The sequence below is a fragment of the Symsagittifera roscoffensis genome, chromosome 3 (genome assembly GCF_963678635.1).
Source record: "Symsagittifera roscoffensis chromosome 3, txSymRosc1.1, whole genome shotgun sequence".
NCBI classification, from domain to species: Eukaryota; Metazoa; Xenacoelomorpha; order Acoela; family Convolutidae; genus Symsagittifera; species Symsagittifera roscoffensis.
In genome coordinates, this window is record NC_087064.1 from 29,887,511 (window position 1) to 30,030,114 (window position 142,604).

At 34.7% G+C, this 142,604-nt stretch overlaps 7 protein-coding genes across 14 annotated transcripts; 6 read left to right on the forward strand and 1 right to left on the reverse strand.

Moving 5' to 3' along the window:
- Positions 1-7,849: 7,849 nt before the first annotated feature.
- LOC134841978 (Fanconi anemia group D2 protein-like) lies at positions 7,850-21,682 on the forward strand. Of its 2 annotated transcripts, none has more exons than XM_063858104.1 (8): positions 7,850-8,157; positions 8,437-8,934; positions 13,372-13,595; positions 15,408-15,564; positions 16,326-16,563; positions 16,830-18,112; positions 18,278-18,709; positions 19,833-21,682. In XM_063858104.1, the coding sequence occupies exons 1-8, from the start codon at positions 7,863-7,865 to the stop codon at positions 21,488-21,490; spliced, it is 4,785 nt and encodes a 1,594-aa protein (XP_063714174.1). In that variant the 5' UTR covers positions 7,850-7,862; the 3' UTR covers positions 21,491-21,682. The 2 variants fall into 2 exon arrangements, with proteins under 2 accessions (XP_063714174.1, XP_063714175.1); XM_063858105.1 differs by having other exon boundaries at positions 18,278-18,402; positions 19,833-20,029.
- Positions 21,683-26,240: 4,558 nt separating this feature from the next.
- LOC134841660 (uncharacterized) lies at positions 26,241-31,443 on the forward strand. Its single transcript, XM_063857695.1, has 3 exons — positions 26,241-28,211; positions 28,435-28,632; positions 31,262-31,443. Exons 1-3 carry the CDS (start codon positions 27,857-27,859, stop codon positions 31,441-31,443), a joined length of 735 nt encoding a protein of 244 aa, XP_063713765.1. The 5' UTR covers positions 26,241-27,856.
- A 7,690-nt stretch (positions 31,444-39,133) lies between these two features.
- Positions 39,134-58,466, forward strand: LOC134842018 (uncharacterized). Its single transcript, XM_063858157.1, has 10 exons — positions 39,134-40,170; positions 44,997-46,004; positions 46,356-46,562; positions 46,744-46,851; positions 47,481-47,729; positions 48,021-48,164; positions 48,388-49,266; positions 49,577-50,059; positions 50,190-50,645; positions 57,643-58,466. Exons 1-10 carry the CDS (start codon positions 39,279-39,281, stop codon positions 58,245-58,247), a joined length of 5,031 nt encoding a protein of 1,676 aa, XP_063714227.1. The 5' UTR covers positions 39,134-39,278; the 3' UTR covers positions 58,248-58,466.
- A 454-nt stretch (positions 58,467-58,920) lies between these two features.
- Positions 58,921-68,838, forward strand: LOC134842612 (uncharacterized). Its single transcript, XM_063859030.1, has 9 exons — positions 58,921-59,773; positions 64,208-64,276; positions 64,425-64,964; positions 65,156-65,245; positions 65,403-65,582; positions 65,859-66,053; positions 67,379-67,465; positions 67,841-68,002; positions 68,543-68,838. The coding sequence occupies exons 1-9, from the start codon at positions 59,050-59,052 to the stop codon at positions 68,638-68,640; spliced, it is 2,145 nt and encodes a 714-aa protein (XP_063715100.1). The 5' UTR covers positions 58,921-59,049; the 3' UTR covers positions 68,641-68,838.
- Positions 68,839-72,872: 4,034 nt separating this feature from the next.
- On the forward strand, positions 72,873-80,457 carry LOC134842502 (uncharacterized). Of its 3 annotated transcripts, none has more exons than XM_063858874.1 (5): positions 72,873-73,327; positions 75,336-75,563; positions 75,935-76,066; positions 76,537-76,635; positions 79,974-80,457. In XM_063858874.1, the coding sequence occupies exons 2-5, from the start codon at positions 75,473-75,475 to the stop codon at positions 80,063-80,065; spliced, it is 414 nt and encodes a 137-aa protein (XP_063714944.1). In that variant the 5' UTR covers positions 72,873-73,327; positions 75,336-75,472; the 3' UTR covers positions 80,066-80,457. The 3 variants fall into 3 exon arrangements, with proteins under 3 accessions (XP_063714944.1, XP_063714946.1, XP_063714945.1); XM_063858876.1 differs by having other exon boundaries at positions 75,340-75,563; XM_063858875.1 differs by lacking the exon at positions 72,873-73,327 and having other exon boundaries at positions 75,139-75,563.
- Positions 80,458-80,974: 517 nt separating this feature from the next.
- LOC134842239 (uncharacterized) lies at positions 80,975-102,147 on the forward strand. 3 transcript variants are annotated; one of them, XM_063858495.1, is made up of 12 exons: positions 80,975-81,753; positions 89,522-89,680; positions 91,916-92,149; positions 94,601-94,726; positions 96,610-96,711; positions 97,617-97,718; positions 98,022-98,081; positions 98,837-98,923; positions 99,357-99,452; positions 99,634-99,747; positions 100,217-100,320; positions 101,988-102,147. In XM_063858495.1, the coding sequence occupies exons 1-11, from the start codon at positions 81,009-81,011 to the stop codon at positions 100,249-100,251; spliced, it is 1,860 nt and encodes a 619-aa protein (XP_063714565.1). In that variant the 5' UTR covers positions 80,975-81,008; the 3' UTR covers positions 100,252-100,320; positions 101,988-102,147. The 3 variants fall into 3 exon arrangements, with proteins under 3 accessions (XP_063714565.1, XP_063714566.1, XP_063714567.1); XM_063858497.1 differs by lacking the exon at positions 80,975-81,753 and adding an exon at positions 84,156-84,225; XM_063858496.1 differs by lacking the exon at positions 91,916-92,149.
- A 10,472-nt stretch (positions 102,148-112,619) lies between these two features.
- LOC134841396 (retinol dehydrogenase 16-like) lies at positions 112,620-120,902 on the reverse strand. Of its 3 annotated transcripts, none has more exons than XM_063857360.1 (7): positions 120,787-120,902; positions 116,761-116,936; positions 116,352-116,494; positions 115,255-115,432; positions 113,672-113,825; positions 113,243-113,421; positions 112,620-113,036 (listed from the first exon to the last, which is right to left on the reverse strand). In XM_063857360.1, the coding sequence occupies exons 2-7, from the start codon at positions 116,912-116,914 to the stop codon at positions 112,795-112,797; spliced, it is 1,050 nt and encodes a 349-aa protein (XP_063713430.1). In that variant the 5' UTR covers positions 116,915-116,936; positions 120,787-120,902; the 3' UTR covers positions 112,620-112,794. The 3 variants fall into 3 exon arrangements, with proteins under 3 accessions (XP_063713430.1, XP_063713428.1, XP_063713427.1); XM_063857358.1 differs by lacking the exon at positions 120,787-120,902 and adding an exon at positions 117,924-118,542; XM_063857357.1 differs by lacking the exon at positions 120,787-120,902 and adding an exon at positions 117,419-117,911.
- Positions 120,903-142,604: the final 21,702 nt, after the last annotated feature.

A 142,604-nucleotide genomic window follows, 5' to 3' on the forward strand; every position in this document is an offset into this window, starting at 1 on the left:
TGCGACTGCGATTGACCAAAATCTTTGACCTATTCGAAGTTCAACTCCCTATCCTATTCAACTCCCTATCCTGAAACCCCTAATCCTTCTACTGGTCAATCTAGTAGTTATGGCCACCGCCGCCTACCTAGCCGCAGTATAAGTCCTAACACTAATCGCTCAAATGACTTTGGCCGCCGCCACCCCAATATAATAACAATATAATACTCCCCCTCCTCCTGATTTCCCTCGTTTATCTGAATCATCAGAAAGCTTTACTGATAGAAATCATATCCCTCATAGCTCTCAAGAAAGCTTCTATGAGAACACTCGATCCGCACCTGGATCACTTTCCGAATCTAAAAGACCTAAACGGACAAATCGTCCTACAAACTTTTATGGAACTACAATTCCATCTAGTTTAATTGGCAAATTTAAAAAGAAATAATAACCACTAACTATTTATTTGGCCAAACTCAATATTTTTTAATTATTTCTATTGGCTTTTTCTTTTTTTCTTTTTCTCTTTTATAAATGTTTTGTCTGTAATAAAACCACAAAAACACCAAAAATAAAAATATTTACAAATAGATTTTAAAATAGATTTTATAAAGGTTAGACTTTATATCCGTGTAGGATTTGATTAGTTTAACAGCCGCCATATTTTCCAGAGAATTTTCAGCGGCACTACTCAGGCTCCTCACTGCAAACTGCAGCGCTGAATAAGGCCGCCACCAAGCTTGATAGATTTTTCTAACATGATGTCCAGCTCTATCTTTTTCCTAAATTCTTCTTCTGTTGCTGGCTTTCTGAAGAATTCTTCTTGGAACTAAAACAAATTTATATACTATTTCTATGTTGCCATGCCACTTGAATAAATAAAATTTTTTATTTTTTTTTTAAATTGGGTGTATTGTAAAACAAACTTAATCCTCTCCAAAGAATAAGGACAAAAATCCATTGTTTCTTTTGAAACCACATTGTCTCCACTCCATGGGCTCCATAGTTTCTTGGCAAGGAGCTTACTCTGAATTGAGCCGAGCTCGAATAATTCCTCGGCATTCAGTACCGGATACTTAAAGACATAGCTCCGGTCCATAAAAATCATAAACTCCATAGGCGTTAAGTTTGCCCCTTTCTCTACTAGCCCATCTCAAATTGCCACCCTTCTCTCGACTTCCTTGTCCTCCAGCAAGGCTTCATGTTTAAAATTTAGCTCGTCCCGTTAGTTCAAAAACTTCTCCGGGAAGTCCACCAGATTATCTTCAGGATCAATAAATTTATTTTGGACGAAGAAAAATTTTTTGAGAATAAAATGAAGATAGTTAAAACTGAACGGAAAGCAAACAAATGATGTTGCTTTTAGTCCTCTTTAATGAAGAGAAGTTTTTTCATTTTTCTCCTCCAATAGGGAAGGGGAATGCAGTTGTTAAAAATTAACATCAGCATAAACGAATAAAAATCATTTCACTGCTACATCTCAACAAATCAAAACTAAGTGGAAAAACCACGACATTAAACCAGAGTGAAAAAAACCACATTATCACAAAACGAATGGCGAAGGAATTACGACTTAAAAAGAGTCACTTCCGAAAGACGCCGAATAACAACGGCCAATCAGAGCTTAGATTTGCAAAAAAGCAAAAACAGCCTTTAAAAACTAACTGATATACAGTTGTTTTCATTCTTGCTCAATTCCACATCTTGCATTCAAAACCTCCTCTCTCCAAAAAAATAAATCTGCTGAATTCCTCAAACAAAAATAAAAATCTAACTCAGATTTCCCATCAAAATGACAAATCCAAACAGTGAACTAGAGAAAGGTGAACTAATGGACCAAGATCCTGTTCTAACCACTCTCGAGGAAATGCTTAAAGTGAGTACTTTTAAAAATTCTTTTGCTATCATTCACCACCAAAAAATAAATTTGCAAAAAATTTATTTGGTTGGTCTTTTAACTCTAATAATACTTTCGAATCAAACCTTAGCATTTGATCCGAAAGAACAATTGTATGCAAATATTGCAAATAATCTTCGGGTTGCTCATTATGATTGTCAACTAGTGACTTCTAACAAAATGTTTTCTCTAAATAAAGTAGCACCTTGCAAAGTTCAACCAGAAAAAATTAAAGTAACCCATGCTTATGTTACTCTATATCAGAGACATTATCGCACAAAAGTAAATGCGACAATGTGTCGAATCGAACACCAATCAATGCGTTGGTTCTGCGGTTCTTTTGATTCGAGTGGTATCGACGCTCGACAAAATATGATCACTACTGATCTCCATTTATCTGCCGATCAATGTAAATTGGCCGCCGACAGAGGCTATCTTAAACTAGGCTATGCTAGTATTGGAAATATTCCTTTCAAATTTAATGTTAAAACAGTAAATAAAGCCCATGCTGGCAAAGTTGACGGCAAACATCATAATGAATGTGATGGCCGTTCTTGGAACCAAATTGGACTATATTCTTTTTTATAGCTTCTACATGCTCAGAACGGCCGAGTTAGCCCTTCTGCAAAATCAATGTGAGCTAGAACGCTCCTCAATATTAAATACTTGAATGCTTTCACTTGAAAGCCCACGTTTGGCCGGCTATATTTTAACTCAGAACCGCTCTATGTTCTTGGAGACCAATGGCAATGTTGCCTGGCTCTACCATTGTCCGAAATTTTATTCACCTTTGCAATTAATGGATGAATGCTATAATCGCATTCCCATTATGTATAAGGAAAATGTTCGATTTGTCGATCCAATTACGCGACAAACTTTTCAGTCGGCAGATCTACAAGACTGCTCCGACAAACATTCAAATCTCTTTCAACTAGATTTGATGATGATAAGTCCTGGATTGAATTAACCCCTCAAATTACAAGGGTTACAGGACCATATCTCTTTAAACCAGAAGAGATAGTTCAAAAGATTAAGCATTCTTTAGCCTCTAGCCAAGGCGCTTCAATCTACACTTATGCTCAAATGCAAAAATTCTGGAATATGATTTCCGATAATTCAGAGATGACAGGAATACTACAAAAAGTATCCAGGTCCTTTCTAAATACTAAAAAATTCCTTTTCACGGACTCATATAGCCCACTAGGCTCTTCCCAAACAATATATTTGGACTATCTCATCTCTCCAAACTTTTGGAAAAACGAATACACCCGTATGTTCGGAAAAGTACAATACTATTTAGAAAAATGCGGAATAGTTTTCGCCTCTTTTCTGTTTGTAAAATTCATACTAGATTGCCTAGTATTCATAATAAAGGCTATGCATATTCACAAAATCACCGGCAGCTCACTACACTTTGGCAAAGTATTGCTTGCCGCTTCATATAATATACTTTTCACTTCTATAGTGACCTCAATTTTCACTCAAGATGAGCAAACCTGAAAAAATTGAACAAGAATGTGATCAAAAAATGCAAGCCCCTCTTTTAGAGGAAATTGATAAAATAAACCAGTATCGCGTGTATCCTCACATCCAATTAACAAGCTTCGAGAGAAGAACTCAAAACTTGGATCACCACACAAACCCAGTCTAATAAAAAATTCTACTGTTCTAGGATATACCAACAGATTCAACTATGGACGCAACACTTGATGACGACTTGAGAGATTTTGAGGATCTTCTCTCACTCCTGCCACCAACCGATCCGCTGGATTCACAGATTTCAGCACTCACTCAACAACCAACTGTTTCTACTACTACAACCCCCACTGCAACGTCGACCTCAACACGATCCTTCGTTGAGCCACTACTTCAAACCAATTCAGCTGTCCCAATAGCTACAGCATCAAAGCCACCACCCCTAAAAGTCTCACCCCCTGATTTCAAAATACCCCTGGCTCCTTCGAATTCTCGAATTATAAAGCGAACCCAGATTGTGAGACCATATAAGATACTAACGGCAAATACGCCGATATCAACTTCTCAATATCCAATGACCATTAGGCGACAGCCCTTATACCCCACTGACTTAAACACTAAATTACATATTCAGTTAGAAAGGGAACGATACATTAATTCTAACAGTAATCCCGGCTTCGATATGGATCTCAATAATGCATTGAATCTATTAATCAACCGTTTTAAATTAGAAGCCGATCACCCGATAAAAAAAATGTACTCCATAACTAATTCCCTTCTTGAATATCAAAACATCTATGTCCCAGCAAAATATCTGACAGCAAAATTACAAACCCCCCCAATTAGATGAATATACTGAGCAAATTCAGCGCAGTCATATACATGAAACGCATCAAATCCGGGAGCTGAAAAAGCAAATCCACAATTTGAAAAAAAAAATCACCAACTTATAGCCCGGTTGGAAGGAAAATTGTAAAAATTTATCCTTTCATTTAAACATTTAATCTTTCGTTTTGTATAGCTATGTAGTATAGCTATTATTTTTGCCTTTCTCAACAATTTTGACTTTTATACAAAAAAAAATACACCCTTTGTATGAACCAGTCCTCCCCTTATTACGCATATGGACACCCACATCACATACTTCAGGACGGAAAAAAGACTTCGAAAAAAGAATGTTCAAGGAATGATAATATTAAACTGACCTGCAAACTTTTGAGAAACAAATAATTTTGATGTATTTAATTTTATAGTTAAATCTCTTGGTTGTGTAAACTCTATTTAGATTTATAAATGTAACTGTATTTATATTCATTCAAGCCTGACTCAAAGTATCAGTTGTTCAATAACATCTGCTACCTGTAATACCAACAAACTATTGAACCAACTTTATGAGATTGAAAGAAAAAGCTTCGATCGATCAACAATTACCCCACTATTCAAGTGAAAGTAAAAAGAAATGAAAGTTTTTGTTTTTTTCCTCTCCAAATAGGAGGATGGATATGTTCTGATTTCAAATAGAAACGGAAACATGAATTATTTTTTTTGCGTTCACAAAATGTGACGCCGCCGCCACCACAAAAGAAATAATGTTTTTATTCCCTTGCAAAAGGAAGGGAAATGCTATTGGAATAATTCGTATAACGTTTTAAGCATTGAGCATTGAAACGACTAATCTCGTTCAATGCGAATAATAACGATTCCTCTCGTAAAGTACGAGCATACGAAACTTTCTTCTCGTAAAATACGAATGTACGAATAGAGAATACGAAGTTAAGAAGTAACTTCTCATTTGATACGAAAAGTGGTACGATTTCCCATCTGTGTATAAATAGAAGCTCAAATACGGGAATTCATTCCCAACAATATCTCTTCTAACACCAACACCACTCTCTTCAACCGCCCCAACCATTCTCTAAAATAATATCCAATCTCAGAAAAATATCTCTAATCTCACCGTAAAAAATATATGTTGAGTCAAAAGGCAACTTGCTCTAAATTCATACTAACTTCTTTTCTAATAAAATATTTCTCAGCGAATTTTACATTTACTTTCTAAGATAGAAAGTAGAAAGGACCCTTTATTCCTAGCAAGCGTTTTGTCCGGCGCACATAGTGTTGCTAGCTCAGAATACTATATATATAGTTTACCTTTGCTGTTGCATTTCAAGCCTATTGTTTATATATAGGAAAAGCTTTCTAGCTTTGGTTAACCCGTCATCTCTGGATAGTTTCTCCTCATGTTTGTTGATCGACTCCCAGTCTTCTTTAGAGTTTTTGTTTCTCCAGTTAGTGATTGGCTGGTAATCGTTAATTTCTACACATGATAGAATTTTCGTTATGTTCACCATTGTCAAAGGTTTATCTATTTGGTTTTTCTTACACAATCAAAGATGTCTCATTCTTCTTTGATGGATTTGGCTAGTGGGAATCCCGAAGTTTATTCGGATACTAAGGTTAGAGAATAACGTAAATTATCAGAGCACGAGAAGAAAGTGAGATCTTTTGACGGGAAATGTTTTACGTCTTTGAGCAGATGAGTCAGACAAGTTTTCGACAAAACCAGAAAAAAATTTCAATATGGAGAATCGTGGAAAATTCATTTTTCCGTCTTACCAACTTACAATAATCAACTTATACTATTAGTTTTGGTGATAATGACCCGTTGAAGGCGTAGAATGATTTTTCTATCAAGTCTATAAAAACGGCGATTGTTTTGGTTATTTAACACGAGTTGTTTTTATTATAATTTAAACTCGGCAAATTTAAACTCGGCAATTAATATTAACTGCGGCTGAATTTTTATTCTTCTTGGCGTATTAAATATATTTGTACTCATGATTCGATAATTTTACGATATTTTCTTATTTTCGATTATGGTGGTTATCGTTGATGATTAGTCCAAAATCGTCATCTATTCCTACAGTTGGTAATTTAGCAGCCGCCACTCGGGAATTAAACTTTTTTTGTAAATTGGGAGAAAATCATAAAAAGAAAGAAAAGTTGTTTTAGTGTGTCAATGAACATTTACGTTTTCCAAAATATCTTTTGAAGTCTTTTGAACTGAGCATAGTTTTCTTTTTCAAAAACAGTCTAATAAAATGTAAAAAAGTATACTCAGAAGTTAATTCCCTTAACTGTTTCATTTCTGCCCATCAATTTCCTTCAAGTAGAGAACAATTATAATTTAATTTAAGGTTGGAAAAATCAATTTTGATTTCCTGAATAATTTCTCGGGATAACTTTTTATCATGAGACAAATGTAATCGTTGGGTTTGTTTTTGTTTATCTTGCTGATGCTTTAATCGCAGTTACTTCTTTGCATAACCTGGAAGTTGGATTAGTGAACGAGTATCTCGATCCGAAGTTTCTACCAACCTTTAATATTTGGTATTTTAGAAAAGTATGGATAACGTGGTATCTTAGTATACAAAAATGGTCTCCTTCTGTTTCTATTTTTATTTTAGCAGATTCGTTACTTTCGATGAAAGAAATAATATGTCTGTAGTTTCTTCTAGACGATTCTTTGACAGCTTCATGTTTCACTCCTCCTGGATAAACATTTATGAGAAGACGTATATAATTATAAGTTCCTGTTTGAGGTAACTCAACAGCTGCTATTCGTGCAAATACTTTGTAAGTGCAGGAAACTGGATTATTAAAAGCACGATCTAAAAGAACGAAGTATCGTCTAGCATTTAGTCTATAGAGATCCCCTATTTTTTTGAAGTTTTCTGCAAATAAAGGATCTTCATTGGTCTATTGTTCCTTACAAGAAAAAGTATCAATCATAAATTTTGCTTGAAATTTAAAGAGCTCTAGACATATTTTTTAAAGTTCGAAATCTGAAATTTGTTCAAAAACAAGTGCTTGTATTTAGTTTCCTTACATTCATTACTCTTTTCCAACAGTCAGTTGGCTATGTTTTTATCATGCGAAGAGCGGATATAAAATTTTGGAGGAAATAAATTCTATCAAATGTATAGGAAATTTAGTTATCAGCACTTTATTTAGTGGCTTGGACTGTTATAATTGTTAGTTAGAAATACAAATAAAAATTATTGACTGATTGTTGTTTTACATGTTACGAAAGTTTGTGATCAGCCAGTACTGTTGATCGTGACGTGCGCGGGGAATTTTTGAAGAGCGCCTACATAGTTTTGTCGATCTTTTTTTTAATGCAGTCATTTATCGTTCAGGGCAAAAAAAAAATGTTTTTGAACCCTTCTTTGCTGTGGTGTAGACTAAAAGCGCGCGACCGACCCCCCCCCCCCCCCCCCTCTCCGAAAGTAAGTGTCAAAATAGAGCCGAGAGTGAAAAAGAAATATGGATAGTTGGCCAGAATTGATTGTCGTTAAGTTTGGAAATCGGTTAAAAAAAATTGGCTGTCAGAATTGAGAAGTTGCGGTGGCTGCCTATCTTTTTGGCGCGCTACTGGTTGTAGATCACAATAAATTTGAACCTGCAACTGAGAGTGAGCAGTTTTTTTTCAGATGTTGATGATTCTTCTATGGACGAACTTTTTGAGTCATGTGGGCTGGAGATATCCTCAGAGCCCAATTTACTAGTTGATAGTTGCTATTTGTTCTTGAAGAACTTGGAAGACAAACTAACTTTGAATGACCAGTTGAGCGAAGTAGTTGAGAATGAGTTCAAACGAATATGCAGAGATGAAGAAGAGAAATTGGTTCTGCTGTTGAGTCCCGTTGAGTCAAATGATGCGAGCAACGATAGTGTGGTCCAGTTGATGCTTGGAAGCAGACATCTGCAGTATCCAGCTATGGTGACGTTATTAGAACTACTTGGTAAGTCTTTGGGAAAGCAAATTCTTGTTTTTATCAATTTTGTTGAATCGTCAATTGGAGTAAATGTTTAAAGGAAAATATGTACCGAGCCCTAAAATAGTATAAAATAAAATATTGCGTGGAACTGTAGAATTGAGCCTGAGACGCCAATATTAGCTGTAGCAACAAACATTTTAATAACAAAGGTCAACCGCTCAAAAATGATGAAAGTTTTCTCATTTTTAGTTTTGCGATTGTTCAATCACAATGACAAACAGATTGATATTTCTATTGTTTTAGCTGAAAAGTATCCAGACTGGAACCGAAACCATGTTCAACTTCATAGGCTGTCGCAGACAGCTACGTCACGTGATTCACTGGCGTATAGTCGGTTCACAAACACACAATCTGTAAATATTCAAAATGCAGTCAAAAACAAAACTTTTTCGATCCCGCAGTTGATAATAAACCATTTCATGTGGGTTACGCAAATACATCCAAGTATGGTAAACGATGAGCCGATTGCAGTTCGCATATCTCAAATCTGCAATGGGTTCAGTCAAGATTTGAAAAGAGCGATGTTGCATTGTATTTCGGTTCTGGCGACTGACAAAGCATACCATGACGTCATTGCAAGTCGGCTATTGGAATTGGCGCAAGATGACGAGAGATTGTATTCGGAAGTTGTTCAGGTAGTCAGCAGTTTGAGTGGAATTTCGATCGAGACTTCGCTGCAGATGAGAACTGATGTGTGCAAGAAGCTGATGGAATGCGAGGCTGCACATGTTCCTCAGTTAGGTAGAAAATTCATCTATTTTTTGTGAAATTCGATTGATTTATATTGACTGTTGCTTTGAAATAAATTCAATTACTTTAATGATCGTCGAGGAATCATTTTGTCTATAACAAAATGATATACAAAGGTCTCATTACGAGCCCGAGCAAATCAAACAATTATACCAAACATTTTTTACGCAAGCAAAGCTTGTGTGATAGTATGAACTCTTTTTTTTCCAACCTAAGTCGCAAATATTAGTGTTCAGTTTGAACCTGTTCTTTAATTGTTGCTGTATGTGCATAAGATCAATGACCAGCTATTAAGTACAGCCAATGCTAAGGATATGAACACATTATTATATAACAAATAGCACTTCAGCTTCAAGGTATCATGGATCTGTAGCGTAGAGGTAGAGAAGGAGACCTGGAACAAAATAAGAGAGTTCGAACCTTGGGAGACCCGTAACAAAATAAGAGATTTCGAACCTTTAATGAAATTTCCGATTTTTCAAATTGTCAGGTTTTGCTAATGCGTCATAATTGGCTTGCGTCACTTAGCAATTATGTAGACTCATAATTGGCGTGCGTTTTGCATGAAATTTTGTAGACTCAAAGTTTTACCCATTCAGTTTTTCCCAGTAGCGTTATCGGTCATATTTTTGATTGTGTATGCGAAGTGCAACCTCGCCTCTGTGTTTATTAAGATTTTAAAAATCTTATCCCAGTGGCTAAATGCTATGGATGTCCCCCTGGGGGTTAGGATTTTTCTGGGAAAGTATGAACCTCCAGAACCTAGCACTTTTCGTGATATCCCGATTCTTAGATAATTTTTTTTCGGTATTTTTGACAAAAAAAACTTAGAAACGAAAATCTCTGTTTCTGAAACTTGTTCTGGTAATGTGAAAACGCAAGCCAGTAACATGGAGGATTTTCTATTAAGTTGTCCTTTAGAAGCCTCAGAGTTTTATGCTATAGGATCTAAGTAAAGTTGCTGCAAAACAAAATCGTTTTCTTTCTCTACAAAAACTTATTTCCAATTGGCCTATTTGACTATGACTGTCGCATTTGTCTATGTTCTATTTTTTCGTTCAGACTTTTTTTTATCACACCTCACAGAAAAAAACGACACTAATTAGTTTAAAAAATTGTATTTTCTTGACACTCTGGTCGGAACATTCTGTGTAACATGTACAGAATCCGGCTATCCTTATTTATTTTTGCGCAAGTTTGCTTTTCTACGTCCATTTTGATTGGTCACTAATTGGATTTGTCTACTTTTTGACTAGAATGAAATAAAGTTTGTTTACTTTTGGACTGCACTCCGTAGAAGTATAAGTTCTTAAAAGTTGATAAACAAGCTCTGTATTCGATACTACATATGTACTTATCTGGTCTAGGACAACAGCAGACGGGACTTCAAGCAGAAATTAAATTTTTACAAGGACTTCAAAACGCTAAATTTTCAATAATCGTTTTTCCTCAAAATTTAGGCAAGTTTAGTTCACAATAAGCGTTCTTCATAACAATTCACCGCTTAAGAGAGTGGCACCAGATAGTTAGATCAGCCGGATTTTGAAATGCATATTAGAGGTGGTTAACATCAATTAGAGGCTCAAAAATTATGAAAAAACCAATAAGTTGTAAAGAAATTGAGTTCTTCAAAAACAGTTTTCAAATAAATCTTATTTTGTGACTTTATGACAAAATGTTTGGCTTGAAGTCCCTTAAGCTTAGGATTCGACTTGAAGTCCCGCGGCTTGATGTCCGGCACCCGTAGTTATGTTATAAGCACAAAATTTCATTTTTGCATTCATGCTCACCAGATTTTCAGGCACTAAATAGTTTTTGCTCATGGCGAAAGTAAATAGTTGTTGCTCATGGTTTTTCCTGCTCATGGCGCAAGTTTTATTTTTCAAGGCGTTTCCGCATTTTCTGTCCTTATTGTTCCGACTTTCGATACGAAAGTAACGGAATATTTGTGCTCGGGGTGGGTTTTTTTTTCTTCAGACAAATTTCGACTTTTTAACTAGCCATTTTTGACGGAATTTAATTATATCATTCGAAAGGTATTGTTGTCCTGAGCTTAAATTTGAAAAAATATATATTTCACCTGTGATGATTTTTCGTAAAGTTACGGGGGTTTAAAGATTGCCATTTTTGCCAATTTGGGACAAATAACGCGCGATATATTTGGCGCTATGAACGCGTAAGCGGAGAGTTAATCCGTCTTAGAAATCGTTCCAAATTGGTTGAAAGAAGCTTATTTGCCATAATTGATTTGTTACAAGGAGCGAAATCTATCCTTTTGTACTTAATATGGCGTGTGGGGGGATGATTTTCATTAAAAAAAGTTCAAATTTTAGAAAAAAAATTCCATTTTGTTTTATTTCATTCAATTTCTTAAATGTTATTACTGCTCCATAATTATTAAAAGGCGGTCGGAACTTTCAGGGCTTCGCCCTGGTACGAGCAGTCTTGTTTTATTTTTTAAATCCAATTGTTTGTCGCTTGTTTGTGGAGTGCAGCCTCGTCTCTTTGTTCATTTTTAGTCTTCTTTTTTCAGTTGCTATTTTCGACTTGTTTAACAGTACAGCGCTCACACATGTTAAGAAAACTTAACAGCATAATCAAGAAGTCAAGGTTTAGGGCAAGCTCAATACTTTAGTCATTGTCTTATGAAGCTAAGCTTCGTTTTGATGCCCTGTTTCCTACCTTTGGAAAAGCATTTTTTCTATCGTCAAGGTTTCATGCTGCTGCGATAGATGATTTCGCTGAATCACTACCCCACTAACAGAATGCGAATGAAATGAAAGGGTCACGAAAAGAGAAAAAATAAAGACAGCAAAGAAAATAAGCTCTACGAACACCAGCTTATGCGAATTGATAAAGCACTAATGCTTTTAGGATTGCCCTATTCCTTGTTATTCAAGCCAACCATTTGGGATCTTGTAAGCGTAAAGTTTATCTGTTTTGGTTTCTGACATTGCGTGTTGGTGTAAAAAAAATTCGAAAGTTTTGTAAAAACTACTTAAAATTTTTGTAAAAACTACTTTAGAAACTTTAAGGAGGATTTGAGAAAGCCAGGTGTTTAGCTTGATATCAAAATTTTGACCCTACCAGTATGGCTGGAAACGTTTGTTATTCAAGCAGCAGTGGGTTAAGCGTTGATGCATCAAAAAGATTAAGGTATGAAGAAAATTTTTACTATGACGAAATTTTTCTTGCGGGTTCATAATCGTAAAAGAGTTTGAGTAAGGAAGTTACTATCTACCTAGCTGAAAATCAATTGAATTGGTCAAAAGGCAAACTTTAAGTGTTAACAAAGCGTCAAAGGTGTATAATGCAAAGTACATCTCAAAATACTGAAAGTGGCATCTTTAATCAAATAGACATCATCTTATTGTAATTTATAGCTATTATATAGCGAGCTTTGTGTTATGTTATGGGTCAAATTTTTCGTCAATCTCACTTACATAAAATGGTAGTTTTTTTGGTAGGAAGACATTTTGCTCTCCTTGCTCTTTGTTCATTTTGTCCACTTTTACTGGATAGCATTAGCAATTCAAATGCATTCGTTCAATGTAATTCTTTCTCGGCTAGTGTTTGTCCATTTCAAGCGCATATGGCGGAATGGGAGGAAGTTACACTCTGAATCTCCAGGTCGGCGGTTCCACTCCGGCAAATTGCAAGGTTTCGCGAAGTGCAGCTCCGCCTCGGTGTATATTTAATCGTTATGAGTCGCTAATTTAATCGTTACTAAATCTAATGTATTTTTTTTTGAAATCCAAACTGTTTTCCTTCAAAATTTTAAGCTTTTCTTTATAATTATACTGTCTCCGATGCATAGCTTCATAGGAAATCCGCTGCAGCTATTTATAGTTTGTCCTGTGGTGGAAGTTGTAAAATAAAAAATGAATAGTTTGTCTGCAGATATGTTCGAGCTGATGCCAGCTTGCTACTAAGCGATTCAAAACTGTATAGGATACAGAAACTGTTTAGAACCCAAATAGGTAAATACCCCAACACCAGGTAACTGTAATATGGAAATTTTAACAGTTCAGATTCTGTTCGTTTTTTCTGCATTAAGCGTTCAGCGATTAGGAACGCTTAACGATTTTCGGGGATTCAGATTGACCGATGACCGAAAGTTTTTCAGCATTCGGTCTCTGCATTTGAGTTTCACGTGGACGGTCGTTCAAGCGTATGACTCTCATGTTTATTGTTAAAAAATGATTTAACATAAGGATAGCCGGCTGCTGTGCAACCAGCGCATAATGTTCCGATCAAAGTAAAGTAATAAATTAAATTCAAATATAAACACAAATTTTAATACAAGCTGTAAAACTGACTGAGTCGTCGGAACAAATACTCATTGCTTGTGCAATGGAGAATTCGAAGCATAATGAAGACACCACTAGATATGCATTAATTATTATAATCTGTTAATTTATCTTTTAGTGAAGTTCATTCTGGAACATCAGTATAAAGATTTCAATGCGCAGGAAGTGTGTGACGCTTTGCAAAGTCTTCGTGTGTCGTTGGACATGTCTAGGTTACTGGTTAGTGAAGATTCGACCAGGAGAACTCAAGGGTCTCACCAGTCAAACTCCAGTCAGCAGAAGAAAGTCTCACATGTTAGGAGTCTCATTAATGTGCTTCATGTGCAACTGGTTCAGAGCAAGGTAGGCATATGATTTGACGGAATTTTGGGTCTCTCTAACCCATCTTTTGCTAAAGAGGGTGAGATTCCTTACTGATTACAAGTTCACATATTCTTAATTGATGTATTAGTTCTTAGACATTTTTATTTTGCTTTATTACTGAACCTGAGCAACTTGCAGATTCATTCGTACTTAGCCTAGAGGTGTCGCCGACTTCTTTGCACCTTAAGATCCGGTGTTCGAATCCGGCCCGTACCTTGTTTTTTTTGCAATTGAAGTTCTTTCCGTTAAAAATTGATTTGTCGGACTTTCGTTTAGCTGCTCAAGTTTTGTCTGCATAACGTGTTTTTCTTGTGCTGTAAACAAGTATCTTGGTAGGTGAAAGTGTTGTTCATTGATGATTCTGGGAAGACTTGAACTTTTTATAAAATCAATTTTTTCCTGCTCAGCTGGTGCCTGCTCAAAGTTGGTCGGATTTGTTCCGTTGCTAATTTAAAATTCAATTGTCTTGCTTGGCATGTTTGCCTAGAGTTCAGGTTTGATTTAAAAAAGGTATTACGGAAGTATATGTTATTTGTTTTTTTTGAGACGCTTTGGAATTTTTTTTTTCACTTGCAAAATTTTATTTTTCTCAAATTTTTGTTCCAATTTTCAAAAACAGGGGTATCAAAAGAAATACCGCCTACCTCCTTGTATGCCTGTAGACTCTTCTAGTCTTTTTTCACTTTCCTACTTGTCTGCATATTTCTTCAAATGTTAGCGCTGCAGGCGAATTTTTGCGCTGAAGGCGAATTTTTGAAAACAGGACAATAGACACTTTTTGGACAATTTTGACAAAAAAAATTGTGTTTTTTTGGCACGCACTCCTTCCTCTAAATTACTATATATTGGTTCTTTTGTTGACCTTTTTTTGGGTTTTTCTCGAGAACTATCCTGCCACATTTGACAGGATAGTTTTCTGTTGTTGAGCTTTTTTTCGGGTTTTTCTCGATAACTATCCTTCCGCATCTGATACCATAGGTTTGATCGAAATAACAGATCGTTTAAAGCCTAGCTGCATGAACAGTCACTCCCAGGTTTTGTAGACAAGTGTTATGGCCTTACAACAAGTCAAAGTTTTGACAGTTTGACCGTTTTTTAGAAACTTCTTGACTTATACTCTAAAACTAGCGTGCCAATTCTCAGGTAAAGTCTTCAATCGAGAAACCGAAACCCGGTTTTAGGATTTTTTTTCTAGTTTAGCGGCCACGCTTTGTTTTTTTTGCAGAAAAAAACGTTATTGATTTCGGTAAGTCACTTTTTTGAACTTAAGACCGTTTTTCAGAAACTTTTTGAATTTTCTTAAAAGCTACCCTATCTGAGATGAAAAATTCAATGAAAAAATGGTTGCGAACATTTTTTTTGCAGAAGCGGTGATTTTAATTTTTTGTAAGAGAAATGTGTTCTTAGGAAAATTATAATAGAGAAACAACTAAGGTTTTGGGCAAAGTCCAATTTTTGAAATAGCGCTTTTCTCCCCCCATCGCTATAACAAAGTCAAAATATCAAACACGTACCTCCGAGCTTTTTTTATCAAGACATTCAAAATTTTGCTTTACCTAGTTTTTTACCAATTTTTTGTTTGTTTGTTGTATCGCAAGCGGTGAAAGCTCCACTGCGCGTCTGTGTGTAAATATTACTCCAAACTCCAAACTGAATAAGCTAAATGTTCGTTCTGAAAACTGAATAAGCTACTCCAAACTGAATAAGCTAAATGTTCGTTCTGAAAAATATTCGATGCTTTAGTAGCACAAATATTTCCAAACTGAAATTCAAAATGGAATCTCAGTTTAGGCGCTTGCCAAGACGTGGTACGAGCTCCTGGAAGATAAGAAATGCAAGTTGATGGAGGTGGACGTGATAGTCCTCGTGATCATGAGCGAACTGGAAATCAGTCCCAAGAAGCTGGATATATTTGTCAAGCAGCATGTCAAAAGTGGACAGCTTAGTGGTAAAACTCATTTTAATTGCAAAACATAACGTATAACTTTTTATTACACTAGCAAACTTTAGGGAGCGTTTGTGTTGTTATACTACGACAATTCTTTTTTTTCTAAATTAAGTCGCAAATATTGGTGCAAATTTTGGGGCATTTTTACAGCTTTTTGATAGCATGTGCTTTGACATTCGAACATTAATAAGTTGGCTCAGTTGATGCATTTTTAATTCATCAAATGAACCGAAAAAAGTGACAACAAAACAACAATGAAAACTCGATTTCAGAAATTTAAGTCAATATATCGCGCAATTTTTTGAAATTCGTAATTTTTACTATTTGGTTTTATGCTTTCCAATTTATTACTTGCAGAGTTAGTGTGAATGCCTTTAGTTTGTTTGTTTGCTTCTGTCTGTTTGTGTTTGGTGCCACTTTTGCCGCATTGCTTTGGCAATTCATAAGCATATGTAGCTGCTTTATTTGTGACCAGTGTTTGCCTATTATTTAGTGTTCATGGCCTTATTTCTACTTTTTTCAATTGCACTTTGTAGAGCTATTTTTTGCCGTGTTCTCACTAATGTTTGCGAAGCACAGCTTCGCCTATGTATAAATTAGTCTAAGGCCTCCTGGTATTTAGTGAATTTTTTTGGTGATCTGCTTTTGAATAATAACCAACTGGAAAATCTGAAGCTAAAAATGTAGATCAAGCCAAGTCGAACTGTTTGCCCAGAGAAAGTTACGTGAATTTTCAAAAACTTAAATGATTGAAATTATAGGCGAATTGATGAGAGATACGTTGACAAAATACAAGGATCTCTGCAAAATATATCATCAATCCCTTCTGGACTTACTAGCCGCACTGGTAGCCCAAAACGACCCTAACATGAACGAATTCGTGATAGCATATGCATCTGCATTGTTCACGTGTGCGGATGTGTTCACGAGACAAGAGATAATTGTGCTACTGGTGACTAATATTTGTACCAGTCACGAGGCTACCAACACAATTTTTGGGTAATGAGTTTGAAGTTTTTTAATTTTTCAATACATTCAACTCTTTAAAAGATGCGAAAATACAAGCTTAGTATCTTTCTACGGCGCACCTTAGAATTCGAAAACCCGTAATCATTCAGTTTACATTAGATATCTACTCGCAGATTTTTTTTATTCAAAAGGATTTTTCTGTTTGGACTCAATTGTCCAAACAGATTTTTTTATTCAAAAGGATTTTTTTGATTGGACTCAATTGTCCGCACTGCTGATGAGAAATAGTGTTTCAGCATCTTGGATTCCGTGATCAGTACCCATATCTCATCTCTGCGGAAATACTCTGAATTCTTCACTGGTCTGTTCGATCAAATAGAGCACTTAGACTTGAAGCAAATCCGGAAACTTTTTTCGCTTCTAACGGCACTGCAGCTCAAAAAATCTTCAAAAGACTCGATTGTCAAGTACGAATTATACGTGGTGATCAAGAAACAACTAAATGTGAAGTCTGAACGAAGTGGAAAAATTGGTGTCACCGCCTCTTTCGCAACCATGTCTCAAATTTGTAAAATTATATCAGTACACGATGATGAAATTTACAACGAACAAATGTCTAATGAAATACTGGAAATTTTGGACTCGGTTACGAAATGTGTCTCATCGAAAAACAAGTTGATGTGTCTGTATTTTGAAGAAGTTTACGAATTGCTCGATTTGTATATGCGGAATAAATGTTTGAAAGTTTTTGTCGAGAGGATCATCCAATCGGTAATGTCATTTGCAAAATTTTTCATCACAAAAAACGTTCAAAACCATCTTGAGAATCACAGTTTTGAATCGATTGCTTGTAACTTTCGGTTCAACTTGATTGATAAGTATCAATTCGCTTTTAATTTACCCAGTATAGTTCAATCTCAGAGAAATAAAGAGGCCTTATCTTTGGCGTTGCCTTCTTTTGTCAAATGCTTGTGGGTTGTGAACTCGAGTCCCGAAGGCCTGAAGAGCGCAAAATCTTTCTCGAAATTAATCGGTGCTCCTTTCATCTTTCCAGATGACAAGTTTGATTCTGATTGCAACAATATGAATTTATCAACCAAGGAATTGAATTTTCTTTGTGATTGTAATTTACTTTTGGTTAATGCGATACGAGAAATGTTAAATTTGACGATGAAGACTAAAAATGTATCAATTTTAGAAGATAAATCTAGTTTCCTCAATGTTTCGTTGCGATTGAAACTACTAGAAGCCACGCAAATTCGCTTCTTAGAATTGCTTAAACTGGCATCAACGTTCAGATTACCGGGGATATGTAATCCGTATTTCTTACCAGAAAAAGCAACCGCTCAAAATATGAAATCTGTGTGTTTGCCTCACCAGGTTTCGCTTGTTCCTAGTAAACAATCCAAAACTGTGAAAACAATTAAGAAAACCCGGAAGCGAAAACTAGTAAACAATGATGCTGATGAAGATGACGAAGGTGATTTTGAAAATGACGCGATGACATTTGCGTCGCGGTCAGAGGTTGGAACACAAGGCCCTAGTGGTGTAAATATTCTGACAGCTCCTTGTTCATCAGGTGCTTGTTTTTTCCAATATCTTTTGTTGTTCATTAGGTTCCACATTCAATATTCTAGGACTAGCTTCAAAAACTAAGAGTTAATGGTTATATCAAAAGTTAAGCTTGGTTAATCATGTCATATTTGGTTCCTATAAACTATCTATGACAGATGTTATTTTTTAGATCAGCTCTCACTAAATGCTGTGTCTCTGTCTGGCACGCCACAGGCACAAACAATCACAAAATCAGCATATGCGGCCTACTTGAGAGAACTGGATTTGAGAGTGTTCCAGCTCCTCAACCCAAAGGTGAACAAATTAACACCAGATGATTATGTCGATCAAGATAGCTTGTTGCCACCAAGGATACTACTTGTCTTGTTAGAGGAGTTCTACTCTAAAATGAAGTTTGCTCTGCTTGGAAGAAATGAAATATCTGCGACGAACAAGGAAAAGTTGATGGGTCTAAATATCAATGGATATTTCAATTTGGTACAAATGAGCAGTGCTGAAATTGGAACTGAGATTCGTGATTTGTTTTCAGTTTTGTTTGATGTCGTGCAAGCAATTAGTGATCATCTGGGTTCGGTTATTCAGGATAACAATGGAATATTAGGTGAATGATACGTCGATCGCGATAACAATCGGCGCTTGCGTTTTGGCACAACAGGGTTTTCCAGCTATATCAGGATTCAAAAAATAATGCGACTCCCCTCAGTCATCAAAAATCTTTGCTCTTCTTTATTGTATATAAACATATCCCCAATCGGAGAACAGGGACTTATCGTAAACATGGTCGTCCCCATTTTTTCTAAAGTTTTTAAAACGATTTTTTTTTGTTCCGGGTGTGAAACTTTGTCTTCGGGTGTATTTGTTTTGTCCATTGAAAAATGGGGAGGAACTTTGTATTGGGGTGTATTTTATTTTTTTTTCTTTTCCATGCAAAATCAAGTACCTTAAATACTCATTGGAATGGATCGATTAATATATTTTTTCTAAGACACCCGAATATACATTTTTAAGACTATGGTCGAAACATTCTGTACTTTTTGCACAGTAACCGGCTGTCCTTGTTACTTTTTTCTTTTTTTTTTCTCCTCAAAAAAGCAGGTAACGCAAAAAACCATAGCAATGCTTTGAGTGAAATATCATATTAAAGCCCTTTAAGCCGTGAATTGAGCGACATTGAAAAATTTCCAAAAAGTTATCCCAAAGTCGAAAAAAAGCGATGTGGATATTTTGAGTTTTAGTCTAAGTTCAAGCAAATAAAGCAATCGAGTAACGTTCGATATATAAAAATTGATCATTTAGGCTAATAAAAACAGAGTTAACTAGAAGGAGCTTCGTTTAGAGCTTCCTTGGCAGAAAAATTAAAAGACTTGAAAACTATTGTGCAAAATTTTTTAAAAGAACTTGTTTATGGTTCGTTTTCTGATGACAGCTATAGTCAAATATGCCTCATTCACTAAATTTATGCGCGTTTGCGTAATTTTCTCATGACAGCTCGCACGAAAGAACGACCCTAATTTGAAGAAAAAAAATTCAAAGATTAAAAAAGTATTGCAAAAAAATCACAGAAAAAATTGTTAATGATTCAATTTCTGAAATTAACTGTTGGTTATGCCTATAGTTGGTTATGCCTAATTCACTAGATTAATACGCGTCCTAGACCTCAAAATATTACTCATACCTCTCATGCCCAAATGTACCACTTGTGAGTTTATCGAATTAATGTTTAGACTGTGATGACATGTCATCGGCTGAAAACATGCAGCTCACTCAATCTTTCTCTGTCATATTTCGAATCATCTATTCAGTCATGAACTGGAAACTTTTCAAAGAGCATGTCAAAACATCAAGAAGCAATGAAGAGATACCACTGACACTGGAAAGCTTCCTTGAAGGAATTTCAAATAGCCATTTGAATGTGCCAGAACTTGTAAAACCAAGCCTTCTGGACTTATTAGATGCAGTAAAACAGTTTTTCATTAACCTAAATGAGTCCGTGACAAATATCACAACAGCTTACGAGTTATGTTTACTTTGTAATTTGATAGCCAAAATAGCGGATGAGTCAGTATCAATGAACAACTCAAGAACAGCTTTGATTTCAGTTGATCAGTTTGAACCTGTGGCTGATCTTGCATGTCTGTTTTTAAAACGAAAATGGACCGATTGTTTTGGAGACGCCTCTGATTCGCAAAATGAACAAATTGGACAAATTTCAGCGTCCTCCTACAACACAGCGATCTCTCAGCTGTCAAATTTCTACTTCTTTGGAAGTCAGAACCCGTTTCGATGTATTGAACGAACTATAAAAATGATCGCAAAAGGAGTGATTTCAGACCTGAATGAAAGTAGTCTGGCTTCAACTTGTGCCGTTGCTCCTTTTCCAGCTGTTACAACTGAAAGTTTTCCTGCTTTCTACAGGTCAGGCTGGAGCATGCTGATATATTTCTCGAAGAAAATCCCTCTCATAAATAAAAAGGATTGTCTGAAAAAAGACCCGCAATCGGTAAACTGGAGAAATTTTTGCATGCAAGAATGGTTCAAATGTGTGAAATGCCTTTATACATGTCTCAAAGTAGCAAAATTGATGAAATCAAGGTTAATTTTTAACCCAATTATTCGGGGTTCAATTGCTCTAATGGAGCAGTTCGTCAAAAAGGCAATACCGTTGTTGGAAATAACATTCAAGCTTTATGTTACTGATGTCAAAGCGATGTTAAGAAACATACGAGAGTGTTCACAAGACTTGCAAATCGTTTGTACGCATTCGAAAGTAACAAATGATTTGTCTCTGATGCGAAATGTACCAAAGTTGCGGAAAAACTTGGAAAGTTTGCTGTATAATATAAAATCAGTTTTCGCATACCATGGTTGTCTAGATCAGTTTTCAATGGTACCACTGAGAAATAGAGCTTTGAATGGGGAGGAAATTTTTTCCCAGCGAGATTTACCAAATGAAAGCGTGACGTCAATTGATGAAAATGAACTCAGTGACGATGATGGAAACGCAAGTGACAGTAATGATGTCACAAATTCAAGAAACGAAATGCTGTCATCGCAAGTTTTACGAGAAAGAAACAATCACTCGGATGCGTCGTCGGATGCGGATTCGTTTACCTCTTCGAACAATCAAAATAGAGCAGGAACTCGACAACTGGTTTTGTCGGAAGCGGAATCTGAAGTTGAAGATGCCGACCGAGTGTCAGTCACTGCTGGTAATGCATCAGTTTCAGATGATTCAAACCAGAATGTTTCGGAGAATAGAAGCTCTAACCGAAAAAGAAAGTCAACTAAAGTCGAAACTAGCCAAAGTGACGACGATGATGAAGGTTCTGAAGACAGCAGTGATTGTGAAGCTAGCAATGCCTGTGCTAGTCCATCTTACTAGCTTTGAGTTTTGAGTGACATGTTTCCAAATTGAAAATTCACGTGCTAATAATTTTTTGTTGCTAAATTAATAAATGGCTGAGCTCTGAAACTAATAAATTTTAAATTAATTTAATAATTTGTTATTTGTGTTGCTGTGTAACTTTGAAAATTTGATTATTGATTTTTTTTTGTCATAAATGTTTCCTTTTAAGATTTTTTTTGCCTGAAGGCGTTGAAAGAAGCTTCAAAAATTAATAATCCAGGAAGAAAATTAAGTATTTATGCCTTATTTCTGTATTATAAGCATGCTCGCTCGCATTATTCGCTCGAATTTAGATAAAAAAATATACGATTTTACGATTTTTTTCGTATAACCGTTTTTCTCTTCACACCGGAAAATTTTGAATAATGTTGGAATTGCGACTAAAAGGGCTTAATTATGATATACCACTGGAATCCTTCCGACGAATATTTGTGCTTCCTGAGTTTGCGCGGTTAAACTAAAGATAGAAAACAAAGTTTTGAAAAATCTTTTGTTTCAGAACTTTTTTTTAATTGCTTGCGCGTTTGTGGTAAGTAAAAACACAAGCAAACGCTTGTTATAATTAGTTCTGATTTATTCCAACCGAAGATTGTTTCCTGTGATATCTTTATCCAGTTTCAGTATCAGTTTATTGATCATATTTACACCAGCGATCTTGCGAGTATAATGTATTTAAAGTATGTTAGTATGAAACTTTGTTTTTTTTTAAACCTAACTCGCTCATTTGGTGGCACTTTTGCTGTAATAACGAGCTGTAGCATTCGAAATTTCACAGCATCTGTTCTCTGCTTTGTTTGTGGCTACTGTTTGCGAATTGTTAAGCGTCCGTGGCTAAGTGGTTAGTATGCGAGGCTGAAAATCTCTTGGTCGCTGGATCGAACCCGACACGTAGATGCATTTTTGCTAATTCGAGGTTTAGTTCTACTTTTTCTTCTTTCTTTTGATAGAGCAGATTTTTTTCGTGTTCTCGCTAGTGTTTGCCAAGCGCAACTTTGCATCTGTGTCTATGGTCTTTGCCTCTGTTTCCTTAGGATTCGAAAATGTGTTTGATTCGCTTTATTAAAACACAATCATTGCTGCCTGTTTTTTGTCCGACTCTTTGAAAAACAGGGAGGAACTTTGTATTCGGATATTTTAGCTTTTTTCCCAGCAAAATCAGCTACCACAACTAAACATCTGAATTGGTTGAGTGATAGATCATACTCTAAAGCTTTTTGATTAGTGATTCGAGCGGCATTAAAATAATTTAAAAAATCTCCTTCGAGAAAAACAAGTTTGAATAAAGCGAGCAAGCAGCAGGCTTACAATAGGTTATTTTGATTGCTCAAAAGCTTACAATATTTTAATTTAAGCCGTAAAAACTTAATATTGAATATTAATCGAGTTATTAATCTTACTTTTTTTGTTTTCTAGTAATTTTTCTACAAAAATTGGTTTTCAATTTGCTTATTTTATTATGACTGTCGAATATACCTTAGCTTGAGTTTTTCGTTCACATTTTTTATCACACCAGGCTGAAAAAACGACATTAGTTTGAAAAAGATTTTTAGTTGTATTGTTTAAGACTGTGGTAGGAACATTCTGTGCTACTTGCACAGTAACCGGCTATACTTGTTTTCAATCGTGTTTGAATTTTAGTGATAGTCAAGCTATTCGGCGCAGTTGCCAAGATACAATACTCCTACAATAGAGGTCCGAGGTTTGAATCTCGTTTATGTATATTGATTTTTTTTGTAACACGTGGTGTTATATTATCAAATCAATTGTTTCAAAGCTTGTTTCCTTCCAGGTCCTTTTTGCATTTTCTTACATCTTTCGAGCTTTTTGGTTGGGTTGTTTTCTGTTTTTCTCTTGAATCTGTTACCACAGAGAATAGTTGCTGAATATTGAGTGTGGTATCATATAAAAACCGTTTTAGACGTGTTTCACATTTCAGTATATATTGGCATCTGAGTTAGGACTTAGGCGGCCTTATATAATACTTATCTCGTTATATTTATCAAATCAAAATGAAGACTTATAGGTTTTAGCTTAACAATTAGTTTTTACACAAGCAAAGCTTGTGTTATAGTATGAACTATCTGTTTTTCCAACCTAAGTCGCAAATATTGTTGCGGTAAAATTTGTTCATTTTGAAAGTGTTCTCTTTGATCAATAACCGGCTATTAAGTACAGCAAATGATAAAGATATTAACACATACGACTATATTTTCGTATACCAATTGAAATGGTTCCGCTCTATAAATTGAGGCATGTTAGTTGGTAATTTTTTTTTTCAAAATGACTGGTACTGCTAATGCGTCATAATTGGCTTGCGGCACTTAGCAATTATGTAGGCTCATAATTGGCGTCCGTCACTTGAGAAATTTTGTAGGCTCAAAGCTTAACTCATTCAGTTTTCAAGTTATCCCAGTTGCGTTATCGGTCTTTTTTTGTGTATGCGAAGTGAGTGCAACTTCGCCTCTGTGTACAAATCTATCTATACGTTTTTTAACTGACGTTTCACTTGACACATGTTTACACTTTTTTGTACACTTCTACACTATGTCAAATAAACACTGAAACGAATGCGAAATAAGAAATAAAGTGTACAAGTGTACAAAAAGTGTAAACATGCGTCAAGTGAAACGCCAATTAAAAAACGTATAGATAGATTTGTAAAACTTATTGTACCTAATTACAATTAATGAAATAGTGTACATCGATGCATGGGCCCAAATTAAATTTACTGTTGCAATAATTATGGTTGTTTTTTGGTAATTTTTTGGAAGTTTTTAGTTATTTTCACGTTCAACTATCCATTTGAAGCACGTAGGTGTAGCCATGTGCAGGCTCTTTTGATTCCTTCAGTCTACTCTGTGATTTTTCTGCTTTTGATGTTTTTTATCATTCTTCGTCTTTTCTTATCGAGTAATTTTTAGCTGCTCGATAAGCAAGGCTGTTGCAAAGGGGTACCAAGTTTTTTCCATCAAATACATTGTTCCCAGGATTACTAGAATTAGTGGCCATCTCAAGTCTGCACTTCCGTTAACTGAAAAATTAAATTTTGAACATATCTGCTTGTTAAATGCACGTTTTGTTTGAAATATATTTTTTATGACGGTTGTAATTTGCCGACTCCGATTTCAGTATATCAATTTTTTTAAGTTTTTTTCTTTATCTGGATTGAAAGGTTTCGGTTTTTATCATATCGGTTTAGAGGCCTCATGATATTTGTGTTTTATGTTGGTTGTAAATTGTTACTTGATTTGTTCTATTTCTTGTTACCTCATTTTTTGTTTTGTTCGATGTTTTGTATTGGCTTAGTCGACTCATATTTCCTCGTTTGATATTCAATCGAGTTTTCTTTGCGCTTCTGTTTGAGTAACTTATAATTCCGAGCTTCAAATTGTGTGATAGCTGAAAGGTTTTTTGACAAAAATTTTTTCGGCCCAGCTGGTGTCAGCTTAAGTTTTGTCGGCTTAGTTATCTTGGTTAATTTTGATGCTAATTATCTTCAATTTGCTTATTTTATTATGACTGTCGAATATACCTTAGCTTGAGTTTTTCGTTCACATTTTTTATCACACCAGGCTGAAAAAACGACATTAGTTTGAAAAAGATTTTTAGTTGTATTGTTTAAGACTGTGGTAGGAACATTCTGTGCTACTTGCACAGTAACCGGCTATACTTGTTTTCAATCGTGTTTGAATTTTAGTGATAGTCAAGCTATTCGGCGCAGTTGCCAAGATACAATACTCCTACAATAGAGGTCCGAGGTTTGAATCTCGTTTATGTATATTGATTTTTTTTGTAACACGTGGTGTTATATTATCAAATCAATTGTTTCAAAGCTTGTTTCCTTCCAGGTCCTTTTTGCATTTTCTTACATCTTTCGAGCTTTTTGGTTGGGTTGTTTTCTGTTTTTCTCTTGAATCTGTTACCACAGAGAATAGTTGCTGAATATTGAGTGTGGTATCATATAAAAACCGTTTTAGACGTGTTTCACATTTCAGTATATATTGGCATCTGAGTTAGGACTTAGGCGGCCTTATATAATACTTATCTCGTTATATTTATCAAATCAAAATGAAGACTTATAGGTTTTAGCTTAACAATTAGTTTTTACACAAGCAAAGCTTGTGTTATAGTATGAACTATCTGTTTTTCCAACCTAAGTCGCAAATATTGTTGCGGTAAAATTTGTTCATTTTGAAAGTGTTCTCTTTGATCAATAACCGGCTATTAAGTACAGCAAATGATAAAGATATTAACACATACGACTATATTTTCGTATACCAATTGAAATGGTTCCGCTCTATAAATTGAGGCATGTTAGTTGGTAATTTTTTTTTTCAAAATGACTGGTACTGCTAATGCGTCATAATTGGCTTGCGGCACTTAGCAATTATGTAGGCTCATAATTGGCGTCCGTCACTTGAGAAATTTTGTAGGCTCAAAGCTTAACTCATTCAGTTTTCAAGTTATCCCAGTTGCGTTATCGGTCTTTTTTTGTGTATGCGAAGTGAGTGCAACTTCGCCTCTGTGTACAAATCTATCTATACGTTTTTTAACTGACGTTTCACTTGACACATGTTTACACTTTTTTGTACACTTCTACACTATGTCAAATAAACACTGAAACGAATGCGAAATAAGAAATAAAGTGTACAAGTGTACAAAAAGTGTAAACATGCGTCAAGTGAAACGCCAATTAAAAACGTATAGATAGATTTGTAAAACTTATTGTACCTAATTACAATTAATGAAATAGTGTACATCGATGCATGGGCCCAAATTAAATTTACTGTTGCAATAATTATGGTTGTTTTTTGGTAATTTTTTGGAAGTTTTTAGTTATTTTCACGTTCAACTATCCATTTGAAGCACGTAGGTGTAGCCATGTGCAGGCTCTTTTGATTCCTTCAGTCTACTCTGTGATTTTTCTGCTTTTGATGTTTTTTATCATTCTTCGTCTTTTCTTATCGAGTAATTTTTAGCTGCTCGATAAGCAAGGCTGTTGCAAAGGGGTACCAAGTTTTTTCCATCAAATACATTGTTCCCAGGATTACTAGAATTAGTGGCCATCTCAAGTCTGCACTTCCGTTAACTGAAAAATTAAATTTTGAACATATCTGCTTGTTAAATGCACGTTTTGTTTGAAATATATTTTTTATGACGGTTGTAATTTGCCGACTCCGATTTCAGTATATCAATTTTTTTAAGTTTTTTTCTTTATCTGGATTGAAAGGTTTCGGTTTTTATCATATCGGTTTAGAGGCCTCATGATATTTGTGTTTTATGTTGGTTGTAAATTGTTACTTGATTTGTTCTATTTCTTGTTACCTCATTTTTTGTTTTGTTCGATGTTTTGTATTGGCTTAGTCGACTCATATTTCCTCGTTTGATATTCAATCGAGTTTTCTTTGCGCTTCTGTTTGAGTAACTTATAATTCCGAGCTTCAAATTGTGTGATAGCTGAAAGGTTTTTTTGGCAAAATTTTTTTCGGCCCAGCTGGTGTCAGCTTAAGTTTTGTCGGCTTAGTTATCTTGGTTAATTTTGATGCTAATTATCTTTGTTTATTACTTTTGGTGGTTTGTTAATTTAGTTTCGAAACTATTTCTACATGGCAGTTGTCTGAATTTGCGTGTTTTTTAAAAATCTTGATGAACATATGCAACTCGAGACAAGTGGTTCTCTTTTTACACTATCGAGCTATGACGAGCTTTTTGATATCTGTCCTGTTCGAAATTTTTTTCTTCAATCCTTCACCTGACCAATATGCTCCAGCTGTGATGACCATGCGATCGCTGCAGTCTTTTAGTCCTACCTATTCTACTGCTAGTTATCGACTGGTTCCCTTAACAGCAACAGATCAAGGTACTTAACTGTAGCTATAACATCGGCACGCGGAACTCGATTTATTAAAATTTCACTTTTTCATAACGGTTAATATAACGGGCGCAATATAAACTAGTTTTTTTCTACTTGCTCATCAACCGGCGATCCTTGCTACAAGAAAACAAAAGTATTCGGTTTCAATTTAGAGAGCCTTTTAATGTTTTTGCTTCATTTTCTACATATCTTGGAAAAACATATTTGAAATCAGATTTAAATAACAGGCTTGACGTGGTAGTTAATGACCAGTTGAAGCTAATTAAATATTTCTGATGTGAAGAAAAGTGTCAACCAAATAAAGATTAGAAATGACTGTTATCATTTTCCCTCGTTTAATCCACTTGAACACTTTCTCTTAAACATATCAGAAGTTACTTCTTAAACATAAATTTATTCTCCATTTTATCAACGCATATACAACTCCTCGATTATAGCCTCTCGAAACTTGTCTACTTTTCACTCGCATGATGGACTACGAACTAGGAAACAATGCCAATTTCGAATCGTCTGGACTGGATCTCGATCAAGCATTTGGAACAACTCCAGAACCCGAAAGCAAAAAATTGACACTTGAAAGAACGTTTAAGGATCTGGACTCTTCTGTTTTAAACGCCAAAGACCCCGGTGATTGGCAGTTTGATATTTTAAGTCCTCTCGAGCAGGGAGTTCTAGAACTTGACCTTGAACACGAACAGGAAAGCGCCCAATCTGAGCTTATGGTGGTTCCCGAAGAACAACAAAACTTCAGAAAAACTGGAAATTGCAGTGAATGGCTGTTGGAATCCTTTTCGCGAATGGAAACATGGCATCCATTTTCAGGTAAACTTTTCGGCTCTTTCCTAATACATTTTTTTTTTCATTTCGTGTGATTGGATGAAAATGATAATCTAAAATTATATTCCGAATGTGCACTTTTTGTTCACCCATAATAATGTCTCGTTTTGAAAATTGAACCTGAGGGAAGTGCGAGAAAGATACGATCCATTTGTGTCGTAGATAGTTGCTATGAGCAACTTTCAATATCACGAGTAAGTTGTTTCAGGGATAACGTCATACGAACACAACTCAACTTTTCCTGACATCAATTCGGTCCTATGTAGTGAGAGCTATATTGCCAGTCATGCATCTGAACATCACAATTCACTTGACTGGGATACTTGGTCGACGTTTACAGATAAAGACTTCCAGTCTGTAAATAGTGGTGGCAATTCCGCAATCAGCGAAAGCACAGAAGGGGCAGGTAGGAGTAGTTTTTCTTTTAGAAATAACTCAATTCTTTAAAAATGGTTAAAACTTTTAAATAGCGCTGGCGTAAAATAAGCTGAAGAAACTTGCCGTTCAAATGGTTATTATAGACTTCCGATGAGCCACGCTTGTTGCATCCGCTGTCAGTAGCGGATTTAGGGGGTTTGGACTCCCAATTTCAGAGATTTGACCCCATTACCCTTAAACGGACATTTGGATCAAATTTACATCCATTTTTGTTCAACCCTGAAAAGTCTGGGCGTCACAATATACTATTTCTAAGGCCAGCGAATGCCAAAAGAAGCTAATGTTTGAGAAAACGACCGAAGCGTCTTTTTGGCCTGTTTTCAGAAAGAAAGAAAAAAAGAAATTTATTTCTCATTGTTAATGGTAAATATGCCTATAACGAGAATTTCAACATGAAGCACCAGAAACAGTGAGGGAACAGTTAACCAACCCAATTGGGTTACAGAGCACTGCCCGTTTTATCAAATGAAATACGAAATTGAGATCTTCAAAGAAAAGGAAAAATATATAAATCTGAAAACATAAAAGAAAATATTGGAAAAAAATACTAAAGTTTGAGTAAACATAAAGCAGCAGATTTATGACAATGGCTTGACAGGTTAATGACATAAGGTACAAGCTCTGCATCAATGTTTAAAATGATTGTTCAATCTTTGTCGGTATAAAACCAAATTAAATAAGAAAATAGTTCAAATTCATCAATCATAATTTCTGAAACGCGCTAGTCCTAGGCGCCACTATTCAGTTTCAAAAACAAAACTTGAACTTGTTCACTCTACAGTTACTGCTTCTACTAACTGTGTCCCATCATTTGAAGCTTCTCTATCATGAGAACTGATGGGGGGCTAAACGGTCAGTAAACACGTAACTGAGCCCATGCGGCAGTAACCAGCGAACAAGCTAAGTGTGGTTTTCAAAACGCCGAAGACGCATTGAAAAAGCATATACAATTATATTTGGAACAAACTTGAAACATGCAGCCACTCAACACATGTCATTCTCCGGCATTATCCTTGCATACAAAAAATGTCAACAAAAAACCAATTTGGTTAGCTCTTCATTGCTTAATATAAACAAATCACGAATTTCTTGGGCAATGCGTTGAATATCTGAATTGAAAACTTGATCAAAAATTTTTGGAATTAAAGAATTTCGTCTAAGTATATTTAAAAAAGCTCAGCACCAATGTAACTAATTGAAGCTCTTTGAACTTTGCCTTTGGAATTAGGAGTTTTTATTAGATTAAAAGTTGACCTTCTGGTCATATACGACGGTTTATCAAATACAAAAAGCTCATTTAAAAAAGTTTCAGAGTGTAGTCCTGCAATTGATTGCAAAACAAATTTGAGGGGTTGATACTTATGCATTTTGTGAACTGTTAAAAACTTTTCATCATTAAAAACTTGTCGAATGCTTTCATATTTTCTTTTGAAAATAATCAATCGATTTTGTTTATTTTGGATCAAAAAGGGGTAAAAGGTTTGTGTAGGATGTGCAACCATACACCAATATTCCATATTGCAAATGCAAATTGGGCTTGATATTAGAGCCATAATAATCTATCATTACAGTTTTAAGGAACATAATTACGCATTTTCGAAACAATGCCACATTGTTTTCTAAGCTTAGGTCGTATGAAATTATTGTGAATTAAATGACAATTAAGCATCTACATAAATACCAAGATATTTGCATGACCCTTCAATTTTCAAAGGTATGCGATTAATAAACAATTGCTGGTTGGAAGCACTATAAGGAGATACACTAACTTGTACCATTTTGTCCATATTTAGAGATAATTTATTCAAAATGAACCATTGATTTATAGCTTCTAAGTCTTGATTGAAGCTCTCAACCGAGCAGTTTTGTCCAGTGATGTTTGTGTCTTGAGCAAATAGAAAAACTTCGCTAAATTTGCAGACTTTTGGAACGTCGATATATATAAGAAACAAAAGAAGCCCCAAAATGGATCCCGTTGGGACACCACATTCCAGATTTTGCCGTTGATCGCGTTTCATCAATTTGGACACCTGTTTGCGGTGCTTCAAGTAAATTTTAAATCAAAATAAACTGTTTCCACTGACACCATAAATTTCTAACTTATGAAAAAAGTCTCGTGATCCAGTGTGTCAAAAGCTTTTTTTAAATCAAGAAAAACTGTTCTCTTGGGTGATTTAGTTTAATCTAAGCGACCTTTCTCTCTTACTTCGGCAATAGTACTGTGTTTTTTTCGGAAACCAAATTGTTTGATATAAATTAGTGAGTTTCTTTCAAACATTGCTTTGCTGATTAAACAATTTTAGCTACTTTTGCAAAAAAAAAGGTAGAAAAACTGATGTTGTTCAAACAAACAAAAATGACTGCTTTGTCAAAGCCCAATCTGCAATTATCGAAAAATTTAGAAGCTTTGTGTTATTTTCGCTCTGCAAGATAGATGGGTCGCTAGAGAATTAATCATAATCATTGTGTTCATCTCCCGCTATAAGCTATAGCGCTAAATCTAAAAAAAGTTAACTGTTCTGTTTTGCTCTTGACGTTTTCTATGCACGGTTTTGCTGATAATTAAATGGTCTGATTGAACGATGTCTTCATTTCAGGTCCAGATCCGAACGTTTTCATACTGATGCCCAACTTGCCGTTCTTCAATCCAGAACTCGTGCGCTTTGTCAGGGGTCCATTGCCACCTGGAATGCAATTAGTCACCAAAGAGTGGAAACTTCTCCCAGCCTCACTCAAATTTCTTCCTGATTCAAACTGCTGCAATAATAATGAATTTTAAAATTTCATACAAAATTTTGATTCATTGTTGCCCAAAAGTGAATTGTAATCCAAAGCTATAGTAACGGAAAACCTTACTCGTATGATAGAAAAAGTTGCTCCACCCCCCAAGAAAATTAAACCGTATTGTGATCAGAGCAATTCTCGGTAGCTAATAGTTGATTTAACTCCTCATTTATACCTAAATCCAGTTTTTATTTTTCTGATAACTACAAATTAAGACGAGGTTGCAAGTTTGTCGCGAATTATCTTATACTTTGATATTTGCTTATGGTATTTTTTAAGCAATTGCGAACACATTTATAGCTTATTTTCAACTCGTTCCTATTGCAGCAAAAATTTAAGTTTGATTTGACCCCGACAAAGGTGTATAATCAGTCTGCTCAATTTTTCAACAATGCAAATGTGAATTCAAATTTAAATGAAATTTGAAGCTAAGCGTGAAATTCGAAATGGTGTGACGTTCAGCATCATAAGTATATTTGTAGAACCATATTGATAGGGTAAACAATCAGGGGCGGATTTAGGGGGGACGCCTTCCCTTCATGGATTCGACCCCCTGCCGACCCGGGGGGTCCGCCCATTGTATTATTTTGAGATATCCATTTTTGGCTGACAGACCCTTAATTTTTAACGGCGCTTTCGGCGCCAATATATACTAGTTTTAAGAAAGGGGGAGCGCGCGCCGAAAAAAAGCGATTTTTTGGTCAAAGTTTTCCAAAAAATGCCCAAACCCGCCTTTTTTGGCCTGTTTTTTCAAAATTTTGCCTGCTGCGCAGAAAATTTGACCAATACAAGGTTTTTTAGTGCTTTGGGAGAGCTCGAAAAACCAATTTGGACGACTTAAAACAAAGTTCGACAAAATGTTTGAAGATTTGAGGTCTATGAAGCAGTCGATCTGTTTTGCGGGGGTTCCCGACGTAAGTAGTGAAGACAGTAAAAAAGTCAATTTTATTTTCTTTGAACTTGTGGTTATGACATTCTGAACTAGTTCCAAAGATCGTGGTTAGTCCTAGTACGCTTGCGATTGCAAGTATGTTGCAATTGGCTACTAGAATTTTCCCCAGTAAATAACCTGTAGTCTTCTCTGTTGTAAATACTGCTACAAGCAAATTTTAGCATGTTAATGTTGTACATATTCGTCCTATTTTCCCTTATGAAGAGCAAGAAGAAGCAACCGATTACAAGAGTTTTCCCCGTAAACAATCTTGTTCGTGCACGTGAAAATGCTACTCGTGTTTCAACTTCGAATTCAATCAATCGTCAAGTGTGTCTGGTGTAGAGTAAACACACTTGCTTGAGACGACAAAGGCTTGAGGTTCGAATCCGGCCAGGACCTGTTTTTTTTGCAACCTAGATTTTTCGTTTTCGGACTATGGTCCGTCTGTTTATTTTGGTCGTTTGATTTATTGTAGCTCGACTCTTTTTGTTGTTTCATTTTTCTTCTAAATTTCTGGATGCTTTTTGTAAAGCCTCATTGTTCGAGGTAGTTGAGTTGCAAGATTTTGATTCCAACAGTTTTTAAATTTGATTCCAATTGAAAGTTCTGCAATTTGTGATTTTTTTTCCGAATAAGTGGTTTAGGCTTTTGTTATTTCAGCTAAGTCAAATTAAATTGCTTAGTTTCGAGGGTAAATATTATTGTTATGTTTTCATGTGGTTCTTTCAAACTGTAGAGCTCGTTTGTTTCATGACAGCAGCAGTTTTGATTTCGGCTCAAATTCTTCTCTGATTCATTCTGTTCTCCTTTCACATCCTATCTTTATGATCGAACCTTAACATCTTCCAGGTTCCTCCCCACTTGACCTAGGGTAATGCTGTTGCCTTTGCAGCACCCTATGGTCTCGATTACGATCAAATTTTGACTGCTCAAATATTTTAGGCTTTCTTTCCTTGTAAGTTTTTTTCCGTTGCCAATTTACTATGAATTTCTATCAAAAGTATTGAGAAATTTTGGAAGACCTAGTTTTTGCCATAAATTTTTGAATTTTTCTAATGTTTGTGCTGCATCGAATCGCCAATAGTTGAAGCTACGATTCGTATGTGCAAAGTTGACAGCTCGGAGACCTTCCACTAGGCTGAAAATTTTCGGTTTATAAAGTAGTGGCATTATTTTGCGCCGTTGGATGAGCGTTATGTAAGTTTTTGAGATTAACAAATTTTGTTTTTTAAAATTTCAAAGTTCAGTTTAAAGTTGAAGTTCTTGAAGGCCGCCCCTCCCCAAAAACCACCAGAATTCTGTTTTAAAAGTCGATGAACGCAGTTCAGACTCTTATATAGGTCGTGGTGATTTTTTCAGGAAAAGACGTAAACTTTGTTCAGTATCAAATTTACTTTTTCGCTGTTTGACTTTTGATTTTTTTTTCAAGTTCATTTCATTTCCTTTGTTAGGAGCCAAAATTTGATCCAATTTTCTAAAAGTTTGTTAATTTTAGAAAAAAAATTGTAGTATGAAATCAAATGCTTCAAAATTCTTTACTTTTTCTTCGGATTTTGAAAGTTGAGATTGTTTTGGGCAGTGTTTTTTTTTGTTTACTTTGTTGGCTATGTTTTTTAAATGGAATCGTTTTTTTAAATAGAAACGTTTTTTTTGCGCAAATTGGGACCAGCTCTGATAAACATAATGGTAAAACTGAGCCGAAAATTTTCTTGAACTACGCATAGAACTTGGCATAGAATTTTTGATATTCAATCCAGGCGACCTTTTGTTGCTTGTAAAAAACAGTTTTTTGATTTGAGGTCTATGAAGCAGTCGATCTGTTTTGCGGGGGTTCCCGACGTAAGTAGTGAAGACAGTAAAAAAGTCAATTTTATTGTCTTTGAACTTGTGGTTATGACATTCTGAACTAGTTCCAAAGATCGTGGTTAGTCCTAGTACGCTTGCGATTGCAAGTATGTTGCAATTGGCTACTAGAATTTTCCCCAGTAAATAACCTGTAGTCTTCTCTGTTGTAAATACTGCTACAAGCAAATTTTAGCATGTTAATGTTTTACATATTCGTCCTATTTTCCCTTATGAAGAGCAAGAAGAAGCAACCGATTACAAGAGTTTTCCCCGTAAACAATCTTGTTCGTGCACGTGAAAATGCTACTCGTGTTTCAACTTCGAATTCAATCAATCGTCAAGTGTGTCTGGTGTAGAGTAAACACACTTGCTTGAGACGACAAAGGCTTGAGGTTCGAATCCGGCCAGGACCTGTTTTTTTTGCAACCTAGATTTTTCGTTTTCGGACTATGGTCCGTCTGTTTATTTTGGTCGTTTGATTTATTGTAGCTCGACTCTTTTTGTTGTTTCATTTTTCTTCTAAATTTCTGGATGCTTTTTGTAAAGCCTCATTGTTCGAGGTAGTTGAGTTGCAAGATTTTGATTCCAACAGTTTTTAAATTTGATTCCAATTGAAAGTTCTGCAATTTATGATTTTTTTCCGAATAAGTGGTTTAGGCTTTTGTTATTTCAGCTAAGTCAATTTAAATTGCTTAGTTTCGAGGGTAAATATTATTGTTATGTTTTCATGTGGTTCTTTGAAACTTTATAGCTCACTTATTTCATGACAACAGCAGTTTCGTTTTCGGCTCGAATTCTTTTCTTCATACTACTCTCTTTTCACATCAAATCTTTATGATCGAAACTTGACTTCTTCCAGGTTCCTCCCCGCTTTACCTAGTATAACGCAGTTGCCTTTGCAGCACCCTAAGGTCTCGATTACGATCAAGCTTTGACTGCTCAAAAATTGTAGACTTTGTTTCCTCGTATGTTTTTTCCGTTGCCAATTTAATATTCAAGTTTCTGACATTTTCGTTTTTAATGAATTTTTATCTAAAATATCGAGAAATTTTAAATTTTGGTAGACCTAGTTTTTGCCATAATTTTTCGAAGTTTTCTAATGTTTGTGTTGCATCGAATCGCAAGTAGTTGAAACTACGATTCGTCTATGTGTAAAATTTACAGTTCGTAGAGTTTCCACTCGGCTGAAATTTAGTTCCGTTTGAAGTTGGAAGTTCTTGAAAGCGGCCCCTCCCCAAAAACCACACGAACTTTTTTAAGAGTGGATGCACGTAGCTCAGACTCTTATATAGGTCGTGATGATTTTTTTCAAGAAAAACCGTAAAATTTGTTCAGTATCAAATTTACTTTTTCGCTGTTGGACTTTTGATTTCTTTTAAGTTCATTTCCTTTGTTAGGAAGAAAAATTTGATCCAATTTTGAACAGTTTTGTTGATTTTTTTTCCAAAATTTCAATCGTTAATTGTTGTATCAATTGAAATAGCTCTAAACTCATTTTTTTTTCTTAGAAATTTGAAAATTGAGATTGTTTTGGTCAGTATTTTTTTTTCTGTTTACTCTGTCTGTTGGCTGTTTTTTTTTTTAATGAAAACGTTTTTCTTGCGCAAAGTTGGACCAGCTCTGATAAATATAATGGTAAAATTGAACCAAAAGTGTTTTTGAACTACGCGCAGAACTTGGCATAGAATTTTAGTTATTTAATCTAGGCGACTTTTTGATGCTAAAAAAAACAGTTTTTGATTTGAGGTATATGAAGAAGTCGATTGGTTTTGCGGGGGTTCCCGTCGTTTAAGTAGTGCAGAAGCTGTAAAAGTCAGTTGTCTTGTCTTTAAACTTGTGGTTATGACTTCCTGGACTAGTTCCAAAGTTACTTGTTAGTCTTGTTACGTTTGCGATAGAGAAGCGTTATCAAACTAGAATATAGACTTTTTCGGGTTAACAACTTGTTTAACAGACTTTTTTGTGTCTTGGTTTATAAATATTTCAAATTTTGTAGTGTCTTCTGTACAATTAGCCGGAGGGTAACGAATAAACAGGGGACAGCAAAGGTCGTGGGTTCGAATCTGACCAGGAACTGTTTTTTTTTTCAAACTGGAAATCCAGCTTTCCAAAAAAGTGTCGGCCTATAGTTCGTCTGCTTATGTTTTGTCGGCTTAGTTGCCACATCGCATAAATGTTTTTAACGCAATTTTCAATGTAGTTGCTTCAGTGTTTTGAGTTACTCCTGCAATTTTTAATTTTACTGGCCGTTTCTTCGTACGTTTTGATTTTTTTCCCGCTTTTTCGCTCAAAAACTCTGTTCGGCTTAAACTGGTTCGTCTTATGTTTAATCGGCGTAGTGGCCTAATTTGGGTTTTTTTTTTCAAAGGAAGCATAAGTTTTATGTTTCATCCCGGATCGCACGAAATGCTTGAATTCTTGGATTAGTTCAAAGTTTTTCATATTCGTTCTATTTTCCCTTATGAAGAGCAAGAAGAAGCAACCGATTACAAGAGTTTTCCCCGTAAACAATCTTGTTCGTGCACGTGAAAATGCTACTCGTGTTTCAACTTCGAATTCAATCAATCGTCAAGTGTGTCTGGTGTAGAGTAAACACACTTGCTTGAGACGACAAAGGCTTGAGGTTCGAATCCGGCCAGGACCTGTTTTTTTTGCAACCTAGATTTTTCGTTTTCGGACTATGGTCCGTCTGTTTATTTTGGTCGTTTGATTTTTTGTAGCTCGACTCTTTTTGTTGTTTCATTTTTCTTCTAAATTTCTGGATGCTTTTTGTAAAGCCTCATTGTTCGAGGTAGTTGAGTTGCAAGATTTTGATTCCAACAGTTTTTAAATTTGATTCCAATTGAAAGTTCTGCAATTTGTGATTTTTTTCCGAATAAGTGGTTTAGGCTTTTGTTATTTCAGCTAAGTCAAATTAAATTGCTTAGTTTCGAGGGTAAATATTATTGTTATGTTTTCATGTGGTTCTTTGAAACTTTATAGCTCACTTATTTCATGACAACAGCAGTTTCGTTTTCGGCTCGAATTCTTTTCTTCATACTACTCTCTTTTCACATCAAATCTTTATGATCGAAACTTGACTTCTTCCAGGTTCCTCCCCGCTTTACCTAGTATAACGCCGTTGCCTTTGCAGCACCCTAAGGTCTCAATTACGATCAAGCTTTGACTGCTCAAAAATTGTAGACTTTGTTTCCTCGTATGTTTTTTCCGTTGCCAATTTAATATTCAAGTTTCTGACATTTTCGTTTTTAATGAATTTTTATCTAAAATATAGAGAAATTTTAAATTTTGGTAGACCTAGTTTTTGCCATAATTTTTCGAAGTTTTCTTATGTTTGTGTTGCATCGAATCGCAAGTAGTTGAAACTACGATTCGTCTATGTGTAAAATTTACAGTTCGTAGAGTTTCCACTCGGCTGAAATTTAGTTCCGTTTGAAGTTGGAAGTTCTTGAAAGCGGCCCCTCCCCAAAAACCACACGAACTTTTTTAAGAGTGGATGCACGTAGCTCAGACTCTTATATAGGTCGTGATGATTTTTTTCAAGAAAAACCGTAAAATTTGTTCAGTATCAAATTTACTTTTTCGCTGTTGGACTTTTGATTTCTTTTAAGTTCATTTCCTTTGTTAGGAAGAAAAATTTGATCCAATTTTGAACAGTTTTGTTGATTTTTTTTCCAAAATTTCAATCGTTAATTGTTGTATCAATTGAAATAGCTCTAAACTCATTTTTTTTTCTTAGAAATTTGAAAATTGAGATTGTTTTGGTCAGTATTTTTTTTTCTGTTTACTCTGTCTGTTGGCTGTTTTTTTTTTAATGAAAACGTTTTTCTTGCGCAAAGTTGGACCAGCTCTGATAAATATAATGGTAAAATTGAACCAAAAGTGTTTTTGAACTACGCGCAGAACTTGGCATAGAATTTTAGTTATTTAATCTAGGCGACTTTTTGATGCTAAAAAAAAACAGTTTTTGATTTGAGGTATATGAAGAAGTCGATTGGTTTTGCGCGGGTTCCCGTCGTTTAAGTAGTGCAGAAGGTGTAAAAGTCAGTTGTCTTGTCTTTAAACTTGTGGTTATGACTTCCTGGACTAGTTCCAAAGTTACTTGTTAGTCTTGTTACGTTTGCGATAGAGAAGCGTTATCAAACTAGAATATAGACTTTTTCGGGTTAACAACTTGTTTAACAGACTTTTTTGTGTCTTGGTTTATAAATATTTCAAATTTTGTAGTGTCTTCTGTACAATTAGCCGGAGGGTAACGAATACGCAGGGGACAGCAAAGGTCGTGGGTTCGAATCTGACCAGGAACTGTTTTTTTTTCAAACTGGAAATCCAGCTTTCCAAAAAAGTGTCGGCCTATAGTTCGTCTGCTTATGTTTTGTCGGCTTAGTTGCCACATCGCATAAATGTTTTTAACGCAATTTTCAATGTAGTTGCTTCAGTGTTTTGAGTTACTCCTGCAATTTTTTTCCCGCTTTTTCGCTCAAAAACTCTGTTCGGCTTAAACTGGTTCGTCTTATGTTTAATCGGCGTAGTGGCCTAATTTGGGTTTTTTTTTCAAAGGAAGCATAAGTTTTATGTTTCATCCCGGATCGCACGAAATGCTTGAATTCTTGGATTAGTTCAAAGTTTTTCATGACAACAGTTTTATTTTCGGTTCTACGGGACATTATTCAAATTTCGTCGGCTCAGTTTCCGCCAGTTTTTTGAATTTTTATTAATTGCATTTGAATGTTTCTGGACGTGTTTTCTGCAAATAGACAAAATATTGAGTTTTTTGGAATTAAGGGCTTTCTTTTCCTGTCTGCTAACTGGCACTGCTAATTTTATGTTGTATCGCAAATGGTGTGAAGCTCCGCTCGCCTCTGTAATAAATTTAAGTTTAATTATCAAAAAAAAATTCAGATTGAAAATGTGCAGTCGCAATTCTTAAACTGGCAAGATAGTCCGGCGGATTTCGAACTCCCACTAAGGGATAATAAGCACGAGGCAAAGTCTCCAAATGAAACCGTAAAGCAAATTAGCTTCATGAGTAGGCAGCATATTTGGGCAATATGATAAATCAAGAGTTCAATATGAGTCAGATGGTTGAGACAGGGAATGATTCGCAACAGGGTGCAATGAGGTGCCAATTTCATTTCATACCACGTTCGTCGAAACGGGGAACTAATTTAGTCATTGATGGTTACATCTACTACAAAAACTCGAAAAGCAAACAAAGTGTTCACTATATGTGCTCATACACAGGATGCAAGGCTCGCATAAATACAGATGCATTGAAGTCATTTCTACAGTTCAACGAAGAAAAACACAACCATGAGCCGAATAATAACTTCGTGAAAGATCAAACATTTCGACAGTTCATTAAAGCATTAATTAGATCAAACCCAAATTGTGGACCGAAGATGATATACGATCATACTAAACGTCATTTATGGCCCAATTTCGAGATGCCGAAGTTTGATAAAATAAGAGGCAGCTTAACTCGATGTCGCACGGGGCAACGAAATCGCGGAATGCAACCAGCTGTAGATTGCAAAATTCCAAACAAAAACAGTGCAATTACAACCTCCGCTAAAATTACAAAAAGTAGCGAAAACGTAGAATCTGGTGCAGAGTCGGACGAGTGTTTGTCGAACGAAAATTCGAGTGATTGCGAGCTGGACTCGTTTCAACCTTCAGAATCGAATAAATCTTTCGTGGAGTCTGCTACTGGCCAAGAGATCACTCCCGAAGTGAAGTGTGATCTATGTGCGAATGGAATCACTTTGATTCCCGAACCTCCTTCTCATTTCGCAGATATTAGACTTCCGGGTAAAGTTCCAGTCAAGAAAGAACCACATGTGTATTCTAGAGGACCTACGATAGTGAACTTCGATCTTGATGCTCTAACTGAGTCGAGCTTATCTGAAAATGGTTTTGAAAAAGATCGCCGAACCACTGAAGGTAATTTTTTTTTTTCGGTAATTTTGCATCCAATGATTTTACATGAAGTATATTTTGAAGACATATATTGGTGACAGATTGAGACGATGCGTGTACTTTTTGAAAAAGCTTCATATCAGAGGGACTATGGAGTAATGTTCGCTTTAAAAAATATATTTTATAGGATTTTTTGTGAAAATCATCATCTCACACCAGGAGCAGATTAAGGGAGGGGGCGTAAGGCAGACGCCCCCCTTCATAGATTCGATCCCATAATCGACCAAAGGTTCCCCTTGTGGTATTATTTTATTAGATTAAGACCATTTGTCCACGAGGGAAATGACCAACATACTAGCTGTACAGCTTATCACGGCGAACCGCTGTTGAGCCCCTGCTTAAGAACTGCATACAATTTTTTTTTTGGGCTGGGTAATGTTGCCTCACCCTCAAGCAACGAGTCCAGATCATCGTGGGCCGCGAACATCTGACCTTTCGATTGAGAGGCGGAGACGTAGCCACGTCACCACCGCTCCCCATTTTATGACATCCATCATCGCCCGACCAACCCTAAAATTTGTCTAAAGCCAATTTATACTAATTTCGAAGGGAGGCGCGCGCCGAAAAAACGCAATTGTTTTGGTCAAAGTTTTCCAAAAAAATTGCCCGAAAACAGCATTTCTGACGTTGATTACGCAAGCAAATCTTGTGTTATAGTATGAAATCTCTTTCTTTTCCAATCTAAGTCGCAAATATAGTTGCGATAAAATAGGTTCATTTTGATCAATAACCAGCTATTAAGTACAGCCAAAGCTAAGGATATTAACACAGACTATTATATTACAAATAGCACTTTAGCTTCAAGGTAGCATGGATCTGTATCGTAGAGGTAGGGAAGGAGACCAGCTACAAAATAAGGGTTTGAACTTGGGCAGGGTCGGATGTTTTTAATGAAATTTTTTGTATACTAGCTATAATGCGTCCGTTCCATAAATTGAGGCATGTTATTTGGTAATTTTTGTTTTCAAATTGACTGGTACTGCTAATGCGTCCTAATTGGCTTGCATCACTTAGCAATTATGTAGACTCATAATTGACATGCGTCACTTGAAAATTTTAACTCTTTCAGTTTTTCCCAGTAGCTTTATTGGTCATGTTTTTGTTATGTATGCAAAGTTCAACTCTTTTACGAGTTCAAATTTTCCGATCATTGGTGCACATCCCCCCATTCGAGAAACTACTAAATCCGCCCCTGCCCCCACGCACCATGTTAAGTACAAAGTGATATAATTAGCATATAGCAAATTATTATATAGATCCTAAAGCATGCCTCACTTCTTTTTAGAGCAATTTCTCGGAAGGATCAAATCTGCGCATACGCGTTAATAGCCCGAAATATATCGCGTTAATTATCCCAAGTTGGCCATCTTTAAACCCTCATAACTTTACGATAAATGATCTTAGGTGAAATATCTTGAGCTCAGGACAGCAATATTTTTCGGTTGATATAGAAAATTCCGTCAAAAATGGCTAGTTAAAAAGTCGAAATTTGTCCGAAGAAAAAAAATACTCCGAGCACAAAAAGTACCCCGAGCTTAATATTCTGTCACTTTCTTCGAAAGACCAAACAATAAATGGAATGTGTGGCGGACGTCACAGGCACATTTTCTCAAATTTTAAGAATATAGGGGCTCCTTGTTGTTTTAAGAAAACGAGAAAATCGTTCTTCACAAACTTACACTCAACTTTTAATAAAATTTTGTCAGCTCACGCTTATACGAGTTCAATTTTCCCGATCATCGGTACACATATTAGTTCAATTTATGTATTCCGTTTTTTGACAGTTTTGCACATAAACCAGCTTTCAAGTACAAGCGAGGTGGCTGGGGATAATGTCAAGGCTTCTTCAAGTATTGTTTTCATTTTCGAAAGGAGTAAAATAAAATTTATACTCTGTCGTGTTTCTTCAGAACAATTTCGGAGATTAAAATAATAGTTATCAGCAGAAAAATTTAACACTGCAGTGAAGATATTGACTCCCTTAAAAGATCCAAGAACTTGAATTTAAGCAAACAAGACTGCTCGTATCAGGGCAATGCTCACGATGTTCCGACTGCCCTTTAATTGGTCTCGAATAGTTTGTTAAGTTAAAGATTTGCAAAACTGTGAATTTTAGGCTGATAATATCAAAAAGAATAATGTATAAGGCTGATAATATAAAAGTCTCACAGTTTGAGTCGTCTATGGAGTTAATAAAACCAATTAGCTGCCTTAGTTCACTTTCGACCGATTTTGTAGTGCGGGATAGTAAATGTAGTGCGGGATAGTTTTAGACATACTCGTGGTAGGCCGCTATAGTGGTGTGCTTACTCGGCTGGCCTCATGCAGATCAAGAGAGTTTTGTGAAAGTAGTCTGAATAAAAAAACAACCCCGAGCAGATATATTCCTCTTTTTCGTCGAAAGTAGGATCAAAAAATATTTTGGCAATTGGAAAAGGAACATACTACAGAGCACCAAATTTCCTGTATTTGTTCCGTCTACTGAAGAAAGTGACGCAATTGAAGAAAGTGTTCAATTTTTATCTTTTTGAAATTGACATTTTCTATGATATTTAACTGAGAAAAAAAAGAGTCTGATACTTTTAAAATAATTACGCTGGATTAAACGATTGATGAGAGTAAATGATATACATGCGGGCTTATCAAATTGAAAATGAAACTAAGTTAAACAAGATCATCATTTTTGGACTGAGTGATTTTGCAACTGAAAAACTAAGTTAAAGAAGAATCTCATTTATTCATTCATAGTTTCAGAAGTTTTTTTTGTTCAAATATGGAAAGTGCAGTTGTATGCTGTTGGACATATTAAGAATTTGTTTCTGAGTTAAAAATACGAAGATCTGAAACACAATAATTTTGGATATTTGAACATTTTGTTTTAAAACGGACCTTAAGTTGAAATTTTCTTCATCTTTCAATTTTAAAAGTAAAAAGCGTTATTGTTACGGTTGCATTCATTTTGCTATCTGATGTATTTTATAAATTAGCAATTTTCATGTTCATTAATATGTTTGAAGCACCGGATACTCGCAAGTCAGATTTAATGCCCCAGCATTGATTTTAGTAGCGTCTTCTCTTTCTGCTTATGCTGTTTTGTCTTTACAATCTTCTTGACTTGTTTTTTTTTCTAAATCTTCATTTTTCGTACCTCGCGTGGCAAGCGGGTAATTTTTCCGAGTACGTCACATCGGTGTCTTTTCAGATCAGGGAGTCCATAGTATCTTGGAGAAGCTATAGGTTTCTCCAATCCATTGATAGAGTAAAACATCGTTATTAGAACCTACAAATATGTTTTTGAACAAATATTACAGTTACTACTTCTGAGGACATTTTGATTAAAATTTTTATTCAAAACCAGCTTAACTGCAGACAAAAATTTCGAACCAAATATCTAGATCAAAGTTCAAAGACGGTTCGATCAATTCGATGATTTGAATTGATAAGTTCCCTTGTATTTACTAGTCTGGCTTCCTTTTGAACCAAAAACATAACAAAACGACTGGTGTTTAAATGACCTTGATTTGCTTCGCTCTTCTGGGTTTTTTTAAATTAACTTTTATGACCTTACATTCCTCTGCCCTTGCATTCCTCTCATGGCAGTATCAAGGGACAGACATTTCGAGGTCCAATACTTCGAGGCCAAAGAAATTAGAGTTCGAAGCTAAGCTATTTTTGATAGGCAGCTGAAGAAATAATTAAACACGCAGTAAATAACGCAGCAAACATGGATTATTTTTGAGAATTACCATAACTCCTTGTTCCTTACCCGAAAATTTTTTGTTAACGGGACCAAAATAAATGAATCACTTTTTGAATTAAGGTATCTGCTTTCGATAAAAACTGTCTTGGTGAAAACAACAAGCAAAAAACTTTTTTTTTCAAATAACAGTAAGGCAAGTTTTGGGCCGTATAACAGAAATGAAAATTCGCAGACTTATCGAAAGCTCCCCCCCCCCCCCCATTAACAGTAGAACATAAGAGACACCATTCATAGAAGCACCGAACAACTAGTGGAATACAGCATGAAACATTGGAAAGCGCTTAAGTAAATTCTAACATACCCCTCCCCCATCAAACAATAAAACAGACGCAGAAACACCGAGTAAAGTAGCCCAGTACTTTGAACCCCTTCAATATACCGATTCAACAACACATTGGTATCACGTAATTGTTAAACCTCACACCTCACCTCGCGTTTAAACTGGACACCATTTAGCCTAGGCTTAAATTGGTTCGCTATTCGTAAAATGGAGAATCGAAAGATTTTCTTAAGCGTTGCAATATATGATATAGCTCAAAAATGCAAAATTTCGTTCGTTTAACCTGCTTAAATAATAGGTTGAAAAGCGTTAACATGGCAAGATAGTGAAGTCCGCATTTAGATACAAGTTTTTTACCTGTGATGATTTTTGGTGAAGTTCTGGAGGATTAAAAAACCAATGTAGCAAAGTTGTTGGACAAAACAAATTTTTAATCTTAAGGGGTAAAATTTTGGGTCCGAATTTTACAAAATAAATTTCGCCATTTTAATTCAGTTTATAACCAACGCCACTTTTGGTTTCGTCTGTTTTTGTCTTTTGTCGACCCTGAGAAAAACGGGTTTTAAGTTTCCAATTCTGTTCGTTTTGTCCGGGTAATTTAAATCAGCACAGTTTTTTGGTGGTTTATGCGAAAGTTCAACATTGCTACAAAACTTTTCGCGCGTCTACTGGAAAACAATCTTAAATTCGCCCCTGCATCATTTTGACATGATGCAGTGTAGAGGATGTTAGACGAATAAAACTTTTCAGGCGAGATTTCCCTGGACCCAAAGTCAAATCATGTGTCACCCTGCATTACCTTTCTGGACCAGTTCGATCGAATTAATGGACAGCAGAAACTGATGACGTCACCTCCGAATGTTGCACGCTCTGCGGATCCCGATTGGGAGAAAGACTCGAAGATGCTCATGGAATGCGGTGCAGTTATGCAAACATACCAATGTGTTCCCTCTAGAAGAAGTCAAGGAACCAATTTGGTCATAAACGGCTACTGCTTCAAATCAAACTCTAAAAGTGTGAACCAACACTACTTTAGATGTTGCAAGGGGAACTGCAAAAGCCGATTGATAACAGACAAGGACCGTAAGTACATCAAATACGTCGAGGATAAGCATAACCATGAACCGGAGCATGACTATGTTCGAGAGCAATACTATCGCGAGTACTTGGCTTGTTTGGTCAAATTGAACCCAGACTTGCACTTGAGAAGTATATACAATCATGGGTTGCAACACGCACAACCTGGAATGAAAATGGCACCTTACAGGCGAATGCAGCGGTTTTTGAAAGCGTGTGTTCAAAGATGGAAATGCGTAAATGGTCTTGGCAATACTAAAGTAAAAAGTAAAGAAGCTGACAGTTCAAATGGTATAATGGCTGATGGGCAAAATTTCAATGGTAATGAATCAGATGCAAGTTTAAGTGACGATGAAACAAATGGCGCCAACAGTGACGAAGATCAAATTGATGAAGCAACTCTGGCCGACGATACTGAACAAAAGTTGAAACCTAAGATACATTGTGATTTATGTCAAAAGGGCGTGCAGATTTTGCCAGACCCACCGAGGTATAAAATAATGAACCTTATGCTAACGAAGCCAAAGCGTGTACAGCCCGTCGGCGACAAAGACGAAGAAGTGTTTTCAAACTTGATACAACGGGCATTACAAAATGTTGATGGGCAAAGTTGTTCTTTTCCAGAAATCATAGATGGTATTAAGGGTCAGAGTAAGGTCACCGATGCTGTCCAAATACAAGGTAAGGATTGAAACATTACTTTTCTGTTGTAATACTTTTAATAGTTGAAAAGTTGTTAGCTTCTTCAAAACATTGTGGCTTATGATCTATAATATACAATCTTGTAAAAAAACATGAGGTGATTTTTGTACTTGTCTTGGTTTGAGATATACTTTTTGTTGATGCATGTTGGTTTTTTGGTAAATTGTGGTTAATGATCTAAAAAGTAATATTGAAAAACAAACAGGTTAGTTTTGTATCGATGTTGGTTTGACTTACAGTTTCTGATAAAATTAGTGAAAATAGATAAAGTGTTAATTTTTAATTCTCCCTGGCGTTATTGCTCAGCTTTGTTCATACTTGACGTTTTAGATAAGCCAGAATCAAATGAGGACTTGGCAGTTCCTTCTGTGACATTCCTGGATCCACTCCAACAACCGAAAGTACATGACTCTAATCACAAGACTACAGAAGGGTTCTGGAACGGTAAAACAGAACCCATAACAATAAAGGAAGAACCTATGGACTGTAGTGATATGCTAGCTGAGAATCACCCGTTCAGTTTTGATGGCAATAAGGGTAAAGAACAGTAAATGATTTAAAAGTTGATAATTTTTATCAACGAAGAGAAAATTATTTGAATGGCCGTGTATTGTAGAAGTTTGGCACTGAAATTGATCCTGTATTTCGAAAATTATTACTTTCGAAACTAGTATGTACCTTTAATTGGTCCTTTAATTTGATCAATGGTGCTTTTTAGAAGACGAGGCCGAAAGTGAGGGCCCGATAGCTTCCACGGAGGAGAAACAAAAACGCATTCTCAAGTACATGCGAGAATGCTCCAAGAAGCGTCGAAACGTGCAGCCAGGTATTTTTTGACAAGAACCTAACAAAGAAAAGTTGTAAGATGCAGCAGGGTTGGATCAAGGGGTTTTGGAGGGGAGTGGCGCATTTTAATTTTTTTTGTCAATTTTGTCAATTTGTCCAGTTTTGAGTGAATTGATTTAGCGAGTGTGAATAATCCAGCCGAAATACAAACGAGCAGAAAATGAGCAAGGCTAATAAACCAGACAAAAGTTGCCTCATTGGTATTCAAATTTGCATTTTTTTGTAACATCTACATGGTAACTGATTTATTCTTCGGCAGTTTGATGTATCATCATTTTTTCGCGGTAAGACTGAACCTAAAAAGTCTTTTGTTTCTGCCTCAACAAATGTTGGTATTTTTTACATGTGTTTTTCACATAGTGACTTCAGAAATAATTTAATTTAATCGTGAGAAAATATGTGTCGTATCATATTTCCAAAGGAATATGATTCTTCATTCAAATTCATGTTCATTGAGAGTCAATATAAGATACTTTGATTGTAAAAGTTAAGAAAAATCACGAGTAAGTAAAAGGGAGAAATCAAAACTAAAAGTTAGCATTCTAATTTCTTAAACGGTATTCAAGCGGTATGTTGGCTGGATTGAGGTATAACTAAGATTTTTTTCAGTAACTACGAGAACAGTTCCCGTTCCGGTTGCTCCAGCTCCAGCATATCCACATCAAACGACAGCATACACTGCGTCAAATGTACCGAGGTTCCTCCCGCCTCAATCTCAAACTGTGCAAATCCAGGTCGGTCAGCAGACGCAACCGAGAATTGTTCAGCCAGCTATGACTCAGCCTAGGAAAAGAGGGAGACCGCGTAATGATTGCAGCACTACACGAGGGGATGGGATAACAAGGAAGCCATATCCAGGTAACATAAGCGTGTACAGGAATTTAAAGAGGCCGCTTTTCGAGAAAAAAATGTCATGGACCTTTTTTTAACTCGACCAATTTGATCTTCCGACCCGCCGCTCCTAAAACCCTAAAAAGACACTGATTTTCCACAATCAGTTCCCCCCATCGGCACGCTACTGTCAAGTAAGCAAAGGAAGTTAGTTTTCAGTCGTAACTAGCATAGGCAGCTTAAGCAGCATCTGTGATTTAAGCGCCCAATTGCTTAAATTACATGTTAACTTGACGCAGTCATATTTTTCTGTTTAAGCGTTGTGTCCCTCTAACGTCATTCGACCGCCGACTGTCCCTAAACCGGCGCCTTTGTTTGTGAATATTCTACCAGATGGCACAATTTGCGACGCAAACATCAAGCTTATTTCTCTTGCCGCTCCTAGAGCTCAAGCGAACTCAAGTTAGTAGCTCTTGTTGGATGCAATGATGCATTTTTTAATGATAGTTTTTTATTGCATGGAAAACGGAACCTCTCCTCTTCTGTCGAAATGTCAAAAAAAAACACTCATACTGCAATATCATCATTGTCATCATGATTTACAATATCATCCAATGTCAACATATTTTTTTTGATGCTCGACTCGAATGAAAAACCCACTGCTTCTAAGTCATACATGTTTCAGATCAGTTTACCCCTACACACGCAGTGATCCCCTTATCCCAGGTAGCTACCACGCTCCCTGGATTGCTGCCGAAAGCACAACAAGATCTTAACATACCTCAGCCGAGGCCGGTGAAAGTTCTTCGACCTTCCCCTCCGACCACATTCAATATTTCTCAAAATATGAACCGGAACATTTATTCCATTCCGCGAAGCAATTCCCAGTCGGATACTAATCGCAATTCAGTGCAGAACTTAAATGGACAGAATTTGAGCTACTCATCTTTTCCGAACCTCGTCAATCCAAATTTTTTTCTCAATCCAAGTAGTGTTTCAACTTCTACTGTGGCTCGCACAGTTATTCCAAAACCAAACGAGTTTCATGTAGCTTTTTCTCAGAAAAATTTAGCTGCAAATGGCAATAGTTTTCAAACGGTTGGTGGTTCCAACCAGTTTTATGTCCGCAACATTAATGATGCCCGGGCTGTCCAAACTATAATTCCCAATGTGAATTTTGCAGTCAAAGAAAACATAATTCAGGCTAACAGTGGAAATTTCATTGAGATTTCCAGTCGAAATTTGCGTCCAAATTTGAATTACAATATTGCGTGTCGCTCATCGCCTGAAGGTTTTGTTCCGAAGATGAGTTCAAGTTTCAGTCTTAAATCAAATAATTGCTTTTCTACCAATTTTGAGTCGCTGTCGTCGCCCGAAGAATTTATTCCCAATACTAGTGGTTATTTGATTCCCAAACCTCCCAGCAGATTTTCGAACGATGTTCAGAGGATGTTGAATGGAGGAGACAAAAGTAGTTTGTCTCGACCGCCAACTTCTGGTTTGGTTCCCTTGAAACCAATGAGCTCGTATGAATCACTTCGCAGAAAAGTCATGGCTCAAATGGGTAAATATAGTTGCTGTCATTTCTCCTGTGCTGTGCCGGTAAACGCAAAAGTAAATAGATGAAGTATAAGTTTCTACAAGAGTATATATGGTAGAAATCAATAAGTAAAAAATAATAATAATCATAATAAAGCATTTTTGAAGAAGGGAGGTAACTAGAGCAGCTGATTTGTTCGTGATCTGCCCAAAAAAATTGAAAAGTAACTTGCCCATACTAATCAAAAATTGCCTGTTCTTTGGTTTACTTCAATTTTAGGGCACTTTTTACCAATCATGTTTAAAAATTGATTGTTTTGGCGCTTCTGTTTCAGCTGCATCGTCTTTTCGAAGGAAAACTATGCCAGCCTTCCGTTTAACCGAATCTCAAAGAACGGGCTACTCCAATCTCGAAATTGAGGGATATCGGTTCAAGAGGTCACGCAAAACACCCACCAAAGTGTACATGTTGTGTGTCGAGAAAATGTGCAACTCAACAGTAACTATGGACGCAGGCTTAACTAGGATTATAAATCCCCCTAAATTACACAACCATCCACCAGTTGAAGATAAAATCAAGTCGGCCCAAATAAAGCAGAAAATTTTTGCAGCTATCGAAAAAGAGCCGAAGCGTAAATGGACAGATGTGTACAAGGATGTTAAAGAGATGATTCCAAAAGAAGATCACGAGTATGTACCGAAGTTAGTCGACCTCAGAAGGATGATTTTCTACCGTCACAGAAAACTAAAACGACCGCCTGTGAGAAAATTGACAATTGTAGACAAAATTGCAATGAAATTGCACAAGAGGTCAAAAGGTAAACAGAGTTGATTTCATTGCTTCATTTAGTCATTTTTGAAAAAAAAAACTTTTATTTAGCTCTTCTAACTGAAATTGTTTGTTTTTCCTTGCTTATACTTTTTCAAATTGTTCATTGATTTTTTCAGAAGCCGATAAGAAAAGGAGAATCGAAGCTACGACATTCCGTTTCGTACAGTCAGAGAGATCTGCGGCTCTCACTCTAGAGGCAGACGGCTACTCATTTAAACGCAGTAAACTCAGACTCAATAGAGTATTCTACACTTGCTCTAAGAGAGGCTGCAACTCTACCATCACTCTCGATGGCACTTTGACCGAAGTCATTAACCCACCTAAAGAGCACAACCACCCGTCCGTTAAAAGAGAGATTAGAAGATTTGAAATAAAGCAGAAAATGCTGCAAGCATTCGCAGCAGAACCATCAAGAACATATGAGAGTATTTATGATGAGATTGTGAAGGGTTTGCATCTGGAGGAAGTAGGACATTTTGTACCCGAGTTGAAGAAAATAAAACGAGTGTATAAGTCTTTATATCGTAGACATCAAAGACCTGCTACACCGAAAATGTTGGAAGCTGAGAAAGGTAATTGTAATAAGAATTTTTTAATAAATAAAAGTCGCAGAGCAACTGATATACAAAAAATATTTATTTCAAAGCGCCCTAACAAGTTATATTTTTTATAATCTGCGAGGTAATTACGTTTATTTAATTTCATCTGTGTGCATGGTTGCTCAAACTCAATCAATTGGCGAAAGTAAGAAATGTTTGAAAAATCTCTTTTTTGGATTACTTTTTACTTTTTTGTTAAGAGTAATGAACGTAGTGAAGACTTTTATATAGGTCTTGCCGATTTTTTTTGTTTTTTCTTCGAAAAAATCGAAAGCGGAAAGATTGCAAAATAACGTGGTCGATTTCTAGTTATGAAAGTAGAATTCAGTTTTTAGAGTTCTGAGTGGAATAAAATAATTTACTCATAATAATAATTTCTTGCATCAATTGAATTTTTTCTATCTATCTTCTATCTATCTATTATTTAATTGGCGTTTCACGTGACACATGTTTAAGAAGTCCCTATGTTGACGTGTTTAAGTAGTCCCTATTTTTGCATGTTTAAGTTTTGTTCAACGTATTATTTTTTGCATATTTAACGAAAATGTTTTTGCACGGTTAAGCTATACCGTAGGTTAACATGCTTAAGAAATTTCATTTGGCTCATGTTTAAGTCTGTTGGTCTGTTAAAAGGCCAAAAAATTGCAAGATTTGAAAATTTTATATATACATACGTTCTATACATTCCTATATAGTGGTGCTGTGAAGTCCATTTAACGGGTTGGAAATCTGGCGTTCAAGTATGACTGCTCAAATTCTTTTGGTTTTCGAGAAATTGCGTTTTTTGTGATTTTTTCATTTTTTTTAAAAATCTCATATAAAAAAAATTAACTGAACATCAATTTCTCAACCCTATAGTGGGATGCTATCAGGGTAAAATCAGGGGTGGCAAATCTGGAGTCCCGGTATGACTGCTCAAATCCTTTTGGTTTTCGAGAAATTGCGTTTTCTATGATTTTTCTCATTTTTTTGATCGAAAAACAGATGTAAAAAAATAACCGAACTTCAATTTCTACACTCTATCGTGGGATGCTATCAGGGTAAAATCAGGGGTGGCAAATCTGGAGTCCCGGTATGACTGCTCAAATCCTTTGGTTTTCGAGAAATTGCGTTTTCTATGATTTTTTTCATTTTTTTGATCAAAAAACAGATATAGAAAAAATTAACCGAACATCAATTTCACAACTCTATCGTGGGGTGCTGTCAGAGTACATTCAGGGTTTGCAAATCTGGAGTCTAAGTATGGCTGCTCAAATCCTTTTGGTTCTCGAGAAATGTTTTTTTATGATTTTTTTTTATTATGATTTTTTTTCAAAAATCTTAGGTATTAAAAAAATTAATCGAACTTCAATTTCTCAACCTTATAGTGGGGTGCTGTCAGGGTACAATCAGGGGTTGCAAATCTGTCGTCCAAGTGTGACTGCTCAAATTCTTTTGGTTTTCGAGAAATTGCGTTTTTTGTGATTTTTTCATTTTTTTGTTCAAATAACTTGGATATAAAAAAAATTAAACGAACTTCAATTTCTCAACATTATATTGGAATGCTGTCAGGGTAGCAAATCCGGAGTCTGCAAATCTGGAGTCCAAGTATGACTGCTCAAATCCTTTTGGTTTTTGAGATATGGCGTTTTTTATGATTTTTTCATAACTTTTGTCAAAAAAATTTAGATAAAAATTAGATACAAAAAAGCTAACCGAACTTGAATTTCTCAACTCTATAGGGGGTTGCTGTCAGGCTTTTTTCAGGAGTTGCAAATCTGACGTTCAATTTTGACTGCTCAAATTTTTTGGTTTTCGAGAAATTGCGTTTTTTTGTGATTTTTTAGTTTTTTTTCCAAAAAACTTAGATATTAAAAAACTAGCCGAACTTGAATTTCCCCCACCCTATAGTGGGGTGCTATCTGGGTACATTCAGGGTCTGCAAATCTGGCGTCCAAATATGACTGCTCAAATCATTATGGTTTCCGAGAAATTGCGTTTTTTATGATTTTTTCATTTTTTTTTTTAAAATTAGATGTAAAAAAAATTAACCGAACTTCAATTTCTCAACTTTAAGTGGGGTGCTGTCAGAGTCCAATCAGGGGTTGCAAATCTGGAGTCCCGGTATGACTGCTCAAATCCTTTTGGTAATCGAGAAATAGCGTTTTCATTGATTTTTTCATTTTTTTGTTCAAAAAACTTAGATATAAATTTTTTTTAACGAACTTCAATTTCTCAACACTATAGTGGAATGCTGTCAGGGTACAGTTAGAGGTTGCAAATCTGGAGTCCAAGTATGACTGCTCAAATCCTTTTGGTTCTCGAGATATGGCGTTTTTTATGATTTTTTCATTTTTTTTTTAAATTAGATGTATAAAAACTTAACCGAACTTCAATTTCTCAACTTTAAGTGGGGTGCTGTCAGAGTCCAATCAGGGGTTGCAAATCTGGAGTCCCGGTATGACTGCTGAAATCCTTTTGGTTATCGAGAAATAGCGTTTTCATTGATTTTTTAATTTTTTGTTTTTAAAATTAGATGTATAAAAACTTAACCGAACTTCAATTTCTCAACACTATAGTGGAGTGCTGTCAGAGTCCAATCAGGGTTTGCAAATCTGGAGTCTAAGTATGGCTGCTCAAATCCTTTTGGTTCTCGAGAAATGTTTTTTTTATGATTTTTTTTATGATTATTTTTTTTCAAAAATCTTAGGTATTAAAAAAATTAACCGAACTTCAATTTCTCACCTTATAGTGGGGTGCTGTCAGGGTACAATCAGGGGTTGCAAATCTGTCGTCCAAGTGTGACTGCTCAAATTCGTTTGGTTTTCGAGAAATTGCGTTTGTGTGATTTTTTTTAAATTTTTTTTTTAAATCTTATAAAAAAAAATTAACCGAATTTCAATTTCTCAACCTCATAGTGGGATACTGTCAGGGTAAAATCAGGGGTGGCAAATCTGGAGTCCCGGTATGACTGCTCAAATCCTTTTTGTTTTCGAGAAATTGCGTTTTCTATGATTTTTTTCATTTTTTTGATCAAAAAACAGATTTAAAAAAAATAACCGAATTTCAATTTCTCAACTCTACCGTGGGGTGCTGTCAGAGTACATTCAGGGTTTGCAAATCTGGAGTCTAACTATGGCTGCTCAAATCCTTTTGGTTCTCGAGAAATGGTGTTTTTATAAAATTTTTTTAGTTTTTTTTTCTCAAAAATCTTAGATAATAAAAAAATTAACCGAACTTCAATTTCTCAACCTTATAGTGGGGTGCTGTCAGGGTACAATCAGGGATTGCAAATCTGGAGTCACGGTATGACTGCTCAATTCCTTTTGGTTTTCGAGAAATAGCGTTTTCATTGATTTTTTCATTTTTTTGTTCAAATAACTTGGATATAAAAAAAATTAAACGAACTTCATTTTCTCAACATTATATTGGAATGCTGTCAGGGTAGCAAATCCGGAATCTGCAAATCTGGAGTCCAATTATGACTGCTGAAATCCTTTTGGTTATCGAGAAATAGCGTTTTCATTGATTTTTTCATTTTTTGTTTTTAAAATTAGATGTACAAAAATTTAACCGAACTTCAATTTCTCAACACTATAGTGGAGTGCTGTCAGAGTCCAATCAGGGTTTGCAAATCTGGAGTCTAAGTATGGCTGCTCAAATCCTTTTGGTTCTCGAGAAATGTTTTTTTTATGATTTTTTTTATGATTATTTTTTTTCAAAAATCTTAGGTATTAAAAAAATTAACCGAACTTCAATTTCTCATCTTATGGTGGGGTGCTGTCAGGGTACAATCAGGGGTTGCAAATCTGTCGTCCAAGTGTGACTGCTCAAATTCGTTTGGTTTTCGAGAAATTGCGTTTTTTGTGATTTTTTTTTTATTTTTTTTAAAATCTTATAAAAAAAAATTAACCGAATTTCAATTTCTCAACCTCATAGTGGGATACTGTCAGGGTAAAATCAGGGGTGGCAAATCTGGAGTCCCGGTATGACTGCTCAAATCCTTTTTGTTTTCGAGAAATTGCGTTTTCTATGATTTTTTTCATTTTTTTGATCAAAAAACAGATAAAAAAAATAACCGAATTTCAATTTCTCAACTCTACCGTGGGGTGCTGTCAGAGTACATTCAGGGTTTGCAAATCTGGAGTCTAACTATGGCTGCTCAAATCCTTTTGGTTCTCGAGAAATGGTGTTTTTATAAAAAATTTTTAGTTTTTTTTTTCTCAAAAATCTTAGATAATAAAAAAATTAACCGAACTTCAATTTCTCAACCTTATAGTGGGGTGCTGTCAGGGTACAATCAGGGATTGCAAATCTGGAGTCACGGTATGACTGCTCAATTCCTTTTGGTTTTCGAGAAATAGCGTTTTCATTGATTTTTTCATTTTTTTGTTCAAATAACTTGGATATAAAAAAAATTAAACGAACTTCATTTTCTCAACATTATATTGGAATGCTGTCAGGGTAGCGAATCCGGAATCTACAAATATGGAGTCCAATTATGACTGCTCAAATCCTTTTGGTTTTCGAGAAATTGCGTTTTTGAAGATTTTTTCATTTTTTTTTTTTGAAAAAAATTTGGATGTAAAAAAATTAACCGAACTTCAATTTCTCAACTTTAAGTGGGGTGCTCTCAGAGTCCAATCAGGGGTTGCAAATCTGGAGTCCCGGTATGACTGCTCAAATCCTTTTGGTAATCGAGAAATAGCGTTTTCATTGATTTTTTCATTTTTTTGTTCAAAAAACTTAGATATAAAATTTTTTTAACGAACTTCAATTTCTCAACACTATAGTGGAGTGCTGTCAGGGTACAGTTAGAGGTTGCAAATCTGGAGTCCAAGTATGACTGCTCAAATCCTTTTGGTTCTCGAGATATGGCGTTTTTTATGATTTTTTCATTTTTTTTTTTAAATTAGATGTATAAAAACTTAACCGAACTTCAATTTCTCAACACTATAGTGGAGTGCTGTCAGGGTACAGTCAGAGGTTGCAAATCTAGCGTCCAAGTATGACTGCTCAAATCCTTTTGGTTTTCGAGAAATTGCGTTTTTGAAGATTTTTTCATTTTTTTTTTTTTTGAAAAAAAATTGGATGTAAAAAAATTAACCGAACTTCAATATCTCAACCTTATAGTGGGGTGCTGTCAGGGTACATTCAGGAGTTGCAAATCTGTAGTCCAAAGATAACTGCTCAATTTGATTTATCAATCGAGCCAAATTGACATTTATTTGAGGTACATCGACGAGCTTTAAAACAATTCACGCCTGAATATAAAGTTTCTCCACTTGGTATCAATACTCATCCTCCTCTTGTATCAATCTTTGGCGAGTTAGATGATCTACCAACAGCTTCTACGGTATCGGGTTTTTTCGACAGTCGTATTTTTCTGGATGAAAATCATCTTTCTATCCTCTATTTTATTTAATTCAAAGATGTCTTTATGTTGAAGAAAGAATGTGACGGAATCAGTTGCAATTTTTCTACCATCAAAGTTTTTTTTACATAGTATCTGAAGTGTATTGATGCCTAGAGGTATAAATTTTATCTAGAAATATCTTTCAAGTTATAGGGGTTTGGAAACTGCCTTTTATTAATGAAGAATTCCAGTTTTTTTTTTTCAGTTTGCGTTGATTTTTCCAGTTTTCTTTCAATGCATAATGTAGGTGGTGAATGAATACGACTCCGAAATTATTAGATATTGAATTGAGACTAGCTTTTTGACCAAATCCAGCGCTACAAAAACTTGAAAATATCAGTACAATTTTGACAATGAATCTGCTGGAAATGTAAGAAATAGGTCAGTAGTTTCTGTCATTTTATAAGTGGGAAATGTGAATATTATGTTTTGCTGTGATACCAGCGATCTTGTTTAAGCAAGGCGTCATTTTTCAAATAGTGGTCTTTTATTGATTTCTTTCAGAGCCAATTGTCTTGGAATCGGAAACTAGGTTTTTTTCCCAGAAACAATTTGTACAAATCTATAAGAAGTTGAATTTGCGTAATTGTTGAACCTTATTATTTTCTCGGCAACTTCCCACTTGGTCTTGTGGTTGGGGTTCGATTCTCGGGCGGAACATTTTTTCCAGGAAGTATGAAATTGATTTTTTTTCCGGGAAAAATTGAATTTTTGGACTATCGTTCATCTGTATATTATGTGGCCTAATTTTCAAAGCATGGATTTTTACTTATTTAAAAATTTTCATTTTCTTGATATTCAATTTATGTACTCAATTTTCAAAATTTTTTTTGTTTCAACCTTTTGATCAGGGGTGGATTTAGTACTATTTTGAGATTTCCATATTGGGTGACGGACCTTAAAAGTTTTTTTAAGGTGCCTTGGGCGCCAATTCATACTAATTTTGAGGGTGGAGCGCGCGCCGAAAAATGCGGTTTGGTCAAAATTTTACAAAAAATGATTAAAAACGCCTTTTTCGGCTTTTTTTCCAAATTTTGTCTGCAGAGCAGATAATTTGACCAAAAAAGAATCTTTTCACTGCTTTCGGAGATCGCGGAAAATAATTTGGTTGATCTAAAAACTGGTCGACAAAATTTTCGAAAATGTTATGAAAATCGGCCCCCATCGAAAAAAATCCTAGATTTACCCCTGCTTTTGATTATAATGGTTTCGGCCTATGTTTTAATTGCACAGTCAATTTTTGTGGTGTCGTTTGAAGGGGAAATTTTTAAGAAATAACTCAGATTGGAAGTGGTATAACAGTTTGAATTTTAAAAACTTAATCGCTTGAAATTTTTTCTAACAAAATTTTAGTATGGCGTTTATTTGTTTCCTTCTTAGTGCGCATCTACTCAAATATTATCGGGGCAGTAAATTATACTAGAGGGTTATTTAATTCTGATGGTTGTGTTTCTCGACTTTCTGAAATTGATTTTTTCGTGGTTTCAAAAAAAAGTTTTTTTTTTAAATTTCTTTTGACTTGGTAATTTAGTAATTTCAGTAAATAAGTAGATGGCTAATATCTTTCCTGTTTAGTTGAAGAGAAACCGTACATTCCAACAGTTTTCCGGCTGGTTCAATCTCAAAGGACAGGATATACGAACTTAGAAATCGATGGGTTCCGATACAAGCGCAACCGTAACTCAGGCAAGAAACTCCATTACCAGTGCGTGGAAAAAAATTGCAGAGCCACTGTCACTGTTGATGCAAGTATCACAACTATTATACACCCACCGAAAGTTCATTGTCATCCTCCAGTTGACCTGGAAATAAAGAGAGCAGAAATTAAGCAGAGAATTTTCAAACTAGCTGAAAATGAACCTCACCGAACTACGAGAGAAATCATTGACGAAGTTTCCCAGTCGCTGAATGAGGAGGACAAGCATCTGCTGCCGAAACCAGAAGAAGTGCGGAAAAGTGTGGCGTTTCGTCGTAAAAGAGCGTTGCAGAGTTTGAATGACGTTGACCCGAACGAAGATTTGGAAAAAAGTTTGAATCTTGAGTCAGAAGAAAGCAATGCAGTCGAAATTACCCATGAAAAGGAAAAAGAAATTGCAGGTGTTTCAGAAATTGGCGAACAAGTTTTGTGTAGCAGTCGCGACGAACACACAGAAATTGATAGTTTACACGAAGAAGATTAAAAAAACAGCTCAACTCCAGAGCCCACTCTAGATTGAATTTTGTGCAGCCACTGACCATGACACAAAAAAACGTTCTTTTAGCCAGTGAATGGATATTCGATTTATAGGTTTAAATTGGCTCGATGCAGCTGTTTTTGTAGTTGAGTAGTAAAGCAAAAACTGAAACAAAAACTTTTCGAATCTATCGTGTATTTTAAATTATTGACTTTTTATGTCATCACTAGAAATAATGATATTTAATTTTAAAAAAATTATTGGTTCTATTTATTTAGAAGTAAAGAGAGCGGCTTTTAATCTGGACAGTAGGGTGCTGATCAATTTGAGTTTGGAGAAAATGTTTGACTTCATTTCAAGAATTTTTGTCAACTATTTTATTTTGGATATGTCATTTGCATGGCATAGTTAAAAAGGTTCATATGTAGTTTACCAGGTATTTTTGGCGGGTGATGCGAAAACAGAGATTTGCCACAAATGAATCAAAACTTCATAAATTTGGTATTGAAAATTTTGTTTTCTCGAAACATTTAATTGAATAGCCATGATTAGTTCGTTCTCATTAGAGATCATAGCATTTAAGTGTAATTGCTGCCGGAAGGAACCTATGCTTCCTTGTTTGATTAAACACACTTTTTCGATTGTTTTGTTTTCTACCGCAGAAATCCGTTTCAGTGTCAGAATGAGTCTCTCTGTCCGACAAAAGAGTTTAAGTAGCTAAAATAATCACCGAATCTTCGTGATCATATATATCTTATATGAACTTATGTGTTCTTGGATCTAACGAGGGAAACGAATTGTGTCTCTGATGGAGCCTCAGTCTACAATGATGGAGCCTCAGTCTACAATGATGGAGCCTATGGAGACAAATATTCCGCCGAGTTCAAATGAGGTCACAATGGCGCCGACACACGAGATCCAAATGGCGAAACAGAGCGATAAGACATCATCAGCAGAATCGGAAAAATTGGAAGTTGCATTGGCTATCTTGAGCTTGGAAAACGGCGTGCTTATTCCTTGGATGGTAGAAAACAAGTTTTTGAAGAAAATTGAACAGTGTCCAAAATGCAAAGGCGAAGTGTTTCTGGCTCCTAAAAGTAACCTTCGTGACCAGTTTGCCTGGCTTTGCAAGTCTGAGAAAAGATGTATTTGGAGCTCATTTGTTCGGATCAATTCAATTTGCGAGAGGGCAAAGTTGAGTTTAGCACAAATAGTGGGCTTAACTTACGAGTGGGCCAGTGGTTCAAAGCTCGCCGAGGCTTCTTTGAGACTTGATATTTCTATTCACACCGCGGTTACTTGGTTTACTTTACTGAAAGGACGTTTCAAACCAGAAATTAAAGACAGTATTTTGAAGTTGCTGTTATCCGCTGACGAGATGCATATTGGTTCGAATGGCAATACAAGTGATTACGGAGCATTTGAGACGCTGATAACTTTCGAGAATAACTCCAGGCAAACAAATGGAACTAACACCAGCTCAGATAAGATCGGAAAACTTGGAGGTCTCGTTAAAGACAAAAATGGAAAAAGTAAGTTGAATCAAATCTTTACCATTGGTTTTTTATATTCCGTAGCATTCTTAAAGATTATTTAAGCTATTGAACGCAATTATGGCAAGATCAAAATGAAACCCGCTGGTCCCCCGTATTAAGAATTCATTGTAGTGATGCCTATTAGATAGGTCGTGATGTTTTTTGTTCCGACCATTTGAAACACGGGGAGAAGGTTTGTATTTGGGCGTGTTTTAGTTTTTTTTCTGTTTTCAACGCAAAATCAGCTACCACAAACAATCATCGGAGAGAGTTGAGTGATGTATCATATCAAAGCCCTTTCAGTCGTGATTCAAAAGTTATTAAAAATTTTCGAAAGTTTTGACAGTTTCGAGCTAATAAGGTCAGCGTGCAGGCTTACAATAGCTTATTTAAGCACCGTGAAATTTTTTGTTATACTCTAGCAAAGTTAGTTTTTGGAGTTTTTAAGCAATTTTGGCTTTTTCTCTGATTTTTTTCAAGAAGTGTCTTAAAGTGCTCTAATATTTTAATGCACTATTTGAGTTCAATTTAATTTTCATTTGCAATTTTAAGTTCAATTCATTTTCATCTGCTAAATTAGATAATTTACGCTCTCCAGTTACGAAGGTCTTCAAAAAATAATCGACTTCTTGTTTCGAAATTGTAATTTTGTTTTCAGATTTCCCAGCGAAGTAAAAACTTTACCTATTAATCCAGTTTTCTTAAATTGGGTTTAATTCGTCAATCAAAGTGTCAACCATAAATTATTCTTGAAATTCAAAGAGCAAAAATGGTTTAAAATTTTGTGGGTAAAAAAATCGTTTGTTCTGCAGATTTAACCAATAACCAATTGGTTGAACCCATTTGATTAAAAACAAGTTCTTTTTAACCAACTAATGTTATTTTTGAAACTTTTTTAAAAGTCCTATCTTTTTGTTTTTTTTTGGCTTCGTTCTTTTTATTCGGCTTAATAGGTTTCGGCTTATGTTTTAACAGCTTAGTGGCCTAATATTTTTTTTTCTGACGAGCGAATAAAGTTTATATTTGTGTGTTATGAGGGCGAGGATAACTTAATAAATTTTGATGAGTCGTAATTTTTTAAATGCTTTTCCAGCTTTTTTTTTAGTATTTCTTTGTTTTTCGTCTTGATAGTTTTCGGCCTGAATATCGGTTTTGTGGCCTCATGTTGTGTTATATCGTTCGACAAGCATTTTTCGTATGTTTTAATGAGGACTACGTCATAACTTTTTGTAGGTCATAAAATTTTTGATTTTTTTTGGCTTTTTTTTACTTTTTTCTTTTTTTTTCGGATTGATAGGTTTCCGTCTGTGTTATATCGGCTTAGTTGTTTGATGCTGTTCTGGTTGACGAGCGAACGAAGCTTGTGTGTGTGTGTGTGTGTGTGTGTGTTCTGAGGACGAGGAGGTTTTATAACTATTGATTATCTTTTTTTCTCTAATGTTTTCCAGCTTTTGGTTGCTTTTTTGCTTAATTTGTTACATATATTATAATGGGTTGGTGGCCTCATGTTGTTCTGGTTGTCGTGCGATTGAATTTTTGTTTGTGTATGTTTGTGTGTTTGAGGACAAGGGGATTCAATTAATATAGATTAGTCGTATTTCTTTTTCGATTTTTCCAGCTTTTGTTTTTTCTGCTTAATTGGTTTCGGCCTATATTATATCGGAATAGTCTCCTCATATTTTTTCTTCTGACGATCGAATCAAGTACGTTTTTGTTCGTGTGATTTGTTGATAATTTGAAACGATTGGTTTAAAGTTTGAGTATGTTTCTTACTGCATGGTGTTTATATTTGGGTGTTTTGAGGGCGAGGATAATTTAATAACTTTTGATGAATCGTAATTTTTAATGCTTTTCCAACGTTTGTTTCTTTTTATTTTCTTGTTTTTCTTCTTGATAGGTTTCGGCCTGAATATCGGTGGCCTCATGCTCCATTATATCATTCCACAAGCATTTTTCGTGTGTTCTGATGAGGACTACTTCATAACTTTTTGTATGTCAAAGTTTTGTAGGTCATGATTATTCTTCTTTTTCTAATGTTTTTCCAGCTTTTGATTTTTTTTTGCTTAATTTTTTTTCGGCCTGTATTATATTGGGTTGATGGCCTCATGCTGTTTTGATTGTCGTGCGATTGAATTTTTGTGTGTGTGTGTTTTAGGGGTATTCAATAAATATTGATTAGTCGTATTACTTTTGAATTTTTCCAGCTGTTGTTTTTTTCTGCTAAATTGGTTTCGGCCCATATTATATCGGGTTAGTGTTCTCATATTTTTTCTTTTGACGATCGAATGAAGTACAATTTTGTTTGTGTGATTTGATGATGATTTGAAACGATTGGTTTAAAGTTTGAGTATGTTTCCGGCTGCCTGGTGTTTTAGTGAAGTTGTGTCATCATCACGATTTTTTAAAGAAAAACTTTGTAATAGCTATTTATCTACATTTACGAGCGTTGTTCATAAAATATTTTGTTTTCGTGCTTCCAGCTGAAATCATAGGCTGAGTTTTTACCAGCTGTTGTTTTTTTTCTGCTTAGTTGGTTTCGGCCTATATTATATCGAGTTAGTGTCCTCATATTTTTTCTTTTGACGATCGAATATAGTAAGTTTTTATATGTGTAATTCAATAATGATTTGAATCGATTGGTTTTAGTTTTGTTTGTTTTTGGCTACCTGGTGGTTTGCTGAAGTTGTCATCATCGCCATTTTTTTCAAAGAGTGATGAAAAAGCGTTGTTCTTAAAATATTTATTTTCTTGCTTGCAGCTGAAATCATTGGCTCAGTTTTGGCCTATTTTATATTTTCATTGATTTTGTCTGAGCACATGAAATAGTTTTTTTTTCGTGGCGATTTTTGGTATTGAGTTGGTGTCAAATATTACGAAAAAAATCTGAGTTTTATTTTGAAGTTGTGTTCGTTTTTTATTATTGATAGGTTTGTTTTTTTCCTCAAAATTATTTATGTTGTTTCGCACTTCGTGCGAAGCTCTGCTTCGACTATGTAAATTATTATTGAATCGATAAGCAAGGGTATTTCAATCGGGTACTGGATTTCTTCCCGTATATATTTTTTACAGGACTTTCCTGGCCTGGACTCTTCTTCGAAGCCAATGTTATCAACAAATTCACCGCTACAGATATATTGTGTGCTTGTTAGCATTATAATTATCGGTCTTATTCGAAATTTTTATTTTGTGTTTGTTCTAATTTTGACAATTCAATTTCTTAAAATTTATTTTTTTGTTATTTTTCAACTGCAAACGTTTTGGCCTTTTTATGTGCACGAGTAGGGACTCGTACTCAAATAGGTTTTTTGGTTTTGTAGTTGATCTCAATTACTAAGAAAAAATCTTAATTTGAAACTGTGTTCGTTTTTAGTTTTTTTTCGGTTTGCGTTTTTCTTCAGAAATATTTATGCTGTTTTATAATTGGTCCGAAGCTCTGCTTCGACTGTGTAAATATTTAACGTAGCGATGAGCGAGGGTGTTGCAATCGGGTACTGGTTTTTTTAGGGTGCTGCAATCGGGTAGCTTAATTATTTTGTTAGAGGACTTCATCTGGAAGCCTCTGTTATCAACAAGTTTACCGCTACAGATATGTTTTGTGCTTGCTAGCTTTATAAATATCTGTCCTATAGGAATTTTTCGTATTGATTCTAATTTTGCCAACTCGATTTGTTAAAATTTCCATTTTTTGTTTTCCTTCTTCATAGTCTCATTTTGCGTTATATCGTTCGACGAGCGTTTTTTTGTGCAATTTTTTGGACTTGTTTTTTGACTTTTCTATTCTATTTTACTTTCTTTTCTATCGGTTTATAACGTTTGGGCTTATTTTATATCGGCTTAGTCGCCTCATATTGCGTCGATCGATGAGTGAATTTTTTTGTTATGTGTTTGATTTGAGGGGACCTAATAGTTTTTATTATTATTAGTCCTTAAAATTTTTTTGGCATTTTTGTTTTCCTTTTTTTATCTAATAGGTTTCGACCGATATTTTATCGGCTTACTGGCCTTGAATTCTTCATTTGACCCGCGAATGAATTTTTTGTGTGATTGAGGGCGAGGGATACTTAGTAAATTTTTAAAATGAGTTGTTTTCGGCTTACAGGGTTTCGGCTAAGGTAATTTTTTTTCGATGCTTTTTTTTACGTTCTATTGTCTTCGCTTGTTTTCTTTCAAAACTAATTTATTTTTTTGATAGATCTAGTTTTTTTGACGTTTTCATTCTTTTTTAAATAACGGCTTTCTTGTTTTGTATCGCAAGTGGTGCGAAGCTCAGCTTCGCCTCTGAGTTTAAAAGCTGTCGTCAAACTGGCTGGTTTTTTCAATTGATTAAATAATCAATTTAAAAGCAGTTGCGTTTTTTTTTCTCCGAAATTTGAGCTACAGATTCATAATTTACAATGAAGTTGAAAGGTTTCATATCCCTGTGTGTCTTAGGAATAGAAGAGTACACGGAACCTCTACGGACTCCTTCAGTCGACCCCAAAGAACTGGAGGCTGCAAGAAGTAAGAATTAATTAGTTTCTATTGCCTCTTTTTGTTCCCCAGAAATAAAACAAAACATTAACAGTTGAAAAAGAACTCTTGTGCATAAATGGCCCTTAAAAACGTAAAATTAATTCTGTTCAAATTTTCTAACTGGATGTATTGTTAGGTATCGATGAAACTAATGGACCATACGCAGTGTTAGTAAGAATGCAGCGAGGAGTAATTCTGTGGATGGTAGAGAACCACGTCCTTCACAAACATGAAGCATGTCCCACTTGTGACAGTGAAATCAAACTAAGCGTCAAAGAAAACTTGCAGGACGGATATTGGTGGAAATGTCAAAACGAAGAGAAAGATTGTCCATGGACTGGATATGTGAGAACCCTCTCTATTTGCGATAAAGCAAAAATGGGTTTAGCCAAAATTGCGATCATTTGTTTCAACTGGGCGACAGAAATACCTCCGAAAATAACGGCCGAAATGGTGACAATATCGTACCCTACTATTAACATGTGGTATAAAACACTAAGGACGCAGGCGTCTCCTAAAGTGAAAGGATGCATGTTGAGGTATTCAAAAATAGTGGAAAGTATGCCTGATGAGTCGAAGACTGAGAAGTTTCTGCATGAGAAGGAAGGAACTGTTTTCGAGAGGTCAACATCAGAGAAGTTCATGGATGTTATCATAGCAGAAATAGCCAAGAAAGGTACTTTAACCGAATTACGACATGTAAAAGTTATGGCGTCTCAAATAGCTTTTAGTCAGCGTAGGTTATTTTCAAAGGTAATTTTAGTTAGCTCCATTATATGAGATTGTGTCTTATGCAAAGACTCTTTTCGAAGCTAAACTTCGCAGGATTCTGTAACTGAGTGTTCTGAAATTGAATATTTATTTCAGAAGCCTATAGTTCAGTGGAGGACAGTTCGAGACCAGTCTACAGGTCGCAAGCAGAGCGGCGAACGTTCGAAGAAATCAAGAAAGAAAGAGGTTTGTGATGCATTTCGTTCTGTTCAGTTAAAACTCTCGTAATGTCAGCAAAAATAGAATCCAAAGCGTTTAAAGGCGGCTTTTTGATAAATCGGTGGGATAGTTTTTTTGCTGTATTAGTTTGAGCTTCTGTAGAAAAGAGGCCTCGACCTTTTAGATCCGGAGAAAATACGAGAGCTGTTGGCTAAGCAACGTCGCAGAGAGTACAAAAGGGAGCACCAGAGTGAACAGAGGACCAGAATGAAGAATGTGATAGCCAGACGAGTGGGCAGACCAAGGACACAGCCACAGCCGGCTCGCAAATCACCAGGGCGAAAGCCACGTCCTATACTGCCAAGTTTGTGCTTTTGTATCTCATTTCCCGCTGTATGAGACTAAAGGGGAAGTTTTAGCAGAATTACTGCATTATTCAGCTTTAATGATTGAAAGTTTTTTCAGTGGGATAATATATAAGAAACTTTAGTGGAAATTTGTTATGCTATTGCTGTTTTAAGGCTTGAATTGATAAAAAAATGGTCTTTTTCATTTTTTTTGGTATCTTACTGATGAAATAATTTTATTCGCAAGTGTTCAAACGTTCAAGTTACCTGATAAATTACGGTGCGTCGTGTAGGGTTGGATCTATCCTCTGTCGGCCTGGAGGCACCTTTTGTGACACTGCATGATAACATGGAGTCCAAACCAAAAAAATTCAAGTTGACCCATGTGCAGAGTGGTCCAGACGGCAGTGTGGTGATGCAGATTGAACCTATTGGACCAGATATTTCTTCAGAAGGGTCCTTGGATACGAATTCTACATATCACACAAGTTTGTTTTTGTAATTTGTTCCGTTTTCGTTTCGAGAAGAGGATTGAAGACGTGGTACTTATTACACGTATAATTGAGTTTTTCAGCTATAGACAATTTGTATTACAAATCTTACTTGCCTTTCTTTAACACGAGCGTAGCGTAGTGTGATCACGATGAAACTTTTTTCAAACCTATTTAGCCATAAAAAGAGCAAATATTATGATAACTTGGGTTTCGAAATTTGATTGTTAAAAAATTAACTTAGTTGATGCCTTTTACATCATCTATTGAACTGAAAAAAGCTTTTTGTTTCATACAACAGTATAATATTTAATATCCCTTCTCAAAATTTTCCAAGTCGATATACTTCGCGAGGTTTTTTGAAATGCTTAATTTATACGCAATTTGGTTTAATACTCTACATGCAAAGTTAGTGTGATTGCCTTAAGGTTATTACAATCCAAATTAATACATGCAAAACTTTTGTGCATTTTAAAGCTCCCGAATCTTTGCCGCTTTCACGCTCGTGTTTGCGAAGTTACAGCTTTGCCTCTGTGTTGAACCTTAACAGCTTTCAGGTTCATTCCCACTTGTCATAGAGGTAACGTGGTGGCCTTTGCACCCCAAGGTCTTAGGTTCGAATTTATTTGTACCCTTAGGTATCGGTTCGAGTTCAGTTGAACTTGTTTTCCCGTAGAATTGAATTATCGGATTTTTGTTTTTCCTCTCAGGTTTGCTGCCTTGCGTGCCACATCGCTGATTTTTCTTGTGCTGTAAGCATTTTTGATTATAGTTGCAAAAGTCGTTAATTGTAGTTTCAGGGTGGACTTAAAACTTTTTTACAAATCATTTTTTTCGTATCAACTGATGTCTGCTCAAAAACTGCGGTTTTATTTCCGCTTCGTAAATTTTGTTCCGTTGCTATTTTATTTTTCAAATCTTTTGCTTAACATGTTTGCCTAGAATGAATTTTTGTTGAGAAATACGAACATTTTGGTAGAACTAGAACTTTTGGTAGAACTAGTAGAACACGCAAAATCAGGTACCGCGAATAATCATCGAACTTGTTTTTGTTATGTTTGTGTTGTATCGCAAGTGTTGCGAAGCCCCGTTTTGCCTATGTGTAATACTTACTAGGTTCCACTTCTTCGAAGTGTTTTCGTCTCGGAACCAGTAGCTTCTCATCAGAAACAAGATATAAACGCTTAGAAAGTTTCTGCCAAGCATTAACTCCCGAGCTCATCAATATTAGTTAAGTTTTTTGGTTTGGGTTATCTCAACTTCAATAATATGAAGATGCAGAATTTAAAAGGGAATTAAAGCAGTTTGTTATTTCATTTTAGGAGACCGTAGCAAACCGAAACCGGGAAGGATGGCGTTGAACTCGTCAGCTGCACAAGGAGTGCGACTGTTGCTCAACCAGCTTAAAAGTAACTTATTCAATTTTGTGACCACCGTGTCTTAAGGAAAATATTAAGGAAAGTTATAGCGATTTGATGTTGACATTTGGATGTTAGAAGATAGTAGTAAATAAGCCGAAGTGTAAATCAGCTACCGTATGAATTAGCTAAAAAAAGGGGGGGGGCTTTCATAAAATTTAAGTTAACAATTTCAAAAATCATGATGATTTGAACACAAATGACAGAATTTTTAGCGGTTAGATACTTGCGATGGTTTGTTTCTCCCTCGGTTATAAGATGGACGACAAAAACGGATCCATCAGTTATTCCATCAGTTATTACTGTTGTGTGGTAATGCTGTCAGATTATGCTGTAACTCATATTTGAGAAAGTTGTTTATTTCAGAGGGAACCAGAAGTAGCTTAGCAGATTATTTCATGCAGCAAAAACCAAATGACAGATGTCCCGGTTGTCTGGAACCCAAAGCTGCAGAGAGCAAGGAAAGCCCAGTGGAAACCCAACCCCAACCGAGCCCTACTCTTGTACAAAGCACTTCAACATCTTCAGGTACATTTTGAGCAGTATCAATAAGGTGAGACGAAAAGAACCTAATAATTATGAACATCGACCTTCTTTATTTTCACCACACATGAGTTTTTCACATGTTGAATTTTAGCTGACTTAGCCCAATCGTTTTGAAAGGATTACCACATATGAAAGGATTACCACGCAACAAATTGGAAGTACACGGGGTCTTTATTCATTGTGATCAATGATGTCCATTTTAAAAATGAATAAAAAATCATTAAAATTGTTGGCACCAATTTAAATATATCCGAATCTATTTGAATTTTCTATATCAGTTTAAATTTTTGATTGGAGCTGATTCTTCCTACTTTTGGGTAAAAGATGTGGCTTTTGAAAAAATTCGCTCTGTGTTGGCCGGTGATGTAATCAAAGTCAGTATAGTTCTCAAAATTTTCTGCCAATTTTGGGTACTTCTCGCTGCTTTGAAAAATATCTTACCCAATGGTGAGTTTGTTTGGCTATGTGAAAATGTATGGAAGCTGTTTCCAAATCTCAAGTAATGAGGCAATGATTTTTTAGACGCTGAAGCTGTAGTGGTGGAAGAAAGCATCAGCATGGTGGTTGAGCAGGTTAACCCTGAAGTTGAGCCAAGTTCAACTTCAAACTCTGATAATTGATGCCAATTCATTGCAATCATCAATTTTGATAAACATTTCAAAACATTTCTATTCTGGATTGTGGACACTAATAGTCCCTTTACAGCTTTATTTCTACTACTTTGAGTTAATGGCAAATGGAATGAGTTCAGCCTGCACTTGTGGGCCTTTGATTGGGTTTTGTACTAGTAGTTTTCGTAATTTATTATCTTGAACCTGTTCATCTTCCTTCTTTGGTCCATCTCAGCAGTGAGTGCCAATTGTTAGTGTGAGTTTCAGTTGAATAAATTTTTTTATTTCACACAAGTGTACTGCAATCGGTACAAAGAGTTAGAAGGTATACTCATTTGTTTAATTAGTAAGCTCAATTAAAATGTTCGAAAACATGTTTTAATTTGATTACAAAACTTTGCATTTGACGAACAAAACTACACATAAATCTAAATAAATCAGTTTGTTTTTGAATATAAGATTGTCAATTATCAAGTTTACTGAAATTGTAAGAGCCTTGTGGCGAAGTAATTTTTTTTTGAAAAAAAAATTGAATAATTTCGGCTGCTTTGAAAATCGCCAACAATTTTCCGATTGTTCCTAGCTGTGTGGTTTTCTTGAAATTCGCTATTTTGGATAGGAAGAACTTTAATGTCCTTTATGTCTAAAGGTTCAATTCCAGTAATAACGTTAATACTATCTCAGCTTATTATGTTTGCCAAATATGTTTCTTCGATAGGTGGATCTCAGAAGTCGATTTTTTTCTCAAATGTATCACCTTTTCAAGTCTTTGCTGTTTTTCACTTGATGAAAGTTACCGCTCCTATCCGAGTGCAAGTTACGTGGTCCGATTACCGTAGTAAACCAGTTTTTTTCATACAAAGCTTTTTCCTTATTTTTCTGATGCGCACCTTCGCCTGTTTTCGACAACGCCATGAGGTGACAGGAAGTAACTATGGCGTAGAGTGGTTTGATTTTCTTGCCGAAGGATGTTAATTGTAATATCTTATTCCTATTGGTCGTGATTTGCAACTCAAAAAAAGTGTCTCAGTGCTGAGAAATACTGGTCTGAATACATAATGGTTTTTTCACCAAATTAGAACAAAAATGGTCTTAGAATTGGTTTTCAGACCATTTTGCGATCTAATTAACAACTTTTGATTTTTTGTGATTTTCTCGTGAAAAAATATATTTCGGGACTAATCATACAGTAACCGGCTCTCCTTGTTCCAGATGTCGAAATGAGTAATAATTTTGCTTAAAAAGAAGACTGCGTGAGGGCATCTTGTTTTTATTTCAAAAAGTGTTAGCATTTGTTCAAGTTGCATATTCCAATGACCTTCACAAAGAATGAATCATGTCCAGATTATACAGAATCGAGAGGATGTTGAGATAACATCCAGATACAATGAGCACGTATTTGATACGGAAGAAGATACTGAACCTGAGATTCCAGCTGACAGTATTGAAATAACGGTGGACGAAGTCTCAAATCTTTATCTACGCTGGGAAACCATTAGTGTATACATTGATGCTTATATAAAGTGTTAAAACGATACAATACCAGTGGAAAAATGGCAATTAGAACCAGATTCAGACGATGAAGAATGCTACGCGGAAGATGAAAGCTATTCAAACAATGAGAGCGATACTTTGCAATCAGAATCTTCAAAAAACGGTCGGAGAATTAATTTAAAATTCCATGATGAAATATCTTTAAAAAGCGTTTACTCATATTCAAGTAGTTGTTCCGACCCTTTAACGAAGTAGGAAGGAACTATGGTGAAAGGTTGCTTGATTTTAAGCCTTTATTTTCCGAAGTGATAGGTATAGGGTGTTTTTTTTCAGCCAAATTTTACGAAACTCAAAAAAAAATTCATAGTGGGGTTAAGTGTGATGTCATATTAAAACCCTATTACTCGTGATTCTGATTCCGGAACAAATCAAAAAAGTGGTCTCAGTTTGATTTTTTTTTAAAATGTCTAATTTTTTTCTGCTTTCAGACCAATTAGTGAGAGTTTCCCCTCTTTCTATTGGTTTAAAGCTATAATATGAGCTATAATTTTAAGCTATTGCGTCATATTTGCAGCTTATTGTCTAAATGAACCCTCTTCCATCGTCAAGGAAAAAAGAAACAATGAAAATCTTTTTAAAAAAATTCACTAATTCTTGGGTGATTGTGATCAGATCGTCCTGTGCTACTTGGGCAGCAACCTTAAGTCTTTTTGGTTCATAATCCAGCTGAAAAATCAAATCTTTTGCGTGTCGCCATTTTCGTCTTTGATTCAAAAGTTCACAACGAGAACTGGAACTTGGTTAGCTATGTAAATAATCTATCTATACATTATTTAACAGATGCTTTTGATACAATTTATGAAACCACTATGTTGTAATGTTAAAATACCAATTTATTTCAACATTTAAAATAAGTTATACAAATGATGAAGTGAAGTAGTCTTTGCATTCATACATGGAAATAAATGTAAATTTTCTAAGGTCATCTACGGTTTTTACCAAACATCTGTTGGAGCGTGATTGCTTTTCCCTTTCCTCGCGCGCTAACTTTTAAAAAACTGAACGTTATAGTGTTTTCTAACAAAATTTGGAATTAGTAATCCTGTTGTAAGGTGCTTTGAAGGTTCTCCGAGAGAATGCGAATCGAGCCTCACAATATGATTGTTCAAATCATATTAGTTTACGCAGATATGGTGATCCTAGTAATTTCAAAAAAAGTTCTGATTTTTCAGTTCTTACACTATCGGGCAGCGTAGTGTATCAGTATGAACCTTTTTGTTCTAACCTAACTGAAAAATAAAGGTGTTCATTGAAAGTGTTCATTTATTTGGTGGCACTTTTGCTATAATCACGATATTTCATAGCATCTGTTCTTTTTTGCATCTAGTGTTAGTGATTTATTAAGCCTCTGTGGCTGAGTAGTTAGTGAGTGAGACTCAAAATTTCATGGTCGAAGATCAAATCCGAGACGTAGCCGAATTTTTACTAACTCGAGGCTTGTTTCAACTTTTTCGTATTGCACTTTATAGAGCTGTTTTTTTTGTCGTTTTCTCGCTAGTGTTCGCGAAGATTCGCCTCTTTGTAAAACCATGGTTTCAATCACGTAACAAAATTTGAATTTTCCAATCCTACGGTGATATACAGCCAGGGTACAACAAGGGTTTATTATAAATCTGACCTGCTCTAGCTGTACATTTCCTTAGATAGTTTTATTTCATGATTTCAAGTTTTTTTTCGGAGTTAAACTTTTTTTCATCTTAGAAGTTTTGTTTATTCAGATTCATGGCTTCAAGTTTCTCGGTTTTTCGTCGGCAGAAATCTCAAGAATTCGAAATTTGTCCTTTTTTGTGCAAAGAAGGTTTGTTTTTACTTGACTCATGTTCATGTGCAAACCTATACCATAACAGTTTTATTTAAATGTTAGATTTTTTAAGGTTACCACCATTGTGTTTTCGGTATTGATCTATCGATTTAGATTTGTTGGAATAACAACTTAAATCACAAACTTAGTAAAAATGTTTCAGTTATTTGGCATTGGAAAACCAATTGATAATTTCTCGCAACCCGATTTCAATTAGCCCAGTTTGTAAAACCAACTATTTTTTTCCGCTGCCGTTATTGATAGATGAAATTAACTTGCTGCAAGTGTGACTATATCTGATTGTTGAATTTAGTTAGCATCGTCAATAATGTGGCAGACAACCAACTGACACTTACAAGTCTGAAGGATCGGAGCCAATGGAGGTGCAATTGTCGGGAGAAGTTAAACGAACCTCACCGATTTTTTTCTCAAATGTATCACCTTTTCAAGTCTTTGCTGTTTTTCACTTGATGAAAGTTACCGCTCCTATCCGAGTGCAAGTTACGTGGTCCGATTACCGTAGTAAACCAGTTTTTTTCATACAAAGGTTTTTCCTTATTTTTCTGATGCGCACCTTCGCCTGTTTTCGACAACGCCATGAGGTGACAGGAAGTAACTATGGCGTAGAGTGGTTTGATTTTCTTGCCGAAGGATGTTAATTGTAATATTTTATTCCTATTGGTCGTGATTTGCAACTCAAAAAAAGTGTCTCAGTGCTGAGAAATACTGGTCTGAATACATAATGGTTTTTTCACCAAATTAGAACAAAAATGGTCTTAGAATTGGTTTTCAGACCATTTTGCGATCTAATTAACAACTTTTGATTTTTTGTGATTTTCTCGTGAAAAAATATATTTCGGGACTAATCATACAGTAACCGGCTCTCCTTGTTCCAGATGTCGAAATGAGTAATAATTTTGCTTAAAAAGAAGACTGCGTGAGGGCATCTTGTTTTTATTTCAAAAAGTGTTAGCATTTGTTCAAGTTGCATATTCCAATGACCTTCACAAAGAATGAATCATGTCCAGATTATACAGAATCGAGAGGATGTTGAGATAACATCCAGATACAATGAGCACGTATTTGATACGGAAGAAGATACTGAACCTGAGATTCCAGCTGACAGTATTGAAATAACGGTGGACGAAGTCTCAAATCTTTATCTACGCTGGGAAACCATTAGTGTATACATTGATGCTTATATAAAGTGTTAAAACGATACAATACCAGTGGAAAAATGGCAATTAGAACCAGATTCAGACGATGAAGAATGCTACGCGGAAGATGAAAGCTATTCAAACAATGAGAGCGATACTTTGCAATCAGAATCTTCAAAAAACGGTCGGAGAATTAATTTAAAATTCCATGATGAAATATCTTTAAAAAGCGTTTACTCATATTCAAGTAGTTGTTCCGACCCTTTAACGAAGTAGGAAGGAACTATGGTGAAAGGTTGCTTGATTTTAAGCCTTTATTTTCCGAAGTGATAGGTATAGGGTGTTTTTTTTCAGCCAAATTTTACGAAACTCAAAAAAAAATTCATAGTGGGGTTAAGTGTGATGTCATATTAAAACCCTATTACTCGTGATTCTGATTCCGGAACAAATCAAAAAAGTGGTCTCAGTTTGATTTTTTTTTAAAATGTCTAATTTTTTTCTGCTTTCAGACCAATTAGTGAGAGTTTCCCCTCTTTCTATTGGTTTAAAGCTATAATATGAGCTATAATTTTAAGCTATTGCGTCATATTTGCAGCTTATTGTCTAAATGAACCCTCTTCCATCGTCAAGGAAAAAAGAAACAATGAAAATCTTTTTAAAAAAATTCACTAATTCTTGGGTGATTGTGATCAGATCGTCCTGTGCTACTTGGGCAGCAACCTTAAGTCTTTTTGGTTCATAATCCAGCTGAAAAATCAAATCTTTTGCGTGTCGTCATTTTCGTCTTTGATTCAAAAGTTCACAACGAGAACTGGAACTTGGTTAGCTATGTAAATAATCTATCTCTACATTATTTAACAGATGCTTTTGATACAATTTATGAAACCACTGTTGTAATGTTAAAATACCAATTTATTTCAACATTTAAAATAAGTTATACAAATGATGAAGTGAAGTAGTCTTTGCATTCATACATGGAAATAAATGTAAATTTTCTAAGGTCATCTACGGTTTTTACCAAACATCTGTTGGAGCGTGATTGCTTTTCCCTTTCCTCGCGCGCTAACTTTTAAAAAACTGAACGTTAAAGTGTTTTCTAACAAAATTTGGAATTAGTAATCCTGTTGTAAGGTGCTTTGAAGGTTCTCCGAGAGAATGCGAATCGAGCCTCACAATATGATTGTTCAAATCATATTAGTTTACGCAGATATGGTGATCCTAGTAATTTCAAAAAAGTTCTGATTTTTCAGTTCTTACACTATCGGGCAGCGTAGTGTATCAGTATGAACCTTTTTGTTCTAACCTAACTGAAAAATAAAGGTGTTCATTGAAAGTGTTCATTTATTTGGTGGCACTTTTGCTATAATCACGATATTTCATAGCATCTGTTCTTTTTTGCAGCTAGTGTTAGTGATTTATTAAGCCTCTGTGGCTGAGTAGTTAGTGAGTGAGACTCAAAATTTCATGGTCGAAGATCAAATCCGAGACGTAGCCGAATTTTTACTAACTCGAGGCTTGTTTCAACTTTTTCGTATTGCACTTTATAGAGCTGTTTTTTTGTCGTTTTCTCGCTAGTGTTCGCGAAGATTCGCCTCTTTGTAAAACCATGGTTTCAATCACGTAACAAAATTTGAATTTTCCAATCCTACGGTGATATACAGCCAGGGTACAACAAGGGTTTATTATAAATCTGACCTGCTCTAGCTGTACATTTCCTTAGATAGTTTTATTTCATGATTTCAAGTTTTTTTTTCGGAGTTAAACTCTTTTTCATCTTAGAAGTTTTGTTTATTCAGATTCATGGCTTCAAGTTTCTCGGTTTTTCGTCGGCAGAAATCTCAAGAATTCGAAATTTGTCCTTTTTTGTGCAAAGAAGGTTTGTTTTTACTTGACTCATGTTCATGTGCAAACCTATACCATAACAGTTTTATTTAAATGTTAGATTTTTTAAGGTTACCACCATTGTGTTTTCGGTATTGATCTATCGATTTAGATTTGTTGGAATAACAACTTAAATCACAAACTTAGTAAAAATGTTTCAGTTATTTGGCATTGGAAAACCAATTGATAATTTCTCGCAACCCGATTTCAATTAGCCCAGTTTGTAAAACCAACTATTTTTTTCCGCTGCCGTTATTGATAGATGAAATTAACTTGCTGCAAGTGTGACTATATCTGATTGTTGAATTTAGTTAGCATCGTCAATAATGTGGCAGACAACCAACTGACACTTACAAGTCTGAAGGATCGGAGCCAATGGAGGTGCAATTGTCGGCAGAAGTTAAACGAACCTCACCAGTGCAGATTGCACAACACAGTGCTTGGCGCAATGCGCAGATCCAGACGCAGGGCAGCTCGTCGCGAAAGAAAGCCGCGTGTCATACTGGAACCAAATAAGGAAACAATAATTTCAGAAGAAGGTTGGCAAGCAATTGCGTTATTGAATCGATGGGGGTGCAGGGCTTAACATGAGCAAATTGTTGTCGCAGTTGGTTAAGGGTTGCATTTATTGATTATTAGTTGATAAGTTTGAAACCGTAAGTTGATCGCCGATATTTCGATTTCTGCAATGCCCAAACTGACATTTTACAGACTAGCTAAACAAAGCCAAATGCTTGACAAAAGAAGGTGAGCATATCATATTTTCCTAGTGACACAAAGTTGTGCTTCGCTTAAACTATCAAAAAGGTACCAACCGCTGATATCGACGACTTAATAATACCTGAATTTGCGTGAGCTCACGGACGAAATTTCTTCTGGCTTAATGTGACTGCATCAATAAATGTTCCAGGCTCATCTAATTTCTCTTCAATAGTGCTCAACTCTCAAAACTACTCAATCTCTAACGACATCTGCTCGTCTTCAGGGTTTCTTGAGGAGTCTAGCGACATTTCATGTACATCAAGTTCAAGAGTACCGACTGGTGAGAAAAATATTTAAAGTTAGTTTTCAAATAGTCAATTGGGGGGGGGGGGCATTTGGAGCTAAAATATGACAATAAAGATACGTGGCCCTGAACTATCTTCAATTTGGCTACCGCTTTAAAAACAACCTAGAATAAATTTAGCTAGTTTCATGATGCGATCTCGGACATTAGAGAGTGGCTAATATCTCTTTCTCTCAGTAGAAAGCTCAGTATTCTTTGTATCGAGGGTGAGGCAACATTTCCCAACACCGAAAATTAACTAAAAATTGTTTGCAGCTGTCACTAAAGCGGGCTCCATAAGAGCTGAAAAACGCGTACATGTTCAGTGTATATGTATAACTGAACAAGACTAGACTTGTTCAGTTAAACAGTTCTAAAAATAGCGTCAAACAGTTTATGGCTCAGGTATTTTCTTTGTCTTTGTCATATTTATACCTGAAGTCACTAGCGTTCATTTTTGTTTTCAGCTCCGACAAAGTTCGAAAATTCCTGTCAAGAATTGAAGGAGAGGATACGTGCTCAAATTTTCCTTGTTCAGCGCAACAGGAATGAACTTATGAGAGAAGGTAGGGGTTATTTCCAATAGGCTTTGGGGTTGCATTTAAACGTACCGAAAGATCAGTTTCTTGCAAAAATTGTTTGTCGGTTAGTTGAAACTTGTCAGTCTGCCGCAGAAAAAACCAGAATTGTAAAGCTTTAATGAATTAAGTGATTTTTAGTTTGATATGAAGGTTTCAGGGTTTTCAGTTGTTGCATTTTTTTGACAAGTAAATTCTCAGTTCTTAGGGCATTTATTGTTCCCTAAATTGATTTTTTTCTGTCAAGTCACTTAACCCATCTCCCTTTCTAGCCTTCACCGCAATTGATTGTTCGATGAGACGAATCTCCATTATAAACGTTTTATAATTTGATTGATTTTTTTTCTACCTGTAATAATGTTTCTCGATTTTCTCAAAATAATCCAAAATCCTTAAAAAACATCATTGAGGACAGCATTCGTGAAAAAAATGATTCCTTTTCACAATTGATCTAATAATAAATAATCACTAAAAATTAAACAATATTCATATTTGCACTTAAAGTTCACTTCAATTAAGTCGAATTAATTTGTTGAAATGGAGGCAAATTATGCGATCTAACTACAAAAGTGGAAAAAGTACGGAAAAACGTAAACGACCCATAGTTTTGAAAGTGGATTTTAGTTTTTAGATTTCTTAGCGGAATACTAATTGAACCTTTTGATCCAGTTTTCTCCATCTGGGTTATAGTATCAAGTAAGTATCAAGTAAATGTCAAATAAGTTGCTAAAGTTTTTCGAAATTCAAAAAGCTGTACGCGGATAATTTTGAAGTGTAAAAGTGTGATTTTAACTTAAATCGGTCCTTGTGATTTTTTGCTGTTTTTCAGGAAAAAGTCTTGAAATGCTCTAATAACTTCAAATGTGCATCATACATATTAATGCAGTTATGAATCCTTTTAAGTATAAATGCACTTTTTTTATTTCAATAACTGTTCATTTACGAAAGCGGAAATGGCGTGAAATAACCTGAATTACTTTCAAGTTCGGTAGTGGATTATAATTTTTGATATTCCAACGAAATAGATAATTTATTACGCTTGCTATTAACTAAATGACTTGAATCAGTTGGTGCCTTGGTTCATAATAAATTTAAATTTTCTAGCGTCTCCGGCACACGTCTAAACGCTTAGTATCGCACTTAGAGGTAACTGTAATTTTTTTACTACTCAAAAAATGTTTGGCCTATTTGCCTGCTTATGTTTTGACGGCTTAGTTGCCACATCTTTTTTTCTCAATTCAATTTTCGTCTTATTTGTTCTTAGTATTTTGATTTACTCCTGTTATTTGTAACTCAGTACTAGCCTTGACAAAATTTGTACTACCCCTGACTTCGTAAATTTTTTTGCTTGAAAATTTTATTCGGCCCTAGTGATTTTTTATCTTCTAAGTGAACTAATTTTGGACAGCTCTAAGGGAATTGATGGTCCCCTCTGAGTTTTGATGGTCCCCTCTGTATCGCACAATGCTAAACATCTTGAAATACAATTTATAGTTCAACATTTTTCATGACAATTCTCTTTTCGGTTCTACTTTAATTTATCAAAGATTTGCCAGCTCAGTTCTTGCTCAATAATTGTTTTTGAATTTTCATTAAACGTCGTTGATTGTATTCCTGGGCGTGTATTCCGCAAATAGAAAATCATTCCAGACAAAGACTCAGTTGATATCTTTCATGCCTGCTAGCTTACCATGCTATTTTATGTGGTATCGCAGATTATGTAAAATTCCGTTTCGCCTCTGTATTAAGAATAATTAACGCCGTGAAGACTCTTATATAGGTCTTGAAATGTGCAGAAAAGTCTCTAATAACTACAGATGTGCATTCGTACATATTGATGCATTTATGAATGCACTTGGATATAAATGTGACGTAAATAGCACTCTCCAAATACGAACGTGGAAATGGCGCGAAAAAAAGTGAACGATTTTTACTTTCGAAAGTGGAATTTAGTTTTCAGATTTCCAGCGGAATAAAAACTTGACTCGTTGATCCAGTTTTCTTTAGTTAGGTTAATGTATTAAAAATGTATTTAAAAATGTATTTTTTTCTTTGAAATGCTAAATTTGAATTTTTTTTTAATACAAGTCCGTATTTTTTTCTGTTAACTTTTGTCTGGTGGCTATGTTTTAAATTTTTAGTTGAAAAGACTGGAGTTATTTTCTATTATTGGTTTTCATGATGTAGTTGTAGTTTTTTTTGGGAATAAGTCTTAAAATGCTCTAATAACTACAGAAGTGCATCATACATGTTAATGCATTTTTGTTTACACTCATGTATATGTGCATTTGAGTTCAAATAAGTTCAGTTGCTAAAATTAAGATGAATCGTGCACTCCAATTGCGAAAGCGGAAAGAGTGCAAAATAATGTGGTCGATTTCTAGTTATGAAAGGAAGGCAAATCACAAGCAAATGAAATTTCGAAAGACATAGACCGTGATCAGTCACACCCCGACCTGTGTTTGCTTGAATTCCGAACTCCGCGACAATATTCAATTGTGTATAAAAATGGATTTAGTCAATTTTGTTTCGTAAACTGTGATAAACAAAGGTATTGCAATCGAGTACTGGACTTTTTCCCGTGAAAAATTTTGTTCACAGGACTTATCTCTGTATCCAGGACTCTGTACTACTGGGCCTTTCTGTTGCAACAGACGTATTTTGAGCATGTTGGCTTTTTAAATATCTAGCCTAATCGAAATTTGCTTTTTAGCTTGGTTGTAATTTCACCAACTCGATTCGTTAAAATTTCAGTTTTTTTTTCTTTCGGTTTTGGCTTAGCATATATTGACTTAGTGGTATCTTAGGGCATCGTTTGAAAACTGAAAGAAAAAATTATTTTTTTGCGTGCGCGTTTTAGTACAGTTTTTTTGCATTGCAGCGTTCTGCTCAGTTATTTTTGGCTTAGTTGCCACTTGCCAATAATAAACTCAATCAATTTTCCGGTGGCATCTGGCGTAGAGGTAACACAACTGCTTGAGATGGCAAAGGCCGGGACCTATTTTTTACGAATAGTTTTTGTGCTTTTCCGGACTATCGTCCGTCTGTTTATTTTTTCGAGAATGGAATATAATTATCAGATTTCCCTGCGAAATAAAAAAAGTTTGCTCTTTGATCCAGTTTTCTCAAATTGGGTCAGTTTTCTCAAATTAGGTCAGTTTTATCAAATAAGTGTCAATGAAAGTTTGCTAATTGCTCTAGAAATTCAAAGAGTTGTAAGGCCATCTGCTTTTTTTTGGAAAATCGAAAGTCAGTGTTTGTTTTCTGTTTACTTGCGTTCATTGACTCTTTTCCGATTGTCTCTTGGCTATGATTCAATCTTTTAGGTGGTGTACCTACAGTGGTATTTTTGGATGGATTTTGCCAGCAGATACCAATAAGAGAACTTAAAACTGAAGCGATAACAGAAGACAGATAACGAACAGAAAATCCAACATTCATATGCAGTACGAGAATAAATAATTGTGGATTCAGCAACAAAAAACACATACTCGAATTGGGTAATCGTTCGTGATTGTAAAAACTGATTGTTGTTTCAATTGAGGAGAATAAAAGAAAAAGTCGTGGCTTTTCACTGCAATATCTTATTTGTACAATCTCAGTACTAGGTTTTTGAATCCACCTAGTATACATCCGCATCCTTTAGATTGCAATACTTCAAACTATTAAACTTCCTACCAATGAGACGATGAGAAAGAATACCTGACAAGCTTTAAAACGAGCAATGGGAGGCTCCCAACACAAAAAAATTATGTCGCTGTGAATAAATATGCAATTATTACACAAGCAAAGCTCTATAAATTGAGGCACGTTAGTTGGCAAATTTCTTTTTTTTTTCAAATTGAGTGGTATTGCTAATGCGTCATAAATGGCTTGCGTCATTTAGCAGTTCTGTCATATTTTTGCTTGTGTATGCTGCGTGCAACTTCACCTCTGTGTCTGAAAATTGAGACACTTATTTGCGTTTTATTTGCTTTGATTTATCAATTTGTTTAATTTAATGATTCTTATCATAGATCTGGTTGGTTTGACAGCCTATTTTGAATTTTTGTTATTCTTCAGTTGAAAGACGCTGATTCAACTGAAATCCTGCCCATAATTCATTAAGATATTTGTGATAGTTATAGTATATTTTGCATTGAAATTGATATCCGAATTTTCCAGAGTAGAATTCTATTAAATTTTTGCAATAAACAATTGTGTTCTGGATGTCTTTACATTTGATTCAACCGAACTATATTTGAAAATATTTTGTGGAAGACTATGATTTCTTAGAATAAACTCGCTAATTACACTGGATATGCGCGACAAATTAAGACGTTTTTCAGATAGGATTGCTAGTTTTGGCACCCCGGCCATCAATGCTTTCCAGTGCGGGCCCTGGAAGAGAGTGCACGATGTTCTACCTCGGCGCAAGGTCAAGAAAGTCCTCGAGTTACTACATCAATTTCCAAGTCCAGCGCTTGTTTTTGAGCTGGCATAGGCTGAAACTGGAACAACTGATCTTGAACCTACACTCAGGAGAGCTGCAGAAAGTTCTACTTCTGCGGTCCAACGTGGAATCAAATCCGGGGCCAGAGCTTTGTTGCATTTGTAATAAAAAATTTAGTAAGCGACAGAGTGCGGTCTGGTGTCACAGAGGAGGATGGATTCATCTATCATGCTCAGATCTTAAATCTACGTCACAATGGGATAACTGCTATGTGTGTGAAACATGCACATGGTGCATACACGACTCTCAACAAACGAATGACGAAAATATTGAAGATCTTAACCTGCTTCAATGGAGCTGCAATGGCTCAGTGAGCATTGAAATGGCAGAAATCCACCATGAGTCAACTGGCTATAACAGGATAGGCGACACTAATGACCTTGTGGTTTCCAGTAGCCCGACTTTTGGTTCAGATAGCTTAGTTAACGATCACTTTAAAATTGAAATAAAAGAAGAGCCAAATGTGACCCAAGACTTTTGGGTGGCCGATACTTGGACAAGCATAGAAGCTCTGGAATGGATTGTGGAAATTGTCACAAATCTCTATCTAAATTTTGATCTCAAGCAGCGCTACGAAAGATATTGCAATTTAAATGTGGACGATTTTTTTCAAGGTAAGAAGTGGTTGTTATTTGTTCTTAGAAAACGCAAATTGGAAAAAATACGGGGCAAGTTCTTAAATAAAATATTTTAAAAAAAATTAAATGAAACAGTTCAATCAACCAGAGCGGGAAACCTCGCGTACCTCTACTCGTACAAAATGTTTTAAAAGTATTTTGACAGTTTCAATCTTGTTTTTGGATTTTTTTACCCGAATTCCTATCGTTTCAAATGTGACCTATCGGGATTTTAGGCAGCTAGATTTTAAGAGATAGGTGTTGATAATCCGGTTGTTATCTAGGTTGTTAATTAGCTGGACAATTTTGTCTGGGAACCAAATGTCTTGGACACTTTTTGAATTTCGGACAGTTTTGTCCGGGACAAAAATGTCTTGGACACAATTGTCCAGACACGATTTAACCTCTTCAGTTTCGAAGAGGTTTGATATTTGCTCTTCTAAATTACGCGCTCTTTTTAGTAGTTATCTGTGATGGTCTTTGCGTAAGCGCGACTTATTTGAGCTAGGAGCTTTAGTTCAATTTTCACCATACTCAAATCTTCGTAGAAAATTGAGTTTTGGCAACTAGCTAGTGTTTTTTACTTTTTAAGAGCAATAAACGTAGTGAATACTCTTAAATAGGTCTTGGTTATTTTTTTTTTGTTTTTTTTTAAGGAAAAAGTCTTAAAATGCTCTAATAACTACAGATGTTCATTCCTACATTAATGCATTTATGAATGCACTTAGGTATATATGCATATTTTGAGTTCAATTGAATTCATCTGCTGAAAGTGACGTAAATAGCACTCAAAATATGAACGTGGAAATGGTGCGAAAAAAATGAAAAATTTCTAGTTTCGAGAGTGGAATTTAATTTTTAGATTTCCAGCGGAATAAAAACTTTACCTATTGGTCCAGTTTTCTCAAGTAATGTTATTGTTATCAAAAGTCTTAGACATTTTTTCAACAAAGTCAGTTTTTTTTCTGTTTACTTGCGTTCATTATTCGTTTCCAACTGCCACTTGGCTATGTTTGCAGTTGATTTTCTTGGCATTTTCTTTTTTTTTGCTAATCGCGCCGTTTTTACTTGTTAGTGGCGTGCAGATTGCTCTCTTCATGGAAATTTATGGTCTATGTTTGCTTCTAAATCAAGCGAGCTTGCCAGTGTAGTAATATGGTCAATCTACTGTTTTTCAACGTAATTCTCGCTGTAAGTGCTGAGATTAAAAAGCAAACTTAATCCAAATAACCGTTTTTGACTTAAGTTAAGTTCCTTAACCCTCTTGAAAATAATGCCGCCCTTTTCTCAAACGTGGAAAGATATTCTTTCTGGTATTATTTTTCCTACATCTTTTGAAACGCGTCCAGACAATGCAGCCAATAATAGTGACCGCCGCAGTCGCGCCAATGTGTTGCGAGCTTGCCAACAGAAGCTAGGACTCACACGAAATTGAGAGCCGGTTATCGCCGTAAAGCGGCGATGCGCGCGTAACGCGCCCACCGGTGACCTTAAACCGAGAAATAGCTCCAGTTCCGATTTTTTTCCTTTCGAATCTAGCGTTTTGTAAAACTGGCTGAATTGTCTGTATATTTTTGGCTGAATTGTCTGAGTTTTAAATTGCCTTTGGCCTAATTGTCAGTGCGCGGTTTTGAAACTTCATAAATTGTCAATACGATGGACTATATTTTGCGCGTTTTTATGTGCTCGTCCGCGATGCTGGTGAGACTCAAAATAATCGTTTCTTTAAAGGGAGGCGGACTAATTAGCAGAATGGTCTAAGAGCAGAAAAACTTTTAATGATTTATACGGGCTAATTAAAACAATTATCAGACTCGTCTATAATACCAAGAAAATGAATAAATTATACATGAATTGAATAATTTCATCCAGTTTTTTTTATTCTGATGAAAAAATTGCGATTAAATTACTCAAATCATGCATAAAAGATTAGTTTATTTGGTTATAATGCCTATTCTCATATTTTATTTACCGATTAGCTTATAAAAATTAAAGTTTTTCTGCTGTTAGATCCATTCTGCTTTTAGAAAATTCTGCTTATTGACTGGCCACCACTTTAAAACGCTCAGATAATCATTGAAAATGGAATTGAGGCAAGTTAATCGGTCATAATAACCTATTTAAATATTTGGGGTTGTTTTTTTTAGTTCAAAGCAGATTGCAATATATTTTTTTTTGCTTTTTCCTTTTTCGAACAAAAATATATAGCGGGTTTGTGTACAGTTTGAAAGGGATGAAACTGGGCTGAAAATTAAAGAGAAATATTACTCTCAGCGTGAACATGCATTATGATTGATTCAGATATATAACGTTAAGAGATGCAGCTTCACCTCTGTTGAATTATAAATGTGGTCTGAATTTTGAATTTAAAAGGTACTCGTAAACCTTTATTTGCTCACTTTATCATTTCTTGCATGTTGTTCATGCGAGGACAAATTTTCTTACAGAAGTTTTTCAACGCAAAATCAGGTAACAGTACTGCAAAAAAATGCATTCGCGACCTTATAAAACTTCCAAAAACGTTTGAAAATTCGGCTTTTTTGACAAAATTAGAACAATGTACAACAGTCAGAATTTGATGATTTTCTCAATTATCTTCATTCGTTTTTACATTTGCGATCAGCTTAATGTGTAATTACGAACGTTCTTTTTTTCGAACATAACTCGCAAATAAAAGTGTTCATTAAAAGTGTTCACTAATTTGGAATTTTCAATTTAGCGTTGGAAATGCATAGCATCTGTTGTCTGCTTAATTTGTGGCTAGTGTTTGGTACCTATTTAGCTTCTGCGGCTGAGTGTGTCAGTCTCTTAATCTCTAGATCACAGGTTCGAATCTCAGAGGTTGCCGAATTTAAGTAATTCGAGGCTTATTTCTAATTTTTGTTATTGCACTTTGTAGAGCTGTTTTTTGTCGTGTTCTCGCAAGTGTTTTTGAAGCCAAGCTTCGCCTTTGTGTTTAAAGCCTCAGATTAGCAAGCTTTATCAAATGGAAAGAATACTTTTTTTTAGGTTAAAAACTTGTCTAATAGAACTGCTTGATGGCTTGATTTAGAATAATTTCAAAATCAGGGACCTATTCTGCGCGTTTAGTCTGGAGGCAGCGTCCCTGGTTGGCACTACGAAGATCCTGAGTTTGAATCCAATCAGGAAATATAGGGCAAAGTTAGTGGTTCAAGCATTTTTCATTAGAAATAGAACCCTGTGCTATATTTTCATAATGGTACAGTACTAGTAAGTGAATCCCATTTTTTTGTGAGATACGAATTTTCCGGTCTTTTCATTCTCATTGCAGTAATTAATGGAGCCTTGTCTTAATTGTTTGCCTATGCGTTTTGCACACATTCAACTTTTTCCTATTCTTCGCATTTTTTTGCGGTTTGACATGTGATTTCTTTTTAAATTCAGTTCATTTCGTTTGTTAAGAAGTGTGAGAACTCCACTATCGAGCTGCATGGTGTAAAAATCTTTAAAAAGCTAAATAATTTCTACAGGGTGTTCCAAAACCTATGAGATTTTTGAAAAGACTGTCATTTTTGACTGAAATGCCGTGTGAGTCTGATTTTTCGCAGGGTGATAGATGAAATGTGGAATTTTGAGAATCCGTGAACGAATAACAATTTGGAGAAACACAATAAATGTTTTGCTCCATTTTCTTGATTTTCAATCATGCTTCATTGAATTGTTCACGCCTTTTTCTTCAATCTCGTTCATTTTATCAAAGAAATGAAATTCAGTGATTAGAAGCGCAAATTCATTATCCTCCAGTTTGCAAAAGGATTATCAGCATCAAGGCGAAATCATAGGCCTTTTCTGGTTCAGAGATGAAATAGGAGACCAATAACGGTCAACCAAGTTGTTTATCTCAACTTGCTCAGGAGCCAAGTATGTCCCCTTGTGGAACACCGGCGAGATATTAGGAGACTTTGGTTCCAACAAGACGGCGCAACATGCCATACAACCCGTCCAGTATTACAGTTTCTACAGACTGTTTTTGGTGACAGCATTATCAATCGTCATTTCCAAATTCCTTGGCCCGCTCAAAGCCCAGACCTTAATCCTCTGGACTACTGGTTCTGGGGTTATGGTTGTGCTGCAATTCATCGCGAAAACCCCAGGACCACTGCCGAACTGATCACTAGCGTTGAAAGTTTTTGTCGTGGGATCACATATGATCAGATTTCAGCTGCTACTGCCTCAGTTCACAAGCAAATGATCAAATGTCAAGAAAATGGCGGGAAACATTTCCAACATCTCTTGAAATGAATAATTTTTACTTAAAAATTTCCACATCTCGTCTATAACGTGTTAAATTATCAGGTGTCCACGTCAATTCAGTTAGAAACGACAGCCCTTTCATAAGTCTCATAGGTTTTGGAACACCCTGTAGTTACAAAAATTGATATTGGAATTCTGAGTGGAATAATTATATCATATATTGATCCAGTTTTTTCATTTTGGATTAGTGTTATCAAAATTTCAATCAGAAAAATTTCATGCAATTCACATCGCTTCAAAATGCTTTCAAAGAGTTATAATTTGGTTTCTTGGAAGCTCGAAAATTTGTAGTTTTACAAAAAAAGTATCAATTGTTCTTTTTTGTCTCCTGATGTTAATTGGCACTTAACTGTATTTGAGCATATTTTGAGCTTGTCAAATGTGATCATTTGAATCCTAATTAAGTTTTCTGCTCCCGAAGTTTTTGGAAAATTTTGAAAAATGTTCAATTTTTTCTGCAAATTTTCTGTATGCCTGGATACTACTGGCATATTTTCCTCTGTCATCAAACTTGCGAGATCAAGTGGCTTATGAATGGGAACTAGTCTTTTATCCCGTAATTAATTTTTCTTACACACTTTATTGTTCTTCTCTACTTTATTCTCTTCTCTTTACAAATCTTTTCTATATTATCGAACCTCAACAAACTGCAGGTTCCTTCCAACTTGGTGTACAGGTAACAGCGTCGCCTTTGCATCCTAATATCTTGGTTTTGAGTTTTTGAGTATGTATGCAATATGCAATGATTTTTTTTCTTAGGTTTTTGTTCGTTCGCTCAAGTTTTTTCGGCTTAATTGCCAAATCACGTAGTTTGCCTGTGCTGTAAGCAACCTTCATTTTAGCTGCAAGTGCAATTGTTGTTTGTTGAATTTTCAGGTGAGACTTGAAACTTTCAAAGTTTTTTTAAGAGTAATGAACGAAGTTCAGTGCATTACTATTGTTAAAAGTAAGGCAAACTCCACTCTCGAACAGCAGTGTAAAGATCACGAAACACGTGATCGACTTCTAATTTCGAAAATAAAAGTTTTGCCTATTAATCCAGTTTTCTCAAATTGGGTTAATTTTTACAAAAAAAAGCGTTTATTATAAATTGTTCTTCAAATTCAAATATCTTTAGGGCCATCTATTTTTTTTCTTCGAAATTCAAAACTGAAGGTTTTTAAAAAATAAGTCAGTTTTTATTTTCAGTTTCCTTGCGGCGTTCATAACTCTTTTCCACCTGTAAGTTGGCTGTTTTTATGAAATCAAATTTTTTTGCGGCTTAACTTATGTCTGCTCAAAAATTGTCGGCTGTGTCTCCTCTTCCGTTGCTTAACTTTTGTTCCGTTGCTTAGTATTTTTATTCAAATGTCTGACTTGTCAGCCTTGTGAATTTCTTTCGAGACAAACGAAATATAAATTTTAGAAGACTTAATTCAATTGGTGTGAAATTCAAATTCAAAAGAATGAGTATTTAGAAACTATTTTTAGTGGTATTATTCAATTTTGTTCAGAATCTATTTATATCTATCTATCTATCTATCTATATATCTATCTATCTATATCTATCTCTATCTATCTATCTATCTATCTATCTATCTATCTATCTAGCTATCTATCTATCTATCTATCTATCTATATCTATACTATATTTAAATGCGAGTGACAGCTATCTCCCATGTTTAAGCATTATAGTTTTGCATTTTTAACAAGAGTTTTTTCATATTTAAGCTATATCATATATCGCAATGCTTAAGAAAATTTTTAAATTAGTTTTCCGCAAGGTCATTAATTTTCAGTAATTTTTTGCGAGGCCAAATTATGTCTGTCTGTCTGTATACCTGCTTTTTAAATTAATTTGATTGTCTGTCTACCCGTCTCCTACTTTTTTTTAAACTTTCAGATATCTATTAGCCAAAATATATATAAATCCGGACTTCACTTTCTCGCCATTTTAAGGCTTTTTCAACGCAATTTTTTTGCATGCTAAACAAAAGAATTGTTTCACGTTTAAGCTATATCGTATATTGCTATGGTTAAGGTTTTTTATCGACTTTCCAGTTTAAATTCAGTTTTTATTTCATCAAGTTTGAACTTATCAACCTAATAGTGTGATGTTGTCAGAGTTTTCCCAGGTTTTGCGATTCTGGGCTCCGTATATGAATAACCAAATCCTTTTAGTTTACGAGATAGGCGATTTTCGAGATTTTTCAAAAATTTCTAGAAAAATTAGTTGAAAAATTTCTCAATTTTTGAAATTCTCACCCTGTAGTTAGGTGCTGTCAGGTTACTCTCAGGGATTGCGAATCTTGCCTCCAAATCTCACTTCTCAAATCCTTGTAGTTTTCGAGATATGACGTTTTTTAAGGTTTTTTCAAAAATTTTTCAAAAATTTAGATTTTAAAAATGCCAAAATATTGAAGATCTCATTCCTGTTGTTGGATATTGTGAGTGTACTCTCAAGAGTTGCAAATTGTGCCTCTGATTATGGCTGCTCAAATCCTTGTAGTTTTCGAGATGTGACGTTTTTTAGGATTTTCTCAAAGTTTTTCAGAGAACGTAGATATAAAAAATTTCACATAACTTGAAATTACCATCTATGTAGTCAGACTCTGTCAGGATACTCTCAGGAGTTGGGAATTTTGCCTCCAAATATGACTGCTCCAAACCTTGCAAATTTCCAGATATGACGTTTTTTTTTTTCAAAGTTTGAAATTCCTAACCTGCAGTTGGGGGTAGTCAAAGTAATCTCATTAGTTTGCAAATTTTCAAGGGGGTTGTAATCTCAAGGGGTTGCAAATTCGGCCTCGAATCAAAAATGCCCAAACCTTTTTAGCTTAAGAGATTAGTTGATTTTTGTGATTTTTATGGAATTTTTCAGAAAACTTAAATTACAAAATGATTCCTAAAGTGAAATTCCAAACCCTGTAGTTGTGGGCTGTCAGAGTACTTTCAAAGATTGTGAATATTGCCATCAAATAAGATTGCCATCAAATAAGACTGCTGACATCAAATCTTGGTAGTTTTCGAGAGGTGAAATTTTTTCTGGTTCACAAAAAAAATTTTTTTTAGAAAACTTAAGGTGAAGTTTCTCAAAATTTGAATTTTCCATTGTTGTAGTTGGGTTTTATAAGAGTACTCTCAAAAGTTGCAAATCTTGCATCCAAATGAGACTGCTCAATTGCGTTTAATTTCCCAGATGTGACGTTTCTTAGTTCATTCTAAATTTTTCGAAGAATTTATATAGAACTTCACAGAATTTTATGGTTCTTCAAAATTTGTATAAAAAAATTTGAATAAAAACTTTGCAAAATTTGGAATTAGGAACCTTGTAATTGGGTGCTGTCTGAGTACACTCAAAGAATACAGATCTTATTTTCAAAATATGCGGTTTATTATGAGTACCGGAGGTGCGTTACACGCTAGTTTTGCTGAAAATGTTTTTCGACAGGGATCAAATATCATACCAGTTTCTTTTAAAAAAATTATTAGATAAGCTGTTCTGTTTTAGACGTGGAAATTGATGTCTCAATTGGAGACATACACGAGAGCATGGATAAATTAGTGTTCTTCTGGCCAAAAAGAATATACATGTATGAGCTCCTTCTCATACATCAAAAAAGGCGTGAACAGCAGGACGAAGATGAGCAATCGGATCCTGAGGATTACGGTAAGAAATGGAAGAATCCTCCCTTGCTAAAAGGCATCTAGTAAAAAAAATCGACCCCTTAAAAATAATTCATTCAACAGTTACTAGCAGTGATGAGCATGTAGAAAAGGCTATTTAAATTTCTATTTTGCTGACTAACTGCAATTTGCAAATTCTATCGTTAATTTATTTTTGAAAAGGTAACTGGACACTTTACCCTATTCCGATGTACTCTGTGATTGATACAGTTTTATCCTTTATAACACTAGGTATTAGGGACATGTATAGAAGGGTTATTGTATTTGAGTTCTACCACGTAGACTCAATTTCGATCTCAGTTGATAATCCGAGCTCTTTGCGGACTCGATTTTGATTGAAATTTTAGCATTTAGAACAGTTTTCAAACCCCAATATAGGTAGTCAAAAAGAACACACAGAATATTCGTATTATTTAGTTTTTTACACTAGCAAGCTTGCGAGCGTTAGTGTATTTCTACGAACCTTCTTTTTTTTCTAACCTAACTCGCAAATAAAAGTATCCATTAAAAGTGTTCATTTATTTGGTGGTAATTTTGCAAAAATCACGCTCTGTACTATTGGAAATTTCATAGCATCTGCTCTCTGCTTTATTTGTGGGTAGTGTTTGTGATTAAGTAAGTGTCCATGGCTGAGTGGTTAGTATGTGAGACTCATAATCTTAGGTAGCAAATCGAACCCGAGGCGTAGCTGAGTTTCTTTTCTAATTTGAGGCTTATTTCTACTTTTACAAGAAACATAATTTAAATTATATGGTAAGTATCGCTGCAAAATTGCAAAACACATTTTTCGAAAACTTGAAATAAATTCTGTAGGTGGGAGTTGTCGGGTTAAAAAATTCAATTTAAAAAACGTAACAAAAATTGATATTCTCAACACTATTTTGTGTACTGTCAAGGATTTTGCAGGAAGTTTATATATGGACTCAAATTATGACTGCTTAAAACTGGTGACTTTTCCAGAAATGACGTTTTAATGATTTTTCGTAATTTTTCAAAAGTGATAGATTTCATTAAAATAAAATTTTTTCAAGTTTTGAAATTGTCGACGCATTGGTTTGGTGGGGCGAAGTCAAGTTTTTACCAGCAGTTGCAGATGTGGCCTCCATCCTAATATTATTGCTCAATTTTTTTAAGTTCCGAAATTGACTTTTTTGATGTTTCAAACATTTTCAACTAAGAAAAAAGTAGTTTTTTAAAATTAATTTCGTAGAATATATCTATTGGTGGCATCAAATGATATACGTAAGTGTTAATGAAACGAAACAACTAAGTTAAATAAAAGTCTCATATATGTTTTCAGTGATTTTGCCAATGAAGTCGTTTGATATGGAAAGTCCAGTTGTATGCTAATGGTCAATTTCGGATTTAGTTTCAAATACAAAGATCTGAAGTTTTGGAGATTTGACCATTTTAGTTTAAAAAGAACCTTAGTTCAAACTTTTTTATCGTTCAATTTTTGAAATAAAAAAGCACTGTTAGATGCACAGTCTATTGTTACAGCTGCATTCATTTCGTTGTTTTCTCATTAATTATATATAAGCAGTTTTCACGTTTTGTATCTGTTTGAGGCACCGGAGGTGCGTTAAACCCTAGTTGCCTATTAAGTTCACTGTCTGGATCAGACCCGTCTCCTTGTAGTTCACCAAACTTGGATATCATCGCCAAGTGAACATACTCACAAAGTGTTCGTTGGCCGGTCGCACATCAGAATGTTGGTGCAAGAAGATGCTAAAACTGAGCAGTAACGTAAAAAAAAAACAATTCAATGCCCGTTCGCTCTGTCAATCCTTATCGGGCACATCGAAATGACGCAATAGTACGAAGACTTAGCTTTCTCGATGGCGGGGTTGAAGGTACTGAGAGTCCTTTTTTGCGACCGCAACAATATGAATGCCCAATTTGAAAATCGGATCCGCAGAACCTACTAGCTGACCAGTATAGCGTTTTTAATCATACGTGAGTGGTTTTGAGAGATAGTTGTGCTTCACTTCATAAATTGCTTTAGGAAATTAAAAATGGCCATCAAAAAAGGTTTCTTAAATTGGCAAAAATTCCAATTCCTAATTCACAAAATTAAAACTGCTCATCACTGTTTGCTGATAAATAATAATTCCCATTCTGCATATATGATGGTTTCTTTTGGGAGTAATGTTTAATAGTTTGAATTATTAATACTGTTTCTATCTGTATTTGCATCAAGAAATTTATTAATAATTAGGATCAAGACGGTATCAAGATGCTATCAATTATTATCGATATGAGAGACTACTTATATCCAAGCGCGATTCCAAGCGAAAAACAAAACAAAACAGTGGCTTTTTGGTGAGAGAAAAACCGAGAGTAAGCCTCAAATTCCGCTGCCTGTTGGGTGATACGACATGGAGAGCAAGAAACAAGGAAAGAGCTCGAAAAAGGAAGCACCAGTTCTTTTCTGTGCCATATCGACACATGGGTACGCACAGGTTACTTTTCGGCGGTTTCTTTACTTAAGCAGATGCGTGAATGGGTTGGAAAATTTTGTCTACCTTGTGGACCAACCATGTTGATTTTAGAGCTGTGTGAAAACGAAGAAGACCGCAAAAGCGTGTAATAAATAACTTTTGATCAAGGCTTTATGTGCATATACAAGTTATAGGACTATAATGCCAAAATTGCACGACCTGATATAGTTTTCAAGTTGTCTTATTTGTAATGAAGGAGTTAAGGGGATCAAATCTGCAATCGTTTTTTCTGAAGTATTTTTTATTGATTCAGTTTTTGTACCGAAATTTGAAAATGGGGCTGAACTTTGTATTCGGCTGTGTTTTAGTTTTTTCCGTGCAAAATCAGGTACCACAACTTATCATTGGAGTGAATCGAATGATATATCATATTAAATCCCTTTCAGATGTGATTCGAACCACAAAAAGTATCCAAAAAGTTTTCCTATTCAAAAACATTTTTTAAAAATTTTTTCCAATTTTTTTGTGGAAAATTGTTGTCAAATGTATCTAATTTTTTTTTGCTATCGTAGTTCTAGCTTCTAGTTTTGATCCTCTCCACTCAAAAAATATAAAACGACGCAATTTGAAACAATAAGAAACTTATGTAGATTCTTAAGAATATAGTCGGAACATTCTGTGATACTTGAACAGCAACCGGCTATCCTTGTCTCTAATTGGGTTATTTTAGTTTAAAAAATGTTTCAAGATTTTTCAAATTCAAAGATCTTTTATGCTGATATATTTGTTTCTTTGAAATTCAAAATATTAGAAATGTCCAAAAAAATTTCGGTTTCCTTGAATTCAGTGCCATTTTTGACGGTCGATGAACGTATTGAAGACTTTTTTTTATAGATCGAGTAAACAGTCTTAAAATGCTCTTATTACTACAGATATGCATTCATACAAATTAATGCATTTATGAATGCAATCTTCGAGTTAGTTCATTTTAATTTTATCTGCTCAAAGTTGGTTAAATTGCAATTTCAAATAAGAAGTGGAAATAGCCCGAAAAACGAAAGACTTCTAGTTTCGAAAGTGTAATTTATTTTTATAGATTTGCCAGAGGAATAAAAATTTTTCCTAATGATCCAATTTTGTCAAATTTAGTTAATTGTATCAAAGAAGTGGCTAACATAAATTTCTCTTGAAATTCAAAGAATGTGTTTAAATTCGAAAGTTGAAGTTTTTTATAAGTCAGTTTTTTATCTGTTTTCTTCCGTCAGTTGTTTTTCTTTTTTCTTTAAAAAGTCACTCAAGTCAGTTTTGATTCTGTTTTCTTGCGTTCATTGACTCTTTTCAACCTCTTTTCCAATGTTCTTTTTTTTACTACAACTTTTCTGCCTGTGTCATACATGAATCTACGTTTTGATATACACTTTCAATGTTTCAGCATTATATTCATTGAAACGATTTGGATTGCACTGCATATTTCATCAAAATTTTTGTTATGTCAGTATTGTAGATTTTCCGAGATGTGTCGGAGCATTAAAAAACTAATTTTCATTTTTTTTTTTTGCGTCTCCGGGGAATATTTAAAAACTTAAAGTATTGAAATTATTCACCGTTTATTGCGTTTTTAATTTGCGTTTTTTGGTGGGTGTTTCCTCCTTAAGCATAGTTTGGCGACATGGAAACCTTGAAAAAATTTATTTGGTCGACTAAAAATGAATGTCGTGAAATAGTACCCGAGGAGATTGAGGGAGTGAAACCTTAAGATGGTTTACGTCCCCCTAAATGGGCCCCTGCCTCTTTGTATCATTTATTTGCACCAGTTTTAAGAAATTTAAGAAATTTTTTTACCGAAAATTTTTTTGTTTGCTCTTTACAAGTTTACATTGTATAAGCTGAATTAGTATAGTTAATTTGTTTCTGAAGACTGCAAATTTTTTAAGAGTAATGAACAAAGTGAAGACTTATATAATTCTTGCTGATTTTATTTCTGTTTTTTTCAGGAAAAGTTTTTAATGAATACAGAATATTGATGCATTTATTAATGCATAATGCACTTAGGTATATATGCATTTTTTGAGTTCAATTGAAATTCATCTGCTGACAGTGACGTAAATAGCACTCAAAATACGAACGTGGAAATTGCGCGAAAAAACGTGAGCGATTTCTAGTTTCGAAAGAGTAATTTAATTTTTAGATTTCCAGCGGAATAAAAACTTTACCTATTGATCCAGTTTTCTCTTGTCGGCTCATGTTATAAAAAAAACGCCAATACTAAATTGTTCTAAAATTTCAAAGAGCTTAAAGGACATTTTTTTTCTTTGAAATTCCAAAGTTCAAATTCGAAAGTTCAAAAATTCAAAGAGCTTAAAAGGTATCTATTTTTTTCTTTGAAATTCCTCAGTGTTTTTTTTGTTAACTTGTGTCCAGTACTCTTTTTCAATCTTCGATTGGCTATGTTTTCTTTATAGGTCGGAAAAAGAGGAGAAAAAAAGTAGAAATGGCGAATTGCAATATTGAGCAGAATTCATGCGAGCAGCATAATGATATTCGAGTTTCAAATGAGCGAGAGGACATAACGACAACTGAAACTGCAGGTTAGGCAACTTGTTTTTCAATGCTTCAAACAAGATTAGTACCCTTCATAGACAAGGGACGAAAACGGCATTCGAGCATTTCAGTTCTTTTTGGAGAACCGCCATTGCAGCCCGAGGACGTAAATGCATTTTTTTCGGTATTTTCCGGAATGGAAAATGCTGCCTCACTCTCGCCAAATCGGGTTCGATCATTTTGGGCCACGGACCACTGACCTTATGACGTAGAATCCGAAACTCAAATCATTTCTTCACATCTGGCCGGAATGTTTTATTTTGTTCTGCACTAAGCTCGCTGACATAGATTTTTTAAGAGTAATGAACGTAGTGAAGACTCTTATAAAGCTCATTTTTTTCAGGAAAAAGTCTTAAAATATTGACGCACTTACATATATATGCACTTTTTGAGTTAAATTGAAATTAATCTGCTGAAAGTGACGTAAATAGCACTCCAAATACGAACGTGCAACTGGCGCAAAAATTTAATTTTTAGATTTCCAGAGGAATAAAAACTTTACCTGGTGATCCAGTTTTCTTAAGTTGGGTTAATATTATCAAAATAGTATAAATGTCACATAAATCCAAAGATTGTTTACTGTAGCCTATTTTAAAGCGTAGATCGGTGGAATTATTTTTCATGTTCGTTTGCATAAAAAGCTATGCAATCGATTCATTAGGTAATATTAATAATAAATTGAGAGAAAAAGCCGATATGAAAGACCTTTAACCAATTTACCAGGACACAAATCGTCAAACATGTAAGTTAGATAATACTGGTTTTTGTTTCGAATTTCAAAAAATTTCAGCGTATAAGGTAGCAGAATAATTTTAAGTACAAGTTTTGTTTGACGAAAACTCTTGTCAACTTTTTGTAAAGCAATATACATTAACTCATTTTATTCCGTCAAAGCGGAAAATTTCAATTGCAGTTTACTTGATTTCCAGTTAAATGATAATTTTGATTGGATTTTATAATTTTTTGCGTTTGATTTTGCGAAAATGATTTGTTTCTGGCTGGCTCATAAATCCCAATGTATTTTGAAAACCATCGCGTTATCTAAATACTAATTAGTAACAACTCAAATATGAACTAATTAACATTAAATAATAGTTCAGTAGACTACAAGCAGATATCAGAATATTAGCTGTATTGTAACCAGAATTGACATTAAGAGTCGATTAAATTAGATCAGACTCTTATAGGTTGTGATGATTTTTTTCGGCTATGAGATAATAAGTCTAAATGGACCAGATGGGTCCCATCAAAGTTTCAACTAACTTAATTTCACTATTGTAAACTGCTTATTTTTTATCCGTTCCGTTATGCGAGCCGTCCTCCCCTCTTTGATTGCTTACAATGACCTTTTTCGAGATTTTATTGCTATCGCCGGTACGTTTATTCATAATGTATGAAAATCGAGAAAATTTTCAAAACAAAATAAACATCGAAAAGGAGTGTTTTTTGCTGCTTTTGTTTTCTAAATTGCCTATTTTTTTTCTTGAAGAGAAATGGAATGAGGTCAAAAATGCCAGAAAGAGATGTACCGATTGCAAATTCAGCGTTAAAAGTCTAGTAGAATCAAACTTTATTTTTGTCCAATTCAGTCTGAAACTCTCACAGTCCTGTTTTTCTCAACGGGGAGAAATCTAAAAACACTTTAGTAGGGAAATCACGAATAATAGTGATTTTCATATCAACCCTAACTTGTCGAGTTTTCTTTGTGGTAGTCATAAAATGGTTTGGAAAAATTGAAAAAACACGGACGTTACGTCATATTTCGTTCCCATTTTTGGATAGTGGTCGCAACAGTAAACGAACGTAGTACACTACAAGCAGATATCAGGTTTTTCGCTAACTAGTAGCGAGTATTGCTGTTATGTTTTAGGCGCTGATCTACGGGATGTTGCATCGGCTCAAATGGATCCCTCTTGTAATCATTTATCTTCAACTCAGGAATTTGAGATCAACCCTCGTCAACGCGATAAAGGCAAGATTTTCTCTTTTAAACGTCAAATAAATCCAAAGATTATTTTATTACAGTATCTTTTAAAGCATTTATCGATGAAATTATTTTTTTACGTTTGATTGAATCATTTTTAGGTTTTCGATCATTTTCTTATATAAAAAGCTTTGCAACCTATTTATCAGGTAGTGCTTAAAATAAATTGAAAGAAAACCCGACACGCCCCCATACCAATTTACCAAGCCTCAGTTCCTCAAAAACGTGAATTCGAATGCTCAAACATGTTAATTAGAGCTTTGTACTTTAGAATAATACTGGTTTTTGTTTCGAATGCCAAAATTGGTCAGCATATAAAGTAGCGGAATAATTTGAAGTGCAAATGTTTGTTGACGAAAACTCTTGTCAAATTTTGTGAAGCAATGTTCATTTACGCATTTTAAAACGGAAAAATCCAAGCGTAACGAGATTGGTTACGAAGATTCGATTCGCGTAGTTCAGACTCTTCTAGCCCGTGATGATTTTTTGTCGGATATTTTCAGGAATGGTCCTGAAATTAGTTCAGGCTCAAATTTACTTTTTCGTTGTTTGAATTTTGCTTTATTTGAAAGTTCTGTTCATTCTCTTTGTTAGATGGAATGCAAACTACGCTATCGAACACCAAAAGTGTTTAGGTCACAAATCATGATCGACTTTCAATTTCAAAAGTTGATTTATTTTTTCAGATTTTGCAGCGGAATAAGAATTTTTCTATTAATCCATTATCCGGAAATACGGTTAATTTTATCACAAAAAATGTCAATCATATATGGTTTTTTAACTTCATAGAGCTTTAAGGCCATTGTTTTTTTGATATTCAAAATTTTGTATTTTTTTATATCTGCGTCTATTGACAATTATCCAAGTGTTTATTGGCCATGTTTTTGTTTTAGGTGCTGAAATACAGAATTTTACATCGGCTCAAATTAATCTCTCTGAATATCATCCATCTGTGACTCAAAAATTCCAGAGCAACTATCTCCAACGTGATGAAGGCAAGTCTTTTCTTTCATACATCAACCACGCTATTTCAAATTTTGTCAAATTTAGAAAAATGCTGATTTTTGTTTCGAATGCCGGAGTTCGTTAACATAAGCTTTGGTAGAATAACTTATAGTGCCGTTTTTTATGGGGATATCTTTCACTTCAGTTAATAAATTTAATTTGTTTGCAGTTAATTTAATCCATCTAGACCGGTAGCTTTTGAAACAGACTTCACAATTTCTTTTACTTGAGAGTCTATGTTTTTAGATATAATTTTCCAGTAATTTTGTTGTCTAGAGCATGTTTTTTTGCAGGTGTTGATCAGCAAGAAGTTCTTTTGCCTCACAGTATCTCCTCAAATCTACACGATGAAGGTATCTGTTTCTTTGTAAAACGTTTTTTGAAATCAGTGAAATGGTTTCTGATTTTCTGAAGTGTCAATGGACGAAATGAAGGCACTTTTTTAGGTTGTGCAGTTTTTCAGGAAAGTTGTTCACGCTCAAATTTGGTCTTTCGATGTTTGACTTTTTTTAGATGAATTCAAAATCATGCGCTAAAAAATCAGTCTGTTGGCTATATATATATATATATGAAGGAATGAAAGGGCCGTGTTTTTTCAGGGCTTTTTTCACGAAAAATTGAATTAATTTATCCAATTCCGGCTGTCACGACAGATTTGAGTGAGTTTTATTGAGATCCCAATCTTACTTTTCTGTTTTTACTGAAGCCTATCCCCGCTTTGTTTTTGCCCCGTAATAATCGGAGCCTTTTGAACGGTGTTCCAGAAAGCATAATTCTCATCGTACTTTGTGATTAAAGTATGCATGTTACCATAAGAATGAAACATCCACATGCATGAATGTTTTATTGAGCCGCTCTGACAATTATGAGGAAGCTCTCCGACAAAGGCAAGCCAGTAATTCAAGATCGATTGCAAAATCTTTTTTCCGTCTATTTTAAAAAAAATTGGAACGTTTTGCTCCTAATTTATTGCTTCTAATTTATTGCCTTTTTGGACACAAAAATCAAAAATAAATCACATGAAAGTTGCTTTTGAGTTTTTGGCGAAATATCAGGGCCAGTAGATCGGTTGTTTTTATGATATTAAACATGCATGGATTTATTTTAGTCGGCATTCAGCAGCAAATTACATATCATACAGTTTCTCCCTCCAAGTGCAATTCCGCTGAACCTCAACGACATCGACGAAAAAATGGTAAGCTTTTTGTAAGCTTCTTGAGTAGTAGCGAAATTCTGCTCTGTTTCCTAAATAAATTATTTTTGTGCAAGTTTTGTAACAGTCCATCGTTCGAAAGATTATCTTTTTTTTCTGACCTTCATAGTCTAAGTTGGTGGAGTCTAAGTTTTATCAGGTTTCCCAGCGAATTAAAAAGTTTACTTGTTGATCCAGTTTTCTCACAGAGGGTTTGTTTTGTCAAAGCAGTGTTAATCATAATTTATTTTAGAAATTCAAAGAGCTTTAAGGTCATCTATTTTTTCTTGGAAATTCGAAACAAGTCACAATTGTTTTGTTTACTTGCGTTCATTGACTCTTTTCCAGCTTTTTGTTGGATATATTTGCCTCTGTCAATAGGTTTAGTGTGGTAACTCAAACTCTTCTTGGTGGAAATAAAGTGTATCTGTTTTAGTGCTGAAATCCAACATTCTGATTGCAGACCAAAAGAAACCAAAAGAAGCTGAAGAAAAGCATCCATATCTCAAAAAATTAAAATTTCATCCTTTTTGTAAGTATGGTTTTTATTGAATAAGCAAAATTACGTAATTTGTTTATGATTGATGTCATTGGGGACTGATTGAACTCGTGAAAATTTAACCTGAAGGTAAATAGCTAGGAAAAGAAAAAGAATTATGTATTCTGTTGTTATACTGAATCTCATGTTATTCAGTAAGTACGGCTTTGTTTAGGCGTCTTGAAGCAGCCTGGTCGTCCCGAAGTTTCCTTGGGTTTTGATATAGATCGACTTCGACAACAGGGTAATGAAAAAAGAGACGACAATGAAATGCTTCCTCCCACTACTAGTACGTAATTTTCCCGAATTGAATAGTCGATTTTTTTTTGTAAATTTGTGTAAATGAATGATTTCAAAATTGTGGTTAGTTCTTTTAAAACTTAAGATTCACACAAGGTTTTATAGGTGGGCGAGGATATAATAAATTCAAATAAAAATCAGGGAGGATCTAAGATTTGCTTAACGTGTGAGGGGTTGAAGTTTTTGGTGGTCCATTCAAATACATTTTCTGAACTTTCCTAAAGCTAGCGCCTTCAGAAAATTTTTTGGGTTGGCTGGCCATAATTGATATCTTAAAATGGTACCAAAGGGTCCCCTTTGGATGATAATAATGTCAGATTTGAGATGAGGAAGCGGGCGTTCGCATCTCTGTCCTTCCAACTCTAAATCTATTAGAAATGACACTAACGTGATTTGTGATTCGAATAATCTTGCAGTTTCTTCTACGTAAACTGATATGATTTTGACCGCTGTTTTAGATATTGAAGTTCCTTCGGTTGTTTTTCTCGACTGACAGAACAGTTCCTGAGCTTTTGAGCGCAATTCTTCGGATAGATCAGGTGCAGAAAATGGTAATTATCAGGTAAGTTTTCCAAGCTGTTAATTGAATAACCGAACCAATCCGTTCAGTTTAAATTGTTCATGAAAAGAATCAGTTGTTAATGTACGAAGGAAATTTTAGTTTGATTGGGGCATGTGGTGTATTAGGCTTTTTTCAGGAAAAGCGCTTGAAATTTCACCTGTCCCAATTTGAATTCTGTTTTTGTTAGCTCGCATTCTAATTCATTGCACTTGCGAGAGCAAATGTCGTGTAATGGGGAACTAGACTTTTTCTTCCGTGAAACTTTTTTTGCCGCTGTTAGCTCTTGCGCAGCTAGGTTTTTCTTGTGCTGTTAGCTCTTTTCCTTCTAGTTGCAAATGCTGTTGATTTACTCCTGTACTTTACTAATTTACTAGCCCTGAGTTTGTATGTTTAACCTTTTTTGTTTTTTTCTCCTTAGAACTTTATTCGGCCTTCTTGGTTTTGTCTTATGTTTAATCAGCTCAGTCAACTAATTTTATGTCTTTTGTAGGGCAGAAATTGATTTTATTTTGAAAATTATTTTAGGTCTGCTGTCTCCCTGCTGAATCCCTACAACTGTTTCTTACAACAATTGTATGCGGCATTTGTTTTGTTTTTGTCTCAATGGTCATCTATCATGTTTTGTTGGCTTAGTTGCCACTCGGTAAATACTAAAAGCTTATTTAATGCTGATAGTTTTTTCTCGACTTTTTCTGAATTTGGATTTTTTGAAACTTAGTTGATTCCGTCTTCTTTGCTGTTCGCTAGCCCTAGCTTGCGATGCTACGCTTGCGTTGAATGGCAAGTGAAGCCAAGCTCCGCTTCAACTCTGTGATTAGAGTTGGAAGGAAAAACTGCTCTTTATTAAGAAAAATGCGTAGGGTGAAAAACGATTGAGTTTTATTTTCGAAAACGGGTTTTCATTGTACGATTTCGAAGCGATATAAAATATTTATTTTCGGCCAACTTTTTTCAAGTAGGGTCTGCTTTATCAAGAAATATGTCAGTGATAAAATATTTCTGAAATTCAAGTAATTTCAAATAAAAAGATTGAGCATACTAAAATTGACTGCCAACCTAAGTTACTGTCTTCTTTTCGTTCATTGACATCTCAACTTAAGATAATTGTGATTCAAATATTTTGATAACAGTAGTTGCAAAGATTATAAGGTCTAAGAATTCATCTTTATCATTTTTTTTCCAGTTTCTTTCTTTTTTTTTGGTAAGATAACTTTGTTCAAAAAATTTTTGCTACTAGCAGAACACCGGGTAATCAAGTAGTTTTTTTAAGAGTCGAGGAGACTTTTACATAAGTTTTTATTATTTTTGAAGTTTTTCTCATTAATAGTCTTAAAGTTTTTTCCAGCTTAAGTTTATATTTTCTCGGTTTGATTTATTAAAAACTTGATCGACTTCCAATTTCAAAAATGGATTTTAATTATCAGAGTTCCCAGCGAAATAGAATGTTTACTTATTGAACCAGTTTTGTCAAATTGGGTTAATTGAATCCAAAAAATGTCACTGATAAATTGTTCTGGAAACTCAAAGAGCTAAGGACCATCTGTTTTTTCTTTGAAAGTTGTTTTTTCTTTGAAAATATATTTTTTTCTGTGTACTTGCGTTCATTGAGTCTTTTCCAACTGCCTGTTGGCTATGTTTGATATTGCATGACAACTTCAATGTTTCAGACTTGGAGAGACCTAAGCTCAGTTCACTCAGAAGGTGCAATATCACTGGAAACAAAATACGGAAAACTTAGCCACTACCCTGATAGTTATCTAGAACTTTCGTTTTCTATTTGTTCTTTTTGAAGTTAAATTTAATGAGATATTGAAATTTCAGAAAATATTGTTTTCTCTTCAGTTTGGTAACAGTTTAAGTGCTTTCAGTGACAAATTAGTGCAAAGCATGATCTGTCAGTGCTTCTATCAGTTTGAAGCGTTAAATCTTCAAAAGTTTTGATTTGTTGCAGCAGTTTTGTGAATATATATTTTAGAAACATTGCCTGGTTTTATTTGTGCTATAGGTGTTAAAAGAGAAAAAAGCTTCTTTTTCGTAAAATATCAGTTTCTGACATCCTATTTATCATTGCGAGTGCCAGTGCCAGACACCGTGGCCATCTTGCTTCTACAGCAAACAGACTTGGGTAGTTGAAACCGCTTCCAAGTGTATGATAGATTATAGCAGAATTTTCTTTGAAAACACTAGCTCCAGCTTAGCTCATCTCAGGTGTATATTTGGAACCTTTTTATTAATCATGTCAACCCAAAATATAAGTGTTTTTATATTGATCTGAGACAAGAGAGATTTGGAAGTTATCTGTCGGGTAAATTTACGGTTTTTTTCAACGAATCATAACAGCATGACTTTGGCGAAAACAGGCTCTTGAAACTCTTTAAGCCAAAGCGAGTTTGATATAAGCGTAAATCTGAAAATTGATCATGAGCGTAGCTGTAGTCCCCCCGCTCGATTAGAAACTAAAACTAAATATGTCCTTGCTAATTTTCTGAGGTTTGAGCAGTTGCTAGTAAACCGAATTCGTTAGAAGAGTATGCACAAAAATGTCAAATTGGGTCGTTTCTGCTAATGCAAATATCGTAGTAAAACCCTTTCAGTCGTCATTTCGAAGAAACTTTGAAAAAAAATTCAAAATGTCCCATTGTCGTGAAAAGTTTTTTCTGAAGTTTTTGAGTTTTAGTCTAATTTGTTTTAAATTTTTCATGTCGAAGACAAATGCGTAATTTCTTTACTTTTCTCTTCACATCACGCACAAAAAAAACGACCATAATTTGAAGAAAAAGGTAAAACTTTTTTTTCAGTTTTTAACGAATGTGCACATCAACCTGCTCTCTTTGTTAGATTATGTATGCGCTGTCAATGTATGCGAGGCTGTGTCAAACTTTGGTTCAACTTACTGCTTATAAACCCTATTATACTTACTAGTATTTTTACTTAAAACTTGCTAGTAAGTACTTTACTTTGCGCTTCTTTCTGAATAAGCTTAAAAACAAATTGTGAAAAAGCATAAAATGTGGAAAAGCATATAAGGATAGACTTTTCTTAATTAAGAAGGCGATTTTTAAACACGCAAACACTGGTTACACCGAAGACTTTAGTCAAGGTGTTATGGTATCGTGTAATGGGTTTTTTTTTAATGTCTGTTGTCAAGTGTCGACAAATAACGTCCACAGTTATCAATTATCATGTGGGCTGGACTATATCGCGCTATGTCACGTGATTGCGTATGTTTGTTTCTTTATTTGTTCATCTTTATTTATTTAATTATCTGTTCTTCTATTTATTTAATTATGTTTAGTTTGCTTATATTTATTTATAATTTATGTATGTACATATTTATTTTTGTTTGTTTTTATCACGTGTTTTGTTTATTTATTTAATTTTTCTTTCTTTCATTTAGTTTTGCTTTTATTATTTCTGCGTGTGTATTTATTTAATTTATTTATTTTCATTTATTTATATTATGGGTCTGTTTGTTTGGTTATTTGTTCATATATATTTTTTCATGTCTATTTAATTATTTGTACATTTCACTTTTGCTTTTATTTATTTATTTATTTATTTATGTATTTATTTATGTATTTATTTATTTATTTATGTATTGATTTATTTTTTTATTCCTTATTTATTTTTCAGGTGTGTTTTGTTTATTTGTTGATATTTATTTCTATATTTATTGAATTATTCTTTCTTTCATTTAGTTTTGCTTTTATTATTTATGTATGTGTATTTATTTCATTTATTTATTTTCATTTATTCATATTATGGGTCTGTTTGTTTGGTTATTTGTTCATATATATTTTTTCATGTCTATTTATAATATACTTGTATTAGGTACACAGTTATTCTATTTCAACTTTTGTGTATACTTGTATTAGGTACACTAGTTTCAATCAACTGGTCTGTGTATACTTGTATTAGGTACACAGTTTTTTTTCAACTGCTGTGTATACTTGTATTAGGTACACTGTAGTTTCAATCAACTGATCTGTGTATACTTGTATTAGGTACACAGTTTTTCTATTTCAACTGCTGTGTATACTTGTATTAGGTACACTGTAATTTCAATCAACTGGTCTGTGTATACTTGTATTAGGTACACAGTTTTTTTCAACTGCTGTGTATACTTGTATTAGGTACACTGTAGTTTCAATCAACTGATCGTGTATACTTGTATTAGGTACACAGTTTCTTTAGTTTAACTGATCTGTGTATACTTGTAATAGGTACACTGTAGTTTCAATTAACTGGCCTGTGTATACTTGTATTAGGTGTAAAACAGGAGGCGTTTTGCTACACATACAAACACAATCTTTTGTATTTTATTATAGCTATAGAAATTGATCTACAATGCGTAAGTACGACATTTAGTTCTACGATTGTTATTTCAAATCCTTTGTCAATATTTCAGGCTCTTTGTCAATATAGCAAAATTTTGGTGTATATATGTGTTAGTAAGATTTTTAGTTCTACAACGTTTATTCAGGCTCTGTCGATATAGCAAAATATTGGTGTATACATGTGTTAGTACGATTTTAGCTCTAGAATTGTTATTTCAGGCTCTTCGTCAATATAGCAATATTTTAGCGTATACATGTGTTAGTACCATTTTTAGTTCTCGAACTGTTATTTTATGATCTATGTCAATATATCAAAATTTTAGTGTATACATGTGTTATTACGATTTTTAGTTCTCGAACTGTTATTTCATGATCTTTGTCAATATATCAAAATTTTATTGTATACATGTGTTAGTACCATTTTTAGTTCTCGAACTGTTATTCCATGATCTTTGTCAATATAGCAAAATTTTGGTGTATACATGTGTTAGTACGATTTTTAGCTCTAGAACTGTTATTCCATGATCTTTGTCAATATAGCAAAAATTTGACGTATACATGTGTTAGTACGATTTTTAGCTCTCGAACTGTTATTTCATGATCTTTGCCAATATAGCAAAATTTTGGTGTATACATGTGTTCGTACGATTTTTAGCTCACGAACTGTTATTTCAGGCTCTTTGTCAATATAGTAAAATTTTGGTGTATACATGTGTTAGTACGATTTTTAGTTCTAGAAGTGTTATTTTATGATCTTCGTTGATATATCAAAAATTTAACCTATACATGTGTTAGTACGATTTTTAGTTCTAGAACTGTTATTTCAGGCTCTTTCTCGATATAGCAAAATTTTGGTGTATACATGTATTAGTACGATTTTTTGTTCTAGTACTGTTATTCTTCAATTATTAGTTGTTCAAGTTGTTTGGTTTTTGCTTCAGTTTCTATGCCTTCGGTGTATTGCGCGTAGCGCCTATGTTGTCATACTGCGAGTTAACTTTTCCAAACTTAATTTTTGTTGAAATCTGTATTGTCACGGAAGGAAGCGATTGTCACTTGTATTGGTCGTGATGAATATTCTGCCTTTTTTCCAGAAACAAAACTTAGCGTTTGTTCACGCTCATTTTTTACTTTTTTGTACTTAATATTTTGATTTCCTTTTAAGTTCTGTTATGAGTTTTCAAGTTCTGCTAAGATTTTTTAAGCTTCTATTTTGTGAAGCTCGAACATCAAAACCATTATTGAAGCGGAGCTCTAATTCTAGTTTTTTTTTTCTACAAATTACAATGAAAATTGTTGTGAAATTCACATGTAATTTGGTTACTTCATTTTTAAACTTTCAGATTAAAAATCAAAACTTATCTATCAGTCTAGTTTTTTCAAATTCAGTTATTTTGACTTTGAACAGTGTCATGAAGTTTTCCATGAAGGAAAATATGGAATTTTTGAAAAAGCTATTGAAGGCAATTAATTTAAAAGTCACTGTTTTCTTCTTGGTTGGTTCCAAATGATTACTAGCTTCGTTCATTTATTTTTACAAAAACGAGTGGTTCAAAAAAATACTCTTATATTAAAACCAGTTTTGCTGCTCCGATAATTGAAAATGGGAAGAAACTTTGGATTCGGGTGTGTTTGATTTTTTCCCCGAAAAAACAGCTACCAAAAATAATCATTGGACAGGGTTGAGTCATATAACATATTAAATCCCCTTTAGTCGTGATTCGAAGGACATTAACAAAGTTCAAAAAATATTTCACCGTATCGAGAAAAATTGATTTGAAGTTTTTGATTTTTGGTCTAATTTTGAGCTAAGTAGTAAGATAGTTAGTAATTGCATTAGCAAGTAATTGCGAGGTAGTTAATTTAAGCCGTGAAAATTTAGTTTTACTCCAGTAAAGATAGCTTTTGGAGTTTATAGCGCATTTCTGCAGAAATTATTCATTATTTTTTTTTTCGTTTTTCTCGTTTTTGTTCAAAAACTGTTTTCCAATTGATCGATTTTACTATGACTCTCAAATATGCTTATGTTCTGTTTTTTCGTTCTGTTTTTTTTTTGTTCAGATTTTTTTTATCACAACATGCAGAAAAAAAATGACACCAATTTGAGAACACATTTTTTTTTCAAGACTGTGGTCGGAACACTCTGTGCTACTTGCACAGTAACCGGCTATCCTTGTTTGATCTTGATTTTTGCAGGATCTTATAATCTACAATTTTTCGAATCATTTCCATTTTTGCGACTGTCTAATTTCTATGTTCTACAACTGCACTTGACATTTATTTGTTTACTGAAACGTTCAGTTTCCTTGCTGCTACTTTCACAGTAATCTGGACTATATTTGAGGCTTAGCTTTTTTTGGGTTTTTAACTATTGAATTTTTTTACCATCGAGCTTTCCATCGAACTTATTAGGAACAAGTTTTCAACCTTAGACCTCATTGAAATAGTTTGTCCAAAAACTCATTTAATTGGGTGGTGTAGAAGCTTGGTGGGCAGCAAGAATTGGGCAATTTAAAATTGATTACCTAAATTGATGCTGATATTATCGGTGCATTGAAATTTGCGTTGCAGATATTTGTGTGCTTGACAAAACCGTCCAAAATTATCAAATTGTACCAGACATTAATGTCCCAACCACAATTGCCCGAAAGTGTTTTTACGAAATCAATTTCATGGATTTGTTCTGGTCATCTTTAACTCTTTGTTTTTTTTTGCGTTTGTTGGAGCGTTCTATAATTCAAATCTATGAGTATCATAACACACAGTCGGCCTCAGACAAAGTTTGTAAGAAGAAAAATTGAAATTTCAGAGCGCGTTGGGCGAGCGGTGCAGACAAAAGTTTCAAGATCAGAAATTCGGAAGTTTGAATCTCGGGTCCGACAAAAGTTTTGTAATTCGGTTATCATTTGAAATTGAAAAACCTAAAATCGGGTAATCAATCAAACAAAAATTGTATGTGTTAATGATTTGAGTCCTATGTTATTTTTGCCTCTAGTAAGCTGCTGAAAGAAGTTTCTGCCCTAATTGCAGAGTTACGTGATCTTATCGAATTATTACTTTCTACTGAGAGCTTACTAAATTAATCAGGTCAGTTACTAGTGCGGCAATTTCCGGGACAGTTTCGTCTGAAAACCAAATGTCCTGGACAATTGTTGCATTTTGAATAGTTTTTTTTCGAGACAAAAAGACTTGGGTATTCCCATTAAGTTAATTCTCGAAAAAAAATTTGAATTTGAACTCAAAAATTTGAATTTGAATTTCTGGTTCTTTATTTATTTTTGCATGAAATGGACAGAAATTGTAGGTTTCTTGTCGCTTCATTCCAGTGAAGGAGGTTTTGATATTAATCATTCCGGAGGAGTTTTGTAGCGAATAGTGATTGATGGAAAAAAATAAAAACAAATTTGAAGAATTTCTGTAATATTTGAGCTGTATTAGTGCAATGTCAAAGTTTCCTAGATCTAAAATTAAATGTTCCAATCGTTTGTATTCGAGTGTTTCAGCTTTTTTTGTTTACCGCGCGAAAACAGGTACCATAAAAAATCATTCTAATGGGTCGGGTGAATATCATTTTAAATTGTAATTTGAGCATTTAGAATTTTCAAAACTTATTTCCATTTTCAAGAAAAATTTGGTTTGAATTTTTTGAGTTTTCGTCTAATTTCGAGCGAGTAAAGCGAGCGAGCATGCGTATTTATGATTAACTTAGGCCGATACAATAGCTTATTCATGCTCACTGTTAGTTCTACTCAAGTATAAATAAATTTTGGAGTTTTCAACGCCATTTTGAGAATTAAACTCAACTAAATTCCTGCAAAAAACAAAAACTGTATTTTTTTAATGATTTTTTTTGTATTTCTGATCATTTTTTATCCAAAAGTGTTGTCCAGTTTGCTTGTTTCACTATGACTGTCGAATATGTCTAAGTCGTAGTTTTTTTCTTCAGATCTTTTTATCACACCGCGCTGAAACAAACGACACTAATTTGAAAGAAAATTTTTTTTAAGACTATGATCGGAACATTTTGTGCTACCTGAACAGTATTCTGGTATCCTGGTTTGGATTTGCATGCTATTTAACACAGAAGTAAACACTGGAGTTAAATCATGCTATAGAAATCATTTTATTCTAAGCTGCACAGTTCACTGCAAAGCTTAGTTATGTATTTGCAGTTTGCAGGGCATTATTTGCAAGTAACTTATAGCTTTTGACAAATTTACCGGACAACGTCTTAAATTTCCGAAATAATTCTGACCTTGAAACAGTGATGTGGAGTTGAAAATGCAAACGAACTTTATTAATAACATTTGAACTGTTAAAAGAGCAAACCAAAATGATTGCGCTTTTTCAGCGGTCAGTTTTTTTTAATATAACTTGAAGCTCTAAACTTCAAAATAATTTTTCATTAGCAGCGAGTTGACATGCAAATTCTCAGTCAAAAAGAATATATAACAGCCGAGAAAAAAGCAAACTCGCCAATTCAAAGAACTAGTTCTAATTTAGTTTCAGCTTGAAGGTCAGAACTATTTCCAAAAATTAAAACGTTGCCCCATAAATTTGGTAAAAGCTATATTACACTATCAACCTTAAGTGCTTAGTGTGTTCTACTTTCATGTAGTCAGTCAATTTTTTCAGCCGTAATCGAACATTTCACTGCAAGATTTTTTGATTAACTGAGGTGCGTTAATCGTCGTCTTCATTTCAAGTGCATGCAAAAAAAGTAGTCAAGCATATGTTTGTTTTTTAAGTGGGTTACTATGGGCAATGTTTTGAATAGTAGACAGTCTACGCAGCTTTGTTTACCCCAGCTGCGCCTGTTTTCTTATGTGAGTTCTGTTCTTCAGATCAACTGCACAGCTTTTATGCTCATTTGAGTTATGTCCGCTAAATATTAGCTGGATCATTGCTGACCGGTTTTTGGCAGTCAAGCATGTCCTAGGAGCATGAGCTAGATCCGTCAATTAAATGACACATATTGTTGCCTGGCGTTTATTACTCAAGCATGTGGGAAGCAACTAAGTTGCCATGTCTCAGTGAACCGTTGGTAATGAGTTTGGCTTTGAAGTGGCAAATTTAGTTCGATAGCCTAATTCGTTAAGTTTTTTTTGTCATTTTGGCGAGTTAAATTTTATTAGTTTTTGCAGTTTTTTTGCTTGTGATTGCTATGTCCAGCTGTAATTCTGTGCCAAGTTTTAATTTTTTCCAGGGCTATTCTATGTTTGTATTCTCTTTTTATTTTCTTTTGGGGACACCAAGTTCAGATTTGCATTTGTGTTAGTGGTGTTTTTTGTAAGAAAAATCAAATGAAAATTCCGGAAAACACTGCAACCAATTATGGCACAATCCAAGCACCTGTAACGAGAGCTCGGAGAAAAGAATCCGAGCGCAAAAAATAAATGTATTTTTCAAAATTCTTACATTTTTTAATCATTCGTAGAAATTTCTCAATGTTTTGCTGTTTTTCTTGCATCCGGAAAGCATGAAAATCTCTGAGTGAAGGTTTCTAGATCCTGGTGTTGAAATTTTTTGGGAGGGAATTTGTTCTAATTTGGTTCTAATATCTCGAACAAATGTCTGTTCTTCTTAAAATTGTCTATTCTACTTTTTATCGAAAAAAATGAATTTCCATTCTTACAGGTCGGTCGTGTTACTTTTTATTTCATTTTCTTCTAGCTAAAATTTTTTCAGCTTAAATTTGTTTTTTTTGCGAATTGAATTGTTCACTCGAAATAGTTTGTCAAGTTAATAAAATTCGCCTTCTGTTATTTAGAACAGTACATCTGGTGCGAAATCAAAATGGCATTGATTTTTAGTTTTAATGGTCTCTTTGACTTTATTGAACGAAGTGACTTGTCCCGGGAGGCATTTCGTTCACATTAAGTGTTAAAATGTTGTTGTTTCAAATTTCTTTTCTTATTGAGCTCACTTCGGATCAACTGCACAGTTCTGGTTATTAAATTAGCCATTTTTTACGGTTGAGTCTCCAAATTAAATCCCGATTTGAAATTCAGACAATTCAGCCAAAAATATGCAGACAATTCAGCCAGAGACAATTCAGCCAATAGTAGTGACCGCCGCAGTCGCGCCAACGTGTTGCGAGCTTGCCTACAGAGGGTAGGACTCTATACGAAAAACTTAGAGCCGGTTATCGCCGCAAAGCGGCGACGCGCTCGTAGCGCGCCCACCGGCGACCTTAAACCAAGAAATAGCTCCAATTCTGGGTTTTTTTTCTTTCCAATCTAGTGTTTTGTAAAACTGGCTGATTGGCTTAGGCTGACTGGTCTGTATATTTTTGGCTGAATTGTCTGAATTTCAAATTGGCTGAATTGTTTTTGGCCGAATTGTTTGTGCGTCATTTTGAGCATTTAGCATTTTGAATATCCGGCCTAATCGAAACTTGCTTTTTATTTTGTATCAAATTTTATTAACTCAAGTTTTTAAAATTTTTCTCATGAAAATTTTTCTTTTTTGGTTGAATGCGTTTCAGCTTATTTTATCGCAACTTAGTGGCCTCCTAATGGGTCTTTTGATTATTGAAAAAAGTTTTGTGTGCGTGTGTGTTCTTTTGGAAGGGGGTAATTAGAATTTTCTTTGGAACGTTTTTTGGTTTTTTGGCATGAATGGTTTTTAAGTATTTTCGGCCTTGTTAACGATTGGTATGTATAAATTTAAACTCAATCAACTATCCGGCGCATTTGGCATAGAGGTAACACAACTGCTTGAGACGGGAAAAACTTGTGGTTCGAAATATATTTTTTTCAAATTAGTTACGTTTGTTTTTCTGCGTTATGTGATAAAAGGATCTGAAAAAAAAAGAAACTTAACAATATTCGAATTCAAAGTAAAATAGGCAAATTGGGCCACCTTTTTTGTCAGAAAAAATTCAAGAAAACAAAAAAAGTAACACAAAATAACAACGTTACTTAGTTATTTTAGGCCACAAAAACTTCTAGGCTATTGTAAGTCTGCTCGCTCGCATTTTTTCCGCGAGTCAAGACTAATAAAAATTAAAAAATTTAAACCTGTTTTTCTTGATAGTTGGTCGTTTTTTGGAAATTTTTAAATGCCGTTCGAATCATGACTGAAATATGATACATCACTCAACCCAGGCAAACATAAAGAAAAAGAAAAACCTAAAACACTCCCGAACACCAATTTCTCCCTTTTTTCAAATGATCGAAACAAAAATTTCTTGCCTGCCTAATAGCGTTTGATTTTTAGCTTGTTCAAACTGCTTGTAAATTTTTTCATTGTAAGATTTCCTAAATGTTTGATCGGCCGATTTAGCAGCTTTTATCCTTGATTTGTTTAGCATTCGTTTCGTTCAGAGGCCAGAGCTAAGACTTTCTCAAGGGAGGGGCAAATTTTCAAAAAATTTTCGGTCGACCAAATTGATTTTATATTTTCCGAGCTCTCCCGAAGCCAAAGACCTTGTTCTGGTCAAATTTTCCTGCGCTGCGCGCAAAATCTTGAAAAAACAGGCCAAAAAGACGTATTTAGTCACTTTTCGGAAACTTTTGACCAAAAGTTTGCGCTTTTCGGAGCGCGCTCCCCCATAGAAATTATTAATTATTGGCGACAAAGTCACCTTTAGAAAATTTTAGGGCCGTCACCAAATATGGATATCTCAAAATAGTACCCGAATCCCCCCACTTAATCCGCCCCTGGTTTCGTTAATGATATAGAAATCACCTTGTGTTATTTTAAATCGAACCAAAATCTAATCAATTGTGATTGAAGAGCTAATGTTTCAATAGCTAAATTAAGTTCTAACTGTCATGTATTACAAAAACTTTTGCGAAGCTATATAATCTTTAGTTTCAGTGTGCCTAAGTCCAAAAAATCCTGGAGTTGCTCTACGCAAGTACGCCGCATTTATAACTGTAAGTTCAAGCTAAAACTTCGTGGTATTTGAAAAGACTGCTTGTTATATTGATATTTTTTTTATTAAAAAAGCTTTGAATTTGATAATTAATGCCACTACTAGCAGGTGAACATGAAATACTGTTGCAACAAATTTATTGCAGAAAGCTACCAATTTAATTGCCTGGTTTGAGAGTTTTTGAAATTAAAGCTTCGATGTTTTTTCGAAATAGTTTTAGCAAAAGCTGATGGCATGTACTTCCATCGTATGCAATTATAATGCCCACAATTCGCCTTCCGGACAACAACTTTTGTTGAGAGCCAGTCCGATGATCCAGTCGCTGATTGCAGTTGGCAGCATTGCCATTGGTATCCAGAAAAATTTGGCATCGGGTCCGCATGCGTATCTGGTGCGGGGCAGCTTCGAGAAGAGCGCGTGCTGCATTTTGTTTGTGACCAACCGCAGGTTTGTGTTGAGTCGTTGAGCAGACAAGTGTTCACGTAGCAATTTGGCATCTGAAGACAAAAGATTCCCATGAGCGTTGGTTTCAATTTTAGAAGAGATCGAAGAAATGTCTCATTTGAAAGTTCTATTTGAGTGTCTGAGGGCAAGAAAGTCTATGAGAGCCAATTATGTAGTTTTCGATTAAGTGTTAAAAAGTTGATTTATACAGATTTGAAATATATTTATCAAGATTTGACCAATTTTTAAATTTTCTTACTTTTCTCTGCGAACTTTGATCCATAAGCGAGGTAGAGGGCTCTGTTGTCCCTTTCCAGCTGGTTGAACCTGTTGAGGAAGCTCTCCACTATCCGGTCATCGTCATTGTTGGTCAGACTGGTGCGGAAGAACCCTGGCTCAATCACAGCCACCTGCACTCCCCAAGAGGCTAACTCACGTCTGAAGTCAGAAAAGGGATTCAATCAGCATTCAAGCATCAGGGTCTTTTAAAAATGTTTTGTATTTTTCCAAAAATATACCTTCACCAAAAATGAAACTCAATCAATAAATTTTAATATTTTAAGCCTGTCAAGTAGTTACTATTGACTGTGTTTCACAACTGTATAAATCATTAATTGCGGTGACCTGAGGATCTGTGAGCTGAGAAATTCGATTAAATTGATTGAAAATGTATTTGTAGACGAGCTACCTGATTGAGTCGGAGAATCCTTCTACGGCGAACTTGGATGCACAGTAGATGGAGTTTCCGAATCCGAATCTGCCGTTGATGCTGCTCACATTCACTATCCTCCCCTTCGCCTTCTTAACCAGAGGCAGGAACTGTCTCGTCACGTCCATTAGCCCTAAAAAGCACATGTTGTTTGCCGTTTTCTAAAACAGTCGTATTTTTGCTGCTGGATTTTAAAAAAGTATTCTCCCCACTGCAAAAATGATTGAGTTTGCTTCAAAATTTGCACATGGTTTACCTAGTTACCTAGTTCTGCTAGATGCCATTGTCTTTGGGGATTGTTAATGAGAGCCGAGATAATTACGTCGTGTGCCTATCGCTTACATCATAACTACTATACTCGTTCAGGTTTCGAATCAAATCGCTTCAAAAGAGTTCTTCAGAGCGGAGACTTCTTACATGCAGTCGAATTAGTCACTGTCACTCCAAATTGTCAACTTGTTTGTTCAAAAGTCTTAACTTGGAATGCCCGTTATAAATAAGTTTGGCAATTCAATAACCAGATTGGTTAAGTTCAGAGGTTAACAACCTTCCAAGGTTGTAAACTTAAGTTTAAGGCCTAAGTTATATTTGAATGATACAGAATCGGTGCAAGTTCAGTCGGTAACCTTTGAGCCATGTCAAATACCGAACATAGCAATTCGGAGAATTAGGTTGATTTCTAAATTCTAAGAAAACGCCTCTGAATTTCATAGACCAGTTTCTAATGCACATTCAACGAACTGATAAGGTATCTATTTTGAGCAGGTTGACCGGTCAATTTCTCCTAGGTTCCCCTAAATTTGAAGCTAATTTTAGAAGATTAAAATTCCTGGAAACGTGGTTGCTTCAAACGATCGTAATTTTCAGGCACGAATAGGCAGCTTGTGTTCGAGCGTGCAAAAGGATCGAGATTAGTGTTGCAAAAACCCTTAAAGTTCTTGAGTCCACAATAATCTCCGATTCAAGCGTTCGCTTTGACCCAATACAATAATCTGGCGAATTAAAATCAGGTTTCAGGTTGAACGAACTGCAAAATTGGGAGGACCCAAGTCGAGGTTTGGGATTTAGGTTTCGACAGGACATTGTCAGTATTAGAACCAAATTAAAGGCTTTATATTTTAGAACCAAGTTAAAGGCGTAAGGCTTTTTAGAGGAAAACAAAGTTAAAAGACAAATAAAAAGAAATTGGGGTTCCTTAGTAAACTAGAAAGGTCAGAGTCGACTGAATAAATCCTCAAAATCACCATTTGATTTTTTTGCTTGTCTTTTAGCGACGTGAAAAAAAAAGAAAATAGTTTCTGAGATCGAGAATGACAGTTGGATTACATTTTGTGATAGCTTAAACATAATTTAAAAAAATTGGCGCTTTTTCTCCGGAAAACGTAGTGCTTTTGTTTGGAAAATGAGTTACCTCGTAAATGAGCTTGGGTAAGAAAACCCCCCTCTTGAAAATCCCCCTCTCCATCTCAAAAAATCTTAGATCCGCTTATTTTGAAAATTAATTAGAGCGGAAATTAAAATTAATGCCAGTGCTGACAGTAAAATGAGCGAAATGGACTCACCTATGATATTAACGTTTAAGCACCCGACGATGTCTCTTTTGTCCATCCAATCAGTAGCACCAGGAATGGAGGCAACGCCCGCATTGTTCACCAACCCCCACAGCCCCTCCCCATTCACCAGCATTTTCTCAACCCGTCTTTTCGCTTCGCGCACACTTTCTTCACTAGTGACGTCAACCTAAATAGAAACGCACAATAAAAAAAATTAGTAATTAGGTAGTAAATAGTCAGTAATAACAAATTCAGGATCAAGTTAACATCCCCCCTCCCCCCTTAGACCAAGTTGAGATCTTCCACCCCAGCCTTTAATTTGCATTAAATTTGCTAAGCGCTGCATGTAAAATGCTCGATTCTGATTGGCTGAAAATTTCTAACTCAGAACCAAGTTAACATCTCCCCCCCCCCCCTCAAACGGCTTTGGGGGGAGGATGTTAACTTGGTCCCAAATTCATTGTCCAATGTCGATTTTTTTTTTTTCAAATTCAAATATTATTTCATAATATTTCAATTTGTTCTTCCAAGTTATACCCAGTGGGCAAAACTTCGAAAGTTTACACGTTATTTAACGTTAAATGACGTTAAATGACGTGTAGCGGTTTAGCCTTAATCTAGTTAAACTAGGTGTAAAACGTTATCTTTCGTTCGAATTTAACGTTCGAATTTAACCCTATTTAACGTTAAGTTGTATAAGGTTAAGTTGATTGAACTAGTTTTGAAACGCTAATACCCCTCCCCCTCTTAATTTAACGTAATTTAACGTTAGATAACGTGAGTCTGTTTAACGTTTTGCCCACTGGGAACGTTCGTTTGCTTTTTGCCGTCATTTGTTTTTGATTCTATAAAAATTGCGTGCCTGGTTCTTAAAAAAAAATTGTTCAAAATCTTTTAAGTATAAGCCAGATAGCCCAAAAAATGAGAGATATAAAAGTTTGAAACCACTCATTTGCAAGAAAAGCGGACGAAAATTGGATCACTTCAGACCTCAAGGATTAAATTCAGATCTCGAGTTTGTAGGTACTTGATTAAGACCTATTGGTACTACATCGTTAATAAAAGTAGCAATAATTTGAGGAGACAAATGAAAGGAAGTGGCGAACCTGTACTGTTTGTAGAGTGGGTAGAAGGAGAGAGTCTAGTTGGGCACAGCCCTGGGTGGTGAGACAGCCTGCGATCACATTGCACTCGGGTGACTCAGACGCCAGCTGCAGAGCCAGTTGTTTGCCAAATCCACTGTCGCAACCTGAACAAATTCGTATTTAGTACACTGTTTGATTGTATGCTGGGTATTCTGATTTATTCATTTTTTTTTTTCAAAATAGGGTTTTTTGGAAGAGCAGTAAAATTTTTTGACAGTTGCGGCATATACTACTGTTACGGTCAGAGAAGCCGCAAACATAATTGATAAACGTTTATTTGCTTTCTTTTGCTGTCTTGATCAAACTTCCTTCAAGTTTTTCTATGAAAAAAAGAGATGAAGAATTTAGGAAATGTAGCAATTTGACTTACCTGTGATGAATACTGAAGGCGTGTTCTTTTTTGAGAACTGCAGTCTCTGTTTTGACTTGAAGTACCAGAAGACAATAGACATCACTGTGAGAGCGAACGCCTGCCACAATAGCAGCCACCAGAACATCGACTTCTCGTGAACAAATGACGACATAGTTCTAGATTCCGCTGTTGTTCTAGAATATTCGGGAAGTTTTGACAGACTTTGATAGCCTAGGATAAATTTGTGAGCCAAAAGTGAACCAAAGTTTATCCAAGATTAAAGTCAAATGAATCGGAAAGATTGTTGCAGAGTTATTTGAAATTAGGCTTTGTTTATTGTAGTTCAAATTGAGTTCAGAATTTTTTCCAGATAGGAGACAAATCTAGATTATTGTTCCTACGCTTAGCGATACCTTGGTTAAACTGGTTTCGACTTCTAGGGTGGAGTTAAATAACCCTAACTACAAGCGATTGCACTATTTGTTCCAATTTCTTCTAGGTAATGGCCGACACGACTGTTTTCACGCAAGGGGCGGGTACAAATTGTTAGAAACACTAATCAATACTTTGTACCCTATTTTTACTTGCCTTAACCTAGATTTATTTATTTAAATAATATATATTTGACCCTATATCGTAATCATTATGTGATTTATAACATCAAACTGATACTTACGCCATGTGAGAGTTCAATTTAAAAAGTAGTTACGATCCAATTGTATCTAGGGCTACCAGAAGATATGCAAGCAGAACGATCAAATTAACAAATAGATTTGAATTTATTATAGTTGTGGCTACAAATCACCGAGAAAAAAATGATAAAAGTTAAGTTGTCAAATGTTCTATGAGGTTTAAACTTTTCCGCAGAAATGTGTTTGAGGTTTCTGGCTTGCCACCAGTTTCTAAATTGTTTCGATGATTTCTTGGAACTGTTTCACGAAATCCATTATTGACCAAATAATTTAATATTTTTCTGAAGGTCCCTTTTACCAGCGACAATGTGTGCAATAAATTTATGGATGAATAAGCTGAACTTTGTTTTTGGTCAAAAACACTATTTTTTTGGTCAAAAATTTTTAGAAAATGCTTAAAAAACGTTTGTCATAAATAAACCGAAATCAAACAAATTAAGTTGCTTGCAAAAAAAACAGCCATCCCCTGCGAATGAAATTTTCTCTCACCTTTGACAATTTGGGGAACTTTATGGATCTTTGAGGGATAACGAGGAAAGGAGGCGTGCTCTGGTGGATTTGACAGCAAATAATGAACACTGGAAAGAATAAGTTCCGGATTTAGATGGACAAAGAAAGAGAATAAACAGTCCCCTCAAATGATAGAAGAAAGCTAATAATTAGAAAAAAAAGAGTTGGTTATGTAGTTCAATGGCCGTCTATAGGACAAAAATTGATCCCTAAGAGGCTGACACAATTGAGAAAACGTGAACAATTTTTTCCCTCAAAATCAACACGTGTAAAGATTGAAAAATGACCTCCTATAAGTTGCAAAAATTACTGAATTGCAAATCAAATCGATTATTATTCATGACAATTGAAAATAAATTAATAGGCCCTTGGCCAGCTAGTTAGTGTTTTGAGGACAATAACAAATACATCTTAAATAATAATGATATTTAGAAAAGTAAATTTCAAAATATCCACTTTTTTGAACCTTGTTTGAAATTGAATTTGCTGGTTAAAATAGTCTCAATGACCTATAGTTTGCACTTTAAAACAAGTGTTCTGATAAAGTTCGTGCTGAAAGATTAGGATTTGATCCGGGATCTGTTTTATTTTGACATTTTAAAACGTCTGAATTTGCTACTGGTTAAGATCGAATTCGAAGACTAATATCATAATTCAGATAGCATTGTTACAGCCATCCACTAAGACAAAAATAGATATGCCAGCCGTTTCAGTTGCTGAGAAAACTGTCTAGAAATTTTTGGTTCAAATTTTCGGTTCAAAACAGCTTCTGAAAAAAGAAACAGTTCTTTTCAGACATGTCTCGCAGAATCGAATTTAATAAATCAACGCATGAGATTAAGTTATTAAGTTATGCATCATACTGAAGCCATATCAGTCGTCATCGGAGCTTTGTAAAAAATTTTGTGTTTGAAATTTTTTCTGCTATAAATCATGGATGTCCAGAAGCCAGTTAGGCGAACACCAATAAACATTTTCAACTTAATTGATGCAATAGTTCAGGGGCGGATCCAGGGGCGGATTTAGGGGGGGGGGGGACGTCTTTCCTTCAGGGATTCGACCCCCTGCCGACCCCTTTGTACTATTTTGAGATATCCATTTTTGGTGACGGACTCTTACATTTTTTTATAAAAGCGCAATCGGGGCCAATATATACCTATTTTAAGGGGGAGCGCGTGCCGAAAAAACGCGATTTTTTTCAGCAAAATTTTCCAAAAAGTGCCTAAAAACGCCTATTTTGGCCTGTTTTTTCAAAACTTTGTCTGCGGCGCAGAAATTTTGACCAAAACAGAGTCTGTAGTGCTTTGAGAGAGCTCGGAAAACCAATTTGGTCGACCTCAAAAAAAAAACGAAAAAATTTTCAAATTGTTTTTGTAAATCCCCCCCTCGAGAAAATCCTAGATCCGCCCCTGATAGGGATGGCAGTTCGTTACTGGGGATCAAAGGGGGATAGTAAAAGAGATTCATAGAGTGCTCATGCATTATCCTAATTTTGAGGCAAAACAAGAACTATGGAGGTGCAAATTGTTGTTCGAATTATTCTGAGTTACTATTCAGCTGTTCGCATATCCTATTTTTGCTGGAATATCGGATTATTTTCTGGAGTGGCCAAAAAGCACGGCCTCTAAACATCTGCCACGAAAGGAAAGACGGCCACTAAACTATTATGAAACCCTTTGAAAAAAATACTTACTAAATACTGTTTTCCTATGCCTCTTACGTTTTTTCTTTTCTAACCAATTAATTGTATAAATTTAGTGTATGCATTATTGCGACAAAGAAATATTGCAAATGTTTTCTTTGAAAAAATGTTCTTGAGTTTGTTGTATTTCTATTTTGATTCATGGCTCAATTTTAGGTTATCCAAGTGTGTATTTCCCCTTAATGCTGGCTGACGGAAGTTCAATTTTTTTGGTCTGTTGAAGTTCCGAACTGTTTATAAAGTGGAGTCCGTTGTACCTCTGAAGTTATCAGACGACCACTCTGGTGGCATTAGGCAGCAGTTTTCTGATTTCCAAAATTAGCTCTTACAGTATCATTTTTATCATGAATTGCAGAAACGCAATTCATTTTCCCGTCTTTTTGACAACCTGAGTCTATCTCTCACTTTGCATAGGCTATACATATTCGATCCTGATATAATTAAGGGCATGATATTTCCCTAAAGAGTGGGTAAAAATAAAATTTAGACCTTTTGGATATTTATTCGATCACGTTTATATCGCCCTGTCCCCTAAATCGATTAAGGACGGAGGATGATAACTTTGATCAAAAGCTGGAATTTTCAGCCAATCCGAATCGACTAATTAAAGTGCCATCATAAGAGCCGACTGCTGTGCAAGTAACAAAGAATGTTCTCACCACAGCTACCACTGCAAAAAAAAAGAGTAAAAAAACTCAACGAGATGCGACATATCCATCGATTAATCTTAATAGTATGCTGTACCCTTCGTTAATATCGTACAGCATAAATAAAAGTTCAAGTGAAAAAACGATCATCGTTGACCTGACGAGGCCGAGTATTCAGACATCTTGCCTAGACAGATGATAGTCAGAATGGACAGTTGTGAGTCGGAATAGACTGTTGTGAGTCAGTTGTAAGTCAAAAAGAAATACATGCCAGTTTTTCTTTGGAGAACTTAAACTTATTGATTGTTTATGATATCTGAATCACGACCAACAGGACTGCGATCCGATAACACTCCTGATCCCGACAAGTTTTCTTTGATGTTGTCAAAATCAGTAAAAAACACACATTGTGCCATTCTTAAGTATATGAAAGGGAGGGGAGGATGTTGACTTGGTCTCATTTTGAAGTTGCAAAAAAAGATTATTCACAAACCTTGATATTCGGTTGGTGATGGTGCTTAGCTTTTAAGAATTTGCAAACTGGGCTTGCAAACAGAAGGCCGACTGATTTGAATGGCTAAGATGGTGCAACTAATCAGTCAATTTACTTTTGATAGACAGATTTTAAATATTCAGGCAATTGGGTCCGCTAAGCAAACAGTAGCGTGAACAAATTGTTGCTCTCTTAATCAGTCGTTTCTGACCGTTTTAATCTTTTTAGTCTCGGCAATTTTTTAGGACACTAGACTAAATTTGTTTATACGCGTAAACATTCAGGGTTCGGTGATAAGGGTTTATTTGAGTTATTGAGTTATTAACCTAAAGAGACAACTCTCTTAATACAATTCGACAAACCGCGACATATTTTGTTATCAAACAATTATTCACAAATAGGGCGACTTAGCTATACTTCTAAGCCCCAGTTTGATCTCTCGTTGTCTAGGAACTTGAGACGACAGGGAAATCAACATACGGTACATTCAGACGGCATGAACAAATAAGGGCAAACTGACACTGCACAAAATGGATCTACTTAACAATTTCCCCACCTGTTGTATCTACTAAGGAATCTCCCCCCTTCCTTGAAAGGGGGGGGGGGGAGATTGTTAAGTAGATTCCTGGGCATCTACTTAACAATTTCCCCACCTGTTGTATCTACTAAGGAATCTCCCCCCTTCCTTGAAAGGGGGGGGGGAGATTGTTAAGTAGATTCCTGGGCATCTACTTAACAATCCCGCCCCCCCCCCCCCCCTATTGTATCTACTAAAGAATCTCCCCTCCCCCTTTCTTGAAAGGGGGGGGGGGTTGCTAAGTAGATCCCAAAAATGACATTGGAAAGTAACCAGTGTTAGCTCCACGGCGCTTACATTCTACACGAGAGTCTAATGCGTGTGATTCAGGTTTTGTCTCTAATTCCAGAGTTGTCTGGTCATAGAATTTAGCCAAAAGTTGGTTTTCATTTTTCGACTTTTCGGCTCAAATACGTGTCGGCCGAAATTGTGGTTCCCGTTCTGTCTTTCTTTTGGAATCTTGCAGACGTTCCGTTTGACCCAAATGAAGTTATTTGCAATGAACTAAAAATATTTTCAAAGTTGCGTCTGGAACTACAAACGGGAGCCTGGTAAGGTAAAACTTCGAGTCTGGGTGTTAAGAATATCTTTAAACTTTTCAATTAAAATCCCGAGCTTAACAAGATTTGTCAATGACCTATAACGTTTCAGTTATTTGGGTCACGGCATACGCGTAAAGATCACTTAAAGATAACTTCGAAATAAATGTGTCATCGAAGTAAAAAGTTTAACGAAACCAAGCTACCTAGTTAAATGCCCCACTCCGTCTCAGCAGCTAGTTAAGTCAAAATAGTTGGCGTTGGTTACTGAGGGTTGCAAATTGATAAAAATTTTTGAATAATGGCAAAGTTTTCAAATTAATGGCCCAAAAATACAACTATTGGCCGTGTTTTTATCTATAAAAATATTAATGGCGATCCAAGTAACTATTGAGCCAAATGAACTGTACAAAGTCATTAGGTGACTAAATTTCCCTAAAGCAGGGGTAACTATGGCGTGGAAAGCAGGAAAATTTACGAACCGGTCATGACAAAACTAAGACCATGTTTGATATCAATCAATTTCAAAAAGATTATTAAGAGGTTGTAGCGACTTGCATGTGTACCGCTTAGCATGTGCAATTGAAATAATTAATCAGTTTAATGCGGCACTCATCAGTTTGATATAAGACACAAGTTGCTAATATGAGACAAGAGTGCTCGCATCAGGGCGAAGCCCTGAATGTTCAAACTGCCTTATAGGTTCTCTGAAGCAGTGTTCGCTTTATAACAATTAATGAATTTTTCAAAACAAAAAGATTTTTTTTAAAATTTGGGATTGTTTTTAAAGCAATCAAACCATATAAAATACAAAGTGATAGATTTCGCTCCTAGTAACAACGCAATTACCGCCAATAACGTGCTTCAACCGATTTGGAGCGTTTTCTATGACAGATTAAATACACGCTTACGCGTTAATAGTGTAAAATATATCGCGCGTTAATTGTCCCAAACTGGCCAAAACGGCAATCTTCAAACCCCCATAACTTAACAAAAAATAGCAGAGGTAAAATATCTTTTTCAATTTGAGCTCAAGACAACAATATTTTTTGAATGATGTAAGAAACATCTGTCAAAAATGGCTAGATAAAAAGTAGAAATTTGTCTGAAGAAAAAACCACCCTGAGCTCAATTATTTTTTCGAAAGTCGGAACAAAAAACAAACTCAAATCAAATTGCGCTACTAGCTGCACGCTAAGCGGCACGCAAGGAAGTAGACCATTTCCTATGATATGCAGCATGATAAAAGATTATATAAAATTCTCTTGTCTGCTTACAAGTTATAACAGAATTCAACGTTTTTCCTGCGTGAAAAAACCAACCTTGTGGCCTGCAAAGTTGATTAACATTGATTTGAATAGAATCTTTTATGGTTTTTGAAGAATAAAACTTTCACAGCAATTTCAATTCAAGATTTAAAAAAATCAGTGTCTAATTGCTATAAAAGGACTACAAGACTGCTCGAATCGGGGAAAAACCCTGAGTCTTCCGGCTGCCCTTTAATTGGCCTGGAATAGTTTTTTGATAAATAAATATTGTCAAAATTATGAAGTTTAGGCTGAAAATATCAAACTTTATATGTTAAATTTTGAGTCCTGTATTGGATTCATAGAATTAATTTGCCATTCACGTCGGAATGATTTAGTAGAGCGTGACAGTTTGCTACGAGTAAAATATAAAACAAGCAGTTTCGACAGACTCTTGGCAGGATACTATAATGGTGTGCACTTCCTTCTGATACTATACAGATCAAAGGATGATGCTTCTAGGAGGCAAAGCGTTTTGTCAAAATAGACCGAATAAAAAAACCACCCCGCGCACATATATACTTTGATTTCTTCAAAAGTCGGAACAAGTGACTTTTCAAAAAAGTGAAAATCCATTTGAATCTGTATAAAGTGTATTCAAAAATTGAAGAGGTAAAAATTCATAAAAACGTGTCCCGAACGATATTAAGAACCAAATGAGATTGATAGTTTTAGTGCTAAGAGTAGAGTTGTATTTTTTCTATTTTTCAATCTTCAAAAAAAGTTTCTAATTTATCTGTTTAAACTCGATTGCCATCCATGTTTTTAGCTGGACACCACTAATCAACCAAGCGTGCGATGCACGTTTTTTCAGCAACTCTCCTAAATAGCAAAAGTTCCCTCAAAATTGCAGTTATATTGACGTTTTCCACTATTCTTTGAACTAATTGGTTTATTCACCAGCTCTCGAGAAAAGTCTTTTTCACCTAGAGTTTTTACTCAGAAGCTCTTCTGAAAAAAAAGAGGGATAGTTGTTGCAGAATTGGTCCGTTCAGACTTTGAAATATGCTTCATTATTAGTAAACAGAAAATTCTTCAAATTATTTCCTGTGATAGAATGCAGAAAAATGAATATACACAACCAAAACGTGATTTTCATGATTGACTCAATAAAAATTGTTTTCGAAAACCAAAATGGTGTTCGCCCCCAATATGATCTTTGCTCCCAAGTTTGTCCCAAAATTTCATATTTCTTACAAGGAAAAAAACTATAAAAATAATTACAAGAAACACGGTCTGTTAATACAACAACTGTACAGAAAGTCATGTCAACAAAGTCTAACAAAGACAGAACAAATTGTAGAATTTTTTATACATTAAATCAAAAGGCAGCCAAATGCAACCCGTGGACTATGAGAAAGAAACAAAAAAAGAGAAGCAAGAAAAACTTTATGATAAATGTCTGAATAATTATGTATGAACCGGAAAAAATCCTTTTTTGCCCGAGGACCGAAACTAGCTAATAATATTAAGGGCCAACAATCATGAGAAGTAAGTTATGACCTTTTGGAGTAATTTCACATAAGGTGCACCGTCTGTTCGTCACGCTATCTTATTTTCGGCCGGATAGATTCCTGCAACTTCTTAGTCTAATACCAATTTTAACCTTACTCTTTTATCTCCCAGTCCCAATAGATCTAGTGTATACTGGTTTTTGCGTATTAGTTCTTGGAGTTTTATCCAGAAGGAGAACAATTGAAGTGTAAATGTTAGAGATGGAATATGATGGGTTAGTAGTAACATTTTGTAAAGATAGCGAATTAGATTTATGTTCAATTATAAATACTTGTTTAGAGGATTTTTTAGTTTTAATTGTTTTTTGTAGTGAAGGACGGGTGATATTTCCTTCTGAAGGTGTGAGCAGTGACTTCTTGAAGAGGGGAGAGGTGTAGTTGTTTGTGTTAGATGGAAGAAGATTATTTCGTTTGTGTATCAAAGTGGGTCTCGTTGATCGTGGGTAGTCTTGGGTGATTGTGTCAAGACTTCTGGTCGATGTAATGATGTGAAGTTTGACTTCTCTGTGTGAAGGAACAAGTGATTAGGATTGGTATGTGAAATCAACATCGACATGGCCATTGGTCTGATTCAATGGGTTTCCTTTGCTGCGATCTTGGGTCCATACTTAAAATCCTTGAGGGTCGTGACTACGGCAACAAACCATTCAGATTTGCCCTTGCAGGGTTGGAATGTAGTCGAGGTGTCATCTTCTTTGCTGCTCGTTCCTTGGGGCTCTAAGAATTCTTTGCATACTGCATTATATAATTAGATCTTGTTAGTTAAGTTGTTTTAGTTATGATTTATTATTAGTTACTATCCCAAAAGCGTTTTTATTTTAATTCGGTTATTTTAAAGAGTTGCTCACTCTGGAGCCACTCCTATCAAAAGTAGAGTATCAGTTTTGTAGTGCATGGTGTGGGCATGAACTTCGAGCGACGTCGTTCTGGTGGGTGAGGCCAGAAGTGGACTAATTTTAATGGTCTCTTTGTACAGAGTCTCGTTACGTGTTCAATCTTTTGTAATATTTTTATTACGTGTTGTTTCTCTTTTTAGTTTTGGTAGTGTCCTTTTCTCAAAAACAGAATCATTTATTTGGTGTTGTCTTTCGACTTTTTTGTATTTTAATTTATCCAGTTTTTTTAAAACAAATTAAAATACAAAACAGTCGAAAGACAACACCAAACAAATGATTCTGTTTTTGAGAAAAGGACACTACCAAAACTAAAAAGAGAAACAACACGTAATAAAAATATTACAAAAGATTGAACACGTAACGAGACTCTGTACAAAGAGACCATTAAAATTAGTCCACTTCTCGAAGTTCATGCTGGTACGGAGTCAAAAAACCAAAAAAAATTTTAAAAGATTTTTTTTTCGGTTCTTTATTTTTATAAACTTAAAGACAGTTTCTATTTGGATGAGGTTGCAAACAGCTTTTCTAGGAGTGAAAAAAGTTTAAGTTCCAGTTGATATTAAGAAAGTAGAAGAATGAATACCACTCAAAGTTAAATATATCTCATCTTCAAATTGTCAGATGTGCAAATCGTTCACTTTTACCCAAAATTAACAGTTTTGGTTTTAAGAATAACTCAGCTTGCAAACTATGACACAATCATTGTTTAACAATATCAAATCTGATTTTGCTTCGAACCTTTTGAATGTTCAATGGGTTGAATCTCATTTTTTTTATACCAATATTTATTGATGAATTGTTTGTTATCAGATGTTTTTTTTTCAAAGTTGTGCTTAAAATTTTATTCGTGTCCATTTCTATCTGGTTGAAAATTTATAATTTGTCTAGAAAAAACGTCTCGACCTAGTAAAGATAATTCGAGTTTAAATAATTAGTATTTTCTTTTTTTAGCTACCGCCACTCTTGAGCAGAAATTGAGAACATTTTAGCTACTCCAAGTAGGTTTTTTGGTCTCAGCCATATTATTGTTTTGCCACATAAACCTGGCACTTCAGTCCTCGTTTCGAGAAAAATTCTTGGAAAACCAGCCTTGGACTCCTGAACCAATCCAGGAAGGCCAGGGCAAACTCTGAAAGATTTTGACAACGTTGTTTTAGTCATATCTGGTTCAGGGATGAACTTCCGCAAACAGGTAACCCGTGGTCATTTGCGAAATGCTTGTTTTATACAGAAATGGTTGTTAAAACTAATACAAGCACGGGGAAGGGCATTAGACAACAAGGTTCCATCGTAGGGAAGGAATATAGTTCAAAAATTTACTGAATCGACCTGAATTGTCTTCCAGATGTCTTTCACAAATGATATAACAAAAATAACAAACTTTTAATTTTTGGCAAAATTTTTCAGTGATGATTTTTTTTAAATTTTTGAATTTTCAAATTATCATACATTGATCAAGGCATACATAAACACGCCATACAAAAGAAATAAGAATTTTCAGCGTTTTTGAAAAAAAAATTCAAGTGAAAAAAAAAACCAATATTATCGTATCCAGGACTACGTTATGCACACAAAAAGTTAAATTTTGCATGAAAAACATTTTTTTTCAAAATTTTTTTGTTTGTACAAAATTCGATTTGCAGTTGAAAAAAAACTTAAAAAAGTTGTCGCCATCAAAAAATGCCAGTCATACAATTTTCATAGATGGAAATTGTATGGAAAGCATTTTTTTCAAAAAAATATTTGAATTCAGTTTTTTTTTATCACCAGTCTGTTCAACTGTTTTCAAAAAGCCGCAAAAAGGGTTTAAACTTTTTTCAATTGTTTTTCGAAAATGTATGAAAATTGGGGTCTTATGCGTTAAGCGGCCCAAAATTAGGAAAATAGTCAGAAATTTTATTTCAAATTGAAAACACGTAATCAACATACAATTACTTCAGTTATTACATATTATACGAGCCAATCAGGATTAATATCAGTATCAACCGAAATGGCTGACCGAAATTACTTGATCAAATAGTTGCTTGAATTTGATTGGCTAATACTAGCCAATCAGGATCAGTTTCAGTTTTAGTTTTCATTTTGCTTCAATTTTGATTTTTGAGCCGTTTAACGCATAAGACCGGAAAATTGTATGACAAGCATTTTCTCCATACACTTGATGTATGGGTTTGTATGATAATGATTTTTGTTGTATGGAATTGTATGATAAGCATTTTCGGTGTATGCAGGTCAACCCGGTGAGTTAAGTCCTTTAGGTTAACTCATAGAGTAATTTCGGATAGGGTACACCGTCTGCTCGTCACGCTATCTTATTTTCGGCCGGATAGATTCGTGCAACTTCTTAGTCTAATACCGATCCTAATCTTAGTCTTATATCTACTAGTCTCAGGGTGTTTAACTAGTCTCTGCTAGGCTCAATAGATCTAGAGAATACTGGCTTATTGCGACTGCTGAAGTTCTCTTGGAGAGGTAACTATTTTCTAAGTTAAATTCAAATCTCTCTGGTGCTGAAACTACAAGTAATTTCAGCACTTACAAATAAGTGGGTTGTTAGTTGGATGAATTATGATTGGTTAATATTAAATATTTTACAGTGGTAAAATATCTAATTTATCCAATAATAAAATGTAGTTTAGATCAGGTTCCACCCATCCGGGGTTTACAGAGTTTTTTAGAACTATCTTTCTTTCTGCAATTGAAGGATGGATTATGAACGTTGTTATTTGGCGAACATCATTTTTTTATCCGGTTCCTCTTGAAGTAGAACGTTCAGGATGCTGGAATCAGGGATAGGAAATTGTTACTTTGTCACTCGACAACGACTGTGATCCCCAATGAAATCAATCCGATTTCAAAATGGTCTGCTATGTCAGGTTTGTCTGTATTAGTAGAGAACTGTTTGGTGTGCAGCCTCGTCTGGAAATGGCGTGAAAATCGTGTTTGGAAGGGATGCCTTGTAACTCGGATCTGTACGTATACTTGAACATCGAGGTGGTCATTGGTCTAGTTCAATGAAGTCCTTTTCTGCGAAGTCAAGTCGTACTCTAAATCCTTTGAGTCGTGATTGTGGACGGCATGTCGGTTGTGTTTAGCCATTCTTATGTTTGAGTGTGATGGGATCGTCTCGTCTTTGGATGTTCGTCTTTGTTATTATGTATGATCTATATACTGCATAGTATGATTTACATTTTATAAATTTTTGTTAGTTTGGTTTTTTAATCATGATCTTAGTTAGTCGTTTTCTCAAAAGCGTTTTGTTTTAGTTCAGTTATTTTTAAGAGTTACTCACCCTTGAGTACCTCTTATTAAAAATTGAAGTGTGGTCACAAAGCGTGGGTGTAGCGCGGTGGGTTAGGCCGGCTATAAGCATGCTCAGGATGTCCTTCTCTGGTGGGTTAGGCCAAGAGTGGGAGTATGATTGCATGCGGTTTCTTTGAGAGGTCCTGTTATGTGATAACATTTGTATGTTGGTTTTTTCTGGTCTTTCTTATGTTACTTTGGTTGTGTCCTTTTTTCAAAAATCAAATTGTTTTTGGTTTGGGTTTGTCTTGCGACTTTTTTGTGTTTTATTATTTGTTTCTTAGACTTTATAATAGTCTTCAAAAGAATAAATTATCCAGTTTTAACTGGGTTAATCCGGTTTGGGTACCGTTGGTTTTCTTTTTTTAGTCATGCTGTTATTTTATGATTTGTGGTGTTTAGTCAGATGCGTTGGTTAGTTTGGTTTAGTGTATAATTCCTTTCCAACCAGGTTAAAGGAACATTTGAAATTTGTTATCGCGTGTTAGAGTTGTTGATAGTGAAAGCTTGAAACTTAAAATCAGTATTTATACAAATCTTCGTGGGCGAGCTGTGCGAGTTTGGATAGAATTCTTGTGCGAATGAATGAAAATATTGAAAAGGTTACTACTGCTTTCACATTTTATTAATTTATTGCATAGAATTTGAATTTTACTGCTTTCTTGGGGAAGTTTAAAATTATAAATTTTCATCGTATTTTAATTTTACTGCTTCGTGGGTAAATAATTTATAAATAAAATTACTATATTTGTTATGAATTTTACTACATTATTTAGTGCAAGAAATTAATGAGTTTGAAGATAATTTAACAAATTTGTATTTTTATTTGTCTTTTTCTGTTTTGTAGATGATTGTGGTGTGAAGACTAAAAGAATAAATTAAACATTGATAGAAAATGGTTAGAACAAATTTGAATTTTATTAGTTAAAAGTATTTTAATTCATATTTACCTTAGTCTTCTGGGAAAAAGCCGTGGGGGACGTTGTCATGAAAAATGTCTGGGAAAAAGCCGTTGTCACGAATCATGTCTGAGGTTGTTAGTAACTTGGCTAGTATGCGTATGACATTTTTAGTTTGTAGCAGTGGCCAAAGCAATTGAAGTGCGTTGATGGTGTTCAGTTCTTCTGTGCCTACTGCGATTTCATAAGGTGTGTTTTGGATGAGGTTATAGATTTTATGATTATATTTAGTATTGTGAATAAATTCTAATATGGCTATTTCAATAGGCTGGACAAATTCATGCGGGATAATGAAAGGTCTTGTTTCTTCATCATTGAAGGTCTTCGTGATGGGACAGAATATATACATTTGGGTAACTGGATCATAGTTTCGAAGGATGCCGTGGAGGTTAGTATTTTTAATGCAATATGTAAAATTAAGAAAAAATGGTGACGTGTATTTTGAGTTAAGAAACTGAAAACGATGGTGGAGTTGTCTCGATGGAGTGAGTAAATCAAAATGATTTTGTTTAAAACGATAATATGTATAAGTATGCGTTTGTTTAGTGCGTAACATTATATCGTGGGAACAGTGCAAATTGCGTTCCTGTGGTGAAAGAAAGTGAAAGGTCAGTGAAAATAACTGAAAATTATCATAGAAGCTTTCATATGCTTGAATATCAACTAGTGCTTCTGAAATAATGTGATCATGCTTTCTATCAAAAATATTAAGTGTAAATACGTATGATGTTTTAGTGAAAAATTGTTCTGTTAGTTGCGGGTTTGCGAAGCGATCTTCATCTAAAAATTGATCTTGGTTAGGGCGGATGATATTATGATCGTAGTATTCTATTGAAAAATCGTTAGCTCGGGGTGCGGTGAATGTTTTTAATAATTTTTTATATCCAACGTAAGTATATTGTCGAGGTGTCAATGATGTGGTGAGTCTATATAATATATTTTTGTTTCTCTCGATATTTTCAGTAGTGTTAGCTAATGGTAGGCAAAGGGGGTTAGTATAATTATAATAAGCTGTCCAATGAAGTGTTTGCATTAAAACGTGCTCATCAACAAAATTTCGTGTTTCGTTAGCATTGGTAGGTGTATTTAATGTATATTGCGGAAATGAGGGTAAGGTGATTTCAAGAAAATTTTTCGTGTTCGTGTGTTCCGGGTGATTGATATAATTGCGGGCTGTTACGGGTTTGGTTGGGAATGGATGATTTGGGATGATTTTCGTTTAAAAGTGCGATAAGCTCAGTTAGTACTGGTAGGTGTTTCGGTGGATGTGGATGATTGGGCTAATGATGGAGTGTAAGCTGAGGAGGGTGTGGGGGTAGGTGGATTTGAGGATGTTATTGTGGATGATAGTTGTTGTAATGTAAGAGTGTTGGGGTGTATTAATTGTTGTTGTAATGTAATAAAATTATCGAGTTCTTCGGAAATTTGGATGGTATCTGGGGAATTATTGTGTGATCTGTCGGAATGAAATGGAGAATAGGTTGGGGTTACTTGGGAAGCGTAAGAAGGAGTGGAAAGGGATGGAAGTGGATGATTGGATTGGATGGGTCGAAAAGGGGGTTTTGAAAAAACTGAGGAGTATGTCTGGGTATGGGTAGAGGGAGATGGTTCGGAGTCTGCAAATTCGTCGGGGGTTTCTACATTTGAGTTATTAAATTGTGAGATAGTATGAAAAACTGAAATATCTGAGCTAGTATCAGAATTCGTGCTTGATGGTATATTAATAATTGGAGAATCGGGTGGCGGGAAAGCAAAAAGTGGGATAATTGGGATTTGAGTTTGGAGGTTGGCTGGGTGGGAATTTGAACGATGGAGGGATCCAAGTTGTCGGCTCATCGTTGGCTAAAAAAGTGATTATTTTGAGATTGAATATATAGTGGTGGTGTGATGTTGTTCGATAATTTGTTCATATGTATTATGATTTTGTGAATGATGTGTCATTATGTGTTGGATGGGACTTTGTGTTGTGTTTGGTCTTTAGTTTGGATTATTTGTGATTGCTAGGTTTCGAAAATTTCGGGGGACTAAGGATAATGGATGGTTTTGTGGTAGGGGTGGTGTCTGTGGTGCAGTGGGTGTTATATCTACATTATTATGTTCTTCGTCATATGTGTTTTGTCTTGTGGATATTTTTGTATTATATTCTTTTATTTCTGCATCTAGAAGTATTTTATTGATTGATGATGAAAAAATTCCAAAAAATCCTGCAAATAATATACGTGCTACACTTGCTTGTCGGTTTATTTGTGTGTGTATAGCGCATGTGTTATAGATTCCTTTTAACAGTGAGAAAAGAAATCCTATAAAATTAAACATGGCGTATAAGATAGTTAATTTTTTAAGATGTAAAAAGGCCATCCTAGAAAAGCGAGAATTTCATTTTTTAAGGTGACAAAACTGAAAATATTTATAGGTGAAGTATCTTGCGGTCTATATTTTTCACCGTTTAAATATATGTAATCTTTGATATCTTTAAAAAATCCGCTATAGTCTTGTGTATAAATTTCTGCAAATCCTGCGGTTTCGGCAAGTTTTGTTAAGTTCTGGTCGATTGATTGTCGTTGTATTGTGTCCATTTGTGTTAATAATTCCTGAAACTGTTGTGTTCTAATGTGATGTTGTATATCAGATTTAGAATATATTCCAATTGATTGTACATTAATAATTGGGTTACGAGCGATAGCTCTGATACTTTCGGGTGAAAATTTTTTGAGTGGTTGCATTAATGTAGGAGACGGTGTAAGGAGGTAGTATTTATCTTCATCAGGGTTTAATTGTACTTAATTGTGGCTATTTTTTGATCCACATGGGACTGCGGTATACCCAAAATATGTTCGTCTTGAAAGTGTGTCGACAAAATGTACTTTATTTTTATAGAATATGGGGATTCTTTTATAACAACGTTTATCTTCAAAAACATATAATGGTGATACTTTTTTGGTGCAAGTATAAAACCATAAAATGTTTCCTTCGTAATCAAGGAAATTTGATCTGTTTCCTGATAATAAGTACTGCTAGTGCCAGTGATTGTAGGATTTGTGTTTTTTCTTATTCGCATAGTTGGTGAAATGTTTCTAATTCAGAAATTGACATTTCTTGGAAAATTCTACTAATTGTTGAGTCTAATTTCATGTCTAAGTGGATATCATAATGAATTTTACCAATGTGGGTGCTATTCATTAGTGATAGTTCTTGTAACCGTGTGCTTTTACTGTCATATGGTTTTACTTTTCCACCGGGTTGACCTTTGCTTTTATAAAAGTTAACTGGGACGTATGATGTTCCTTCATTAATAGGATGACTTGTGGTATAAGGGTCAAATTTTTTTTTTCCAGTGGTTATGTCGAAACCTTTTTCGTATTCGACAAGTATTTTAGAGTATTGTGTCTTATATTGTGGATTTCTGTATTTACATGCAAATTCTGTTTCTTGATAGACTTGAAAACGTGGTAACTTATTTTCTATAACATGAATATTTTTAAAATCAGTGCTCTGTTTACGAGAAGGGTTCATTTGTTCGTTTGGAATTGATTCAATAAAACTTTTTTCATGAAATTTTATCAATCGAACGTGTATTTTTGCTACTTGAAATGTTGTGCATGTATCATCGGGAAACCAAACAATTGTCGCTTGGGTCCTTGTTGTAGGGTCACAATAACCTTGATCAATTCTGCAAGGTAATCTAATTCCTTGATAGATCATGGTGTTATCGGTTAAATCTCGCGTGAATTGTATTTTTTCAAATTGTATTTTCCAATCAAAAAACATTATTTCTTGATATCCTTTATTTTTTGTGTCTGCTTTGCAGTTTGAAGGATTATTTATTCCAATGTGTGGTATCCAGTGTTTATCGTGTATGTCATAAGTTAATCGTCCGTGTGCGCCGTTATATGGATATTTTTCGTCTAATTTAATATGTCCTTGGTATCGTTCAAGTTCTGCTTGATGTACAGAATCGGCAAAGACTTGAAAATTTACTAATTTTCTGTCTGTATTTTTATTTCTTGTGATATTCAGTCTGAGTAATTTATTTTTACAATCATCGGGATTTAGATGTAAAAGTCGTTCTATATTACTTTGGTAAAATGATTCGTGATCAAGTCGGTTCTTATTTCCGTTGGTCGTCTAAGTGTTAAGTTTAGTCGTCTAAGTTCATTCTTACAGTCTTGAGGGCTAAGATGTAATAATCTTTCTATATTACTTTGATAGAAAGATTCGTGGTCTAGTCGGTTTTTATTTCTGTTTGAGACTTGCGAGCAATGTACTTTCTTTTCGGAAATTGTCGCTGTAAATTTATATCCTGTGAATGTTGTTGCTCGGGCTTTTGAATACAATGTTGCTATTACATTTGTAGTTTCTATAGCTTGTGGTTCTGTTTCGCATTGTGATACTTGATTTATTGCATACTTGTGTAGTGTTTTTTGTTCATTTTCTTCACAATCATAGTGTGTTACTAATAAATCCTGGGGTCCTGTGCTAGGAGAAGGATTTGTGTTTTGTTCGGAAAATATTAGAAAGAGGATGTGTTGAAATGTTAATACTTGTAGAATATACATGTGTATGATAATCCTGAGCATGGGTTATAAAATGTTAGGTAACCAATTGTGTTTTTTGTTTATTTATCGTATTTATATATTACTTCAGTTGTTATAAATAGTGGTGGTAGCGATTGATTTGTTATATTTGGTGGATTTAATGGGTAGGGATGTTGAACAATATTATTAAGACTGATTGTGATTTCAAATTTTAATTGGAGACTGTTTTGTTGAAGTATTTAAATATTGTGTTCTCGATTATCTTCGTGGATATCGTGTCTATATTGTAATCTATTGAGTGCCCAACTGTGGAGTTGGTTACTATCTTGATGTTGTCCAATTAATGGGGGAGGTGCTACGAATGTATTCCAATTTAGTCGTAAAGGGGTATTTGATGATGATTGTTCTCGATATCTAGCGTCGAGGTTGTTTGGGAAATTTGACTTAATGATGGTGTTGACGGGAGTGATAATGTTTCTGGTAATGATGATGGTGTTGTATCTGTAGAAATATCTATTGGTTCATTTACTATGTTTGGTTCACCTTGTGAATATGAGTGTGTTGCCCAATATGGTAGTCGTGCGGTGGGATTGGGGGGTTAAAAGGATTTTTACGTATTTGTTCAGATGTCGGTGTTAAACCTAAGTAATCTGAGGGTAAGCTTGAGGTGCTATGTTGTGAAAGGAGTGTGGGAGTTTCTGGTATTGTACTACTTGAAATCTCTGAAGTAGTTGGTGTTGGTGATTGGGGTATATCAAAATGAACTCTGAGGGTTTGAAAATTTCTACTTCTTCGTGGATGTATAATTTGTCTATTTATTTCAACTGTATTTTGATTTTGACTAATGTGTCTTACTCTATTTAAGTTGTGTGGTAATGTGGGGTATAAATTATATGTTGGTTCACTTAGGGATGCCTGTCGCTGAACTGGTTCTAGTGGTTCGGATAAGCGAGCGTGTCGTTTTTCAAAAGTGTATGGGTTATCTTGAAAAGAAATTCGTGTAGATGTTTGGGGGTTTTGGGTAGTTGTGGGTATTGCTGGGTTTCCTTGGGAAGATGTCGGTGAAAACTGATTTTGTGATTGTTGGTTAGCAATTTTGGAAATGTGTCCGATTGATCTTTTTCTAGTGGGAAGATTTATGTTTATTGTAATATTCTTCGATGAAAAGAATTAAAAGGATTGTTGCTAAGGCGAATGTGACTATTGCCTTTTTTACACATTTGCACATTGTCATTATTAGGGATGATAAAATTGTGATGAAGATTACAAATAGTAAAAAAATATCTGTTCTACTAAAAAATGTTCGTATCATTTAAATAGACTTTGAATTATTGTACCTGTGAATGTGGTCAATGATTTGGGAAAGTTGGAGATATGTTTCAAATAGAGAGTAGAAAATTTAAAAAAATATTGCAAAAAACTATCAAAAGGATTATCAAAGCTTCAAAGGTATCAATAAAAAATATGAGCAAAAGTTTAAATAGAATGAAAAATTTTATAAAACGATTTAAGATTGTATTTTTTAAGATATCGACTGTTTGAGAGAAAAGCATTTAAGAAATGATTTGTTCGTCGAATATTTTTAGTTTTCTGGGGCGAAATCTAAGTGTGGTCGGATTATTTAATTATTTATTGTTTTTTGACAAGTGGGTTGAGTTTTGTCAAAAACTGTTGGAGGCTAACTTTATGGTGTTTGGGAGGTCTTCTTTTCTTTGTTTTTATTTGTTGGGTAATCTGGGGTATTTGTGAATTATTTGTACTTCAGGCCAAATGATTATGGTCCGTTATTACTTTAGGCTAATTTGCCATTCTTGGTTGGGGGTTTTTGAGGTCTGAGTTGGAAAAATATTGTTGATCTTTGCGTTATTAGATAGGGGAGGGGTGGAATATTATGGTAGTATTTATTTTAGTTGTCAGGTTTTAGCGAATTGCTTATTTTTGACATGGAGGTTGTAAAGTTATAGTTACAGATATTCCTGGAGTTTAATATCTATCGGCTAGTAGGTTATGTTAGAGATATAGAAGGTGACGGATTTGAGTGAATCCTATTGGTTGAATTTGAACTAGAATTGCTGCGTGTGTTTCAGCATGTTATCTTGAAAACATGAAAGTTCAAAAAGATTTAGGGGTGTACAAATTATTTATTTTAAAATCAAAGTTGTTGTTGAAATTCAACTTTCTTTAATATTTTAGATTGTGGGATGAATAATTTGTAATTTTTACGTGGTTGATTTCGAAGTCGTTCTGATTTTTGTACTCGTTCTTGTGGTAAAATTTTTTCTATCATTTTCCTATTTTTTCTTTCTTTTTGAGGTATCTTTAGGTCTGGTATTTTTGTATGATTTTGAGTTGTGTTTTGTTTTTGATTTTGTTTATGATGAACGTTGTCCTGTCATTTGTTTCTTGTTCTGTATGTGCATGGTTTTGAATAACTTTTAAACCTGTAAAAGAAAATAATTGAGTTAATTCGCGTAATGCGTATTCTTTCGGGTAATAGGGTAATAGATTGTTACGATGTTGACTAATTTATTTTTTGGTTGAATCTGTGAGTTTATACGTTACGTCAGTGGGTTTGGCAATTATTTGGTATGGTCCTTTTCAAAGTGGTTGTAATTTTTTAGAGATTCCTTTTTGTGTATTGAAATTAGGTTTTAAGACAAATGTTCCAATTTTTAAATCTGTGGCTGGCGTGAAGCGTAAATTAATTTGGTTGTTAATGTTTTGCCTTTGTAACAATTTCTTAGTTACTTTTTGATAAATTTCATTGTGTTTTTTATCTCTATCTAAAATCCATTCGGTATGTGCGCCGGAGGCTAATTTAGGAATTTGTGGGCGATGAAAATGATCTTCATCATGTGTGTGTAAAGGTAGGTTATAACAAATTGAATCTTTATTTGGTTGGCAATGTCCTTGTGCATTTTTATGGGCATTTGCTGTAAACATAATTGGTTTTCGTGGCTTTTGATTAAAAACCATTTCATACGGTGACATTACTAAAGTTGTCGTGATTTGTGAACTATATGATAAGGGAAATAATTTTACATCTGTTGACCATTCTGTGTATCGTGTATCATTTCCATTTATGATACATCTGAGATATTCTTGTAATGAACGGTTCATACCTTCGACTAAACCGTTTGTCCAAGGTGCATGAGATGTACGTGGTTTATTTTTGATGTTATATAAATGGCATAGTGTGATGATTTCATTATTTATGAATTCCGTACCGTTGTCTGTAACTAAGATTTCGGGTTATCCGAATTTAGCTATCCAATGTTCGTAAAGTGTTGTGTAAGCATAATAAGCATTACAATATGGTACTGGGTTGAGTGCTACATAATGTGTGAATGCATCAACAATGACCATAATGTTTGAGTTTCCTTCAGAGGATGGTGAAATTGGTCCTTTTGTGTCAAATGAAATGCGATGGTTGAAATATAAACTTTGTCCTTCAAAATCTTGTTTCTGTGCTACTTGTTTTTGATTTGGATAAGGTTTGTTCAATTGACATATTATACAATCAATGCATAATACTTTTATCCAAATTGGTGCATTTGGGAAATAAACATTTTGTGTAAAGTTGGAGTATGTTTTTTCTGATCCTGAGTGTTTTTGTATTTTGTGTATGGGAGATGTTAAATGCTATTAGTATCATACTTAAAGGAAGACAGGGAACTTTAGAATCATTTAATTGATATTCTGAACGATCTGTATTTTCATTGATTGTTGTGTTCTTAAATTTTTGGAAATATCGGAGGAGTGTTTTGTTTCCAAAATTGTGTTATCAGCTTTTACGGGCTTAGTGTTGTATTTGTGCAATGATTTTAGTTTTCTAATTACTGGGTCGAGATTTTGATATTGTTTTAAAAATTCAAGTGTAATTTTGTCTGTTGGGGGGAGAAAAGTATTGTCAATTTCTAGTTTTGATAGAGGAATTGTGTCAAGTGGGTCATGGAGGTCAAAAACTTTATTTAATGTGTATTTTGAATCATTTGTTTGTGGTCCTGATGAATTTATTTTATCTGTCAAAATTTCTTTTTCAATTAGTGGAAAAAAGATCTTTTTTATGCGATTGTTGTTTTATTTCCTTTTGTTGAGTATTATTTTTTATCCATTGTGAGTATGGAATTGGTTTAAAAGTAGATATGCTTAGTAAATCAACTTCATTGTGATTATTTTGGCAGTCTAAGTAGAGTGGAAAATGTTGTAGATTATTCATTTGTGATTGATCAATGTCAGTTTTTACTTCGTATTTGCATTCTAATCGGGGTGATGTTTCATCTTTTGCGGGATACAATTTAATATTTTTTGGTATTTCAACTGTAGTTTTTCGTGTAAGTAATTCAGGTGGCGTATTTCGACTTAATGTATCTGGTAAGGCAAGGTTTTTTCCTACTGTCCAAACTATATGTAAATTTGGGAATTTTATTAGAATTAATTGAAATCTATAAACTCTATGATTAGGGTTTGATTTTTGTGTGAAAAGAAATATAATTGGTTTATGATCTGTGAATTGAACTGTTGGGTGTTTTGATCCAAGTATCAGAAATTCGTATTCTGTAAGTGTATAAATTATAGCTGTACACTCTCTCATTAGAGTAGAGAGTCGTAGCTTGGCGTGTGTGAATAATCGTGAATTGGTTGATATAAGATTCATTTTATTTGTTCCACTATGTGATTGTAGTAATGCTGCGCCGATGCCAAAATTTGAAGCATCGCACATTGCATAGAATGGTTGATTTGGATCTGGAATTGTGTTTGAAATTTGTTCTGTCAATAGTTTTTTAAATTATTCAAATCGTGTTTGATGTTCAGTGGTCCATTCAAAATTTTTTTGTTGTCTGAGGATGTTATAGAAAGGTCTTAAGTATAATTGCATTTTGTAAACATATTCACTTAAGAAATTCAACATTCCAATGAATTCTTGGATTTTCTTTTTATTTGTAGGTGGTTGAACTTTTTGAATTGCATCAATGCGTGATTTTAATGGAGAGATAGTGTTTCGTTCAATATTATGTCCTAAAAATTAAACGCGTGTTAAAAAAATGTGATTTATCAGGGGCTGCTTTCAGATTTTTGTTCTGAAGTATTTTATGATATTGTTCCAAGACTGTAAACATTTCTTCTTTTGTTTGTGATTGCATAAAAAAATCATCTAAATATGTGATTGCATTTTTCTTGAGTATTAGTGGTCTAAAAATTTTACTCATGAAAGCTGAAAAATAGAATTGTTGATTCACATTGTTGATTTCCAATACTAAATTGTGTTAATCGTCGTGATTGTTCATCTGGTGGCATTTGATTATAAGCACTAATCATATCTGCGGTTGTGAAGTATTTACCATTTATCTTTGTTAAGATAACTTGTATGGGTTCAATAGGCCAATTGCATTTTGATTCGTCAATTAGTGAATTGAGATATCAAGCGTCTAAAACTATCTTTAGTGATTCACCTTTTAGTAGGATGATAACAGGATTGATGAAAGTATTACCTTTTGGTTGTTCTTCTTTATTTACTGGTGATATAATTTCGTTTTGTTCTAAAATATCAATAATCTATTTATCTTGTCGTGTAAGTGAATCGGTACTTTACTTGCTCTTTGGTTTTTGAAAACTGCGTCAGGTTTTAATGGGAGGTAAAAAGATGAACTATTTTTTCCAACGTCAAATTTTGATGTTGCGTAAGACTTTTGAATATTTTAACAGTTGTTTAGCTAGTTTGTCAAATTCATCTTGTGTTATTTGTGAGTGTTGAAAATTAAACATTGTTAAAAACTTTTGTTGTTCTTTTGTGTAATTTGTTATATTGAATGTCGGTTTAAAATATGGTGTTTTCGTGAAATAATCTGTGTTTCTTTTTTCATTACTTATTATATTATTTATGGATAATTCTTCGTCAAGGATTGTTGCTTGGCAAATATCTAATAATTGGAGTATATTATTAACTCGGTAGGCTACTTCATTTATAGGTGAAAATGTAGCATTTGTTTCACAATATCCAAAAAATCCTAAGAGTGACGTTATTTGCTATGTTGTATTGTTATACACGTGTAATGAAATAATCTCGGAATTCGTATTTATTAAGTATTTTATGGACGAGATTGTAATTTTGAAAAATTTGTGAATGGGTTTAAATTCGAAATCTGACATGAAAAGTTGTTATTTATTTTGATTTCTGTTATACTGATGAACTTGTTTTATTGAGAAATTATATATATTTTCTGATAGTGGTTTCAGGTGTTTCCGTTCTTGATTATAAATAGGATAAAATTTTGAGAAAAATGGTGGTTGTTTGTTTAATCTTTGGAAGAATGTTAAGGCTGTATTTTTTGTTTTTGTATATTTATCTTTGATATGGATCTTACTACTTAAGATGTTGAGTGTTGATATATATTTAGTTATAAACGGTATGCCAATAATGTTGTGTTTAATATCAGTAAAATGAAATATTTGCTTAAATGGCTTGTTCAAAATCTTGTTTTGTTCCATTGTTCTTGTGGGAACAAGGAATAGTTGGATTTTTCCATAGTTTACTAATGTTGATCCTTGTGCTGTTGCCAATTTACTAGATGTTTCAAGAGGTGTTTAATTTCGTTTACTTCTTGTGTAGGTTGTGCATTATTATTAATGGGTGTGGTGTTTTAATTATGGAGAAGTTCCAATTGATTTTCGTATATGTGTGAACTAAAAGGTTTTTCATATATGATAGGTTCATAGTCGTTTTCGACTGTTATCATATTTACAGAGATGGTATTATCTGTATCACTTTCAGTATCCGTTGATTCACAATTAAGGTGATTTAATTGTAGTTCATTACTTCCTGTGTCATCAATACCTGGGGGGTCTGAAGTTGTTTCTTCATTTGTTTGCACTTGATTGATGTGTCTTTGATGCTTTGGTGTGTTACTTCTGTATCGATGCTTAGAATCGGAGTAACGGTTATTATTCCTATGTGGTGACTGGGAATAATTTCTGTATCTATTATTGTAACTTGAGTTTCGATTTTGTGAATTATTTCGTGATCTGTTTTGATAGTTATTATTTGATTTGTGATAATTCGATCTTTTTTATGAACTGTTCCTTGATCTGTTGTTTGGATAATTCTGATTTCGATTGTTAGAATAACTTCTATTTCTATTATGTGAATAGTTTCTATTTCTGTTAAATGATGAGTTTCGTGATCTATTATTGGAATAGTGTCTATTCCTTGGGTTTGAATGGGAACTGGATGCAGAAACAAACTCTGTTGTGTTTGAATTCGACCGGGAATAGTTATTTTGGTTATTTTGGCTATTCGATCGGCTATATCTATTTTGTGAGAAATTTCGTGAATTTCTTCGTTCGGGCGATCTACCTCTATAACTGGAGTTATATGGTGATTGATTTCTTGAATAATTTGAATTACTTGGAAGTGGTTTTCCTGAACTATTATTACTATATATATATTTTTATTTGGTAGGTTTTGATCTTTTTTCATGTATTGATAGAATGACTTATTTGGTTCGTTGTGCTTTTGAGGTAAATTCTGATTGTCTTGTTGTTTTTGTCTACATTCGGCAATACTGTGTCCGTATCGTCGGCAATAATTACACCATTTTTTGAAAGATGGTTTGCCTTTAAAGTTTGGGTTCCGTTCGTAGATGTTTAGTATTTCAGTAATATTTTCAATCAGGTCTGTGTCTGATTCTTGTATGTTATTTATATGTGTAGTATTTGTTTCAATCCGATTAACATATTGTAGTTTTAGATTTTCTGTTTCTTCGAGTTTCATTGTAATTTCTGCTTGTTCTAGTTTATCTACTAATTTTCTAAAATCTAAATCTGGTTCTCGAATTGAGAAAGGATGAGAAGCTCTTTTTTTTTAGCTATTTTCCTTAATTGAGGTGTTAAGATCATCATTAAAATTTCTGTCATTTTTGTGTTTTTGTAATCATGTGTATTGAGTGAATATGCTTTTCGAAGAAGTGTTTCGATTCGGACTGCTAATTGTTTAATTGTTTCATTTGGTAATCTGCGTATTTCGTTGCATAAGACTCTTTGAAGTTGTTTGTTTCTTTCAGAATCAAACATTTTTGAAAATTCTTGTGTGAATCTTTTCCAATCTGATTTTATTTCTATGGGTAATACTGAAAACCATTTTTGAGCTGCGCCATCTAGTGTTGTTTGTATTAACGCTGTGCGTCTATGT

Excerpts from the sequence above, each read along its gene's own strand:
- LOC134841978 (XM_063858104.1), top strand. The coding sequence starts at position 7,863 with ATGGACGAACTTTTTGAGTCATGTGGGCTGGAGATATCCTCAGAGCCC. Across the intron at positions 8,158-8,436 it reads GACGTTATTAGAACTACTTG|CTGAAAAGTATCCAGACTGG; the intron begins GTAAGTCTTTGG and ends CTATTGTTTTAG. Across the intron at positions 8,935-13,371 it reads TGCACATGTTCCTCAGTTAG|TGAAGTTCATTCTGGAACAT; the intron begins GTAGAAAATTCA and ends TTTATCTTTTAG.
- LOC134841660 (XM_063857695.1), top strand. The coding sequence starts at position 27,857 with ATGATGGACTACGAACTAGGAAACAATGCCAATTTCGAATCGTCTGGA. Across the intron at positions 28,212-28,434 it reads AACATGGCATCCATTTTCAG|GGATAACGTCATACGAACAC; the intron begins GTAAACTTTTCG and ends AAGTTGTTTCAG. Across the intron at positions 28,633-31,261 it reads CGAAAGCACAGAAGGGGCAG|GTCCAGATCCGAACGTTTTC; the intron begins GTAGGAGTAGTT and ends TCTTCATTTCAG.
- LOC134842018 (XM_063858157.1), top strand. The coding sequence starts at position 39,279 with ATGATAAATCAAGAGTTCAATATGAGTCAGATGGTTGAGACAGGGAAT. Across the intron at positions 46,005-46,355 it reads CGATGCTGTCCAAATACAAG|ATAAGCCAGAATCAAATGAG; the intron begins GTAAGGATTGAA and ends TTGACGTTTTAG. Across the intron at positions 46,563-46,743 it reads CAGTTTTGATGGCAATAAGG|AAGACGAGGCCGAAAGTGAG; the intron begins GTAAAGAACAGT and ends GGTGCTTTTTAG.
- LOC134842612 (XM_063859030.1), top strand. The coding sequence starts at position 59,050 with ATGGAGCCTCAGTCTACAATGATGGAGCCTCAGTCTACAATGATGGAG. Across the intron at positions 59,774-64,207 it reads TAAAGACAAAAATGGAAAAA|GAATAGAAGAGTACACGGAA; the intron begins GTAAGTTGAATC and ends TGTGTGTCTTAG. Across the intron at positions 64,965-65,155 it reads AGCAGAAATAGCCAAGAAAG|AAGCCTATAGTTCAGTGGAG; the intron begins GTACTTTAACCG and ends TATTTATTTCAG.
- LOC134842502 (XM_063858874.1), top strand. The coding sequence starts at position 75,473 with ATGCGCAGATCCAGACGCAGGGCAGCTCGTCGCGAAAGAAAGCCGCGT. Across the intron at positions 75,564-75,934 it reads AACAATAATTTCAGAAGAAG|GCTCATCTAATTTCTCTTCA; the intron begins GTTGGCAAGCAA and ends TAAATGTTCCAG. Across the intron at positions 76,067-76,536 it reads AAGTTCAAGAGTACCGACTG|CTCCGACAAAGTTCGAAAAT; the intron begins GTGAGAAAAATA and ends TTTTGTTTTCAG.
- LOC134842239 (XM_063858495.1), top strand. The coding sequence starts at position 81,009 with ATGCTTTCCAGTGCGGGCCCTGGAAGAGAGTGCACGATGTTCTACCTC. Across the intron at positions 81,754-89,521 it reads TGTGGACGATTTTTTTCAAG|ACGTGGAAATTGATGTCTCA; the intron begins GTAAGAAGTGGT and ends GTTCTGTTTTAG. Across the intron at positions 99,748-100,216 it reads AATGCTTCCTCCCACTACTA|ATATTGAAGTTCCTTCGGTT; the intron begins GTACGTAATTTT and ends CCGCTGTTTTAG.
- LOC134841396 (XM_063857357.1), bottom strand. Across the intron at positions 113,826-115,254 it reads CTTAAACGTTAATATCATAG|GGCTAATGGACGTGACGAGA; the intron begins GTGAGTCCATTT and ends TGTGCTTTTTAG. Across the intron at positions 113,422-113,671 it reads GGATTCTCCGACTCAATCAG|ACGTGAGTTAGCCTCTTGGG; the intron begins GTAGCTCGTCTA and ends TTCTGACTTCAG.